The sequence below is a fragment of the Rana temporaria genome, chromosome 1 (assembly GCF_905171775.1).
Source record: "Rana temporaria chromosome 1, aRanTem1.1, whole genome shotgun sequence".
Classification (NCBI taxonomy): Eukaryota; Metazoa; Chordata; class Amphibia; order Anura; family Ranidae; genus Rana; species Rana temporaria.
This window is the reverse complement of record NC_053489.1, coordinates 243,846,655-243,990,833: the sequence shown is the minus strand read 5'-3', so window position 1 is coordinate 243,990,833 and position 144,179 is coordinate 243,846,655. Positions and strand designations below refer to the sequence as shown.

The window sequence follows — 144,179 nt, the reverse complement described above, 5'->3', positions numbered from 1 at the left end:
GTAGACGGCTAGCACCTAGTCCCCTCCAAAAGCCTCTGTCCCAGTTGGGTCTGTCACAAATGCGAATTGTCTTCTCATTTCTATAGGTACATTTACGATTTCCTCCTAATGACATTCAGAAAACCAAGCTATATGGAGCCATGGCCCTTTTACAAATTTAGACCTACAAAGAAAGGCAATTATTTAGCTCCAAATTCTTCATAAATATGTGAAAAATTCCACTTAAAGGCCAGACAAACTGATATTCCCTCTATGTGTGGGAATGAGTGTGCCATTAAATTCAGAGGGAACTAGAGGTATTCTGTACAGAATATGCTCTGACATCTGTGTCACTGTAAGCCATTTTCCTGTGCTCCAGTGTTTCATTACATTTATAAGCATTATTGACACAAAGCACAGGAAGAATAGAGAATAGAGTGTGTATCACCTTTGAAATCACACTAAAAATCACACAGATGTCACATGCATCAATAAAGTAAACATACATATGAATGTTTGTTACACTCCTCCATGAAAAGGAGAACGCACAGTGGGAACTCTATTGTGTTTACAACCATTTCAAAAAAATACATTTCAAATCTGCATAACTGGCAGAAAAAGACACATTTCAAATATTAACAGCAAATGGCTGAACAATTTAGAAACAAGACATTCAGGCGATAAAATAGTTTGCAGGCTATACCTTATTGCTTGAAAGAATAAAAAAAGTAAGCAGTAAGTGATCAGCCCTGCTAACTGCATTCCATGGGATTGTTCCAGTATTTTAACCCCTTGGCACCAGCGCCTCCCTTTTCAGATGCATGATCCAAAAGTTCCCGATTGAAGTAGTGATGCCGGGCGCAGCTTTATTTACATCCTGGTACGCAAATATGTGGCTGCAGGGCGTTAAGGCCATATTTGCGTACTGTCAGCGCCAACAGGTTAAAGCCTAAGTGCAGCCAAACTAAAGAACATGAAAATCAGCACAAGAGACATAATTTACAGCCCGTTGGATGTGTCCCTTGTGCTGATGCCTCTTCTATTGGGTGAAATCCTGCTCAGTCTATGCTCCGCCCCCCCTGTGGTGGCGGAGGTTAAAAGAAAAGTGGGAGGAAGAGAAGCCCAGACTGTGTGTGCTAAATGTCCACATCCTAGCAAATCATGTACAACTATGGACAGAATATGTAGTCATGGACTTTGTGTGGACATATGGAAGAGGAACTGAGTACCATAAAAACAACTTTATTATGTACTATTAAAAGTCTATTGCACAACATCAGGCCTGGACTGGGACTGGGGGGGGGGGGGGGTAGAGAGCACAGGGAGGAACCTTGAGAACATGGGTGGGGCAAGAGCACAGGGAGGAAGAGGAGAGCACAGGGGGGCAGCAGAGAGCATGTGGGGAGGTGTAGAGCACAAGGGGGCAGCGGAGAGCATGGGGGGAGGTGAAGAGCACAGGGGGCAGCAGAGAGCATGTGGGGAGGTGGAGAGCACAGGGGGCAGCAGAGAGCACGTGGGGAGGTGGAGAGCACAGGGGGCAGCAGAGAGCATGTGGGGAGGTGGAGAGCACAGGGGGCAGCAGAGAGCATAGGGGGAGGTGTAGAGCACAGGGGGGCAGCAGAGAGCATAGGTGGAGGTGGAGAGCACAGGGGGGCAGCAGAGAGCATGGGGGGAGGTGGAGAGCACAGGGGGGCAGCGGAGAGCATGGGGGGAGGTGGAGAGCACAGGGGGCCAGCAGAGAGCTTGGGGGGAGGTGTAGAGCACAAGGGGGCAGCGGAGAGCATGGGGGAGGTGAAGAGCACAGGGGGCAGCGGAGAGCACGGGGGGAGGTGAAGAGCACAGGGGGCAGCAGAGAGCATGTGGGGAGGTGGAGAGCACAGGGGGCAGCAGAGAGCACGTGGGGAGGTGGAGAGCACAGGGGGCAGCAGAGAGCATGTGGGGAGGTGGAGAGCACAAGGGGCAGCAGAGAGCATAGGGGGAGGTGTAGAGCACAGGGGGGCAGCAGAGAGCATGTGGGGAGGTGTAGAGCACAAGGGGGCAGCGGAGAGCATGGGGGGAGGTGAAGAGCACAGGGGGCAGCAGAGAGCATGTGGGGAGGTGGAGAGCACAGGGGGCAGCAGAGAGCATGTGGGGAGGTGAAGAGCACAGGGGGCAGCAGAGAGCACGTGGGGAGGTGGAGAGCACAGGGGGCAGCAGAGAGCATGTGGGGAGGTGGAGAGCACAGGGGGCAGCAGAGAGCATAGGGGGAGGTGTAGAGCACAGGGGGGCAGCAGAGAGCATAGGTGGAGGTGGAGAGCACAGGGGGGCAGCAGAGAGCATGGGGGGAGGTGGAGAGCACAGGGGGGCAGCAGAGAGCATGGGGGGAGGTGGAGAGCACAGGAGGGCAGCAGAGAGCATGGGGAGGTGGAGAGCACGGGGGGGGGGGCAGCAGAGAGCATGGGTGGATGTGAAGAGCACAGGGGGGCAGCAGAGAGCATGTGGGGAGGTGGAGAGCACAGGGGGGCAGCGGAGAGCATGGGGGGAGGTGGAGAGCACAGGGGGGCAGCAGAGAGCTTGGGGGAGGTGGAAAGCACAGGGGGGCAGCAGAGAGCATGGGGGGAGGTGGAGAGCACGGGGGGCAGCGGAGAGCATGGGTGTATGTGAAGAGCACAGGGGGCAGCAGAGAGCATGTGGGGAGGTAGAGAGCACAGGGGGGCAGCAGAGAGCATGGGTGGAGGCGGAAAGCACAGGGGGGAAGCAGAGAGCATGGGGGGAGGTGGAGAGCACAGGGGGGCAGCAGAGAGCATGGGGGAAGGTGGAGAGCACGGGGGGGCAGCGGAGAACATGGGTGGATGTGAAAAGCACAGGGGGCAGCAGAGAGCATGTGGGGAGGTGGAGAGCACAGGGGGCAGCAGAGAGCATGGGGGGAGGTTAAGAGCACACGGGGGGCAGCAGAGAGCATGGGGGGAGGTAGAGAGCACAGGGGTCGGCAGCGGAGAGTGTGGGTGGATGTAAAGAGAGCATGGGGGGAGGTAGAGAGCACAGGGGGGGCAGCGGAGAGCGTGGGTGGATGTGAAGAGCACAGTAGACAGCAGAGAGCACAGGAGGCAGCGGAGACCGTTAAATAAATTGCTGCTAGTTTTAGCGAGGCTTTACCGCTTTTACAGCAGCACTTTTTCATAGTTACCAACATTGTAAAAACAATTATATGGACACTTTTTGGGATGTAGCTGGAGTCTTATTATAACTAGGGGGTGGGGCATGAGTTTGTAGGCATGACATAGCAAAAAAGAAAAAGGCGTAGCGCTCTGCAGTGAAAATGGGCATGGTTTACGTGATATAGTGGGCGTGGCTTATATGGGCGTAGCTCAAATGGGGGTAGAGTCTGAGATGAATGAGGGATGGAGGGAGAAAGAAAGGGGGAAAGAGGGAGAGAGAGAGAGAGATAGAGAAAGAAAGCGGGAGGGAAGGAAGGAGAGAGAAGGAACAAAAGAGGGATGAAGGGACAGCAGGCCCAGATCCTTCACCACAATAGAAAAATGTGTATTCCAGAGATTAACAATCAGCAGATAAAGATACTCCAAACACCTGGTGTTAGCGCTTCAATCATCCCGGCATCATGGTTGTTATGGTGTCAGGATGATTGAAGCGCATTATTTATATTATTACATCGAAATATTAAATTAACAAGTTCAACTCACCATAATGCCGAATCAGAGTTAGCCCTGAGCGTGTCACTTGCCACATTGCCTGCCACCAGATGCCATCAGGTGCCCCCAGCAGAGTCCGTCCTTACATCAGGTGCCCCCAGCAGCGGAGCCCCTCCTCACATCATGTGTCCCCAGCTGCGGAGCCCCTCCTCACATCTGGTGTCCCCAGCAGTGGAGCCCCTCCTCACATCATGTGTCCCCAGCTGCGGAGCCCTCCTCACATCATGTGTCCCCAGCTGCGGAGCCCCTCCTCACATCTGGTGTCCCCAGCAGCAGAGCCCCTCCTCACATCATGTGTCCCCAGCTGCGGAGCCCCTCCTCACATCTGGTGTCCCCAGCTGCGGAGCCCCTCCTCACATCTGGTGTCCCCAGCTGCGGAGCCCCTCTTCACATCTGGTGTCCCCAGCAGTGGAGCCCCTCCTCACATCATGTGTCCCCAGCTGCGGAGCCCCTCCTCACATCATGTGTCCCCAGCTGCGGAGCCCCTCCTCACATCTGGTGTCCCCAGCTGCGGAGCCCCTCCTCACATCTGGTGTCCCCAGCAGCAGAGCCCCTCCTCACATCATGTGTCCCCAGCAGCGGAGCCCCTCCTCACATTATGTGTCCCCAGCAGCGGAGCCCCTCCTCACATTATGTGTCCCCAGCTGCGGAGCCCTCCTCACATCTGGTGTCCCCAGCTGCGGAGCCCCTCCTCACATCTGGTGTCCCCAGCTGCGGAGCCCCTCCTCACATCTGGTGTCCCCAGCAGCAGAGCCCCTCCTCACATCATGTGTCCCCAGCTGCGGAGCCCCTCCTCACATCTGGTGTCCCCAGCTGCGGAGCCCCTCCTCACATCTGGTGTCCCCAGCTGCGGAGCCCCTCTTCACATCTGGTGTCCCCAGCAGTGGAGCCCCTCCTCACATCATGTGTCCCCAGCTGCGGAGCCCCTCCTCACATCTGGTATCCCCAGCAGTGGAGCCCCTCCTCACATCTGGTGTCCCCAGCTGCGGAGCCCCTCCTCACATCATGTGTCCCCAGCTGCGGAGCCCCTCCTCACATCATGTGTCCCCAGCTGCGGAGCCCCTCCTCACATCTGGTGTCCCCAGCAGCAGAGCCCCTCCTCACATCATGTGTCCCCAGCAGCGGAGCCCCTCCTCACATCATGTGTCCCCAGCTGCGGAGCCCTCCTCACATCTGGTGTCCCCAGCAGTGGAGCCCCTCCTCACATCTGGTATCCCCAGCAGTGGAGCCCCTCCTCACATCTGGTGTCCCCAGCTGCGGAGCCCCTCCTCACATCATGTGTCCCCAGCAGCGGAGCCCCTCCTCACATCATGTGTCCCCAGCTGCGGAGCCCCTCCTCACATCTGGTGTCCCCAGCAGCAGAGCCCCTCCTCACATCATGTGTCCCCAGCAGCGGAGCCCCTCCTCACATTATGTGTCCCCAGCAGCGGAGCCCCTCCTCACATTATGTGTCCCCAGCTGCGGAGCCCTCCTCACATCTGGTGTCCCCAGCAGCGGTGCCCCTCCTCACATCTGGTGTCCCCAGCTGCGGAGCCCCTCCTCACATCTGGTGTCCCCAGCAGCAGAGCCCCTCCTCACATCATGTGTCCCCAGCTGCGGAGCCCCTCCTCACATCTGGTGTCCCCAGCTGCGGAGCCCCTCCTCACATCTGGTGTCCCCAGCTGCGGAGCCCCTCTTCACATCTGGTGTCCCCAGCAGTGGAGCCCCTCCTCACATCATGTGTCCCCAGCTGCGGAGCCCCTCCTCACATCTGGTATCCCCAGCAGTGGAGCCCCTCCTCACATCTGGTGTCCCCAGCTGCGGAGCCCCTCCTCACATCATGTGTCCCCAGCTGCGGAGCCCCTCCTCACATCTGGTGTCCCCAGCAGCAGAGCCCCTCCTCACATCATGTGTCCCCAGCAGCGGAGCCCCTCCTCACATCATGTGTCCCCAGCTGCGGAGCCCTCCTCACATCTGGTGTCCCCAGCAGTGGAGCCCCTCCTCACATCTGGTATCCCCAGCAGTGGAGCCCCTCCTCACATCTGGTGTCCCCAGCTGCGGAGCCCCTCCTCACATCATGTGTCCCCAGCTGCGGAGCCCCTCCTCACATCATGTGTCCCCAGCTGCGGAGCCCCTCCTCACATCTGGTGTCCCCAGCAGCAGAGCCCCTCCTCACATCATGTGTCCCCAGCAGCGGAGCCCCTCCTCACATTATGTGTCCCCAGCAGCGGAGCCCCTCCTCACATTATGTGTCCCCAGCTGCGGAGCCCTCCTCACATCTGGTGTCCCCAGCAGCGGTGCCCCTCCTCACATCTGGTGTCCCCAGCTGCGGAGCCCCTCTTCACATCTGGTGTCCCCAGCAGTGGAGCCCCTCCTCACATCATGTGTCCCCAGCTGCGGAGCCCCTCCTCACATCTGGTGTCCCCAGCAGCGGTGCCCCTCCTCACATCTGGTGTCCCCAGCTGCGGAGCCCCTCCTCACATCTGGTGTCCCCAGCAGCGGAGCCCCTCCTCACATTTGGTAACCCAACAGCGAAGTCCTCCTCACATCTGGTGTCCCCAGCAGCAGAGCCCTCCTCACATCTGGTGTTCCCAGCAGCGGACCCCTCCTCACATCTGGTGTCCCCAGGCTTGGGAGTCCCTCTCTACACCTGGTGTCCCCAGGCAGCGGAGTCCCTCCTTACACCTGGTGTCCCCAGGCAGCAGAGTCCCTCCTTACATCTGGTGTCCCCAGGCAGCGGAGTCCCTCCTTACATCTGGTGTCCCCAGGCAGCAGAGTCCCTCCTTACATCTGGTGTCCCCAGCAGTGGCGATCTCCTTCATGACAGTGTATGTCCCCAGCAGCAGCTACAGTTCCCGGCTTTCACGTGTGTTCAGTGGAGGGGCTGTGCAGCCAATAAGCTTCAGTGTACAAGAGAATTATCCACTGTACACTGAAGAGAGCAGCCGATTGGTTGCCCCTTCCCTCTCCATTGAACACAAAGGGAAATGTACTCGCAGAGGCGGCCATCTTTTTGTAGCCCGCCAGACGCTTTTTTGCCTAAAACATTCCAGATTTTCCTGAGACAAAAGCAAAATCCCGGGAAATTAATTGGGACAAGGGTCCCAAAATCTGGATTGTCCCTGGAAAATCGGGACTGTTGGCAAGTATGCTTTTTACAGCCACTAGCATGGTGCTTTTAACCCCCGCTAGCGGCCAAGGAAAGGGTTAATAACACCCGTTTTGCGGCGCTGCCCATTCATTTCAATGGGCAGGGGCGGTGAAGGAGCCCCAAAGATGCTGCTTGTAGGACTTTTTTTCCTGTCCTGCAAGCGCACCGCCCCCAGTGTGAAAGTATTCCGACTCAAAGGGGTGTAAAAGCTGTTACCTATACACAGAGCTTTTTTTCTCAGAAAATAGGTGCAGGAACTCAACCACGACCCGTTTAGATTTCAAAAACAGTAGAAGGTTCTTAAAGGGGCATTAAATACCAGGATTGCATTACATACAGAGTGCAGAGTTCAGGGAGTTACACACAGAGTGCAGAGCTGTCACTTGTAAACACAGAAACCAGACTTCTGTGTTTACAAGTGATTGTGGTGAGCAGGCACCAAAGGGTCTGAGCCAGAGGTGGTGGAACTGAGTTCCACCAAGTTCCCCCTGAAAAAAAGCCCTGCCTATACATGTTTAGCACCCCGAAAACACATTACACCTGAGCAGCATTCAGAAATACTACCTGTCTCCCTGTGGAGTTGATGACCAACTAACAGTAAAATGGGCAGTGCAGTAGAAACCCACCTTGTGCAGTAGAAACTCCACTTGTAGCGTGCGGCTAAAATGGGCAGTGCAGTAGAAACCACCCTTGTAGCGTGCGGCTAAAATGGGCAGTGCAGTCGAAACCACCCTTGTAGCGTGCGGCTACAAGGACGACGTTCACAGATGTCACGTGACGCTGACCCAGGCGTCCCCATCCATGCTGTTTCCTCACGCCTCTCCCGCGCAGTTCGCACAGAGCAGGATTCGGCCACGCCCCTCGGTCTACACGGAGCGTTCTACATACGCTGAGCGAAGGAGCCCTCCCACACGGTTCGGAGGCATGAGGTAAGTGTAGGAGAGAGCGGGAAGTGCGGTGTGCACGCAGATAAGGTAGGTTTGTGAACTGACAGTGAGTAGGAGCAAAGTCATGTTCAGCGGTCACCTGGTGGGCATGTCAAGCAGACACTAAAGATGCATTTGTATTTTGGGAGGGCAGGTGCAGCATTCCCTCAGGTGTACGCAGCTTGTATTTCAGTTGCTTCTGACTTCCTTCAGCCTGGTCACTTCCTGTACATGAGGAGGAAAAGAAGTTCCAATTACTATAACTGTGATAGAAAAGCCCGTGTAAACTCTACAACCACCTTGTGTGGTTTCCAGAAGGTCTTTCCACAACATTGTTATGCGTCGATTTTTTGGTCATACTTCTCTAGTGAGTCACAGATGTGTACTTACTTGTCCTGTGACCCAGAGTCAGGGCTGACATCATAGAGCTGAACAGGCTTCATATTGTCGGGATCCACCCAACCACCTGAGAACCAAAACCAACAGTGCCTACCCCTAAAATCTTCAGGAGCTACTTTTGGGCAACAAGCTTCCCGTGATGTGAGATTTATCGGCCACACTGCGATTTTAGGTGTCATTCAAATCAATAGCATCTGAAATGCGAGTCCCGCGATTTGTCATTTACACATCGGCGCTTTCAAATCGCAGTCATAATCACACACTGTTCAATCGCTGAAGTGTGAATGACAAGAGCTTGTTCGCACCACAATATGAGTGTTTTGGATGCGTTCTTGCGTACATATTTACACCCAGTGTGGTTTTTTTTCCTTCTTTTTTTACTTTAAGGCTGACTTTGCGCTTGTTCTATGCGGGAACCAGCGCGATTCCAGTGCGGGCTCCCGCATCGCATGTCACTTGCAGACAGTTCACACTGCCCTCTGCGAACCTCTGCGGGTGTCAATGTAAAGGTAATGACACTCCCAGATCGGAGAAATTGTACAAGATCTGTGACATGGTACAAGAATTGTATCGCAGGGGTGATTCCAGTGTGGATCAAAAAAAGGGTCCTGCACCTTTTTGGTCAAAGCGCATGACAAGTCGCAACCTATTGTCGGCAATGGCACTGTTAAAAACGGTACGACTCCAACTGTGCGGTGCCGCATTGATTTGAAAAAGTAGTACCTGTACTACTTTTGGTGATTTTGGATGTGACTTGCATAGACATCTTTTTTTTTTCCACATTTATTTTGATATATACATTGGGCCATATTCTCGTACAGCGGCGTAATTTTGTGCGGGCGTAACGTATCCGCTTTACGTTACGCCTCCGCAACTTAGACGGGCAAGTGCTGTATTCTCAAAGCACTTGCTCCGTAAGTTGTGGCGGCGTAGCGTAAATCGTCCGGCGTAAGCCCGCCTAATTAAAATTTTGATCAGGGGGGCGTGTTTTATGTAAATGTACTTTGACCCGACGTGATTGACGTTTTTCCCGAACGGCGCATGCACCGTCTGTGGAATTTCCCAGTGTGCATTGCTCCAAAGTACGCCGCAAGGACGTCATTGGTTTCGACGTGAACGTCAATGACGTCCAGCCCCATTTACAGACGACTTACGCAAACAACGTAACTTTTTCAAATTTCGACGCGGGAACGACGGCCATACTTAACATTGGTACGCCGCAGTTATGCCTCATATAGCAGGGGCAACATTACGCCGGGAAAAGCCTAACGTAAACGGCATATATTTTCTGCGTTGGCCGCGCGTACGTTCGGGAATTCGCGTATCTAACTAATTTACATATTTCTACGCGTAAATCAGCTTACACGCCCCTAGCAGCCAGCGTAAAAATGCAGTTAGGCTCCGACGGCGTAAGAGACTTACGCCAGTCGGATTGAATAGAAATATATGCGTAACTGATTCAAAGAATCAGGCGCATAGATACGACGGCTCTGATTCGGACTTACGACGGCGTACATGGTGCTACGCTGTCGTAAGTCCTCTGAGAATCCGGGCCATTGTTTCTATATAGTTTTATGCACATTGCACTTTAGATTCTTGGCGCTGATTGTCACTATACACTACATATCTGTGCATGAAGCCACACAGAATGTCATTTAAAATGATCGTGTGTGGGCTACACATCATTTTTCAGGTTCTGAAAAACGACAAAAAATTTTTTTTGAACATGCTGCATTTTTTAACGTCGTTTTAAACAATGTAGTTTTTCGGGTTGTAAAAAATGATCGTGTGTGGGCTAAAACGACGTAAAAAACCCACGCATGCTCAGAAGCAAGTTATGAGACGGGAGCGCTCGTTCTGGTAAAACTACCATTCATAATGGAGTAAGCACATTCATCACGCTGTAACAGACAGAAAAGCGCGAATCGTCTTTTACTAACAAGGAATCAGCTAAAGCAGCCCAAAGGCGAATGGAACTTCCCCTTTATAGTGCCGTGCGTCACCGCGCTTTGCTAGATAATTTTTTAAAAACAATGGTGTGTGGGCAAGGCCGTTTTAATGATGAAGTTGGGAAAACTTGTTTTTTTGGACATGCTGAAAAACAAAGTTTTTTTTCATGCTGAAAAATGATCGTGTGTATGCGGCATTAGACTTTTGTAAGCTCAGTGTTGGTAAGAATTGGAGCTTAACCAGGGTGATTGACCTTCTACCCTCCCACATGTGATAGTGTATAGGCCTGGAGTTTAACATGCTGCATTCTCGTAGGAAGGGGAGAAGACCACATGCTTTCACATACCCAGAAGTAGCATGTTTTGCCAAGGTCTCCAACAAATGGATGAGCAGCAGAGGAGCATGGTAAAAGTGAGTACCAGCAGAATGGTGTGTTTCTTCTATACCAGGCATGTCCAAAGTCCAGCCCGCGTGCCAGTTTTGAACGTCCCGCCTGGTTATTTGGACATATATATATTTTGTGGCCCCTGACGATCTCCCAGCGCCGGGGCCACAAAAGATATATATGCTGGCTGCCTTGGAGGGGACAGTGAGGAGGCAGGACGAGTGCTGTGCATACAGGAGGAGAATTTCCAGTTCACGGACGGCCTCTGTAATAGGAAGTCCTGTCTCCTGCACTGCCATTGGATGACTGTTCTGTCCATCAAAGGAGGCGGGACTTTCTATTAAAGAGGCCGTCGTGTAAACAGGAGATTCTCCTGTAGGTAATCTTTGGTGCTCGTCCTGCCCCCTCTCTTTCCCCTCCAAGGCTGCATATGAATGGGCATCAATCAGGCTGCACTGATGGCAATGGTGGGTGCTGCATTTCTGGCAATGGTGGGTGCTGTATTCCTGGCAATGGTGGGTGCATTCTTGGAAATTGGGGTGCTGCATTCATTGCACTTGAGAAGCTGCAGATGGGCACTGACTCTTATTTTGCTTCCCAGTTCTTTATTTAAATGTTTTCATTTTTTTTTATTTAATTTATTTTCTCCTGAAACTTCTCTCTTAAAGTGAAGGTGCGCGTTATATGCCAATAAATATGGTATATCCAAATAATACGCCTAAGCTCACCTCTTTACTCATAGACAGCCACAAATGCAAGAGAATTTTTTGTTGGGCAGTGTATTTTACTGAATTTTAACGGTTCAAAGAATGTCAGGCAAAATGGTCGGCCCGTGTTAATTGATAGCATTGTACATTGCAGTACAGCCTGAGTTGTTCACAATCTATTCTCAGTCAGATTTCTAGTATGCATTGATTTGTGGGAAATTAGAAAATAGATTTCCAGCAGTTTCATTAGCGCTATTCTAAAAAATATATAACGATTTTTAGGGCTGCAACTAACGATTATTTTCATAATCGATTAGTTGGCCGATTATTGTTTCGAATTAATCGGATAATGGCTTTAAAAAAAAAAAAAAATTTTTAAATAGTTTTTGCCCAATTTGTTGCCGGGCAGATTACAAAACACAAATTGCCGCAAAATGCTTTCCTGCAGCTTCTCCATTGAAGTGTATTGAACCAAAAAAATAAAATGGCACCGTTTTGCGTTAAAAACTCCTTGCCCTTTCCAAATACGCAGCAGCTGGAAAAAAATCCCATAGGAAAACATGGAAATGATCTGTAGTGTGTTTCTGCAAAAGGCACCAAAAAACAGAGGTGTGACCCCAGGCCTGAGATGTTTAGTAACATAATGGGGGGTAAAAAAACAAAACTAAGTACAAAAAGAGCAAATAATCGCTACTGTAAGGGGTTTGTTTTTTTTATTGTGGGACAGTGAAAGTGATATTTACAGTAGCGATTTACTTTTTTGTACTATAAAGGGCTAATTTTAGTTTTTTTAACCCCATTATGTTACTGGCCGATTAATCGATTATGAAAATTGTAATCGATTAATTTCATAATCGATTAGTTGTCGATTAATCGATTAGTTGTTTCGGCCCTAACGATTTTTAATGAAGGTGTAACAGGCATAAAAGTTGTTTATTATAGCACAGTGGTTTTGTGGTGAGCACTTCTGCCTTGTAGCACTGGGGTGCACTATTTGCATGGAGTTTGCATGTCCTGTGCTTGCATGGGATTTTTCCAAGACTCCAAAGACATGCTGGTAAGTTCATTGGCTCTTTGTCCAAACTGTCCCGTGTGTGTATGTGTACATATGCATGTGAGGTAGAGACTTTAGATGGTAAGCTTCTCAAGGGCAGGGACTAAAGTGAATGTATAACATGTGTAAGGCACAGTATAAATTGTCAGTACTATATAAATAAACATGCGCTGTCATTGTGCTTTAGCACAGGTTATGTACAAATGCACATCTGGTGCTGTGGCAGACTTTTATAAAAACATGGCAGCCCACAGAAGAACTCCTGCATGATTTTCAGGATGTGCACAGAAAAGAGAGGATCACATATCAAGCTACTTAATTTCCTTCTCATGCAGGAAATATAGATTTTAGCTTTATTTCCTTGTAATTGACTAGAAAATAACTGACTAGAAAAAGCGCTAAAAGGCTTTCTAAAAAGCACTACAAATGGTGTTTGTTTTAAATTTGGACAGCATTACTTGGTGCATCTGAAAATGGCGAATGTTCCCTGCGTCACTCTATTGACTTTGATAAAGAAATAAACAGGGAAGCTGTGGTGTTAATATTCCATGTGCAGAGCTGCGTTAAGAGAGGAGAAGCCCTGATTATTCAATCAATCTTATTAATATTCATTAGAGATGATAAATATTCATCGTCCTGTTTTAGACGACTTGTTTCTATGGCAACCAGCTACCCTCCACCCCCCCACCCTGCCCCAAACAAACACACACAGCTCTGTCACTGCACCTCAATCAGACACAGATGCACCCTGTGCTATTCCAGCATTTGCCACACAAATCCACCAGGCCTCAGTCATAAAATGTCACTGAATCACTCTGCCTGCATTGTGCACACATCACAAATACACCTAAAAACTGGAACCACATATATGTATATATTAGGGATGGAACCCAATCACCTAGAATTCTGTGTTTCTGAGGCTTGGATTTGTATCTGATATGAGTGCCGGATACTGTTATCTGGATATTGATTTCTTCCAGTGTGACTGTGTACATTGCTATACCAGCAAATTACACAAAATGACAATGTGGGATGGATGATGGTAAAATGCCTGATCCAGATGGGTGATTCTGCTGAATGCAGAAAATAACTGTTGTGAATTTATAGATCTGTGGGAATCAATATCTATCATATACAATGCACCAAATATAAAATATTTTTAGGATGCTTTTATTTTTATTTGTAAAGAATGCCTTGCAGATGCACCTATTTAATAAACTGATAAATTCAATTAGTAGGAATGTCCTTTATAAGCCTAGATTCACATGCATGCTATTTGACATGTCAAAGCATGCCAAATCGGCGGCTATTGCTGGCAATGGCACTGTCCGAATCAGTGCGATGCCACATTTGTGGCACCACACAGATTCCCAAAGGTACTACTTTTGGCGATTTCGGTGTGCGATTTATATAGACATCTGTACAGAAATCCGCACAGATGTCTCTGAAACGCCCCCAAAGTCGAACTGACATGCAGGACTGAAATTGTGCGAGTTCAGCTGAACTTGCACAATTCCAATCCCGCTTTCATTGTGAACCGGGGCTAAAGGTAAATTGCAGGGCAAAAAAGCACCAGTTGGGGCCTATTTACCATTTACACCAGGTGCATCATACAGACCAGCGTAGTTCCAAAGCATTGACAAGGCAAATTGCCCTATGTTATATTTGTTCTGTTCATATTGCTGTGTTGTGGTGTGCACTGAAAAAAAGTAGTACACACTGTACTTTTTTCACTGCACTTTGTTGCAACACATTTTATCACATTACAATGCTCTGGTGTAAATAAAGATGGATGGTGCATCGTTTTGTGATATTACAAATAAGCTGAAAACATAGTAAAACAGTGCTGTAAACTGTAATCAGTTGATATAGAACATGAAGATAGGAGGAGAGAGCAGAGTGACGACCTAATTCCGTGCTAATATTTGTTCATTCTCCAGTCCACAGGCTGTGCTGTTTCTAAAGTTGAGCTCAAGCATTTGACTGTGTCTGGATTAGGGCCGAAACAACTAATCGATTAATCTACAAATAATCGATTATGAAATTAATCGATTACAATTTTCATAATCGATTAATCGGCCAGTAACATAATGGGGTTAAAAAAAAACCTTTATAGTACAAAAAAAGTAAATCACTACTGTAAATATTACTTTCACTGTCCCACAGTAAAAAAATTAACCCCTTACAGTAGCGATTATTTGCTCTTTTTGTACTTATTTTTGTTTTTTTAACCCCCATTATGTTACTAAACATCTCAGGCCTGGGTCACACCTCTGTTTTTTGGTGCTTTTTGCAGAAACACACTACAGTTCATTTACATGTTTTCCTATGGGACACGTTCACATAGCGTATTCGCGTATTTGGAAAGGGCAAGGACTTTTTACCGCAAAACGGTGCAATTTTTTTTTTTGGTTCAATATACTTCAATGGAGAAGCTGCAGAAAAGTATGTAATGTGTTTTTGCGGCAATTTGTGTTTTGTAATCTGCCCAACAACAAATTGGCCCCAATTTAAGGCATTTATCCGATGAATCGATTAATCAAAACAATAATCGGGCAACTAATCGATTATGAAAATAATCGTTAGTTGCAGCCCTAGTCTGGATCCCATCTCGATGACTGGCTGAGCAAAAAACTCCTATGGCAGGTAAACAGTTCATCTCACGGCCCAGATTCTCGTAGGGCGGCATAAATGTAAGCAGGCGTAGCGTATCGTAGTTACACTACGCCACCGCAACTTAGAGAGGCAAGTGCTGTATTCACAAAGCACTTGCGTCCAAAGTTACGTCGGCGTAGCGTAAATGTGCCAGCGTAAGCGCGCCTAAATCAAATGAGGAACAGGGGGCGTGTTTTATGTAAACTATTCATGATCCGGCGTAAATGACGCTTTTTTAGAACGGCGCATGCGCGCGCATGCTCAGTATCACGTCAAATTTTCAAATTAAGTTACGCCCACTCAATGCCTAGTCGACGTGAACGTAACTTACGTCCAGCCCCATTCACGGACGACTTACGCAAACAACGTAAAATACGACGCTGTTCGTACGTTTCCGACGTCCATACCTAACATGACTTACCCCTGCTTTATGAGGGGTAACTTTACGCCGGCGTATGTCTTACGTAAACAACGTATCTTGATACGCCAGGCGCACGTACGTTTGTGAATCGGCGTATCTAGCTAATTAGCATATTCGACGCGGAAATATACTGAAGCGCCACCTAGTGGCCAGCGTAAATATGCACCCTAAGATACGACGGCGTAGGAGACTTACGCCGCTCGTATCTAGACAACTGTGAGGCGTATCTGATTCTATAAATCAGGCGCCGAGTTGCGACGGCCCGCACTCAGCGTTACGACAGCGTATCTGGAGATACGCCGGCGTAACTCCTTTGAGAATCCGGGCCAACGTATTTAAGCTCTTTTTTAGTTTTCCTATAACACTTCGGTCGCACTGAATGTGGCTTTGAAATTGTGCGAATTCATGCCAGGTGTTAGTGAGACTTCAGGTGCAACTTGGAAGACATCTGTGCGACTAAAAGGGGTTGTAAAGGTACAATTTTTTTTCCCCCTAAATAGCTTCCTTTACCTTAGTGCAGTCCTCCTTCACTTACCTCATCCTTTCATTTTGCTTTTAAATGTCCTTATTTCTTCTGAGAAATCCTCACTTCCTGTTCTTCTGTCTGTAACTACACACAGTAATGGGAGGCTTTCTCCCTGGTGTGGAGAAAGCCTCTTGAGGGGGGAGGGGGCGAGCAGGAGTGTCAGGACGCTCTCTACTTTGCAGATAGAGAAAGGAGCTGTGTGTTAGTGGGTGTCCTGACACTCTTGCTCGCCCCCTCCCCCCTCAAGAGGCTTTCTCCACACCAGGGAGAAAGCCTCCCATTACTGTGTGTAGTTACAGACAGAAGAACAGGAAGTGAGGATTTCTCAGAAGAAATAAGAAGGACATTTAAAAGCAAAATGGAAGGATGAGGTAAGTGAAGGAGAACTGCACTAAGGTAAAGGAAGCTATTTAGGGCAGGGTTTGACAAATTTGCTTGGAATCTAGGAGCCAGCTAAAAAAGTTAGGAGCCAGAAAACTCACCCCGTCCCAACGAGCTTGCGCGCAGAAGCGAACACATACGTGAGAAGTGCCCGCATATGTAAACGGTGTTCAAACCACACATGTGAGGTATCGCCGCGATTGGTAGAGCGAGAGCAATAATTCTAGCCCTAGACCTTCTCTGTAACTCAAAACATGCAACCTGTAGATTTTTTTAAACGTCGCCTATAAAGATTTTAAAGCGGAGGTTCACCCGTACATAACTATTTTTCCCCTTAGATGGATGCTCGTTTTCTCTAGGGGAATCGGCTAGTTGTTTTAAAATATGAGCCGTTCTTACCGTTTACGAGATGCATCTTCTCCGCCGCTTCCGGGTATGGGCTGCGGGACTGGGCGTTCCTATTTTGATTGACAGTCTTCTGAGAGGCTTCCGACGGTCGCATCCATCGCGTCACGATTTTCCAAAAGAAGCCGAACGTCGGTGCGCAGGCGAAGTATAGAGCCGCACCGACGTTCAGCTTCTTTCGGCTACTAGTGACGCGATGGATGCGACCGTCGGGAGCCTCTCGGAAGACTGTCAATCAAGAAGGAACGCCCGCTCCTGAAGACCCATACCCGGAAGCGACGGAGAAGATGCATCTCAAAAACGGGTAAGTACGGCTCATATTTTAAAACAACTAGCCAATTCCCCTAGACAAAACAAGCATGAAGCTAAGGGGAAAATAGAAAAAAAAAAGATCATTGGGTGAACTCCCGCTTTAAAGGGTAAAAGTTTGTCGGCATTCCACGAGCGGACGCAATTTTGAAGCGTAACATTATCTTTCATAATATTAAAAAAAATGGGCATAACTTAATTTTGAAGCGTGACATGTTGGGTATGAATTTACTCGGCATAACATTATCTTTCATAATATTAAAAAAAATGGGGATAACTTTACTGTTGTCTTATTTTTAAATTAAAAAAAGTGTAATTTTTTCACAAAAAAGTGCGCTTGTAAGACTGTTGCGCAAATACGGCGTGACAGAAAGTATTGCAACGATCGCCATTTTATTCTCTAGGGTGTTAGGATAGAAAATATATATAATCTTTGGGGGTTCTAATTAGAGGGAAAAAGATGGCAGTAAAAAATAGTGAAAAATTACATTAGAATTGCTGTTTAACTTGTAATGCTTAACTTGTAATACCAACGGCCACCACCAGATGGCGCCAGCTCACATCTGGTGGTAATAACTTGTAATACCAACTGCTCACCACCAGATGGCGCCAGCTCACAAAAAAACATTTTTTAATTTTTAATTTTTTTTTGCCCACCTTCCAAGCCAAGTCGCCAGGACACTATTTCTAGTCGCCCTGGCGACTGGGATTTGTCGAGCCCTGATTTAGGGATTTTTTTTTTTTACCTTTACAACCCCTTTAATGCGCAGATGTCCATAAAGGTTTGCAACTGAACATGCAAAAAGTAGTGCAAGAACTACTTTCAAAATTAGAGTCGGAGTTGCACCGATTTGACCGCTTCCATTGTGAACAATAGGGTGCGACTTGAAACTATCAAATCGCATGACAAGTCGCACCAGTGTGACCCGGGGCTAAATGATAACTTTATTCTCCAAAGATTCTTCAAACATTTGAATCGTTTCTAAACAGTTTTTTTCTACCTTGGTGTAACGCTCTACATATACGCACACACCTTTTCCCCCTCTCTTTAGTTTGTTTGAAACAAGCAGTGCACGTTATTTATGGTGCTCTATGCACACTACATTTCCCAAAGTTCATAGTCCCTAGTCCATCTCAAGTGAGCAAGCGAGAGTGGCTATGTTCCTACATACCATGGGACCATGGAGAACAAACATAGCCATCCTCTAACAGGAAGTCAGACCACAGCAGTAAAAAAATTGATTTGGAGGAGACTGAGAGCAATAGAAGGTACTTTTTTTGAGTTAAAGTGGTTGAAAAAGTCAGAAGGTTTTTTATCTTAATGTATTCTATGCATTAAGATAAAAAGCCTTCTGTGGGCAACAGCCTCTCTCAGCCCCCCTTAATACCTGAGCCCCATCTCTATCCAGCGATGTTGCTCGAGACACTCCGCTGGCTGGGACTCCCCTCCTCATTGACTGAGACAGCAGCGAGTGCCATTGGCGCCTGCTGCTGTCAATCAAAGTTAGCCAGCCAATCAGGAGAGAAGGGGGCGGTGCCGGGCCACAGCTCCATGTCTGAATGGACACAGGGAGCTGTGACTCGGCTCGGGTGCCCTCATAGCAAGCTGCTTGCTGTGGGGGCACTCAACAGGAGTGAGGGGACAGGAGCACTGAAGAGGGACCTGAGAAGAAGAGAATGTAGGCTGCTTTGTGCAAATCCACTACACAGACCAGATAAAAAAAAAAGATAAACGTCAATATTCAGATTTCAAACGCCACATCCCATGCAGATTGGATAAACCCTGCACCCACCTGAGCTCTGCACCCTGCACCCACCTGAACTCTGCTCCCACCTTAACTCTGCACTCACCTGAACTCTGAACCCTGCATCCACCTGAGCTCTGCACCCTGCACCCACCTGAGCTCTGCACCCACCCTAACTCTGAACCCTGCACCCAACTGAGCTCAGCACCCACCTCCACCCTGCACCAACCTTAACTCTGCACTCACCTGAACTCTGCACCCACCTGAGCTCTGCACCCATCTGAACTCTGAAATCTGCACCCACCTGAACTCTGCACCCACCTGAACTATGCACCCACCTGAACTCTGCACCCACCTGAACTCTGCACCCACCTGAACTCTGCACCCACCTGAACTCTGCACTATCCTAAACCCTGCACCCACCTGAACTCTGCACTCTGCACCCACCTGAGCTCTGCACCCACCTGAACACTGCACCCACCTGAACACTGCACCCACCTGAACTCTGCACCCACCACCCACCTGAGCTCTGCACCCACCTGAACTCTGCACCCACCTGAACTCTGCACCCACCTGAACACTGCACCCACCTGAACTCTGTACACTGCACCCACCTGAACTCGTCACCCTGCACCCATCTGAGCTCTGCGCCAGGTACCTAGCATCCACCTGATCTCTGCACCCACCTGAACTCTGCACCTAGTACCCACCTTAGCTCTGCTCCCTGCACCCACCTGAGCTCTGCACCTAGCTGAGCTCTGCGCCAGGCACCTAGCACCCATCTGAGCTCTGCACCCACCTGAACTCCGCACCATGCACCCACCTGAGCTCTGCACCCACCTGAACTCTGCACCCTGCACCTGAACTCTGCACCCACCTGAACACTGCACCCACCTGAACTCTGAACTTTGTATATAGCAATCTCCAGAACCCTTCACCCTGTATCAAGCACTCTTCTGAACCCTGAACTCTGTATGTAGCACCCACCTGGTAATTAAGGCCCCTTTAGGACCCTCCCACACCCAGTTGCTGTGGCACGGTCAACCCCCTGCCCCCCTACTCTGGAGAAAGGTGTGGGAAGTGGTTAAGGTCCTGCACCTAAGAGAGAGACAAATGCATTGGGGGACATTATAAAGTAGTACTGTGGCAGGCTGGGGGCTCAGTGCCCTACTGCCTGTCTTGCTGTCACTCTGCAGTGGCAGGACAGAGCACTGTAGCAGGCTAGCCGGGGGGGTGGGTGTGACACAATGTTGTACCGCACCAGGTGACAACAACCTCAGTGACGCCACTGTGAACAGGGCACATGGAAAACCATTGTTTTCTATGTGTCTTTGCAGTAACCTTGATCTAGTGTGGAAAAGCACAGGTCACTACACATGTGAACAAGCCCTGAGAATAAGGACCCAATCAGAAATGTGCAGCAACACACATTAGGTGCTCTGGTGCAATGCAGTGTCATTTTAAATGGCACTCCAACACACCTTACAATGTATGTGTTGCAATGTTGTGTGCTGCCCAAAAATTGAAAATTAACCATCTGGAGTTGTGTTGGAGTACCACTTATATTAAATGGTACCACATCACACCAACACACCTAACATACATTGACATTAAAGGTGTGAACAGGCCCTAAAAGTAAGACCTGGCATAATATTTGTCACATTACTAAATTACTAAATAATTTATCAATACCATGTGGTGCATGATAGCCCGCACAGACTGAGCAATGATTGGCCTAATTCAAACCAGTTTATGTGTATAGATTGAATGTCTATGATTTGTAGTCCCTAAAACACAAACACAGAAAATTGGTTATCAATACTTTAAGGATATTTAAAGGTTCCTAAAAAAAACAAACAAACAAACATGTCATACTTACCTCCTTCGTACAGTTGGTTTGGCACAGAGTAGCCCCGATCTTCCTCTTCTGGAGTTGCTCAGCTGGGCTCCTCCTCTTCTCGAGTGCCCCATTGAAGAGCCGATCTCCCATGGGGGCACTCGTGCGGGTGCGCTCCCGTGTCCTGCTGCTGCGTCCATTGACACAGACAGCAGGACTTGGCCCTGCCCCCAGGTCACTGAATTTGATTGACAGCAACGGGAGCCAATGGCTGCGCTGTTATCAATCTAGCCAATCAGGACCCGAGACACTGGCTGGAACTGGTGTGCTCGTCCCCGTCGCTGGAAAGACCGGGTTTAGGTAAGTAAAAGGGGGGCTCTGGGGTGAAAAACCTTGAGAGTTTACAACCCCTTTATGAGATTTTCCTTTCTTGATATACCACCATGGCATGCATCACAACAGAGCAGAGCCAAACCATATATAATGGCATCAAGATGTTAGGAAAATGTTAACTTGATTACCAATGTTTGTTATAATTTCCCAGTCCTGGGGTGCCTCCATGGCATTACACATGGCTTGACTCCGTTCCCTGTGTGTGATGAAATGTGTTTTTGTCCAATATTGTCACATAAACAAAATTTCATCATGTATTAGTAATTGCTTGTTGGTATTATGTTTGCTTATTTTTAGCTGCACAAACTTAGAGTTTGTGATGTATTGTATTTGGTTGTGTTTAACCACTTCCATACAGGGCACTTATATACCTTTCTGCCCAGACCAATTTTCAGCTTTCAGCGCTGTTGCTCTTTGAATGACAATTGCCCGGTCATGCTACACTGTACCCAAACTAAATTTTTATCATATTGTTCCCACAAATAGAGCTTTCTTTTGGTGGTATTTCATCACCTCTTGGATTTTTATTTTCTGCTAAAAAAATAAAAGAATTAGAGCCAGTTCACACTGGGGCGACTTGCGATCCGACTTCATGTCGCCTCAAGTCGTCCCAAGTCGCGCTGTAGAGAAAAACAATGGAAGTGAATGGGAGCGGTGTTAATACACACTACTCAAGGCGATCCGACTTCAGAAAAGGTTCCTGTACTACTTCAATCCGACTTGTAGGCGATTTGTACCCATTGATTTCAATGGAAGTCGCCTCAGAAGTCGGATCACTGTCTTAACTGAAGCGACTTTCCAGGAAGATAACATACATTTCTCAGGCAAACCTCTCCTGCCCCCCTCCCTCCCCCTCCCTCTCCCAGAGCTGATTGTTGTTTGATTGGCCACTGGAAAGTCTCCTGTCCTGGAGACGACTTCAAGTTGTGTTGTAAATCTCCCCAGATCGCCCTGTGGTTCATGTTCAAGTCGTGTCGGAGTCGCCTCTGAAAGTCGCGCTGGAAGTCGTGTCGCCCTAGTGTGAACCGACTCTTACAGAACATTTTTTGTTTTTGTTTCAGTTACAAAACATTGTAAATAAGTACGTTTTCTCCTTCACTGATTGATGGGCACTGATGGTACTGCACTGACGGGCACTGATGAGGTGGCACTGATGAGGTGGCATTGATGGGCACTAATATGCGGCACTGAAAGGCGGCACGGATGGGCACTGATAGGCGGCACGGATGGGCACTGATAGGCGGCATGGATGGGAACTGATAGGTGGCATGGATGGGCACGGATAGGCGACACGGATGGGCATGGATAGGCAGCATGGATGGGCACTGATAGGCGGCATGGATGGGCACTGATAGGCGGCATGGATGGGAACTGATAGGTGGCATGGATGGGCACTGATAGGTGGCACGGATGGGCATAGATGGGCACTGATAGGTGGTACTAATGTACTGTAATGTGTTGTACTAATGGGTGCCAATCAGTGCCAAACAATAATTCCTGCCAATCAGTGATGCCCATTGTGGGCACTGATTGGTATCCAATGTGGGCACTGATTTGCATCCATTATTAATTTCTGATTGTCATCCCTGGCGGTCTAGGGTGTCATACCTGTGTTGGGCATCCCTGGTGGTCTAGTGGCATCCCTGGTGATCCAGTGTGAGCATCCTTGGGGGGGGGGGGCTGCGCTGATAATCGATCAGCACAAACCCCCCCGTCAGAGGAGCAGCCGATCGGCTCTCCTCTACTCGCGTCTGACAGACGCGAGCGAGGAAAAGCCGATTACCGGATTTTCCTGTTTACATTGTGATTGGACACAGCTGATCACGTAGTAAAGAGTCTCCGTCAGAGACTCTTTACCTAGATCGGTGTTGCGGGGGTCAGACTGACACCCCGCAACAATGACCGCCGTGATGCGCGCCCCTGGGGCTTAATATCCTGAAGACATCACATGACGTCTGGTCAGGATATTGAAACCACTTTGCCGCCGTCATTTTGTAATAGGGCGGGCGGCAAGTGGTTAAAAGGTTACCAAAGGCTAAATTTTCTTTAAAATAACAAACATGTTTGACTTACCTGTTCTGTGCAGTGGTTTTGCACAGAGCAGCTCAATCCTCCAGTTCTTGGGTCCACCGCTGGCGCTCTGGGCCCCCATTGTGTGCCCCCTTAGCAAGCGGCTTGCTGTGGGAGCACTGGTGCGTGTGCGCTTCCGAGCTCTGGTCTTTGTGCTGTGGTTGACAGCAACGGGAGCCAATGGTGCGTGCTGCTGTGTCTCAGCAAATAACGGGGTGGAGACCCAGGAGAGAAGCCGCTCTCGTGCACATCATTGAATCGCTGTCGGGCTTGGGTAAGTAGTGGGGGGAGCTGCATACTGAAGGTTTTTTCTCTTATGCAAAGAATGTATGAAGGTAAAAAAACCTTCAGCCATTACAACCACTTTAAAGAGAAAATCCACTTTTGTTGAGAAAAAAACTTTCCCCCGTGGGTGATTTATGACATTGCAAGGATTTAAAAAAATTTTGTTGCAGATTCCTATCTTTTGTTATTCTTAAGAAATCTATGTGTGTTTATCTGTGTCCATGTTAATAGAGAATTTAATGGGAGTGGTTTCATAATCATCAACCAGCTGTTGCACCTGCAGGGCTCTAATGAGGAAATGCAGGGTCTGCTTCCCTTTAGACAAGATTTCCTACTGGGAGTATTTTACCAAAAATGTCATTTTTGTTGCAGGGGATGCCTGATACAGTGGAACCTCGGATTACGCGGTTAATGAGTGTTTAGCACTGTATTTTTAAAAATCCTGACTCGGTTTGCGAGTGTTGTCTCACAAAACGAGCAGGATTCAAGCCACAGTGGTGTGCAGTACCGCGTTTGGCCTGAGGTGGGAGAGCGCCAGAGCCGAGTGGAGCAGATCGGAGCCATTCGGAAATGCTTGTAAAACCTTGGAAATACTCAGCTCCTGAGCCTTTCCAAGGTTTTCCGAGTTCAGCCGAGCTGTCCTTGGGCCTTTCCGGGTCTTTCCGAGGCTCTCTGACGCCCCCCACCTCTGGCCACATGCGATATTGCATGCCAGTGAAGTCAATGCAGAACTAATTATTTTCGTTTCCATTGACTATGGGGAGACTTGCTTTGATATGTGGGTATTTTGGATTAATCCAAGGTTCCACTGTATCTGACTTTTATCTTAGTGTGGACTTCTGGGAAAATCAATAAGCCAATCACACAAGCAGGAATGCTGCAAATTCAAAAGGAAAGGTCATTTTTAACCACTTCCATACAGGACACTTACGCACCTTTCCGCCCAAGCCAATTTCCAATTTTCAGCTTTCAGCCATGTCGCACTTTGAATGCGGCACTGATGGGCACTCATAGGCGGCACTGATGGGCACTCATAGGCGGCACTGAAGGGCACTCATAGGCGGCACTGGACACTCATAGGCGGCACATATGGGCACTCATGGGCGGCACATATGGGTGGCACTGATGGGTACTTATGGGTGGCACAGATGGGCACTGGGCACGGATTGGCACTGTGGGGTGGCACTGATGGACACTGTGGGGTGGCACTGATGGACACTGAGGGGTGGCACTGATGGATCCATGTTGCCAATCAGTGCTCATTTGTGGGCACTGATTGGCATCTTTTTTTTTTTCTGTCATTTTTTTATTTATATTTTTTTTACTATTTTTTTTTTGCCCATTTTTTTTTTTTTTTTTAATTCCCTGGTGGTCCAGTGTGGCGATCCGAGGGGGGGGCTGCGCTGATAAACAATCAGCGCGAACCCCCCCTGTCAGGAGAGCCGCCGATCGGCTCTCTTCTACTCGCGTCTGTCAGACGCGAGTGAGGAAGAGCCATCAACTGCTTTTCCTGTTTACATCGTGATCAGCCGTGATTGGACACGGCTGATCACGTGGTAAAGTGTCTCCGTGAGAGACTCTTTACCTAGATCGGTGTTGCGGGGTGTCAGACTGACACCCCGCAACAATGATCGCCGCGATGCGCGCCCCCGGGGGCGCGCAGCGGCTCAATATCCTGAGGACGTCATATGATGTCCAGTCAGGATTAGACAACCACTTTGCCGCCGTCAATCTGTCATTGGCGGGCGGCAAGTGGTTAATAACATTTAATTACAATATGACTTGTATTGCAATTGTATACGCTATATTATTTAATTTGTTTTCATATTTGCAAATTTCTTTCCATGAAAGTGGAGTTACCCTTTAAACGCAGTTCCACCCAAAAGTGAAACTTCCGCTCAACGGGGGTGAGGGGGCACAGGATACCTGTCTTTGACTGGTATCCTTTCCCACTTACGGGATTCCGGGCCGCGGCCTGTGACATCAGCGTGGGTTCCCTCCTCCTCTCTCTGAAAGGCTACACTGCCGGGTACCCTTATCCGCAATGGCGGGTGCTGACATCGCTGGACTTAAGAACAGGTAAGTGTCCATTTATTAAAAGCCAGCAGCTGCAGTATGTGTAGCTGCTGGTTTTTAATATTTTTGGGGGGGGGGGAGGGGCGGAACACCCCTTTAAGGCTTTATTCACATGGGCCATGAACACACCCTGTGATTTCCAGCAGCAAAAATCTGCAGATTCTTGGCAGGACACAAAATGCATCCAGCCCTGATCATTGGCGAACAGTCACAAATAGCTGTGGCCTAGTCAGTCTGTCATTGTTTTGTATTGGCTGAGCGGCTGCAGCTATTCTCACATTCCTGTCATTTAAGACGCAGGAATCCACAGATTCTTGCCGCTGGAAATCGCAGGGTGTACTTATCGCCCATATGAATGGACCCTAAACAATTACAAAGAATGCTAATTAGGCAGGAGCTATACTGGAAAACATTTTGCTGTAATTGGACAAATGTTACAGCAGGGAACACGCACACAGTTTTTCCCAAGCAATTACCTCTAAGTACGCGTGCTTGAAAAATCAGGAAACTATTGCTCTCTAGTAGTAGATACGTCTTTAGACCGTTGTTCTCTGGAAATGGTACACCTGCATCTAGTTCCCTTACAGAAGTGCACCTGCTTGTCTCTTCTTGTTCCATGCATAGTCCAAGCTCTGCAGGTGGCTTAGTCAAGTAGCCAGTGCATTTAAATATCTCAACTAGTGTCTTTCCTACTATTGTCAATGAAATAACAGACTCCCTGGCTAGTTAAACAACTAAGCTACTGTTATGGAATTGCTGCCTGCTGCATTTGGGTAATCATTTGTCTACATGTAGCCCAAGCTTGTAACCTCATGGATATCTTTTCCTCATATTTGGGTAGGTGAAACAAGGAATGTAAGATGAGCTCCTATATAAAAGGGTATATGGATGAAGAAAGTTCAGCTAAAACTTTACATATTTTACGTTTTAGCTTGTTAGAAGCCATGTCAGGGTTTAATTGCGATTCTGATCTCCATTTGAGTGTTTCCACACACTTACTGTCACAGTGACAATGGTTGTACTAGGCAGGAAGTGATGCAATATCTCAAAGAAGGATACAGACAGCAGTTAAAACCTGACAGGGGTTTTGCCCTTTCTCAACTCTATTAAAAAAGTATTTCTGTTTCTGCTGCTATCGGAGAGTTTACGTCACTTTGTATCTGACAAAACTATTGTTACTGGCACAATAAGTGAGGGAATATCTCTCTAAGACCCCTTTCACACTGGGTCGTTTTGCAGGCGCCATTGCGCTAAAAATAGTGCCTGCAAACCAACCTGCAACAGCCGCTGCACAGCCCTCAAAATTTACATTCGCCTGCTCGCATTTTGCGAGTAAATTTTGAGGGCTGGCAAGTGTGGGCTGCCTGGGAGCAGGGGGGGCAAGCAAGGAGTGAATATAGGGGAAGAGAGAGGATAGGAGATCGCCGCCTGGTTGTTCAGAGCGTGGGGAACATAACAACTTTCAATTCAATAGCTGTGGATTGGACGGGTGATCTGTCTATCAAAGTTTCCCGGACAAGGGGGGAGGGGCTGTATATGACGGCTCGCGGCGGGGAACACAGCTATTGAATTGAAAGCTGTTATGTTCCCCACGCTTTGAACAACCAGGCGGCTCCGGCTCCTCTCCTCTCTCTTACCCAGCACAGGTAGGCTCCACTGGGGACACAGGCTGCAAAGGGGACAAAGGCTCCACTGGGGACACAGGTTGCAATGGGGACATTTTGCTGCACTGGGGATACATGGCTGCACTGGGGACACATGGCTGCATTGGGGACACTTGGCTGCACTGGGGACATTTGGCTGCATTGAGGACACTTGGCTGCACTGGGGACATTTGGCTGCATTGAGGACACTTGGCTGCACTGGGGACACTTGGCTGCACTGGGGACATTTGGCTGCATTGGGGACATTTGGCTACATTGGGGACACGTGGCTGCACTGGGGACACGTGGCTGCATTGGTAGACATGGGCAGGCTGCATTTTTGGTCACGGATAAAGTTGTTGTTAATATTTATTTTTATAACTTCATTCTGCATAAAACATTTAAGTGTAATTTCATGAGATAATTTATGAGGGCATGTCTAGGGGCGAAAAAAGGGGCTGGACATGGTAGGGGTTAGGCGGGGCAACTGGTGCCGAGTAACCCTTGAGGCCTGGCTAGTAGCTCAGGACTTAAAATTTTGAGCCCTGCGCTAGCAGTACGGTAAAAAAAAGTCCTGCTAGCCGCATCTTTGGAGCAGTGTGTATACCACTCCTGCCCATTGAAATCAACGGGACACCGCGGCTATACCGCCAGCAATGCGCCTCTGTAGAGGCACTTTGCAGTGGTTTTTAACCCTTTCTTGTCCGCTAGCGCAAAATTGGCAGTAAAGCGCAAGCTAAAAATGGCAGCGCTTTACCGCCGCCCCAGTGTGAAAGGGGCCTAACAGAGCCCTGGATAGCAGTGAAAATCCAACAGGGGTTCTAATTATTCTCTACTCTAAATATAGGCAAAATGAATAAAGAAAAAAGTGAAAAATTACAATTTTGCTGGTCATACAATTTTGCTGGTCATACGTTTTTTTTACCTGAGAAATAGTTGCTTGTGACAGTTTTCATACAGTATTCATTGTTAACCTTTTGTGAGACCAGATAAATTACCTTTTGACTCACTGGTAGTAGTGACTTCTCCTGTCCTGACAACAGACATCTCTGCATGAAGCCTGTATCATATGACGCTGGCAGCTAAAGGAAACTTGCAAGCGACAGCCAAGTTACTAATGTAATTAAACCCCCAGAACCAATAAGTAGTCTCTTTGAAAACAATGAAGGGTCAGTCCACCTAAAGAAGGGTATACACATAACATTTTTGAATGAAAAAAAAAACCTTACAGATCCCTGCATCCACACAACGATGTGTGATTCAGAGATCTCCCCAGCTCCCCTATTGTGTTCTGGCAGCAGAGCATCCCCCATCAGAATACACTGATCAGCACTGCAGCCATTGACTAAAAAGCACTGATCGAATGACCATTCGACAGAAGCCAGTCAGCTGTATACATGGACCAAATTTTGGTCCGTGTATACCTAGGTTTAAACTAGTATTTCAGTTCTCTATGGCTGCTCTCAGTAGGACACCATTGGTTCTTTTAGGGGAATGCAATTAAGCTTTAGGCTTTGTTCACACCTATGCGTTTTTTCTGCTTTTTGCAGAAACATGGTTTCCTATGGAACATGTTCACATCTATGCATTTTTCATCTGCTGTGTTTTTGGAAAGGGTCAGGTACTGTTTTTAAAACACAATGGTTTGTTTTTGGCAGGGCCGTCTTATTAAGCGGGCACACCTGGGCATAGCCCGTGGCCCCCATTAGGGCCAGTTGGATCTAGAGTGGCATGGTACACTGCACTGCACACAGAGATTAACTAATAGTAACTTTGTTGCAGTGCAGCGGTACGCACCAGCTGCCTGCAGTTTTCAAGTTGTCACCATGGCTGATTGCTGGTGTGACCTGGCTGGGAGTCCCAAGAGTTTGTGGCTGGAAATGGGTGCACTGTCACTGTGCTGTGCCGATCCTGTCACTCAATCTCTCACTTGCACAAAACCTGTGAGATATTGGCACAAAGCAGTGTGTTCAATAGGCCAGTGACTCTGCTCTTCCTCCTGATGATCCATCCTATCCCTGCTGTGCCTGCTTTGGCAACCCCACCCATACTCCACCCCCTGATGTGCACACACACAGCACTGTGAAAGTGCTTTCTGTGTGTGTGCAGGACAAATGCCATATTGGAGTACACACATACTACAGCAGGTGCATAGTGGTAGATCCTGGCTGGATAATTGGTGAGTGTCAATCCCCCCTTGTTAATTTCACATTCCCCTCTTTCTGTTCTGCTCTGAGTCTCTGATTGAGGGCTAAGGCTACATTCACATCAGTGATTAGGCTGGATTCAAACCTATGCAGTTTTGATGCTTTTTGCATTTTGCAGATTTGCACTACAGTCCATTTAACATTGTTTCCTATGGAACATGTTCTGTAGTGCAAATATGCAAAAAGCACTAAAACTGCATAGGTGTGAATCCAGCCTTAGGGCCGGTGTGCATTGTAGCAGCAGTTCCTCCTGCGGCTGCCAGTGGGTACATGCAGCCGCTGGCCCTAGTCACTATAGTGATCGCTGCTTGGTTCACTTTGTCTGTGTCCAGCAATATTCTCCACAGGCTGCACAGAGATCCATGAGTAGGTGCAGCCACTAGCGACCTGTCATTATAGTGAACAGGTGACTGCAACTATTCGCTGACAGCCGCAGGAGGAACTGCTGTAAGACCCCTTTCACACTGAGGAGTTTTTCAGGCGGTACAGCGCTAAAAATAGCGCTGCTATACCGCCTGAAAAACTCCTTCACTGCCTACTCAATGTGAAAGCCCGAGGGCTTTCACACTGAGGCCATGCGCTGGCGGGAGAGAAAAAAATCTCCTGTCAGCAGCATCTTTGGAGCGGTGAGAGGAGCGGCATGTATACCGCTCCTTCACCGCTCCTTCCCATTTAAAACAATGGGAAACCGCGGCAATACCGCCCACAATGCGCCTCTGCAGAGGCGCATTGCGGGCGATATTAACCCTTTATCGGCCGCTAGCAGGGGTTAATACCGCATTGCTAGCGGCCGATTCCCACGGCAATCCCGGCGGTATAGCGCCGCTACTTTTAGCGGCGTTATACCGCCACCGCGCCTCCCGCCCCAATGTGAAAGAGGCCTTGCACTTCGTACAGGCCTTAATCCCCAGAGTGAATGTAGCCTAATGTACACTGTATACAGTGACAGGTGTTTTACTGCATTGCAAAATGTCTGTCACATCAGGGACACTCAGGAAACAATTGGCAAAAAACAAAAGAACAAAAGCTGGACAGCCGCACTCCAAAATTTTCTTTAAAAGAGATGTCTTTATTTTCAACTGTGCATACAGTCACTGCAAGCCCACAAAAATCAGTATGGCCAACGTTTCGCACTGGCGTCAGTGCTTAGTCATGGCTAAGCACTGACGCCAGTGCGAAACGTTGGCCATACTGATTTTTGTGGGCTTGCAGTGACTGTATGCACAGTTGAAAATAAAGACATCTCTTTTAAAGAAAATTTTGGAGTGCGGCTGTCCAGCTTTTGTTCTTTTGTTTTTTGCCATTACCGCATTGCCAGCACCCTGGTGGTTCAACAACCCCTGATCATCACGAGGCTCACCCGGAGCGGTGAGAATTCTGTCTCAGGAAACAATTGTTTCCTATGTGTCCTATTCACACTGCAACGCATTTTATTGCTGCATGCGAGCCAAATCGCACTGCAATGCAATACGTCTAACTGCTGTCCATTACTGTGAATGAAGTGTACATTTTTTTTTACACTTCATATAAAGTTCATACAAAAAAAGGAACCATTTGATGTACTGAATCGCGTGGCATCACTGCCCCCACCACAGCCGGCAATGCAGAGCTGCCAGTGTGGTGAATCGTTCCAGAAGCTCTGCATTATGTGTGAATATAGCCTGAAAAGGGCTGCCACTCTGAAAAACAACCCACACAAGGATTTCTTTCTAGAGGCATTTGTCAGGAAGTGATGAGGCAATGTCAGCCCCTTACTACTTGTTTTAAAAAACGCTGCAGCAGCCCACCACAACCACGTGCATTGCATGCGGTTGCAGCACGGATCAAATCGAATAAATTAATAATCTAATAACAAATCTAATGAATCAACTTTATACAATAATTCTTCAAAATAGGTGCGAAAATTGGGGAAGGCTTGTAGTGGCCCCAATAATGCTATTAAGATGGCCCTGGTTTTTGGTTTAACCACTTAAAGCAGAGGTCCGCCCACCGCTGCAAAAATTAAAAGCCTTTCGACTTTTAATAATAGGATACTTACCTGTCCTTGGAGTCCAGCGATGTTGGCATCGCAGCTGATGTTTTCATCAGCTGTCAGGTGCTGCCTCCACTGCGAGTAAGGGAAACCGGCAGTGTAACCTTGCGGCTTCATGCCGGGAACCCTACTGCGCATGCGCGAGGCTCCGCTCCTTTCTCCTACTGGCTAGGTGGCCGGGGAAGGAGGAGGAGGGAGCCCCAGCGATGACGCAAATACCTGCGGCTAGAAAAGTGCCAAGTGTGGCACTGGAGGGGGAAGGGGTACAACGAGTGGTTACACTTTTGGGTGGAATTCCGCTTTAAGGACCGAGCCTATTTTTCAAACTTTACAAGTTAAAATATATATATATATATATATATATATATATATATATATATATATATTTTTTTTTTTCTCTAACACCCTAGAGAATAAAATGGTGGTCATTGCGATACTTTCTGTCACACTGTATTTGCGCAGCGCTCCTACAAGCACATTTTTGGGGGGGAAAATACACTTATTTTGAGGGACAAAACACACTTTTGTGAATAAAAAAAAAATAAGACATCAGTAAAGTTGGCCCAAATTTTTTTTTATAATGTGAAAGATGATGTTACGCCGAGTAAATTGATACCCAACATGTCATGCTTCAAAATTGCGCCTGCTCGTGGAATGGCGACAAACTTTTATCCTTAAAAATCTTCATAGGAATTATTGCTCTTGCTCTAATGATAACGGGGATGCCTCGATACATGTGTGGTTTGAATACTGCTTTCATATGCGGGCGCTACACATGTATGCTTTCGCTTCTGCGCGTTTTTTTTTTTTTTACTCTGTTCTTTTTAAAAAAAAATGCATGCAAAACACACTTTAACCACTTCAATACCAGGCACTTCGCCTCTTCCTGCCCAGGACAATTTTCAGCTTTCAGCGCTGTCACACTTTGAATGACAATTGCGCGGTCATACTACACTGTACCCAAACTAACGTTTTATAATTTTATTCCCACAAATAGAGCTTTCTTTTGGTGGTATTTGATCACCACTGGGTTTTTTTGTTTTTTTCTAAACAAACTAAAAAAGACCGTCATTTTTGAAAAAAAATCTTTTTTTTTCTTTGTTTCCGTTATAACATTTTGTTTTCTCCTTCACTGATGGGTACTGATATGTAAAATTTATATAAAAAGGAAAATAGTGCGCTTACCAAAAAACAACATAAAATGATGAACAAGCTGCTAACTCAAAAATGTTATACTAACATATGAATCTTATACAAAAATGTGGAGTAGCGCTAAAAAACTGAAAGGCCTTCAGATGACAGAAGGCTATGTGAAAGTCCAATATCAATCAAAAATGTGTTACACAAATAAGTGAAAAAAACAAATGGTTGATAGTCCAAATGTGCATCAAATTTAGAGTGTGACACCCCAATGTGAAACAGAGGAGAAAAATCTGGCTCCAAATGGAAAAATGCAACTTGCTGACCCTTACCGCAAAGGAAGGTCCTATCAGACCTAGTCAAGCAGAAATCCCTGGATATGTTGTAGTAGAACTTGTCTGTTAAGACGATCCCTCCAGGGGTCACAAATCCACCAATAAAGCAACCAGAAGAAAAAAAACTCATATAGTGTAAATCCGTGTGATAAAAAAACACATGAGTGCATCCCCCAGTGACTGGCAACAGACAGTGTGAACACAAGAAACCACCACCAGTACACACACTGACCCTTACCAGAGCATATGATCCATCAGGATCAGTCAGAGCAGAGGGGATGTAAACAGTATGCAGCAATGGGACGTCTCAGCCAATGGTATACGGAAGAATCGGCAGGTCCAATAAGTGTGAGGAGGAGAAAAAAACTCACATAGCGTGATAACGTAGAAATATTTAATAAAAAAAGCAGTACACTTACAGTTCAATAACAGGGTGTCAGCAGAGATAAAAAGAAAGCCGGCCGGCGTGTCAGAACGAAGGTCCTCAAATCGCGGTGACGTCAGCACGTCGCCTCCCTGGGGGGATGCACTCATGTGTTTTTTTATCACACGGATTTACACTATATGAGTTTTTTTTCTTCTGGTTGCTTTATTGGTGGATTTGTGACCCCTGGAGGGATCGTCTTAACAGACAAGTTCTACTACAACATATCCAGGGATTTCTGCTTGACTAGGTCTGATAGGACCTTCCTTTGCGGTAAGGGTCAGCAAGTTGCATTTTTCCATTTGGAGCCAGATTTTTCTCCTCTGTTTCACATTGGGGTGTCACACTCTAAATTTGATGCACATTTGGACTATCAACCATTTGTTTTTTTCACTTATTTGTGTAACACATTTTTGATTGATATTGGACTTTCACATAGCCTTCTGTCATCTGAAGGCCTTTCAGTTTTTTAGCGCTACTCCACATTTTTGTATATGTAAAATTGATAGGCTGCACTGATATGCAGCACTGATAGTTGGCACTGGCACTGACAGGTGGCATTGATGGACACTAATTGCTGCCCATCAGTGCCATCTCTGATGATGGGCAGTGACTTGGCTGCTGATGGGCACTGATTTGCCTTGCTGGTGGCAGATCGGATGGGGCTGTGCTGATAATCGATGTTCTTATTATCAACACAGACCCCCCCCCCCCCCATGACAGGACAGGGAGAGCCACCGATCGGCTCTCCCTGTCAGCGCGAACCGAGGAATGATGTTTACTGGTACTTCCTGGTTCAAGGTGTGATCAGCTGTGATTGGTCACAGCTGATCAGGTGATATGGAGCCTCCATCAGAGGCTCCTTGCTACAATTGGAAATGCAGTGTGTCAGAGTGACACACAGCATCACCGATCTGGGGGTGTCATTAACATTGTATTGACGCCTGCAGTGGTTCGCAGAGGGCAGTGTGAACTGCCTGCGGGAGAAATGCGATGCGGGAACCAGCGCTGTAATTTGCGTTGGTTCCTGAATCTCTACAGTGTAAAACTAGACCAGGGGTGTCCAAACTTTTTTCAAAGAGTGCCACATTTGATGAAGTGAACATGCTCGAGGGCCGACCATTTTGCCTGACATTCTTTGAACCATTAAAATTTGATCTAAGTGTGTTTGCCCGAGCACTAATACACTGCCCAACAAGAATTCTCTTGCCTTCGTAGTTGTGTGGTGAAGAGATGAGCTCAGGCGTGTTATTTGGATATACCGTATGTATCTCTTTTGTGGCCCCAACAAATCCCTGAGCGCTGCTCAAGACTAAGGTTGAGCTGGGCGTGTTATTTGGATATACCGTATTTATCAGCGTATAACACGCACAGGCTTACCATTGCCATGAATGCAGGCTTACCATTGCCATGAATGCAGCCTCACCATTGCCATGAATGCAGGCTTACCATTGCCATGAATGCAGGCTTACCATTGCCATGAATGCAGCCTCACCATTGCCATGAATGCAGCCTCACCATTGCCATGAATGCAGCCTCACCATTGCCATGAATGCAGCCTCACCATTGCCATGAATGCAGCCTCACCATTGCCATGAATGCAGCCTCACCATTGCCATGAATGCAGCCTCACCATTGCCATGAATGCAGCCTCACCATTGCCACGAATGCAGCCTCACCATTGCCACGAATGCAGCCTCACCATTGCCATGAATGCAGCCTCATCATTGCCATGAATGCAGCCTTACAATTGCAATCAATGCAGCCTCACATGTGCCTTGAATGCAGCCTTACCATTGCTATCAGTGCAGTCTGATCGATGCCCATCTGCAGCCTCGGAGGGGACAGGGAGGGGAGGGACAAGTGCTGTCAGATTACAAACAGGAGAATTTCTTGTTTACTTGTGGCCTCTTTAATACAAAGTCCCGCCTCCTATGATAAACAGAACAGTCATCCAATGGCATCCCAGGAAACGGGACTTCCTATTACAGCCGCCGCCGAGTAAACAGGAGATTCTCTTTATGTAATCTGACAGCGCACGTCCTGTCCCCTCCGAGGCAGCGCCGATAAATACGGTATATATCTTTTGTGGCCCACAGGGCACATGTGAGGCTGCAATGGCTATATATATCCAAATCCCCAGGGGGGCCATATTAAATCACCAGGGGGCCCACAATTGGCCCCCGGGCCTGGACTTTGGACGTGCCTGACCTAGGCTAACTGTAGCACACTCCTGAGCTCTGCCTACATAGTCTTAGGCCCCGTACACACGACAGAGTTTCTCGGCAGAATTCACCGAGAAACTCGGTCAAAACCCGGATTCTGCCGAGAAACTCTGTCGTCTGTACAGTTTTGGCTCGATGGAGCCGCCGAGGAGCTCGACGAGAAAATAGAGAACATGTTCTCTATTTTCTCGTTGTTCTATGGGAGAAGGCGGCCCGCCGAGCTCCTCGGCGGCTTCATCCCAGAACTTGACGAGGAACTCGACGTGCCAAGCACGTCGAGTTCCTCGGCCGTGTGTATGGGGCCTCACAGATACAGCCAGCCTTTTGAGGAAAACCATAATGCTGATGCAGCCCACAATGAAATTTAGTTTGATATCCTGGTTTTTAAGGCAACCCAAATATTTTGAATGGGTTGTCAATACATCACAGCATAGGTTTTAACAGACCAACACTTTATTGTTTTATGGGGGAAGGGGTGTGCTTTTTGCATAAACATGTCATTTTGTATTTGAGTATTGAACAGTTAGTTATTCTTTTTGTGGGGCTCTGAACCACTGTTTTTCTTCCTGTGTACAATATTTAAGTCGTTAGCATGGATACCTTCCCCAAACATCATATTGGGAAGAGAGCTTCATTTTAATAGCTCTGGATCCAACCATTTTTAACATTAAATTATTTTAACTGGTCTTCACCTTTTTTATTTTAATGAGGACCGCGACCAACAACACATAGATGGCTTATCCCTTTGCATTGTAGTGCACTGTGTAAGTATTATATGGTATGCATATGGAACCTGATATCTAATGCTTAGTGACTTTTTACTATTAATATTTGTCGTGTCATCATGCCAAGATCTCGAAGGTCCTCAGAAAAAAGGTGGTGGTTGACTATGTGTCAGACAAGGGATTTAACCACTTGACCTCTGGAAGGTTTTACCTCCTTCATAATCAGAACGTTTTTAAGTCTTTAACTGGCAATTGTGCGGTCATGCAACACTGTAGATTAGATTTATATCATTTTTTTCCACACAAATAGAGCTTTCTTTTAGTGGTATGATCACCGTTTTTTTTATTTTATTTTTTAACAGCACGTTGATTGCTGTTACAATGATGATCACTGTAACGGCAATGTTTTGAACTGTCATGAATGAGTTACATTCATAACAGCTGTAATTACTAGTGGTCTGTGATTGGCTACAGTTAATCACATGGTACAGGGTGCCGTGATTGTCCCACGGCCATCACATGGTACCTGACCAATCACAGAATCACTGAAATTCATTTATAAAAGCTTTGATGACGTTGTAATCAAGTCAGTGATAACATTATCCCCCAGTCTTTGAAATCAGCAGGGTACTGGAATCTGCAATTCGCTGCGTTAATCACCCCTAACCCAGAACAGACTCGCGTACATGTATATGATCCAGCCTCCCGTACCACCCGCCTGCATTAAAAGTACTGTAAGCAGTCTTAAATTGGTTAAAATGATTACCAAATAAGTCATTCCACTGTGTAAGAAAAATATTCTACAAGTTATATAGATTTCAAACAACTGCTAATTGTCCAGGATTGGCCGGGCCAGCAAATTCAGCCCAAGAGATAACTAATGATAAAAGAAGTCTCTTAGAACCCTAACATTTCATCCCTGCATCTGCAAACAACTGCAGAAGTGGTATCAAGGTGCATGCATGCACAATCAGAAAAAAAATGCTCTAATATGACCTTAATGAAAGGTGTGCCAGAATAAGGCCCCGTTCACACTTGGCAGGGGTTCTCTGCGATTAGCTGCCAACAGACGCCCCATTGAAAGCAATCGGAGGCTGTTTGCTCCTACAGCTAATCGCTGCCACTCGCATGTAATCGTTCAAGCAGCGATTACCTGCAAATTGGCTCTGGACACAGTTAATCATTGGGAAGCCCTGATTGGAAGTCCTGCCAGTGCAAATGAAGCGGTAGCCTTTGCTGTAACTAAAGAACAATTGAGAGAGGTTATAGTTTTCAATTGAACATATTGGCAAAGACCAGGCCTTCTTAAACAAAGTGCTGTGAACCAATGAATCAAAGAGAGAGTTGTTTGTCACAGTAAGCCCCTGTTCACACTGGTGAGATTTTTCATGCAATTTGACAATTCCAAATCGCACAAAGCCACACCTCATGCGACTCGTGTCACAGCGATTATAAAAAAGGTTCCTGCACAACTTTTTACTGATTTCATTGCAACTTGTATATACTGTGGGGAAAATAATTATTTGATCCCCTGCAGATTTTGTAAGTTTGTCCACTTATAATGAAATGAAGGGTGTATAATTTTTTATCATAGGTGTATTTTAAATTCTAGAGACAGAGGGCCAGATTCACAAAGAGTTGCGCCGGCGTATCAGTAGATACGCCAACGTTACTCCGAATCTAAGCCCGTTGTATGTTTAAGTGTATTCTCAAACTGAGATACACTTAAACATGCCTAAGATACGACGGGCCGTCGTATCTTAGGGTGCAATATTTACGCTGGCCGCTAGGTGGCGCTTCCATTGCGGTCGGCGTAGAATATGCGAATGAGTCGTTACGCCGATTCACGAACGTACGCTTGCCCGTCGCAGTAAATTTACGCCGTTTCCGTAAGAGATACGCGGCGTAAAGATAAACATGCCCCCTAGGTGGCGTATCCAATGTTAAGTATGGCCGTTCCCGCGTTGCAATTTGAAAATGTTACGTCTTTTGCGTAAGTCGTCCGTGAATGGCGCTGGACGCCATTTACGTTCACGTTGATACCAATGATGTCCTTGCGACGTCATTTACCGCAATGCACGTCAGGAAATTTTAGGGACGCAGGAACGTGCCTAATTTAAATGATCCACGCCCCCTACCCGGATCATTTGAATTAGGCGGGCTTGCGCCGGGGAATTTACGCTACGCCGCCGCAACTACAGGCAAGTGCTTTGTGAATCAAGAACTTTCCCGTAAAACTTGCGGCGGCGTAACGTAAATGCGATACGTTACGCCGCCGCAGATCTACGTGAATCTGCCCCAGAATATCAACCAAAAATCCAGAAAAACACATAAAACAAATGCTTCAAATTTAAGTTGCAGTTCAGTAAGTAAAATAAGTATTTGATCCCCAAGCAAAACATGACTTAGTACTTGGTGGAGAAACCCTTGTTGGCAAATACAGAGGCAAGACCAGGTTTGCACACATCTCTTCTTTACAGATCTTCTCTAAATCCTGAAGATTTTTGGTTGTCTCTTGGCAACTCGAAGTTTCAGCTTCTTCCATACATTTTCTTGTACAAAGGGTTTTATTGAAAACGCATCAACAGAAAAGTACAAAAAAACAATGATGGACACATCATGAGCTAACAAGTATAAAACTGGAGGCATCAGGAAAGTTAGTCCGTAATCCTGAGATTGAGCCAGCTCTTAGAAATCCAAGGGCGGGCATAGAAGACCAGCAAAAGGATGTCGTACCTCATATGTCCTGCTAAAGTAACATTTTGCTGGCCTAGGTGACATACCGGCTATCACACCGGAGTATATGTAGAACTTAAAAGCGGAATGGCTATAGAACATAAAGCAAACTTTTAAAGGCACATAACAGAGAATAACATTTGCCAATTTACAAAATAAACAGCGGCACATCATGTGTCCAAGACCAACAGGACCGAGCCTGTGGGCCTGAGCAACAGAGAGAGAGAAAGGGTGAGGAGAAAGAGAACCAGCTAGAAGAATAGCGTGGGCCTATATTGCTAAAGAAAATGGGTAAAAAAAGAAATTAAGAAAATAAATAAGGAAGAGCGGGATAGGAGAAGAGGGGGAAAAAGGGGTCCACGGGGTGCAGGGAACAGAGGCTCATCAAAGGGAAAGTAACGTTGGGTCAAAACAGGAACGGTGGTTGTGCTTCCATACATTTTCTATAGGATTAAAGTCTGGAAAATGGCTAGGCCACTCCATGACCTTAATGTGCTTCTTCTTAAGCCGTGCCTTTGTTGCCTCTGATGTGGCCCGCGGTCTCCTGCTCTGGGATAGAATAGAATACTGTTATTAAAGGTCAGTTTTATTACTAAAATCACAGTGTATTTATGGGCATTTCTGTTCTGCAGTGGATACTGGGCTGCTTTCAAACTGATCTGCAGGTTCAGAGCAGTGCATCTGCGGGGTACCTGCACTGAGCCATAGACTTCTGTTATTATCTGGGAGTTTGGTGTGCTTTGTGAAAGTGCACCAAACCTGCAGAATATAATAGAAGTCTATTGCAAAGTGCAGGAAAGCCAAAGGTACACTGGGTTGCACCAGTGGTGCGGGTAAATTGCAGGGCATCTGTGTGAAAGCAGCCTTGTGCCCCTTTCACACGGTCAGCCCGACCCAATTGGACCCTCCATTTACCTCTAAGGAGTGGCAGATGTAAACCGACTTGTGTCCTACCTTCAATCCAATCCAGAAAAAGAGTATAGTGGGCTGTGTCCGTGTCCATGTCCGCTCTGCATATACAGAGTAGACACAGACCTGAAATCCGCCCGCTCCACTAATTGTGGCCCGCAACCGTTTACCAAGTCGCTTAAGTGGCCCTCACTCTTCAAAAGGTTGGGCACCCCTGCCTTAAGGATTTAGAGGAGATCTGTAAAGAAGAGTGGACCAAAATCCCTCCTGAGACGTGTGCAAACCTGGTCGCTAACTACAAGAAACGTCTTGCCTCTGTATTTGCCAACAAGGGTTTATCCACCAAGTACTATCTTTTGCTTGGGGATCAAATACTTATTTTACTCACTGAACTGCAACTCAGTTTATAACATTTGTATTATGTGTTTTTTCAGGATTACAGTCTACAGGGCGGTCAAGTTATTCTGGGAGGACGTCCTCCCAGAATCGAGCTCCCGCGCGCCCCCTGGGCAATTATCCGTGACCGCCTGGTCTAGAAGACTCTGCACATCACGGATCGCAGTAAATTGCCGCTGATAGCGGCCGTTTACCACGTGATCGCTCCGTCAAATGACGGAGCGATCACTTGTAAACAAACCGGCGTCATCTGATGACGCCGGTTTCTCCCTCCCCTCTCTGTACCGATCGGTACATTGTGAGAGGGGAGAGAGCGGAGGTAGCAGCAGTGCGGTGGCTAGGTCTGTGACAATTATCAGCCACAGATCCAGCCATCCATCCCTGCCCAATACTCTGTGCAATACCCTGCACAATACTCTGCAATACGCCCCCCCCCCCCCTCCTGCCACCCTCCGGTGCTTTTACTGACTCACCGCTACGATCGAAGCCAGGAGGTGAGATGTGGGGTCTTTTTGACCCCACATCTCACTGTAAAGATAACCTGTCATGCTATGTTCCTATTACAATTTATATATAAGCCTCTTAGTGTAAATAGTAGACACAAAATTATAGTACCATCATCCTGGAGATCAATTTTGAATAGAGCAAGGACTAATGGGACCCCAGAGGCCCGAGAGACCAAGAACAAATAGGGGCGTGGGGGCTATATCGGTACTAGATAAGAAGAAACAGAATGGAAATGTAGTAAGGATAACACACATAGTTTATAAAATACATCAAAAACCGCAGTATAAAATGGTGGACATATTGTGCGACCAACCAACCAAATCACCGAGATGGAATAGACCCTAGACGAAGGGTGGCGGTGAAACGAAGGGGGTCATACAAGTCAAAATCTCTACTAGTTTTGCAACGATAGTTGCTTTGTCAGGAGAATTTCTAAAAAGATGATATATACTTGTTAGCGTCACAGGCTATATACATATAGATAGATATGTAAAAACCACTCAGGTATCAGAAAACAAATATGCAAATATCAACACAATATATAAGGGTATTTAGGGGAAAAGGCAAATGCTGTGCAGCTTACCTGTACAGAAAACAACCACTCGCTAGGGAGCCGGGGGCCAACCGCGGAGAGAGCTCTCACACAGCGACCGAGGTGTAGGGAAGGCCCAACTGCGTAGGGAGACCTGTATTGGCTGTATATAAAGATTTCATCAGTGGGGCTAAACTGAACAGTGGAAAACTTGTGAAGTGAATGTGCCACCGTGGTGAATGTGCTAAGCACCATGAATACTATAAAAGTGCCAAACACCTTAAGATCCCAACAGGGAAGAATAGAAAAGAGGGGAAGGGGGAGGGAAGGAGAGGGGGGGGGGATGGCAAGGAGAGGGGGGGGGGATAAATAATAAGATAGGGGAGGAGTAGAAGGGAAGGAGGAAAGAAGAAAAAGGGGGGGGAGAGGGAAGGAAGAGGAGAACAGGAGTGTTGAGGTGATGGATAGAAAAGAAAGGGAGGGACAAATAAATGATGATTTTTACATGTAGGAGAGAAATGTCAGAATTGGTCTGGGTGTTCCAGAACGCCTGAAGGTGCTCCCTGCATGTTGGGCTTCTGTATGTGGCCACGCTGTGTAAAAGTCTCAGGAGTAATAGCAGAATGTGTTTTGGGGTGTAAATTGTGGTATGCATATGCTGTGTGTGAGAAATAACCTGCTAATATGAAAATTGTGTGGAAAAAAATCTTGATTTTGCAAAGAATTGTGGAAAAAAAATTACAACTTCAAAAAACTCACCATGCTTTTTTCTAAATACCTTGAGAAATGTCTTCTTTCCAAAAAGGGGTCATTTGGGGGGTATTGGTACTGTTCTGGCATGTTGGGGTCTCAAGAAATGAGATAGGTCGTCAGTACTTCAGGTGTGATCAAATTTCAGATATTGACACTAGGGCCGAAACAACTAATCGATTATGAAATTAATCGATTACAATTTTCATAGTCGATTAATCGACCAGTAACATAATAGGGTTAAAAAAACAAAAATTAGCCCTTTATAGTACAAAAAAGCAAATCACTACTGTAAATATTACTTTCACTGTCCCACAGTAAAAAATGACCCCCTTACAGTAGTGATTATTTGCTCTTTTTGTACTTATTTTTGTTTGTTTTTAACCCCCATTATGTTACTAAACATCTCAGGCCTGGGGTCACACCTCCTGTTTTTTGGTGCTTTTTGCAGAAACACACTACAGTTTATTTACATGTTTTCCTATGGGACACGTTCACATCCATGATTTTTTTTCAGCTGCTGTGTATTTGGAAAGGGGCAAGGACTTTTTAACGCAAAACGGTGCTTTTTTGTTTTTTTTTGTTCAATATACTTCAATGGAGAAGCTGCAGAAAAGCATGTAATGTGTCTTTGCGTCAATTTGTGTTTTGTAATCTGCCCAACAACAAAATTGTCCCCAAAAAATGTAAAAATTCTATATTATTTTTTTTTTTTTAAAGGCTATTATCCGATTAATCGAAACAATAATCGGCCAACTAATCGATTATGAAAATAATCGTTAGTTGCAGCCCTAATTGACACCATAGCTTGTTGACTCTATAACTTTCACAAAGTCCAAATAATATACATCAATTTGTACTTATTTTACCAAAGATATGTAGCGGTATAAAATTTGGCCAAAATTTATGAAGCAAAATTACAAATTTTCAAAATTTTATAACGGAAACGAGAAAAATTTCATTTTTTTTTTTTTACAGAATTTTTAGTCTTTTTTCTTTTATAGCGCAAAAAATAAAAAACCCAATGGTGATTAAATACCACCAAAAGAAAACTATTTGTGTGAAAAAAAGAACAAAAATTTCATATGGGTACAGTGGCGTATGACTGAGTAATTGTCATTCAAATTGTGAGAGCACCGAAAGCTGGAAATTGATCTGGTTAGGAAGGGGGTTTAAGTGCCCAGTGGTCAAGAGGTTAAAATACACCTCTGATACAAAGAAATTAAGGGTCTATAATTTTTTAAGTGGGCAAACTAACAAAATCTGCAGGATATCAAATAATTATTTTTCCCCACTGTACGTCTGTTAACCACTTAAGGACCGCCTAACGCCGATATACGTCGGCAGAAAGCCCAGCTGTAGGTCGCGGGCTTGTGCCAGCGACCCGGTCCGAAGCTCCGTGACCACGGCCGCACCCCCCTACAGTTAGAAACACAGATGAGGTCACACGTAACCCCTTCAGCGCCCCCTTGTGGTTAACTCCCAAACGGCAATTGTCATTTTCACAGTAAACAATGCATTTTTAATGCATTTTTTGCTGTGAAAATGACAATGGTCCCAAAAATGTGTCAAAATTGTCCGATGTGTCCGCCATAATGTCGCAGTCATGAAAAAAATCGACGACCGCCGCCATTAGTAGTTTAAAAAAAATTTTCATAAAAATGCAATAAAACTATCCCCTATTTTGTAAACGCTATAAATTTTGCGCAAACCAATCGATAAACGCTTACTGCGATTTTTTTTTTTTTTTTTTTTACAAAAAATATGTAGAAGAATAAGTATCGGCTTAAACTGAGGAAACAAATCTTTTTTTATATATTTTTGGGGGATATTTATTATAGCAAAAAGTAAAAAATATTGCATTTTTTTCAAAATTGTCGCTCTATTTTTGTTTATAGCGCAAAAAATAAAAACCGCAGAGGTGATCAAATACCACCAAAAGTGTGTTTTTACTTCTGCTGTGCTTATTATAAGGGGTTCCCACCATCCCTGTGCTGTGCTGACTTCCTGGGGCTGTGCTCATGAGGGGTTCCCACAATCCCTGTGCTGTGCTCATTATGAGGGGTTCCCACCATCCTTGTGCTGTGCTGACTTCCTGGGTTTGTACTTCTGCTGTGCTCATTATGAGGGGTTCTCATCATCCCTGTGCTGTGCTCATGAGGGGTTCCCATCATCCCTGTGCTGTGCTGACTTCCTGGATCTGTACTTCTGCTGTGCTCATTATGAGGGGTTCCCACCATCCCTGTGCTGTGCTGACTTCCTGGGGATGTAGGGATGGTGGAAACCCCTCATAATGAGCACAGCAGGGGTACAGCCCCAGGAACTCAGCACAGCACAGGGATGGTGGGAACCCCTCATAATGAGCACAGCACAGGGATGGTGGGAACCCCTCATAATGAGCACAGCATAAGTACAAACCCAGGAGCACAGCACAGTGATGGTGGGAACCCTTCATAATGAGCACAGCACAGGGATGGTGGGAACCCCTCATAATGAGCACAGCAGGGGTACAGCCCCAGGAAGTCAGCACAGGGATGGTGGGAACCCCTCATAAAGGGTTCCCACCATCCCTGTGCTGTGCTGACTTCCTCCTGCTTCCTCCTTCCCCCAGCACAGCACATTGCCACCATAACATCACGCACCGCATCGGCCCCAGCACAGCACACCGCATCGGCACCCGCAAACCACATCTGCCCCGACACAGCACACCGGATCGCCCCCCGGCACAGCACACCGCATCGGCCCCGGCACAGCACACCGCATCGGCCCCAGTCCATCGCATTGAATGGCAGGTGGTACTGGTTGGCACTGGCTGGTGGCACTGGCAGGTGGCACTGGTTGGCACTGGCAGATGACTGCGTTTGCTGGGCACAGTGAAGCAGCGTTTGGCACAGTGGCTGCATTTGACGGGCACAGTGTTTGCGTTTGATGGCACAGTGGCTGCATGTGACAGGCACAGTAGATGTGTTTGATGGCACAGTGGCTGCATGTGACAGGTGGATGCAGAACAATTTGTAATAGGACTTGCATAGCACGGGGCCTGCCCCCCACGTCATGCTCCGCTCTATCTCCGCCTCTGCCCGCCCCCTCGAGCTCCATAGATAGAATGCACACATTCGAGGTGTGCTAGTGGGGTGGGCGGCTGTCAAGACGTTTACCATCTCTCTGCCTCCGCCCGCCCTCCCGGAGGCGGAGAGATGGTAAACGTCTTCACAGCCCCGCCCACCCCACTAGCACACCTCGAATGTGTGCATTCTAGCTATGGAGCTCGAGGGGGCGGGCAGAGGCGGAGATAGAGCGGAGCATGACGTGGGGGGCGTCATGAGATGTTTTTCTGCGATACTTCAGCCCAGCCTCCTGGGATTGATGACAAACATCTCCCAGGAGGCATAGCAGCGCTGGATGACGCGGCGAGGGAAAATAAACTCACAACAACAGCACAGTGAGTTTTTAAAATACAAATAAAATGCATGCCAAATATATGTAAGGGAGCTGTATTGAAGTGAATGAGCTCATGTTGAAAAAGAGGGTGGAGCTCCGCTTTAAATGAAGCATGCTGATGTGCAGCTTTGAAATAGCGCCTCCTTAGCGATTTCAAGGCCACACCTGTGTGAACCAGTTTCAGAAGGCTTTTTCCACAGTACGCAATTACATATGTTAATATTTGTGGTAAATAAATGATTAAAAAAAGCACATTTTCCCTGAGTGGTTTTTCAAGTACTGTATATCACCTTTATCTACAGACATTGTAAGACTAGCTATACATGGACCAATTTCTTTTGTTCGGTCTGCACCAGGCCTGACAGGTCCCGTAAGGGATAGTACAGAGGCAGTGGTACTCTCTATATAGAAACTTTATGGGTCTAACAGACTCGTGATACCTTGTCTGTTTCCAGCCACTGCAGATCGTGAACCGAGTCTCCGGGCCCCCAATCTAAAGCCTATCCTGCCACCAGAACACTGAGTGTGTGAACCCTGGGAACCAGAAGGAGGCATCTGGAGCAAATAGCATCAGACCAACACTCATAAGTTAATATTTAGGCTTCCTTTACCTGTGACATTACTTGGATAACAAATTATTGTGTTGTTGATGCCTTGTAAATAATGATAGAATCTAGAAAATGTGCACCGATTCATTGTATGGAATGAAATTTTCCCCAGTGGTAATAATAAAGCCTTGTACACACAATTGATTTTTTAAAGGGTTGTTGGCCAGGAACTTGTCTAGCATACAAACGGCAAATAAATGTCGGCCAACAAGCACGAAACAACATGTTTTTTCAGAGTTTAGCACCACCCTTGGGGCAACTTCTGCTAATGTTGTGTTATGGTTAGCATTGCTTCTGAGCATGCATGTTTGTACTATTTTTGTCCGAACTACTTCTGTACGCACAATCAGATAATCCGACAACACACACTTGTTGTCAAAAAAATTTAAAAGCATGCGTTTCAATATTTGTTGGCGGAAAATCCAGGGCTGTGGAGTCGGTAGATAAATGTTTTGACTCCTAAATGTTCCGACAATCTAAATTTAGTAGGAGTCGGTGCATTGTTTGCTGACTCCGACTCCAACTCCAGGTACCAAAAATTTCCTCCGACTCCACAGCCCTGGGAAAATCCGACAACAACCTGTCATCACACAACTCCCGTTGGAAAATCTGATCGTGTGCATATGGCTTAAGACTGGCCATATACATGTTTCGTTTTTCCCGCTGAGCTATTGTAATCTTCCTGCGGGGAGTCTTCCCTGCTGGCAGAATACAATGATCAGTGTTGTCGGTTATAGCCAGTGGCACAGACTGTCCAGAGAAAAAAACCAACAGACTGATTGTACACAAGTCAATTGATATATTGATTTGTGTAAGCAAACTAGCCCATACAATCTGAAATTAAATGAAATTTGTCCGATTTCAGCAGGGACTGATTTCGATCCATTTATGGCTCTTTATATGAATATTTTTGAAGATTACTGGTATGCGTATATAGTTCAGGGTAAAGTGTTGTCAGGGATGTCATCCCAGCCAGATATGTTGGGGTGATGAGCAAGCGGCTAATTTGATTAACAGGGTGTGGCTTATTATGAATACAGAGGGTAAGAAATAAAACATATTTTATGTGTATTATAGAAAGCAGCAGTTTCATGGACATCGTTAACAATCCAGCTCATGAAAGTTGTCATTGTCAGCGATTTTATGTAAAAAACAAATATTGCTTTAATTATCAAAATCCCAGCTTAACAGAATCAGAACTGACTGGTATATACAGTGTATAGGAAAAGCTTTTTACAAACGAGCATTTAATTCATGCAGTGCCAGGTTAACCCCACTGCATGGGCACATATAGAAGCAGCCCGGAGCTCGACTTTAAAAGAGAAGTGCAGGTTGAACAAATTAAATACACTCATCATGGTGTATCTGTTCCCTGCTGCCTCTAAAGCCCTATTATCCGATGAGAATTTTGTGATGACAGGCTGTTGTCGGACAATCCGATCGTTTGTATGCTCCATCGGATAATTGTTGTCGGATTTCCTGCCAACAAATGTTGGATAGCATGCTTTAAAATTGTCTGCCAACAAATGTGTGTTGTCGGATTATCCAACCAAGTGTACACAAGTCCATCGGATAAAACTACAAAGTACAAACGCGCATGCTCAGAAGCAATGCTCACCCTAACACAACATAAGCAGACGTTGCCCAAAGGGTGGTGCTAAAGAGCTGAAAAAACACGTAGTTTTGTGTTTGTTGGCCAAAAATCCTTTAACGTTTGTATGCAATACGTATTCCTGGCCAACGCCCTTCGGACAAAAGTCCTACTCTTTCTCCGCAGAAAATCCAATCGTGTGTATGAGGCTTTTGACTGAGAACTGTGCGATCAAAGACTGTAAAAAGTGTAAAGGATAAACTGCGCTCTGTATAGTGTGTGTGGGTGTATGTATGTATATGTGTGTATATATAATATATATATATATATATATTAATAATACAAATGTAAGCTGCCACACGACTATAGGGAAAAGCAGTAATGTGATAAGAACGAAAAAATGTAGCGCTAATATCTGTATATAGATATGGAAGTGAACCGCATCTGAAGGCTCAAACCAAATCTACGTGTGTGTATAGTAGCTCCATAGCACCACGTGACCATATTTAAACAGAATTTACTAAATATATGAACCACAAACTTAATATGTGAAAACACAACTTGTGATAACACAATATTGGTGAATAAAAACAAAATGTGACTAAAGTCCAAATGAATGAAAATTAAGACGACTCCACCACGAATAAGCCTTGAAGATGGAACAACAGCTTGACAGAAGTACCACCACCAAAAGTAGGAGAGAGGCTTACCAAACGCCAATGACTAGGGAAGGCTTACACTACCCAAGTCACCAAAAGCTTAAATGGTCGGTCAACTCAATCATTACAGCTGGTCCTGGATCCGATCGGCTACACGACAATAGTAATCCAAAGTCACGATATATATCATGTAATCTTGTAAAGGTAGAGGCTCAGTATCCACATGCCATGCGAAATATGGTAAAAGAAACTCGCATAGTGTGATACCGTTTTATGAAGTGTTGTTTATTAAAAGGTTAAATAAAACTCAAATTTTTGAAGCTCATCATGGGCTTGTCATATAATGCAGGTAATAAAAGCGATGTTGTGGATGGGTCCACCCGACGTGTTTCAACTAAAAAGTCGTCAGTTGAAACGGGTCGGAATGACCCATCCACAACATCGCTTTTGGTACCTGCATTATATGACAAGCCCATGATGAGCTTCAAAAAAAGTCGTCTTAATTTTCATTCATTTGGACTTTAGTCACTTTGGGCCAGATTCACAGCGGAGATACGACGGAGTATCTCAGATACTCCGTCGTATCTCTCAGAGTATCTATGCGACTGATTCATAGAATCAGTTACGCATAGATAGCCCTAAGATCCGACAGGTGTAATTGTTTTACACTGTCGGATCTTAGGATGCAGTACCGCGGCCGCCGCTGGGGGGAGTTTGCGTCGTAAACCAGCGTCGGGTATGCAAATTAGGAGTTACGGCGATCCACGACGGTTTTTCGCGTTCACTACGTCGCCGCTAGTCTAGTTTCCCGTCGCAAAGTTAGTCGTCGTTTTTGGTGCCTTAACTTTACACAGCACACGTATGTGCTGTATAAAGTATGGCCGTCGTTCCCGCGTCGAAATTTAAAAATCAACGTCGTTTGCGTAAGACGTCCGGGAATAAGAAAGTACGCTACGCGCGTCGCTGTTCGAAAAAATGACGTCACTTTGCGCAAAGCACGGCGGGAATTTCGAAACGGAGCATGCGCAGTAGGTCCGGCGTGGCAGCGCACCTAATTTAAATGGCACACGCCCCTTTAAATTACGCGGGCTTACGCCGGAGGCCGCCGGCGTATTTTTTCACGCAAGTGCTTGGTGAATCAGGCACTTGCGATGAAAAATTGCGGCGGTGTAACGTATCTACGATACGTTAAGCTGCCGCGATTCTACCTGAATCTGGCCCTATATGCACATTTTGTTTTTATTCACTAATATTGTGTTATCACAATTTGTGTTTTCACATATTAAGTTTGTGGTTCATATATTTAGTAAATTCTGTTTAAATATGGTCGCCTGGTGACACTTTGTACAATTGAGGTACTATACACGGACAGATTTGGTTTGAGCCTTCAGATGCGGTTCACTTCCATATCTATATACAGATATTATCGCTACATTTTTCCGTTCTTGTGCGATCAAAGACCACTGATTGCTCAGTTCTCGGCCCTCACGAAACAGTCATCAGCTCTCTGCTCTGTCCCTCCAGCACTCACTGGAGTGTCGGGCTGTGGAAGGGGCAGGAGCAGCTAGCTCGGGCTCCCAGTGGTGCGCTGAGAGACTGAGCCAGCTGTCAGTCCAGGCAGCTGGGTGGATCCTGATATTAAAGTCAGAATCTCTCTAAAGTATAGGTCACAAGAGTGCAGAATGAAGTGCACTCCTGTGACTTACAAGAGAAGTAGGGCAAAAAGATATTGGGCTCAACTTCTCCTTTTTAACCACTTGAGGACTGCCGTACGACGATATACGTCGACAAAATGGCACGGCTGGGCACAAGGGCGTACATGTACGTCCCCTTTAAGAGCCCAGCCGTGGGTCGCGCGCTGACGTGCTCACGACCCGGTCCTCTTCTCAGTGACCGTCCCCACGGGAACAGCGGACCCGATCGCCGCCGGTGTCCCGCGATCGGGTCACAAAGCGGAAGAACGGGGAGCGGTAAGTGTAAACAAACCTCTCCCTGTGCTTCCTAGTGTGGCTGTCACTGATCGTCTATTCCCTGTGTTGGGGAACGAAGATCAGTGACGTCACACGCACAGCCACGCCTCCCCACAGTAAGAACACTCCCTTAGGACACACTTAACCCCTACAGCGCCCCCTCCTGGTTAACCCCTTCACTGCCAGTGTAATTTTTTCAGTAACCGGTGCATTTTTATAGCACTGTTCGCTGTAAAAATGACAATGGTCCCAAAATAGTGTCAAAAGTGTCCGATGTGTCCACCATAATGTCGCAGTCACGAAAAAAATCGCTGATCGCCGCCATTACTAGTAAAAAAAAAAAAAATTATAAAAATGCCACAAAACTATCCCCTATTTTGTAAACGCTCTAACTTTTGCGCAAACCAATCAATAAATGCTTATTGCGTTTTTTGTTTTTTTTTTTTTTGTTTTTTACCAAAAATATGTAGAATACGTATCTGCCTAAACTGAGGAAATGTTTTTATATATATTTTATGGGGATATTTATTATAGAAAAAAGTAAAAAATATTGTTTTTTTTTTTTTTCAAAATTGGCGCTCTATTTTTGTTTATAGCACAAAAAATAAAAACCGCAGAGGAAATCTCTATTTGTGGGAAAAAAAGGATGTCAATTTTGTTTGCGAGCCACGTCGCACGACCACGCAATTGTCAGTTAAAGCGACGCAGTGCCGAATCACAAAAAGGGGCCAGGTCCTTTACCTGCATAATGGTCCGAGTCTTAAGTGGTTAAGGTCAAATCAGTCACAAGGCAGTAATAATATTTTTTTGTGTGTGTTTACATATGTGAAAATGTATAAATCATACCTTCTATTATTTTCATGTACTTCTTCCATCTGAAGTACCTGGTTGATCCAGCCAGTGACCTCTTGTCCTTGTTCTAAACTGACCACATAAAGCACAGAAGCAGATCTCTTCTTGTGTGGTCAGTTTCCATCCTTTGGCTGAATATTCAGAGGTACAGGACACTGTACAGACGTACGGCATGCCTGTATTGAGTAGCTTCTTCGGCCACCACACCCCCCTCTCAATCACAGCCTGATTCTGTCACACATCCCCCTTCTTAATCACAGCTAACCACTTGAACATGCCCACTGCTCAAGCACAGTCTGCATCTTTGCATCAGACAGGACAGACAATGGAATAAAGGCACACTGTGTGCACAGTGTCCTGTAACTCCGCCTCCCACTATCAGGAAGAATAGATGCATGATCACATGGCATCATTTTTTAACCTTATAAAAAAGGTGAGAAAGATCCTTTCTGAAACTAAGCAAAAGCAGTTGTGGCACCTGTCTATGACATGTATGTTTTTTTTTTTGATCCAACAAAATTTTATTTAGTTTGCAGAGGTACAAATTATACAAGGTCCCCTTAACATTGCGGGGACAAGATAACAACATAGGTTAGGACATCCCGTACTCAGTGAGTATTTATAGGTAGGAGGTATAGCCCCTCCCCCCAAACCGTTTCAAACAACACCATCCCGCAAAGTATCACCGTCCCCATCTCACCCCACATTGATGCCCAGAAGTCTATCCATCACAAGGTCTACCGGGGCTAGACCTGGTACATCCAACCACTTTGCCCACAATTTCTCAAATTTGTGGGTACTACCCCTGTGTTGACATGTATGTTTACATCTACTTTAAAGTGCCATTAAACCCAAAGACAAACATTTATTATATTACAGCTTACCAATTGTTACATGTGATGGCTGTATTCATTTTTTTTTTTTTTTAGACTTTTTTCTATTCATTCATCTGGTGATCCAGCCAGCAAGTCTGCTGTTTTTCATAAGAACAAGCTCTCCAGCAGACTATATCTGTTACAGAGATGAGACAAACCATCCAGCAGGGTGGTTTACCATGGTCAGCAGTTATTTATTTATGTAAAACATTTAGCCCAAAAAAAGAAAAACCAATAGATTTGCTGTAACTGATTATAAAGTGTGTGCTCGATTTTTTGGTTTGTTTGTTAGTGTAGTTAAATCTGCTAGTACATCGAACAATACCCTCCTCTTTAGACAATTCTGCTGTCCAAAGGTTCCCCCTGTGCTCCTTCATCCAGAGTGGAGGCAATCTAAAACAGGATGTGTTACTGGCCAGATCACCAGGTGAAAACAGAGGGAAAAAAGCCTAAGAAAAGAAAACTGATGCAGCCACCACATCCAATGATTGGTAAGCTGCTGGTAAGCTTACATTTTTGGTTTGGGGTTTATTACAGCTTTAATATTTTAACAATAATGCTTCCAACTTAACAAAATCTGAATTTTCATTAAAACATATTTGTTAATCTTTCAAATATATAATCAAGCTGCTCAGGAGCTACTGTATGGTCTACACATGTTAGGTGGCTCTCTTCTCAGAATAGCCTCCTTTCAGTTCTGTACTTAGTTGGCTTTCCCATTAAGGCCTATGAAGATTATGCTGTGCACATGCAATGCAGCCTAGCCCTGCCAGTTCGGAAGAGGACTGGAATGCTGGCCAGCAATCCCTTACTGTGCATCACCTGTCATCCAATACTCCATGTCAACCTGTACACCATTGTCACTCTAACACTACATCTGCCTGTTCTGTGCACCTCCTTACCACCCAGCCGAGCACCCCTTGTCATCCTCATTCCTTCACTCAGAACCTCCATTTTACCCTGCACCCTTGCCACTGCCCTACACCAAGAACCACACGTTTTGAGAGTTGGCATGCTTACAGTGTGGAGCATGTAGCATACAGCACAGCAATATATAGAATGGGACACTCAAAAAGCTCTTATCAATGAATTAGCAGACTTGTACCTGTCTGGCTGCAGGAAGATCTGCACATTGTGACCAGCAATTTTATTTCCCCCGGGCTTTTCTCTAACATGAAGCTCCACTCATGATGTCACCCACACCAAGGCACCCAGGGCGCAAGGAGTATTTAATAAACTGGTGTGAATGCCCCCTTTATCCATAGCGACCAGTTATAGTTTAGTGAACTGTTTCCATATTACTGTAAAATGACTTGGTTGCGATACGTTTTTGTATTCCTTTGTAAAACAACCTGATATTTTTGCCTAAACTTTTCTGGATTGCATACGTAGGTGACTACTATAATTTGAGATTTTCCTAGCTTGTGACGGAAAATATTGATTATATGATGACAGGAGGCGAGTATCTTGTGCATTAATCTTCCTTTATTAATGCTCACAGCAGAATAACATTTCTAATAACTTAATGTAAAAACTTTTTAAACAGACTACCCCTTCCGTAGTCCATAATAACCCTCTAACCACGCCCCATATAGTGACCCCATAAAAGGGCCCGTCTGTGAACGATCCTCCTCTTTCTTGATGCGATAAACTTCATCTAAGAATGGTACCGGAAAGAAGGATTGAAGCGTGTCCTTGGAGTGAAGACCGGCCGGTCGACCTCCGAATGACTTCCAACTGGAAGTGCACCACCAATCGTGACCCAACAGGGGTTCCAGGAACAAGGAATCCAAAACGAGGATTTTCAAGCAAACTGCCTTCCAACGAGCAAGCAGGATTCAATCAACTTCCGTCTGTATGTCCCAGATCGACCTTCAGTAACCTGCGAAGAATGAAAACAATCGTAATAGGGAGGGTCGGGAGGGAAGATACTCGCCTCCTGTCATCATATAATCAATATTTTCCGTCACAAGCTAGGAAAATCTCAAATTATATATCAGACAGGAGGCTCATATCTTGTGCAAGTTCAAAGCTTAAATTTTTATACATACAGATATAATTAAACACAAGTCATAAATCTAAGGAAGGACCGATAGGGAGACATGGTCCTGAGGTCTGAAATAAAACTGACGGAATGTGGTCTCGGAAGACCAATCCGCTGCTCTCAAGAGATCAGAGAGAGAGCCTCCTGAAATGACTACTTTAGTAGCCATGGCGCCCCTGGTGGAATGAGCTCCGAACAGGGTAACGTCAATCCCCGCCATCTCCATGGCGGTTCTCACCCATCGTGCCAAGGAGGCAGACGAGACAGGAAGGTGGGGATTGACATAAGATATAAGAAGTTGAGAAGAACCCGCAGGGCGTAGATTAGCCGTGAGGGATTCGTATGTTTGAAGACACCGAACGACACAAAGGAGGGGGTGAGCAGGAAAAGAAGGATAGAAGACTGAGTGAATACCGGTCTTGGTCCTGCGTACGATGGAAAATTCAACGCCGTGTGGCGAAAATTGTCTTCTGGAAATGTCCAGAGCTCTAACATCTGACACCCTCTTAATGGAAATTAGACAAAGAAGGACCGTCAATTTCATGGATAAAAGTCTCAGAGATAGGTCCGAATTGTCCCCCCAATTGGCGAACATACCAAGTACCTTCGACACATCCCAGGTCACTTGGTATCTAGGCCTAGGGGGACGTTGAAATTTTATGCCTCGCAATAGCCGGCATATCAGCGGATGTCTGCCAACTGGTAAAGAATCCACAGGGCAGTGATAGGCTGAAATGGCTGAGCGATATATGTTGATAGAACTGTATGCCTTTCCGGATTCAAAAGACTCCGTCAGGTAATTAGCTACTAGCGAAACAGGGGCCTGTATGGGATCAACCTGTCGTTGATCACACCAACGAACCCAGAGTCCCCAGGCTGATCGATATGCCGATCTAGTCCCGGGGGCCCAGGCCAGGGTGAGGAGATTCCGAGCCGAGACTGAAAGGTCTCTATCTGTGGTCGGGATCCTGAGACTAGCCACGCCAGAAGTGGCAGGTTGTTCTCCAGAACCATGGGGTGAGGATCCCCGGTCGGATTGGTGAGGAGGTGAGGGGAGTAGGGAATCAGTCTGGGGAGGTCTATAGTCATTCCCAGTAGGAGAGGAAACCATGGTTGGGTCGGCCACCATGGTGTGATCAAGACCACCGTCGCTCCCAGGTTGGTTATCCGTAGGAGAAGCCTGGGGATTATTTGAAAGGGGGGGAACGCGTAGTGTGTCCCCTCTGGCCAAGGTTGGCGGAGAGCGTCCACCGCGTGTGCTTCCAGATCTGGCCTCCAGCTGAAGAAATGAGGTAGCTGGCGATTGAGGCGTGAGGCAAAGAGATCGAAAGATAGCGGACCCCAAAGTTGTTGCAAGTGAAGAAAAATTGATCGATCCAATTTCCAATCGCTGGAATCTCGGAGGTATCGAGAATTCCAGTCGGCTACCGAATTGGATACCCCCGGGATGTATTCCGCTATAGGGGTAATGTCGTGAGACAGGCAGAAATGCCAAAAGTCTTTGGCGATGTATGCCAACGTCTTGGATTTGGTGCCTCCCAGTCGATTGACATATTGCACCGCCGCCACATTGTCCATGCGAAATAGAATACAGCATGTGGACGTATGGGGCATAAAACTCTTGACGGCAAACAGAGCTGCCAAAAGTTCCAGTGCATTGATATGCAGGGAGGTTTCCGTTGCGGACCACGTTCCTCCTGTGGAGGACGTCCCGCACCGGGCGCCCCAGCCCCTGCGACTGGCGTCTGATTCTATCACGACCTCCGGTGAGGGATTGAAGATGGTCCTGCCGTTCCATTCCACGGCATGATGGAGCCACCATCTCAGTTCCTCTGTAGTCTCTTGACATAGGGGAATCTCGTCTGAATACTTGAGACCTTGTCTCAGGTGCATAATTTTGAGTCGTTGTAGGGCTCTGTAATGTAGTGGGGCCGGGAAGATGGCCTGGATGGAGGCCGCGAGTAGGCCCACCAGCCGAGCTAGAGTGCGGAGGGATAGAAAACCTCTGCTCAGTGCTGCCCGAATTTCTTTTCGGATGAGCGCAAGTTTTGCTTTGGGTAAACTGAGGGTTGACTGTACGGTGTCTACCGTAAAACCCAGGAACTCTATTTGTTGGACTGGGGTTAGACTGGACTTTTCGTGATTGATTACGAATCCTAGTTCTTGGAGTAGGGAAATTGTCCAAGACATGTGAAGGAGGGCCTGATTTTGGGAGTAGGCCATGATGAGGATGTCGTCGAGATATATAATCAGACGAACTCCTCTGCTCCTCAAAGCTGCCACCACTGGTTTCAAAAGTTTGGTGAAACACCATGGGGCAGACGACAGGCCGAACGGGAGGCAAGTGAATTGCCACATTCTGGCCTTCCAAAGAAAGCGAAGTAAATGTTGTGAGTCGGGGTGTATGGGAACCGTAAGATATGCATCTTTTAGGTCCACCTTCACCAGCCAATCGTTGGGGTGGAGAAGGTCTCGGAGGAAGTGAATTCCTTCCATTTTGAAATGTCGGTATTCGACATATTGGTTCAAGCCCCTCAGGTTTATCACCGGGCGGAAGCCTCCCCCTTTCTTGCTTACTAGAAAGAGGTTGCTTATGAAACCTGTGGAGGAGGGATCTACTTCCATTATTGCCTGTTTTGTGACCAGATCTTGAATCTCTTTGTCTATGAGGCGTTCTTTTTGTTTTGCAAACCGAATGGGAGGGGGAATTATATTGAGAATTGGTGGGGATTGCAGGTCTATGACAAACCCCCTGACGGTTTGTAAGATCCATGCGTCTGCCGTAATCGCAGACCAATTTTGGGAAAAATACTTCAGACGTCCCCCCACGGGGGTGTAATTGAGTGTGGTGTAAGGTATGCTCACCGGTAGGAGGTCGGGATCGTGGATATCCGCGTCCACCACGTCCGCGCCAGGGTCTGCCTCGAGGAGGAAAGAATGGTGCAGGTTGTGCCATCGGGGTGGCATAGGACGGAGCCTGGTACTGATATTGGGCCGTGGATCTGCCCTGTGGCCTGAAGAAGGTAGAGCGGCCGGCAGAACGGCCTCTATTTCTGCCGGCCCTGTTAAAAACCTTGTTGTTTCCCGTTTTTCTTAGGGAATTCTGGGCCTTATCCAGACTGGTGAACAGTCCAACAAATTTATTTATATCCTTGATGACCATGTCACCAAAGAGCATGCCTTCGGCTGCCGGGCCGGGCTCTGACTCCGCCAGGTGGGATAACTGGGGGTCTAAACGCATAAGAATTGACCTGCGTCTTTCCACTGAGCATGCCGTGTTGGCGGTGCCAGCTAGGCACAGGGCTCTCTGTGCCCAACCTCTGAGCTGTGGTAGGTCAACTGGTTGTCCAGAAGCCGCAGCTTGCTCTGAGAGGTTGAGTATTTTGGTTAACGGGCCCATTAGGTCCAGGACGCGGTCCTGTATGGCTCGGAAGGACCGTTCGATGCCCTTCTTTTGAAATTTTCCTGTTTTTAACAGGTATTTTGTTAGAACCGGATCAACCTCCGGGGTGGCTACCACTTTTTTGGGAATGGAGGGTCTGGGGCATTCAGCCTTCAATTTATTGCGGCTACCCTTGTCTAATGACTTCCTTGCCCACAGTTCCACGTATTGTGAGACGTGCGGCAAAGGGGTCCACTCTCCAGAACGCGGGTGTGTTATTGCGTCTGGGTGGAAGAAGGGTTCCCCAAGTGCGTCCAGGAGGACCTCGTCCTGTGTGGCAGGAATGGCTGCTGTATTAAGAGCCGTATCCCCAGCATCTTCAATATCTGAATCAGAGTCAGATCCGTCCGATCCCTCTAAAGGGTCGGCAGAGTCCTCCTCAGAGGAAACCACGTAGGAATCAGGCTTTGCCCTTCTGGTGGCATTAAGCCCCTTTTTCTGGGTCTCCCTGAGGTTCAGGGGTCGAGATGTAACAGAGTGATGCTGGGGTTGGTAGACCGTGGTGGGGGCTACCTGTAGCAGATTATTTACTTCCCCTGCCGGGGAGTCATTGACCGCAAGGGTGTGTTTCCTTTTTTGTAAGGATTTTCCCTTCTTAGTGGGCGGTTCACCGCATTGCAGCGGGATATTTGTGGCATCCGTGGGTTGTAGTGCCCAGGGGGATGGGGTAGTGGAGGCTAGGGCGGCCTGAATAGACATCTGTATGATGTCCTGGAGTTGAGAGGCGCTCAGGGTGTGTGAGATGCCTGTGGTTTGCAACTCCCCACTGGGGTTCAGTGGATTGGCATCAGTCATTTTGGCAAATGTCCTAGACAGTCACTAGAGCAAAGAATTCAATTAGTTGCTCAGGCTGGTAATATGTATATTTATATATATAATTTGCTGTTAATTATTGTTGGTAATTAATATGAGGACTGAAGTTAGCCAGCGCTGGGGAAGGAGTCTATGCTCAGGGGCAAAGCACTGTACTTAGCTGTTTTATGGGGGAAAAAACAGAGTGTGCAGGCTCCTGTCCTATCCTCTCCTCCGTCGGCTCCGAGTGGCTACGGAGGAGAGGGGAGCCTCAGAACTGCAGCGGCCTGGGAACGAAATCTCGCGAGATTTCGTCCGGTGCGCGCTGATTGGTTGAGCGGCGAACGAGGGCGGAGCCGCCCCCTGAAGCGCGCGAACGTAGTGAGGGAGAAGGTAACAGTAATGGCGCTGCGCCAGGACTATCAGCTGTGCAGCGGTGTCGGGAGGAGACGCGCTCCCGACTCCAAGCTGCCTGAATGACGCTGCGGTACGATACAGTAGTTAACCGCGATGTGCAGTAAGAAAATTAAAGGCAAAGGTACTATAAATCCTGGAAACACAGGACAGATTGCAAAAGCTGTAAAATTATAAATATTAAGGAATATCAGGAAAGATAGAACACATATATGTGAAATCAGGAATATAGGAAAAATACAGGAGATAATCTCTCTAGTAATCCTATAAAACAAAACACACTAGTAAATGAGTACTTATCTGATCTGTGAGCAGAAAGAAAGAGGAGGATCGTTCACAGACGGGCCCTTTTATGGGGTCACTATATGGGGCGTGGTTAGAGGGTTATTATGGACTACGGAAGGGGTAGTCTGTTTAAAAAGTTTTTACATTAAGTTATTAGAAATGTTATTCTGCTGTGAGCATTAATAAAGGAAGATTAATGCACAAGATATGAGCCTCCTGTCTGATATATAATAATGTATTACAGTGAACTAATCTCTATGATAATTTATTAAGTAATATATTGTTGAATAATATTTTATATATCCAACTGACAAACATTATTTGCAGTTAAAACTGGAAGTATCACATGTCAAGCTTTTTATGTACATAGTTGCATCAAGAGGAACCAGCAATGACAGAAAGTTGCCTGGCTATCATGCTGATCCTCCAGCTACTTAATAAGTCGCTTACTTGGAGCAAGTATGCAAATATATATATATATATATATATATATATATATATATATATGATAGATAGATAGATAGATTTTATATATATTTATATCTATCTATCTATCAAGGAATCAGGAACTGCATGATGCTTCTCAGACTGAATAAATCTGTATACCTAATTCAGACAAATGGGACAATCAGGATTCTCCAAATTTGCCAGGTTCTGGACTTGGTTTCCTGGTCTGTGCTTACTAAGTAATGAAACTAGAGTACCTGCATGACAGCTTGGTGACTAATAGATGGGGTTAGGAATGGCATTACAAGTATATCTGATGACAGGGACACATCTATTGATCTATCATCTATTCATTCCTGTACCTGTCCATTTAATATCTATCTCTCTTTATCTTGATATATATATATATATATATATATCATAACATAAAGCGAGATAGATATTAAATAGACCGGTATAGGAATGAATAGATGATAGAGCAATATATGTGTCCCTGTCATCAGCTATACACTATATATAAAGTATGTAGACATATCAAGATAGATGTGTGTGTATATATTTTTTTATTTTTTTAAGTTGCACGGGCAGATTTTCTTTTGCGTGTAATCTGCGTGTCTAAGAATTGTACATATGTGTATATATTTGAGAGAGATGTGTATATCTGTCTGTGTGTAAGGTGATAGTGATTTCTTCTTTGCTTCTGTCTCTCTCCTCTGTGTTGTCATTCAGACTGTGTCCTCATTATCTGCTGATCAATAAATTGAGTCTTCACGGAGATGTGAGGAGGCACGAAACAAACAGGAAGACCGAGAAATGGAGACAGAAGATACAGGTAATGTACCAAATAGAAAATGGAGCAGGAAAGAAGCATACGAGGAGGGTTGATGTAGATAAATTAAAGGGCAGATTTCTCTGTTTCAGGTAAATTGTAAGGAAAACAAGAAATGCAAGGAAGACAGACAGTGTGGGTGAGAAAGTAGAGAAGCAGGGGCGTTTTGCAAGAAGTCATGTAGCATAGTGCAGGCAAAATCCCAAATTGTACTACTACTCTTTAAATCACTTAAATAACAGAACTGGGACACACATGCACAGAACTTTTGGCTTTGTTTTTTTGTAGGACTAAAATGAAACCAACAGAAAAATATTGGGGTATTTTGTGTAAAAAGTAACAATCTTTTTACCTGTACAACAGGAGCGGGCAGGACAGGACATGGGTACATAAATGGGAAAGTATGCAATTTGCACAAAATGTGTAGATACAGTGTACATTAAGCCATGGTCTTGGACATGCAGTAATATTGCAGAAAGCATAAAACACCAGTCCAGACCAAAAACAGACATGACCTGAATGGTGCACTGTTATAGACCTGTGAAAGGGTTGCACCATGCCACAACTGACCACCACAAACTGAAGACAAAGGCAGAAGTGAGGACAGGCAAAAAGCAATAATTGAGAGGGCCATGAGAAGGGGGAATCATAGGAGACACATAGTGCATGTGAGGTAAGCATTTAAGAGGGAAGAAGAGACTGCAGATGCAGGTGAAGGAAGATGACTAGTGTAGAAGACAGGCACACTAAATGAAGGGCATCCATGTCATGGGGCATAGGTGTGACAATAGGAAAGGTGAGAGATTCAGGATAAATTATAGCTTGATTACTAGAGAGTGACAGACAGGAGAGCAGATGTGAGACTCATTGTGAAAGAAAGAACCTCAAAAGAATTATATAGGTGTAAAAGGGGAGGGACCGTGTGAGGATTGAGACAGGAAAACTGTGGGAGCGAGGAAGCTACGGGAAGAGAAAACCAAAAGAAAAGTGTACAGAAAAAGATCAAAAGAGAGAGTTCAGCAGAGTGAGGAAGAGGGAAAGCGGGACAGAGAAAACAATGAAGTGAGATATTAAAGGAATGAGTGAGCGAGAGAAGGAGGGAGAGAGAGAGAGAGATTATAGAATCAAAGAAAAAAAAATCAGCCCAGGGAGAGTGAGAGAGACAGAGCAGTGTTGACAGACAGAAATTAATCAATAGGCAGACAGGAAGAGAGACGGGAAAGAGAGAGGCTCTGAAAGAGAGACTGTTTCTAAAAAGAGAGGGAAAAGGAGAGAAAGTGAGAGAGGCAGTCAGCGAGAGGAGAGAGATAGAGGAGGAGAAGGGGGAGGAAGGGGGGCATCCATTTTTGTGGCGGGGATTTGAGCTGCTTTTGTGTAACTCTCCCTGAGAGATCGCATGCTTGATGAAAGGCCCTTAGAAAATGCAAATTGCAGCACGCATGAAAAGCACAAAGAGGCATCTCGCTGTCCCTGCCATGGGTTTAATTCTTCACCAACCACGTAGCGCTGACGTCGGGAGCAGATAATCTCTTCTCTGCCCGGGAGTGTGAGTATAACACACAGACTTTACTGCTCGGGGAACACTATTTTATCCATTTATTGTCCGGGATCAGGGACTCGTATCCCGCATCAGGGTCTGGGGAGGATGGATGGAGTAGTGTTTGGGAGGATGTGTTTTTTTCTGGAGTGGGGGATAATTTGGGTTTGTTTTTCTGTAAACAGTGAAAGAAGGGAGTGAAATAAAATGAATTATTGGTTAAAAAACTTAGCAGGTGCAGAGGGTTAGTAGAGAGGAGGGGGGGGGGGGAAGAGAGAGGGAGGGTAAAGAGACACACAGAAACGGGAGAGAGAAGGATAGAGAGAGAGAGAGAGCGAGGAAGGGAGGAAAAAGAGGAGAGAGAGAAACGGAGAGAGGGGGCGGAGAAAGGGAGTGAGAGAGAAGGAGAGAAACAGAAAGAGGAACGAGAGAGCGTGAGAGAGAATCCTGTGAAGGATGCAGAGAGGCACCGGACGGAATGAGACCAGGGAGAAGGGAGACAAGTGTCAACATGTAAAAACTGAAATAGCTTGATTAAGAAAGACTGTTTAAAACCAGGGAAGAAACATTAAGAGAACAACAGAGCAACTTTTTCCCTTTAAGTGTGTGTTTTTTCTTCTCTCACTCTCTCTCCTTCTATGCCGAGCATGGGGAAGGGGGGTAGGAAGAGGGGGAATGTGAGAATAAAGGAGGGAGGGTTAGGGGAATGAGAGGGTCTTTGTACTGTGAAGCAGTGGGGGGGTGAAGAGAATGAAGGAGGGGGGAGTTACAGAATAAGGTGAAAGGGTTTTTGGTGAAAGAAAGAGAGGACAGGGTGCAAGAGGGAGGGGGAAGAGATACAGGTTTAACCCTGTGCATCATGGAGTGAGCAGAAGACAGTTTGATAATAAGTACTTTAACCCCTGTCTGTGACAGAGCAGCCTGGGCTACTTTACATGCCTTCCTGTTGGCGGAGAAAGGGTTAAGTGGGGTGCAGCAAAGGGTGGGTTCTCACCCCCGCCCCACATATACATGCCCGCCTGTCTGTCTGGGGCCTGGGCAGGGAGGGGGTAGAATGAGGCCTTGTGATTTTCTGTCTCTCGCTCTCTCTGTCTCTATTACATGGCTGAGTGAGTCTGAGTAATGAATGTGTGATGAAATTACACGGGCGCACACATACACACAGGAATATGCACACTCACAGATACATACAGAAAGACACAGGCATGCAGAAAACTTATCAGCTCATGTAAGTCTATCCACAGACAGCAGACAGAACCTGTCACACTGCAGTACACATATGAGATTACATGTACAGACACAGTTATGTATACAGTTACAGTGATGAACACTGGGCTTTTCTCAAGGGTATACAAACACGCACAGAAAAGTTATACATACATAGTCTCCAGGGTCTCTCTACAGAAAGAAAACATAGGCACATATACCAACAGAGAAAGAAAAACACAAACTCTTCACTCTGGCATTTTTTCAGTATTTTAGAATGTGCTTTCACACAGAGCAAGAGAAATAATTGGTGATCAAATAGACATGAAAATATAAGGCATACAAATAGGGTTAACAAGCTCTACACTTAGGAATTTTTCAGTATTATAGGGGGCATGGGGAAATTGTGATAAAATAGTTATCTAAATAGAAGGCATACAAAGGGGTTAACAGTCCTTATAAACAACATGGATTATATTTTCTAAAAAGAACTTGTATACATTTACTCAATCTCAATATTTGTTTTTAGATAATACTGCTGTATTGGGAACAATGCTGTATAATTTTAAGGATTAATATTCATTAAATTGCAGGAGACATGATCCTCCCATGTCATCTGTGCCCCAGAATCTATAATGGCGACTTGATGCACTGAAATAGAGGCACAGGTGCACCGACCTAAACATGCAGGGTTACATATAGAGGAAGATATCATGTTCATCCACATAGTGGCATATAAAAAGGGTATAGGTGGCCACAGATATTCAGTGAGCAGAATAACAGGATCAGCATGAATGCATGTGCAAAGGAAAAAAGGGTCCTGCTTGTGATAGTTTACTATCTGTGATGGAAGATGATATTGGAGATGGAGGTTCCTCCTGCTATGAAATGCACGGTAGCATGCATTACAGCTCTAAAGTATCAGTGCGCTCTGGGAGTGCTAGGAGAGCCAGCCACCCATATGGTGCTATTGAGGAATGGAAGGTGAAAGTGTGCTGCCCACATGGTGCATCCCCGTAGGGAACACATGGTGGCCACACAGCTGATTCCACTGGCAGTGATGTCTGTCGTACAAATATAGACAGACTAGCTGCACCTGATAGCCTTATCTCATTCAGGTTTCTGACTGTTGTAGTAAAAAAATGTATTCTGAATATTGAGCATTTCAAAGAAATCTGTATATCTTATAAAATAATTTAGTAATTTTAAATGTCACGTATGCTGTTCTAAATATCTGTATTTACTTCCCTTAATATCAGCCTATATTTATCTGAAAGAGCATGCAATACAGTTAAAAAGTGACTAAACTTTTAAGACTTTTTATATATATATATATATATATATATATATATATATATATATATATATATATATATATATATATATATATATATATATATATATTTTTTAAAGTTTGACCCAAACTTTAACGGGGGGAAACATACATAAACTCTTTCAACCAATTGCCAGTGATCCTTTGCTGTTCAGACTGCAGTCAATCAATTGCAGGCGAAAGGCAATTGGTTGCTATTGGTTACTACCCTTTTCATGTATTTTGTACTACCTATTTCTACAAACCTGACTAGGTGATTTAAACAGACGTACAAAGTACAATCTGTGAGCAAAATTGAGAGTTTTGTTTAGCAGTGACTGCATTTTTGATGCTGTGATATTATTGCTAAGGGCCTTCCACAACTACGTTCTGCAATTTTAAGTTTTGCTTGATGTGCTAGCAAAGTATACATATTGGGGACATTTAGAATGTTTAAGTTGACTGTGCCTGCTAATGTCTAAACCCTGAAATATCCAATTTACCTGGTATACACCCACCGTTCCTTGCTTGTTGGCAATCTTCATGCTTAAAAAGCAAAAGAAACACCAGATTTTGTATTTTTTTTCCTCTCTGCAAAGGTGAACAGAAGAGTGAATGAGAACCAACCTGCCCAATTACTGCCACCCCCAGCCTTCCTGTGCAGCCATTTACATTTCACACAGACTGATTCTTGTACAACTTTGTTATCACGTGACAATAATTGCCTGTGTTTGGTGCCATTACACTGCTCTGAAAATTGTTTCTACTAAACTGTAGTAAAAGAACTTTACCAGAGTTTTGCATATATATTTTGTGCTGTACCACAAGTCAGTGCAACCTATAGGGCACGGTCAACCTGGTCTTTAGGAAACAGAGAACATTTAATTGTCTTGTTAGGCCACCCCTTACACTGTTCTAATCTCGTCCAGTTCAGCAGGAACCTGCCAAGATTCGAACTGTTAGTGGGCAGGCTGAGTGTACCAAGTTGATTGATCGATCAACTTGGGTATAACCAGCCTGACAGTTTTGCTTGTATGTCTAGCAGCTGCTAGCCACTAGCAATAATCGCTGTCTTCTGCCAGCTAGGACTGCTTCTCCTGTCCACCCTTGCCAGGAGAAGACAATTGCTGATTCCCCTGTCAACACTTTCTGTTCACACCGTGTATGGCCAGCCTTACTCCATAGAACTCACTAGGATATTTGTATCTTCTAATTTGCTGTAGAAAAACGGCAAGCCAACTGGGTGCTTTGGTTACACAAACTTTCTTTCCATAAGCTTACCAGTGAAGGCTGGTAATGCTAGGTTGAACATAGAAGGGAAGGTGGTAATGCTAGGTTGAACATAGAAGGGAAGGTATCTTCTGTAAAACAGTGGCAGGTGAGTTATCTATTCATCCTCACACAGGTTTAAGCCACCCATACATGGATCCAAATTCGACCAGTTCTTTAGGGAGCGGACAAATTTTCATTTATGTATGGACTAGCTTGTTGTACACAAGTTGATCTATCGATCAACTTGTGCTCAATCAGCCTGTTGTTTTTTTCCCCAAATGATCAGTGCTGCCAGCTATAGCTGGAAACACTGATCATTGTATTCTGTTGGTGGAGAAAGGTCCTCACCAGCAGAATACAATGGTTCAGCAGGAACGATTCCCCCATTCACATTGAATGTGTGGATGGGGGAATCGGCCCTTTTTTTTTTTTTTTTTTTTTTTTTCTCGTCCAACTTGCTGGTTGAAAGAAAATTATGAATCCTGTATGGCCTGCCTTTCTAAGCACAGGGACCTGCTGTGATGCTCATCTGAAGCAAAGGTAAAGAACTGGCCCTGTGTGTGGGGGAATTTTTCCATCAAGTTGGAAAATCTGTCATCGGAGGCATTTGTTGTGACCTGTAGAGCTTGAATTTTCTTGCTTTGGACCGTTTATGGCCATTTTATGTGCACTAAGAAAAGCTAGATATATTACAAAGTGTAGTTTAGCATATGACTTGTATACTAGCTTTTATAGCCAAATCTGTTGCTTCAGTGATCTAATTTTTGTTATTGATACCGGCTTAGTGCAATATGCACACTGCAGCCTTTGCAGCTAAGTGTTAAAAATACAAAATAGTATGCATATGCAGCTGGGGTATGCCTAATATCTAGATAATGGGCCAGATCCACAAAGAAATTACGCCGGCGTATCTATTGATACGCCGCGTAATTTCAAAGTTCCTGCGTCGTATCTTTGTTTTGTATCCACAAAACAAGATACGACGGAATGAGGGATCGATCCGACAGGCGTACGTCTTAGTACGCCGTCGGATCGTAGGTGTATATTTACGCTGGCCGCTAGGTGGCGTTTCCGTCGAATTCCGCGTCGAGTATGCAAATTAGCTAGATACGGCGATCCACGAACGTACGTCCGGCCGGCGCTTTTTTTATACGTCGTTTGCGTTCGGCTTTTTCCGGCATATAGTTACCCCTGCTATATGGTGGCATACTCAATGTTAAGTATGGCCGTTGTTCCTGCGTCAAAATGTGAATTTCTTTATCGTACATCACGGGACACAGAGCGGCATTCATTACTATATGGGTTATATGGAGTACCTTCAGGTGTAGACACTGGCAATCTCAAACAGGAAATGCCCCTCCCTATATAACCCCCTCCCATAGGAGGAGTACCTCAGTTTTTCCGCCAGTGTCTTAGGTGTTAGTCATGGTTTAGCTTGCCTCCGCATCCTTGGGATTAGGTGAGCTAACCGGTTCTGTCCAAAAAAGCCTCAGCGCTAAAGTGGTCAGTAACCGGACCCCAAACCCTTGGGGTATAGCCCATAATGGTTTTCTTTTTAGAGAGCTGGACCCTGGGCCCAGAACTTAGAAACCTTTGGGTGCCTAATGTTTCTGTTGCCAGAGTGCTATATGGGCCCAGGACAGTGGATCCTTCATAGGAACCCAGGGCCTGAAGGTCTAGACATCCCCACCGAGATGGGGGAAGATTGGGCCTCTTGCTTGGCAAAGTCCTGCGGCATGGAGCAGGTAAGTGAGGGGAAAACTTGCGGAACTTGGTTCTTAGCAGGTTTTTTCTGGGGGGTCACAGGGGACATGCCTAAAGTTATGCACTGCATCTGGCAAACTAGTCACATATCATAAAGATAGGATGGCTCTATATGTATTATTCCCCATAAGATGTGACCTCCCTTGTAGTGTTGGAAAAGCATTGAGTGGGGCCTGTGTGATATAAAAGTATATGTGTGTGTCAGAGAGCTGTGCTTACCTGCAAGCCTCCAGGCGATGCTCCATTCAGTCTTCCTCCTCAGAGCCTGCAAAGCAGGCAAAACGCTGACCTCCTCATGGTTCCAGGCTGCAGGCTGCAGTTTGCTGGAGCAGAGAGGTCCCTTCCTCCCAACCCCACCCCCCCCCTGTCGGGAGGGGCATTTCCTGTTTGAGATTGCTGGGGGGGAAGGGCGGGTCAGTGGCTTAAGGAAGGGGCGGCCCTTCCTTGTTTGTTCCATATAGCTCATTCAATACTTTGGAACTGAGGAGGAAAGACCAGAACGGCAAGCACGGGGCGCCGAGGACACACAGTGGCCAGAAAGAATATTGCAGTCTTCAGAAAGACTGTTTTCAAGCCTAGGAATAGGCTGTTTCTTTTCCATCTCATAGTTTTTCTTGCAATACTACTCAGGGGGACAGAATGTCTTTTCTTTCCTAGATTTGAAAAAAAAAGATTTTTTTTTGAAAAAAAAAAAAAAAAAAAAAAAAAAGTGTCATCTAGGGGAGAGGAAGCATTTTTTATCCCCCAAACAGGTGTTTGGGCATTTAACTATTTATAAGTCCCAGGTACCAATAAGTAGCAGGTGTACCTCGGTATTGTACCATGGCATCAAAAAACAAGGGTACAAGAGGTGGGGATTCCCCCAGAGAGTCTGAGGTCTCGGACAAAGCTATGCCGCTGCTTTCCCCACAGGGAGCCTTGGGGCCATCGGGATCTGGGGCTGGAGCTGACGCGGGTCAGTCCAACCCTAAGATGGTCACAGAGGAGGTATTACTCACCTCTTTAAAAGAGATGCAGAAAAGCATGGGTAAAATGATAGCCGCAGCTATGCGGGGCAGTAAGCGGAATAGATCTCCGTCGCCCGAGCGCGGACCCTCAGAAGAGGAGGTCCTTTCCTCAGGGGAATTGGACGACCTCTTGGACAAGGACCAAGTAGGTTCAGGGATCGAAGATCCGGATACAGAGGAGTCTGGGGCAGTCTCCCTGAGGGAGAGCTGGTGGATTCAAGGATTGTCGGACTTGGTCCATAGGGCATTCAACTTGCCAGTACCAGATCTCCAGGTATCGACGGTTTCAGCTTTGGGCTCACTGAGGGCGCCTCAAAGCAATGCTGTGTTTCCGATCCATCCTCTATTAGAGGGAGTTTTGTTCCAAGATTGGAACAAGCCAGATAAGATCTTCTTACCACCTAAAAAGTTCTCTGTCCTATATCCTATGGAAGAAAAATTTTCCAAAAGATGGGCTACTCCTGCAGTGGACGCAGCCATCTCATGTGTTAACAAATCGTTAACATGCCCTGTAGAAAACATACAGGTGTTCAAGGATCCAGTTGATAAGCGCTTGGAAGCACTACTTAAGAACTCCTTCACTACTGCAGGGGCAGTAGTACAGCCAGCTGTGGCTGCGATTGGGGTCGCTCAAGCATTATCGGATCAATTTAAGCAGATGCTTAAACTTATTCCTGCCCAGCAGGCAGAAGAATTTTCGGATGTCCCTAAGGCCATATGTTTTACGGTAGACGCAATCAAGGATTCTATCCAGCAAGCGTCACGTTTATCGTTATCCCTTATCCATATGAGAAGACTCTTATGGTTAAAAAGCTGGGAGGCTGAGCCCCCATGCAAGAAGCTCCTGGTAGGGTTCCCCTTCCATGGAGGACGACTCTTCGGAGAAGACCTAGATAAATACATTCAGACCATTTCAAACGGCAAGAGTACTCTCTTGCCAACTAAGAAGAAGGTTCAGGGGCCTGCGTTTAAACGACAGTATTCCCCTGGGCAGGGGCCCTCTAATGCCAAGCAGTATCGACGGCCTCCTGCAAAAGCAAACTTCGGCTTCAACAGCAAATCACAAGGACAGGCTGTTAGAGGCAAAAGGCAGTGGTTTCGCAAACCAGCAAAACCAGCCCCCAAGCCAACCTTATGAAGGGGCGCCCCCACCCACGAAGGTGGGGGGAAGGCTGCGACTCTTTTCAGAGATTTGGGAAGCCAGCATTCCCGACGAGTGGGTACGGTCTTCCGTGGCCACAGGCTACAAATTAGATTTCCTAAGGTTTCCTCCTCCTCATTTCCAGGAGTCGAGGATTCCAAACGATCCGGAAAAGGGAGCCGCATTAAGATCGGCATTAGATCATCTACTTTCCCAGGAAGTAATAGTAGAGGTACCAGTCCTGGAACAGGGGCTGGATTTCTACTCCAACCTATTCATCATCCCAAAATCCAATGGAGATGTCAGGCCAATTTTGGACCTAAAGATGGTAAATGCATATCTAAAGATCCGCTCATTTCGGATGGAATCCGTGCGGTCAGCAGCTGCCACACTCCAGAAGGACGACTTCATGGCGTCCATAGACATAAAGGATGCCTACCTTCATGTTCCAATTTATCAGCCACATCAAAGATATCTACGCTTCATGGTGGCTTTGCGTCACTTCCAATTCGTGGCGCTTCCCTTCGGGTTGGCTACGGCCCCCCGGGTGTTCACGAAGGTCCTAGCTCCGATCCTAGCCAAGCTAAGGATCCAAGGGGTCACGATCCTAGCATACCTGGACGACCTCCTAGTCATAGACCACTCGTCTCCCGGCTTGGAGCGAGCAGTGGCCCTCGCGGTCCAATACCTCGAGAGGTTCGGCTGGGTCCTAAATCGAGAAAAGTCAGCTTTCCAGCCCACAAGGCAGTTGGAATATCTCGGCATGAGATTAGACACAGAACAACAAGGAGTGTTCCTACCTCTGAGGAAGGTAAAAGCCATCAAGGAATTAATCCTACTGGTTCTAAGCAAGAAAGAACCGACTATTCGCCTATGTATGAGGTTACTAGGCAAGATGGTGGCCACGTTCGAGGCGGTACCATACGCCCAGAGCCACACTCGCATCCTACAGGCAGCCATCCTGTCAGCATGGAGCAGAAGGCCACAGGCCTTGGATATCCCGTGGCCGCTCTTATCAAGAGTCCGACAAAGTCTGTGTTGGTGGTTAGACCCTCAGAATCTACTGAAGGGGAAGTCTTTCAGCCCAGTGGCTTGGAAGATAGTGACCACAGACGCCAGCCTGACGGGCTGGGGAGCAATTTTGGATGGTTGCACTCGCCAAGGTACTTGGGCAAAGCCAGAGAAGCAGTTGCCCATCAACATCTTGGAGCTCAGAGCTGCTCGACTAGCCCTCAGGGCTTGGACGTCAAGATTGCAGGGGTTCCCGGTGAGAATTCAATCAGACAATGCCACGGCCGTGGCATACATAAATCACCAAGGGGGAACCAGGAGTCAAGCCGCTCAGAGAGAGGTGAGCTTGATTCTCCTATGGGCAGAGGCGCATGTGCCCTGCATATCGGCAATATTCATTCCAGGAGTGGACAACTTTCAGGCGGACTTCTTAAGCCGCCAGACTCTATGGCCGGGGGAATGGTCTCTGCATCCACAAGTCTTTCAAGCACTCTGCCAAAGATGGGGAGTGCCGGACGTGGATATCATGGCATCGAGACTCAACAAGAAACTAGACAGGTTCATATCCCGCTCAAGGGATCCGATGGCCTGCGGAACCGATGCGTTGGTTTGCCCTTGGCATCAGTTCAAACTTCTTTATGCGTTTCCCCCGCTCCAGTTACTACCCCGCCTGCTGCGCAGGATCCGGGTGGAACACATACCAGTCATCCTGGTAGCTCCAGCATGGCCCAGAAGGGCATGGTACTCACTCATCCTAAAGATGGTAGTGGGAGACCCTTGGACTCTTCCTCTACGGCCAGACCTGCTATCGCAAGGTCCGATCCTCCACCCTGCCTTACGGCATCTAAATTTGACGTCCTGGAAGCTGAATCCCTGATTCTCAGGGGTAGAGGTCTGTCTCAGAAAGTAGTCTCTACCCTAATCAGAGCCAGGAAACCGGTCTCTAGGGTGATTTATTACAGGGTCTGGAAGGCCTATGTAGGCTGGTGTGAGTCCAAGCGATGGCTTTCTCGCAAGTTTACCATCGATAGAGTATTAAGTTTTCTCCAGCTAGGAGTGGATAAAGGATTGGCATTAAGCACAATCAAAGGACAGATTTCTGCTCTGTCAGTGTGGTTTCAGCGGCCGCTGGCCACCCACTCGCTGGTTAAGACCTTCCTTCAAGGGGTCTTACGTATTAGACCTCCAGTTAAATCCCCGCTTTGTCCGTGGGATTTAAATCTTGTTCTGTCAAGTTTACAGAAACAACCGTTTGAGCCGTTGGCTGAAATTCCTTTGGTTCTACTGACAAGGAAGTTAGTATTTTTGGTTGCCATAGTTTCCGCAAGAGGAGTTTCGGAGCTAGCGGCCTTATCCTGTAAGGAACCATATCTTGTTTTTCATAAGGACAGGGTCGTTCTCCGCCCTCATCCTTCCTTCCTACCGAAGGTCATATCCAGTTTTCATTTGAACCAGGATTTGGTATTACCATCCTTCTTCCCTAAACCTACTTCCAGAAAGGAAGGGTTGCTGCATACCTTGGATATTGTCAGGGCCATGAAGGCCTATCTTAAAGCTACAAAGAAGATCCGGAAAACAGATGTGCTGTTCATTCTACCGGATGGGCCCAAGAAGGGGCAGGCAGCTGCAAGGTCCACCATTTCTAGGTGGATTAAGCAATTAATCACTCAGGCCTACGGCTTGAAAGGGTTGCCTCCTCCAGTATCATTAAAGGCTCATTCTACTAGAGCCATGGGCGCCTCCTGGGCAGCACACCACCAGATCTCTATGGCTCAAGTTTGCAAGGCGGCAACCTGGTCTTCTGTCCACACGTTTACAAAATTCTACAAGTTGGACGTAAGAAGGAATACTGATACTGCCTTCGGGCAGGCAGTGCTGCAGGCTGCAGTTTGAGACCCTCGGATTCCGGGGGCTCCTCTTTTTTGAGTTAAATTTAAAATTTAAAATTATTTTTCTCAACTAAGTTGGATTTATTATGATTTGAGTATATCTCTAAATTAAATCCTTTTGTCTTGGAGATGTTCTCCCTCCCCTCATTGTAAGCATTGCTTTGGGACATCCCATATAGTAATGAATGCCGCTCTGTGTCCCGTGATGTACGATAAAGAAAAAGAGATTTTTAATACAGCTTACCTGTAAAATCTTTTTCTTGGAGTACATCACGGGACACAGAGCTCCCACCCCTCTTTTTTGAGGACCATTTTGGGAGGCATACTGCTTGCTACAAAACTGAGGTACTCCTCCTATGGGAGGGGGTTATATAGGGAGGGGCATTTCCTGTTTGAGATTGCCAGTGTCTACACCTGAAGGTACTCCATATAACCCATATAGTAATGAATGCCGCTCTGTGTCCCGTGATGTACTCCAAGAAAAAGATTTTACAGGTAAGCTGTATTAAAAATCTCTTTTTTTTACGTCGTTTGAGTAAATCGTTCGCGAATAGGGATTTGCGTAGAATGACCTCACCGTCGTAAGCATTGACTTGTTCCGGTTTAATTTTGAGCATGCGCACTGGGATACCCCCACGGACGGCGCATGCACCGTTCCAAAAAACGTTGTTTACGTCGGGTCACGACATATTTACATAAAAAACGCCCCCATCACATCGATTTGAATTGCGCGACCTTACGCCGTCAAAGATACACTACGCTGCCGTAACTTACGGCGCGCATTCTTTGAGGATTCCAACAAAAAAAAAAAGTAAGTTACGGCAGCGTAGTGTATCTTGGATACGCTACGCCCGGCGGAAATATGCGCCGATGTATGTGGATCTGCCCCAATATGTGTACATAGTAATAGGTATATTCAGGCCTGGCTCCTGGATAAAATGCCTCTGGAAAAATTTGCACAGTAACTTTTGTCCTGGCCACAGCACAGTATAAATCTATAACAATGTTGAATAATTCACACAGTCTGCTCTTTCATTGGTCCTGCAGCATTTATTCTATTAATGTAAGAACTACTATAATGAAAGTAGGACAGACCGTGAGAATGAGAAATAGCAAGTGACACATGCCATTGCCTAGGGATACAGAGAAAGGTAAGTTTCAGTGCTTTCTTTCAAGTGTTATACAACTTTATTACATTGGATTGTGCTTGTCCTTATTCAGTTTTCAAGTGGCAAGCAGAAAATGGCAGATTGATAACATTCACCTCCTGTGTCCTTGATCTTCTGATCCGCTCCTTAAAAGTTCCAAAGTGATCGACTTTCAGGACCTGCTGCCTCTTTGCGCATCTCTTGGATGTCTCTAGTGTCTTCTGTGAAACCAACACATAACGGAGTGACATCATTGGAGCAGGCCATAGACAGCTTGCAGCACAATTTAGGATCAGGGACACAAAGGTGAGTGTTATTTACAAACAACTTCTACTCAGCTGACAAAATCCTATTGATGCAGGGGTATAACCCTAATGAAGGGATGCCCAATTTTAAATTTAGATATCCAGTGTTTTTTTTTTTTTTTTTTTTTTAACAAACTGACCAGTTTTATGTATAAATGCCACAATGAAAGGAAACTTTGGACCACAACATAAAAAAAGGTTAATATATTATTATTTATTAAAGATGTTACAGCATCTTCTGCGTGCCATGCAATGAGACACGTGAAATGGACAAAGATAAACAATGTAATTTTTGAAAGTTGAAGCACAGCATTCTTATTCAACCACAGACTAATATTTTTGAGTCTGGGTAAAAAAACTTTATTGCATAGATTTCATTTATTTGGATAACATGCATAACCTTGCATGCTTGGCCGAAAAATGATGTGTTTCCGCCTGTTAATGATGCCACTGTTCTCTGGAGATAAAAAGAATAACCTAAAGCTGGCCATACATTGAGAAGATTATAGTGACCCTGTTATCACACTCCTGCCCAACATCTTTTGAATGAAAAATTGTCCGCTGAACATCAGCTGCATTCAGTCAGATGTTACAGCTGTTCAGGTATACTGACAGCTGCTGGCACCGGCTGTCAGAATACAGTAGCCCACACTGCATATTCATTCATCCATGCTGTAAAGTATGGAATGGGGAATGTTTTGCATTTCTTTCTTTTCAGTCTACAGGACCAAAAAATATAAAAAATCTATCAGTGTATGGCCAGCTTCATTTATTCATGTATTGCTGAAGTATTCCTTCCACCTTATTATGGATTCTTTATGGTGATCTGTAAAGCAGCAAGTGCCCTCTACTAGAGCTGCCCTGTCTCCTTGGGATTGTGATCTGTGATCTCAGTTTTTATCTTCAGTACTACAGCTGATTAAAATAGCTATCCCAACTTAGCCACTCTGTTGTTGGCAGAAAAGTCCTGTTTTATTTTTTTTCTACTGTAAACTAAAAATAGAGCCCTCTTTCAAACCCTTCAACATAGTAACCCGAATCCTCATCCTACTGCTGTTTACCTTTTTTATTTAGTATTCTGTGATTATTGCTTGATTCATAACACCTCTCATGAACAGCTGGCCTCTGTTGCACACATTCATAAACATTATTTGTAGTTATACAGTATATCAAGTGATATTGGACCCCAAACAGGATCTGTATGTGCCTATTAAAGGGGTCCACATTTTTAGATTTTGGATCTCCTATTTGTAATGTGTAGGAAAAGTATATACCGACTTTATTTTATTTTTTTGTAATTTTAAAGATAGTGAAGTGAGCAAATTAGTGAAATGCACTGTTTTCTACTGGTAGAGCAAGTGAATAGCTTCCCATTTCAGGACACTGTGAGTAGAAGACATTTTGATGTGTACATATTTGTGCATATTTGAAAATAACACATATTAGAACACAGTAGCATGTTTAAAGCTAGAAAAAATATTGAAAACAGAGTAAAGGTGAAAAGATTTGATAAGCTGCCCTTTTTAATATAATATATCTCACCTTTATGCTGGTACACATACTGAGGCGGTGGCTCATGTGGGTAATACAACAATGACTGCAGCATTGTGTGCAATAGTCATTATGGGTATTACTATGCCATATGCCTACTTAATGCTGACAGGGATATGATGCATGTCATCTGAAGTGTCAGATCATTGCATCTCTAACAGTTGTTTTGTACACGGCTGCAGAGGAACTGCTTGATTTCAACAATACAGAAGCAAATACCACATCAGTGGTAAAAATTCAGCTATTTCTAAAATAATTGCATTTGCACAATCCATATTGAGAGAAACTTCTGATGAGCATTTATCTGTTTCCAGAGAAAAGCAGTAGTGCTTATGATTTTAATGAAGTAAGTGTTACTAGCAGGATTTTTTGGTGTTTTGTTAAAGACCGCTCTTATAAAGACAAGTCTTGGTAGGAATAATGCACATACTATACCTCTTTTCTCTTTCTGCCTTTATGTAAAAAGGGAAAAAGCATGCATGTTTTGTGTAAATATTTACCCCAAATTATCTCTAAGTGACCACAAAGATGTAAAAACGTTATCATTATGTTTGCTATCCTCCTTATATGGTATGCATAACAATGCCAATATCCACCACTAAACTACATGATGAACAACAAATGCACCAAGTAACCAAGTTAACCCTTTCATGACTAAGCCTTTTTCTGACATTTGGTGTTTACAAGTTAAAATCCGTATTTTTTGCTAGAAAATTACTTAGAACCCCCAAAAATTATGTATATATTTTTTTAGCAGAGAATCTAGAGAATAAAATGGCGATTGTTGCAATATTTTATGTCACATGGTATTTGTGCAGCGGTGTTTTAAACGCAACTTTTTTTTGGGAAAAATACAGTTTCATGTATTTAAAAAAAAAAAAAAAACAGCAAAGTTAGACCATTTTTTTTGTATAATGTGAAAGATGATGTTACGCCGAGTACATAGATACCAAACATGTCACGCTTTAAAATTGCACTCATTCGTGGAATGGCGACAAACTACGGTACCTAAAAAACAGTTACCAGATTAGAGTTACAGTCTAGTGCTAGAATTATTGCTCTCGCTCTAACGATCACGGCGATACCTCACATGTGTGATTTGAACACCGTTTACATATGCGTGTATGAGTTCCATATGCGTTTTCTTTGCTGCGCAAGCTCGCGGGGAAGGGGGGCACTTCAACCACTTGAGACCTGCGCTGTAGACGAAAGACGTCCACAGCGCAGCTCTCAAGTGCCGGGTGGACATCGCGGGGGGAAACTGTGCCCGGCGTGTCACGTGATGCGCGTGCCTGACGGCCACGACGTCCGTCAGGTACCCGCGATCGGCAGTGACGGAGCAAGGACAGGGAGAGAGGAGACCGATGTAGGGCTAACGATTATTTTCATAATCGATTAGTTGGCCGATTATTGTTTAGATTAATCGGATAATAGCCTAAAAAGAAAAATTGCATTGTTAAATTTTTTTGGGCCAATTTGTTGTTGGGCAGATTACAAAACACAAATTGCCGCAAAAACACATTACATGCTTTTCTGCAGCTTCTCCACTGAAGTGTATTGAACCAAAAAAAAATAGCACCGTTTTGCGTAAAAAAGTCCTTGCCCTTTCCAAATACGCAGCAGCTGAAAAAAAATCATGGATGTGAACGTGTCCCATAGGAAAACATGTAAATGAGCTGTAGTGTGTTTCTGCAAAAAGCACCAAAAAACAGAGGTGTGAACCCAGGCCTGAGATGCTTAGTAACATAATGGGGTTAAAAAAACAAAAATAAGTACAAAAAGAGCAAATAATCGCTACTGTAAGGGGTTCATTTTTTTACTGTGGGACAGTGAAAGTAATATTTACAGTAGCGATTTGCTTTTTTGTACTAATAAAGGGCAAATTATTTTTTTTTTTTTAACCCCATTATGTTACTGGCCGATTAATCGATTATGAAAATTGTAATCGATTAATTTCATAATCAGTTAGTTGTCGATTAATCGATTAGTTGTTTCCGCCCTAGACCGATGCTGTGTCCCTTGTACATAGGGACACAGATCGGTCACCTCCCCAGTCAGTCCCCTCCCCCCACAGTAAGAATCACTCCCAGGGAATACATTTAACCCCTTCCTCGCCCCCTAGTGTTAACCCCTTCCCTGCCAGTCACATTTATACAGTGATCAGTGCATATTTATAGCACTGTATAAATGTGAATGGTCCCAAAAGTGTTCAATATGTCCACCACAATATCGCAGGCCTGACAAAAATCGCAGATCACCGCCATTACTAGTTAAAAAAAAATACTAATAAATCTATCTCCTATTTTGTAGGCGCTATAGCTTTTGCGCAAACCAATCAATATACGCTTATTGCGTTTTTTTTTTTCTTTTTTTACCAAAAATATGTCGAAGAATACGTATCGGCCTAAACTGAGGAAAAAAATCATTTAAAAAAAAATGGGATATTATAACAAAAAGTAAAAAAAAATATTGTTTTTTTTTTTTTTTCAAAATGTTCTGTCTTTTTTTTGTTTATAGCGCAAAAAATAAAAACCGCAGAATTGATCAAATACCACCAAAAGAAAGCTCTATTTGTGGGAAAAATATGATAAAAATATAATTTTGGTACAGTGTTGTATGACCGTGCAATTGTCATTCAAAATGCGTCGGCGCTGAAAATTGGTCTGGGCAGGAAAGGGGTTTAGGTGCCCAATAAGGAAGTGGTTAAAAAATGTTTTATTATTATTTATTTTATTTTTATTTATTTTTTAAAAATTGGATTACTTTTTTTGCTGTCACAAGGGATGTAAACATCCCTTGTGACAGTAATAGGTGGTGACGGGTACAATTTATGGAGGGATCGGGGGTCTAAAAGACCCCAAATCCCTCCTTTGTACTTGAAAGTATTCAGATCTCTGAAAATGGCGATTCTGATTACTGTATATTTTTTTTTAAACCGGCGCCATTGGCAGCCGAGTAAACCGGAAGTGACGTTGTGACGTCGCTTTCGTGTTTACCGAGAGAAGACAGTAACAAAGCCATTTCCGGCTTCATGCCAGTCTGTCTCTAGCCACCGCCCGCTCCTCCGGGATAACAACGAGCTGCTTTTAGCCGCATCGGTTGTTATCCATGGAAAGCCGACCGCTGGTTACAAAGAACTTAACCAGGATGATGCCTACAGCTGCGTGCATCTTCCCGGTATAACTCCCTAAAGCCGAGGTCCGCATATATGCATACACTCGACGGGAAGGGGTTGAAATACCTCTAATTCTTTTTAATCTGTTTGTATGAACCAGTTTGGATTTTGTTTGCAGAGTTTACAACAGTATATCTGTTATAACATCAATCCAGTACAGGACAGACAAATTAAAATGAGTTTAAAAATGTATATACACTTTACATTTAACCCAAAAGTAAATCCCCCCCCCCCCCGTTGTGTTCTGGGAAACACTCGGCCCCCAGAACACAGCGGGGACCAGTGGCAACGGCGCAGCGCGACTCGCGCATGTGCAGTAGGGAACCGGGCAGTGACGCCGCAGCGCTTCACTTCCCGATTCCCTCACCGAGGATGGCGGCGGGGGAAGCAGAGTGCCAAGGTACCGCTCGGCTTCTGCTGCCGACGTCGCGGGTGACCTGGACAGGTAAGTGTCCATTTTTTAAAAGTCAGCAGCTGCTGTATTTGTAGCTGCTGGATTTAAAAAAACACCGCTTTAAGTAAGACTGCACATAGATTCAAAAGATCTTCAGTAAATACTGCGGGTGCATCGAACCTGTCATAGTAGATTTTAGAGCAGAGATGGCCAGACTATTCGATTTGGTTTACAAAGTAAAATTGTATTTCATAAAAATTTCCTGTAAAATAAAGATCGTTTTTGGCATTTGGGAGAATTAATTATAAGACATCATTTGGGATTCTGATCCTCTATTTATACACCTAGGCCCGGATTCAGATACATTTGCGTATCTTTCGGCGGGCGTAGCGTATCTCAGATACACTACGCCGTCGTAACTTACAGCGGCAGGTCCCGTATTCAGAAAGAACTTGCGCTGTAAGTTACGGCGGCGTAGTGTAACTGGGCCGGCGTAAGCCCGCCTAATTCAAATGTGGAGGCGGTGTGCGTGTTTTATGTTAATTACTCGTGACCCCACGTAAATGACGCTTTTTACGAACGGCGCATGCGCCGTCCGTGGACTTATCCCAGTGTGCATGCTCCGAATTACGCCGCAAAGCCTCATTGGTTTCGACGTGAACGTAACTTACGCAAAGCCCTATTCACGAACGACTTACGCAAACGACGCAAAATTCGACGCTGGCCCGACGTCCATACTTAACATTGGCTACGCCTCATAGAGCAGGGGTAACTTTACGCTGAAAAAAGCCTTACGTAAACGACGTAAAAAAAATGCGCTGGGCGGACGTACGTTTCTGAATTGGCGTATCTACCTAATTTACATATTCAATGCGTAAATATACAGAAGCGCCACCTAGCGTCCAGCGTAAATATGCAACTAAGATACGACAGCGTAAGAGACTTACGCCGGTCGGATCTTAGGGAAATCTATGCGTAACTGATTCTAAGAATCAGGCGCATAGATACGACCCCGCACACTCCGCGTTCGGCTTTTTCCGGCGTATAGTTAAAGCTGCTATATGGTGGCATACTCAATGTTAAGTATGGCCGTCGTTCCCCGCCTAGCATTTTGAATTTTTTCAAATAGGGATTTGCGTAGAATGACGTCACCGTTGTGAGCATTGTCTTGTTCCGGGTTAATTTCGAGCATGCGCACTGGGATACCCCCACGGACGGCGCATGCGCAGTTAAAAAAAAAAAAAACGTTGTTTACGTCAGGTCACGACGTATTTACATAAAACACGCTCCATCACAGAGATTTGAATGCCGCGCCATTACGCCGCCGTAACTTACGGCGCAAATTCTTTGAGGATTCGAAAAAAAAAGGTAAGTTACGGCGGCGTAGTGTATCTTAGATATGCTACGCCCGGCGCAATAATGCGCCGCTGTACGTGGATCTACCCCAATATCTCTTACTTTTTTGATTTAATAAATAAAAATTTTTTTACTCCGTTTAGGCCGATATGTATTCTTCTACATATTTTTGGTAAAAAAAAACGCGGATTTGATTGGTTTGCGCAAAAGTTATAGCATCTACAAAATAGGGGATAGTTTTATGACATTTTTATTTGTTTTTTTTTACTGTGTAAATGTGACTGTCAGGGGAGGGGTTAACACTAGGGGACACTGAAGGGGTTAAATATGTTCCCTGGGAGTGATTCTAACTGTAGGGGGAGGGGACTCACAAGGGGAGGAGACCGATCTGTATTACTCTGTACTGGGAACACACATTGGTCTCCTCACCTCTGACAGGACGTGGATCTGTGTGTCCACACAGATCCGCGGTCCTGCCGTGATTGCGGGCAATCGCGGGTGTCCGGCGGAAATCGCGGCCTCCGTGCACGTGTACCGGGTCCCGAGAAATGCGGCGGGGCGGGAAACTCAGGACGTCATATGACGTTCGCCCGGAGGGACGAAAGGTTCCTGTGGACGTCATATCACTACACGCCAGGCAGCAAGTGGTTAAATACTGCTAAATGATTCTCTATGAGAATAACTATAGCAGTACTGGTCACTTTCTACCAGCAGTAAGGCAAGCCATACATTAAACTTTTTTTTTTTATTTTTTTTTTTTCGATCAACCAGCAGATTGAAGGAAAACTAAAATGTGCCAATTCCTCTATCCACACATTTGATGTAGATGGAGGGGAATCGTTCTCACAGCTGTGAGCCTTCCCCGCTGGCCAGAATACAGTGATCAGTTTCGTAGGCTATAGCAGGCAGCTGGACCGCTGATAAGGCAGTACAGCCGGCCCTCCTGTACTGGGCTCGGGCCCCATCAGTTCAAAAGGGGGCCCAAGCACCTGTCAAACAGGAGGGCCTGTTCTATTCCCTTGTAACTCTTGTGGATCCCCTTGCAGCGCTGCCGGCTTCCTGTGTTGAGCAAGATAATTTCTGTAGTATCTGCGAGCCCCCTGCCACCTTCTGTCCAGTCCAATCTGTGTTCAATCTGTGTTCCCCTCTTTCCAGCAGCGCTGCCAGATTCCCTCCTCTCCTGCCGGAACCTTCTGCAGGCACACAAGGGGATTGTTTCAGGGTGGAGAATGGGGGGGTCAGGAAATGCATCGTATTTACCAGCCCTTCCGTTCCCAAATGAACACCGTGAGTGATCGGTAACTATTCCTCATGTGTCCATTCATCACTGAAGCATAGTAAACTGTGTTTACTATGCTTTAGTTTGTGAATGAACAGGAAGCCGCAGAGCGCTTCCTATTCATTCATCTGTGCAGCTGAGGCTACAGAGAAAAGAACTAATGATGTCCTCAGTCACTTGCTCTGTCTCAAATATCAGACATCAGGGGGCAGTTAAAAAAAAAAATGTAAATAAATAAAATAAATACAATAAAAAAAAAAAAGTAACATGATATTATTAAAAAGTAATGGCTTGTTCACATGTGCTTTGCACTCCGAAGAGCAGTCGGCATTTAGATTGCTCTTCAGAGAGCATTTGACATGTGGTGAGGAGGCATATTGGGGGGGGGGGGGAGGGGTGGCTGTACGGGGCCCCATGATTTCTAACAGTGTTCCTGGCTGCCGGAACTGATGGCCTGGGAAAAATCTGACAGGCTGTTTGAACACACCATCTAGCCCAGGGTTAGGCAACCTCGGCCATTTGTGGGCACTGGCATCTATTGTGCTTATTTTTTAATATGTGGGTGGCCATGGGGTAAATACCTGGCCATCCACATGTTGCCCCCTTCCCTGGTGGTCCAGTGTGGGCATCCGCCGATCAGCTCTCCTCTACTCGCATCTGTCAGACACGAGTGAGGAAAAGCCGATCAACGGCTCGTGATCAGCTGTGATTGGACACGGCTGATCACATGGTAAAGAACCTCCGACAGAGGCTCTTTACCGAGTATGGTGTAGCGGTGTGTCAGACTGACACACTGCACCACCGATCACGGCGATGCGCGCCCCCGGGCGCGCAGCGGCTGTTATTCTGCTGGATGTCATATGACGTCCAGTCAGGATAACGCAACCACTTCCCGGACATCAATCTGCTATTTACCGGGTGGGAAGTGGTTAAGTCGGCAAACTAAACAAAACAAACGTATTCCACCATCCAAACAAGCAAGGTGCATGGAAGAATATTCCCTACTGGGACTCCCCACTGTCAGAATATACTGATCAATGGCTGCAGCCACTGATTGAGAATTGGGAGCAGCCATAGATGGGTAGAAATTCAGCTGGTCCCTGCTGAACCAGCTGAATTTCGATCCATTAATGGTTGACTTTAGGCAGTTGTCGTTGGAACACTAGTCCGCACTGAAAGATTTCCTCTCATCGACCTATTGCAAAGACAATGTTGGTTTCCCATCACCTTCCTTCTCTGTGATTATGGTCACCAGACAAATGGAGTGAGTGAATCACCCGAACTCAGGCTGCTCCAAAGATGCTACTTGCAGGACTCAGTGTGAAAGGGTCCATTGAGATGCATGGAAAGCGTTTTATGAGCGTTTTTAATAGCGCTATTTTTAACGTTAAAACGCTGTAAAAATGCTTCAGTGTGAAAGGGGTCTAAAACTATAACGAAACGTTTTGGCTTTATAGAAAACTGATAGGTGTATGAACTGGACTATGAGATACTCCAAGGACTCCTACGCAGAGTGAGTGGTATTGGCAAAAAGGAGTGGGGGCTTGCATAATTTCATCCCTCTAGTCAGGGAGATGCATTTCAGTCATTTTGTGTTGGTTGTTATGATTAGCTTTGATTTCTCTGCATTTCAGTGTTTTAGAAATAGGTGAATTAATGATTGTTGGTATGCTGCAAATTACTGGCATAATGTACAGTCTAGGCCTTTTAGATTTTCATAAATCGGATACTCATACAAAGAATAAAGGCCCTTACAGAGAGTTATCGCACAAAATGAAGTTGGTGTACATGAGTTTCAAACTCAGAAGCAGTTAAATACAATATATTGATGCTTTTATAAAAAAAAAAAAAGCTTGCATTTGAGATCAGTTTGAGATGCATTTGAGATACTTTTACATTGACTTGTATGGATAGATAAAAAACATATTACGATGATTCCTGCAAAAGCAGTAGTAAACACTCTAAAACCTGTTCCTTAAGAATTAATTCAAAATTCAAACACTGTGATCCAGATCCTTCAGAAATGCCTTACAAGCGCAGGTCATATTTGAAACACAAACACCCATTTGCGCTATCCCTAAGAAACTCGTACAATAGAAAATGCGTTGACTTGATTCTTAGCATGCATGGATTTTTAACTGATGGACGTGCCTACGAACGATCGTTTTTTTCCCATCGGTTAGGAATCCATAGGTTAATTTTAAAGCAAGTTGGCTTTTTTTTAACCCAAGGTAAAATAACCTATGCCCCACACACGATCGGTTTGGACCGATGAAAACGGTCCATCAGTTGTCCTCTGGTTAACCAATCGTGTGTACGAGGCCTAAGACAATCACAGAATGCAGGAAAGAAAATCGCTCAATTTTCTTATCCCCCCCCCCAATAACACAGTCAGTGTTGATGGCAGAATCACTCCCACAGTCTTATTGTGTTCTGCCGGTTGGGGGGGGGGGGGGGGCATACGGGGAGCCTTCCCTGCCAGCAGAACAAAATTATTACTGCTAACAGCTATAGCCACTGGCAGTAATCGCATGCTAAAAATCCGACAGGGTGGTTGTACTAAAGTCGATGGATGAATTGACTTCGGTACAACCAGTTTCAATCCATCTATGTTCGGCTTAGGAGAGGACAGCGTTTAGCAGTCTTGGGATAAATAAAGGTTGTACCACACATCTGCTCATCCGGAAAATAATAATTTTAGATTAATGTCTTCATGATACCATAGAAAAAGTAATGTTGCTCATTGTGCAATTGTTTCACAGATTAAAAAAAATATTAATGTAGAAAATCTGTAATGGCAGTATTTTTAATGGGTAGGTGCAGCATACCGTGTGTGTATGTATATATATATATATATATATATATATATATATATATATAAAATATATATATATATATATCTCCCAGTGCTATAATGCATTGAAACATTTTAGGGTACCATTCATTGTAATTACATTTTAGAGACCTCCCCATTCATAAATTCACAGCTGATTACCTTTTTTCAAACATGGGATTGTATCTCTAGCCTAATCCATGGTTCGCATGTCACCATTATATTGGACATTTGTGCGTGAGCGCTCTGCGTCCCCTTGATCCTATTGTCGGGTTAATAGCAGATATTGGTTGCGCTATTGTGCAGGGCAAAAATCTTTGTGTAATTTTACCCTAAATGCTGTAGGGCCCTCAGTGCTTTTGGTGCAGTATATCAATTTATCTACCTTCATTTCGTGATCTAAGGCCTGTTAGGAAATAGGTTGTCGGCAATGGAAGAGCACTGATCAGTTTTAACTCTTATTTTCAGTGAATTGATGTACATGGCAGCATTAGCACAAGCCCCTGTTTGTAAACGGTGTCCTGGAGCTGTCTGTGACAGCGTGGTCACAGTGCTGTGAGCATGTTCCCAACACAAAAAAGTGGTACACGTATATATTGCATTATGGCGTTAAAGCTTGGCTGCCACATATGTGGCAGTAAAAGCCCAACAGGAGATAAAATCTTCCCTATGCCATCTAAAACTAGAAGAAAATGTGGGCTTTAAATATACTGGTGGCACCTGGTTAAAGTATATTTCAAGCCCAAATTCTAGTTTTGGATGGCATGGGGAAGATTAGAACTTCTGTGGGGCTTTTACTGTTTTTTGGGGACATTGTTTTAGCTTTTATTTCCTATCTTTTTATTTCCGCCTGCTGACTACATTTTACTATAGAGGAAGTGATGCACCAGAGACACAGGCAGAAAAAAAAATCTGACGGGGTTCCAGCCTTTCCATGTTATAAAAAAAAGCTTTTTTTGTCCATTTGTACTGTACTGTTAGAGAGTTCCCCTCACTTCCTGTCTGGTAAAAGGACAGAAAGGTCAATGTAAATATTTCTAATATAGCAATAAAACCTGACAGGGGTTATAATCCTTTTCCACGCCATCCAAAACAAAGAAAAATTATCTGTCCGAATATACAGTTTAAAAAAAAATGCATTTGCTGATTGCCCCAGCCCCTGTCACTATTACTTGTTCTGAACAGCTTCATCTATGAGTACATGTGGAGAAAATTATAAATAGTATGTTAAAATGAAACTTCACCCTAAAGGGGTACCACTTTATGCCGTCGTCCTCTTCTGTTTTTGGAGGGAGGTGGGGGTGGCTACCTGGTTTTGACAGGTACCTGCTCCCACTTCCAGATGGACAAATCACCACAGCAATCCACTGGAAGTTCTGTCCATCCTGCCCCCCACAACTTTCTGGGGCTTATTACAGGTCCCAGAAAGCGGCAGGAACTTTCACAAAGCATGCTGTGGGAAGCTGGCTGTGAAGCCACAGAGAATCACAGCTGGCTGCTCACAGTAAACGCGGCACCACTGCGACCCGAAGACCAATGAACAAGTAGTTAATTTGGGGAAGCATGACGCTGACCCCGGACAGCTAAGTGTCCTTTTACTGAAAGTCGGCAACTAAAATATTTGTAGCTGCTGACTTTTAGAAAAAGGCTAAAGAACTCCTTTTTTAAGCGAAAAAATGATGTTGCAAATGCTGTCGTGTTAAAACTGTATTCAGTTATCGGAATGCAATATTTTTTTGTGGTAGTTGTGCTTATTGAAATATTCTAAGGAAAAAAAAAACAGTAGGGCTAAAGTTTCATAAGTAATACTGACATTTTGGGAAGGTTTTAGATGTGATTCATGTAAGGAGTTTTAACTTACCGGTATTTTGTTGACATTTACATGTTTACTTAATCACACCCCAAACGTCACCGTTGTGTCAGCAAAGGGACATGCTCCCACATGGGAAACACACCCAACAAACCTTTCAGAATCCTGGATATTCTTTTATACTTGATATATACAATAGAGGGATATATGGGTGACCACATTGAAGAACTATGCGTTTAGTTTCAGAAACAGTAACAGAGGCCTAGAACACTGTTGCATTTGGAAGAAACTTTTATCATGATATATAGTTAGTAATCTAGCTGGAGTAGGTTCTAAATCACATTAATGACTTGTATATGGGCATTCAGGGAGAATTTGAGCCTCATCCGCATCAAGCTTCACCTGGTGCACTTAAAACCAAGATTTTTTTTTTGTTATGCTGTTTGTAGGGTTAATTAAACAGTACAGGCAGCTTGTCTGCTGTGTCCATGAGCACTGTGTGTCAGTGAATGTGACAAGGAGATGCAACATGATAGCTGCTTACTGTATATAAACGGCACCAGTGCAGTGGCATTTGTAGTATTCTGAATTAGGCTTAGTGCTGATAAGTCTTGGACCTGATCATCAATGTAGTACATGAGACCCCACAGTAGCCATATATGATCATACACTCTGGAAATGTTTAATTTATATTATATGCACATGCAGTAACTTAATGGACTATGTACCTGTTGCCCTCCATACAGGGCCACCATTGGAAATCATGGGGCCCCATACAGCCTACCTGACAGGACCCCCCCCCCCCCTTTCCTGCTCAATGTGAATGTCTGTCTGTACTATAGTGAGTGCTAGTCTACACCAGACGCAGTTCCGTGTGCTTTTTTTCTGCACCAAAAATGCATGCAGTGTTTTTCATGTATTGCAATTGCTAGTTCACACAAGTGCAGTCAGTTTCCAGTGCAGAAAAAAAGTAGAGCGTGCATAGAACTGTACTGGAACCTAGCATATTGTATCAAAAATGCACTGGCCCTAAAAATACGTGCACAGTGTTTTCCAATGGCTTTAGTTCACCCACTGCAGTCAGTTTCCGGTGCAGAAACTGACTGCACTGGTGTGAACTAGAGCCATTGGAATACATGGAAAACACTGTGCAGTATTTGATCCCCTGCTGATTTTGTATGTTTGCCCACTGACAGAGAAATGATTGGTTTATAATTTTGAATTTTGGATGAAGTTGTCCTGTCCCCTTAGCAGAAAAACACCTCCAAAGCATCATGTTTCCACCTCCATGTTTGGCGGTGGGGATGGTGTTATTGGGGTCATAGGCAGCATTCCTCCTTCAAACATGGCGAGTTGAGTTAATGCTAAAGAGCTTGATTTTGGACTTATCTGACCACAATACTTTCACCCAGTTCTCCTCTGAATCATTCAGATGTTCATTAGCAGGCTTCAAACAGGCCTGTACATGTGCTTTCTTGAGCAGGTGGACCTTGAGGGAGCTATAGGATTTCAGTCCTTCATGGCGTAGTGTGTTAACAATTGTTTTTTGGTGACTATGGTCCCAGCTGCCTTGAGATCGTGACAATATTCTCCCATGAAGTTCTGGGCTGATGTTTCACCGTTCTCATGATCATTGAAACTCCATGTGTTGAGATCTTGCATGGTGCCCCAGACCGAGGAAGATTGACAGTCATTTTGTGTTTCTTCTATTTGTGAATAATCGCACCAACTGTCACCCTCTCACCAACCTGCTTTACGATGGACTTGCAGCCCATTTCAGCCTTGTGTAGGTCTACAATCTTGTCCCTGACATCCTTGGGCAGCTCTTTGGTCTTGGCCATGGTGGAGAGATTGGAATCTTATTGCTTCTGGAAACAGGTGTCTTTTACAGGTAACAAGCTGACTTTAGGAGCACCCCCTTTAAGAGAGTGCTCCTAATCTCAACTCATCCGTATAGAACACACCTTGTAGCCAGAAATCTTGCTGATTGATAGGGAATCAAATACTTCACTAATTAAAATGCAAATCAATTTATACTTTTTCTAAATGTGTTTTTCTGGATATTTTTGTTATTCTGTCTCTCTGTAAGGCTCTGTTCACACTTGGGCCCCTTTCACATGGGCGGACCATTCAGGTCCGCCTGTCAGTTTTTTAGGCCGACCTGAACGGACGCTCCATGCACAGGTGTCAATGCAGCCTTAAAGTAAACCTACCATTAAAATTATAGACTGATCATTTCTTTGTCAGTGGGCAAACATACAAAATCAGCAGGGGATCAAATACCTTTTCCCCTCACTGTAATCTGTATGCTATGTGCAGATTAAGTAAATAGTGTCTTTGCAGAGCAGTGCGTTCAGAAAGTGCAGTGAGTAGTATGCAGTGCAGGGCATTGAACAGTAAAGCCAACCATAGACGGTTTGAATCTTGGCTGGTTGAGCAGGAGCTGTCTGAGATTCAAACCATGTATAGGCAGGCTAAATGTGCCCATGTTAATCAATCGACCAACTTGGGTACAACCAGCTTGTCGGATTTTGCATGCGATTATTGCCACTAGCAGTAATCGCTGTGTTCTACTGGCAGGGGCGGTAAAACACCCGACGCATTCCCCCCGCTCCGTCTATGGCCAGAAATTTGGCATGTAGCAGTAGGAAAGTGCAGGACAGTGGGCAGTATGTAGTAGCAAAGAAGTACAGGACCATGCACAGTACCTATTGGCAGTGTAGGGCAGACTGTGAACTATATATTATGCAGGGAAAGGATAGTAAGCAGTATTTATGGGCAGGGCGGGGGGGGGGGGGGGGGCAGTCGACAACCAGAATTTAGTAGCGGGGCATTCAGTGAGCAGTATGTATGGCCAGGGCAGTCAGGGAGCAGTATGTATGGCCAGGGCAGTCAATAAGCATTCTGCAGTGACAGGGCAGTCAGTGTGCAGTATTAGTGCTGGTTCACACCAGATGCAGTTCGGTTCGCTATGTATTTCACTGGCTCTAGTTCACACCACTGCAGTCAGTTTCCATTCAGTTTCCAATGCAGAAACTGACTGCATGGTGTGAACTATATCCATTGGAATACATGGAAAACACTGTGCATGCGTACATTCTGAACATTGATCCAGTGTGAATCTTTTTAGAGCATGGGCTTGTTTGAACCTAGCCTTAAATGTCTACCTCAACAACTTTTTCTTCAAATATACACCCCCTCTCCCAAAAACCTCCTGCTTGGGCATCTTACAGTCAGTGCATTGAAAGTCCCCTGGTCATGTTCTGCTTTCTTTGGTGCATACGTAGAAGAATCTCTATTAATTCCCATGGAAAGGCCTTCCACTGCTGGGAAGAATAATAGACTTGCATTTGCCTCTGTAAGATTGAGTGGAGCCTGTCTCAATGAGGACAATGTGCAGTGCCCAGCAGGCCGCACAGCAAAGATGTCAGAGGAGAGGGGACAGGTATGTATAAAACCTGGAGGGGTTGCTTAGGAAGAAAGGGGAGGGGGAAATCCACTCTGCACTACAAGTGCACTTGTAAGTGCAGTCACTGTAGATCGCTGTAGGTCCGATGACCGATGTGCCGGTGACTTGTCCTTAATGTTCCCCTAACGGGGAAGTTCCTTCAATGACTGCACAGGCGCAAACTTGCCGACGGAAATCTCCGAACCTCGCCCGGCATCCAGGCTCATTCTTTGACATCCCCGTGGATTGGAGGATGTTAAAAAAAGAGCCAGGAGGCCGAGCGAGCGGAGCGAGCCGTCCGAGCGAAGTGAGGCCGACTGGCCACTTACCTCGAAATCCACGTTGCCCTGGATGCCGGCCGAGGTTCGGAGATTTCCGTCAGCAAGTTTGCGCCTGCGCAGTCCTTGAAGGAACTTTCCCGTTAGCCGGAACCATCCCGACACATCAGATTGCGCCTGCGCTGGAACTTCGACGATAGCTGGAACCAGCCCGGCAGATCACCGGGCCGACAGCCATGCCGTAACGGCATGGACGTCGGTTCTGTCCAGGATGCCTCCAGCCTGTTGTCGCAGGACGGGTGTATTCACTGTGTTCACTGTATGTGTGTGTTTTTTACTGTGCAATCGTGGCTGCCGGACGCCTTTATTAGTGTTCGGCGGCCATTTTCTTGAAGCCCACATGCTCTATTTGCATGTCGGTGGCCATTTTGGAATTTTTTTTTTTTTTTGCCTCTAGTGGCTAAAATAACAGCACGAACAGCTCCAGCACACTTCCTGAGGGACGGCACAGCATGGAGCAGCGCTCTGGGGCAGACAGCAGCAGTACAGGCCTGGTCGGGTGGTGAGTCCTCTGGGGGGTCCCCTGTTCTCTGCTGCGGCCGGGAGGGTGGCCTGTGGGTCTTGCCCTGCACTCCAAGGGTGGGTCAGAATGGCGTCCGAACCGGATGCTTCTCCCCCAGACATGCCAGAGTTAACCCTTAATGCCCCTGTACCTGCGGCCTCTGTGGATGCTATGACGGCAGTCCTAGAGGCGTTTGTTGCCAGGATTGAAGCGGCGCGTGGCCAGAGGGGAGGTAAAAAGCGCCCCCTGCCTTTTTCTGGGGATACCTCTGACACGGAATCGGGCCCAGCTACTGCTCCCGGCCCTGGTTCCGAAGTGTCAGAGATTGTAGGCCTAGTCCACACGGACAGTGAGGATGACTCTGCTTCAGGGTCAGCGCATGATAGGGCGCTAGTGGGAGCTCTTATCACTGCGGTGCGGGATACTCAGAAAATTGAGGATTCAGTGGAGACATCAGAGGTGTCGGTCCCTTTTGGGTTCCGCAAGCCGGCCCGCACTGCGAAAGTGTTTCCTTGTGTTCCTTATCTGTAAAAAAAATTGTACAAGGAATGGGATTGGCCGCAAAAGGTTTTTTCTGTTTCAAAATGCTTTGCGGCCCATTATCCTTTTGAGGAGGACTTCCTGAAAAAGTGGACCTCTCCTCCGTCAGTGGACCCCCCTGTGTCTAGACTGAAAAAGGTGACCACGTTGCCTGTGGAAGGGGCTCCCGCTTTCAAGGACCCCGCAGATAGGAGAGCTGAGGCTGTGGCCCGATTCATGTTCACGGTGGTGGGTCGGCGGTGAGACCGGTTGTGGCCGGGGCTCTAGTGTCACAGACACTTACTGAACGGGCAAAGTTGTTGCTTCAAGAGTTGGATGAGCATCAAGCCCCTCCGGACTGTGTGGTGCTGGCCGACCAGTTGGTGCAGGGCCTAAAATTTTTCTGTGAGTCAGCCTTGGATACGCTTCCCTTGCTCTCCAGGGCCTCGCCCTACACGGTGGTGTTGCGCCGCCTTGTCTGGCTGAAGTGTTGGTCTGCGGACCAGTCTTCTAAGAAGGCCTTGGTGGACTTACCCTTTAAGGGTGAAAGGCTTTTTGGGGCTTCTCTAGATGACATCATAAAAGATGCCACGGGAGGTAAGAGCACTCTGCTCCCACGATCTGGAAAAGGTAAGGAGCCTCGCCGTAGGCAGGGGCTCTCTTTTACCGCCCCCAATCGTTTTTTTTTGTCCGTCCGGTGCGGCAGGTAAACGTTCCCAGGCCACTAAGGCGCCTGCTGAAGGGCAGAAGCGCCCCTGGTTCCGCAAGCCCAACAAGCCTGCGGAAAAACCTGCTTCCGCATGAAGGTCTGCACCCGCCCGTCTCTCGGGTGGGGGGGCAGGCTTCGCGAATTTGCGGCTCGGTGGATGTCTCTTCTTTCTGACCGCTGGGTTTGCGAAGTTGTTTCCTCGGGGTACAAGATAGAGTTTCTCTCTTGTTCGCCAAACAGATTTTTTCCTTCCAACCTCCAGCTTCCTCCGGGTCGTCGGGAGGCCCTGTTTGGGGCTGTTCAGGATCTGCTGGTCAGGGGGGTGATCATGCCGGTTCCTTTACTGGAACGGTTTCAGGGGTTTTACTCCAATCTGTTTGTAGTCCCCAAGAAGGAAGGGGTCCATCCAATCCTGGATCTCAAGGCCCTCAACGGTTTTGTCAGAGTGCAAAAGTTCAGGATGGAGTCGGTTCGCTCTGTAGTAGCGGCGCTGCATCAAGGGGACTTCCTGGCGTCCTTGGATATCAAGGACGCGTACTTGCATATCCCCATATGCACAAAGCACCAGAGATTTCTGTGCTTTGCGGTTTGGGAGTACCACTTTCAATTTCAATTTCCGCGCCAAGTGTTTTCACCAAGGTGCTCGCCCCGATTCTGGCCCTGCTGAGGCAGCACGGGATCGCTATTGTAGGATACCTGGACAATCTTCTGCGAGCTTCTTCAAGCTCAGAGTTAGAGGTGGATGTGTCTATCACCTGCCAGACCCTCCGGGAATTCGTTTGGCTGCTAAATGTTCAGAAGTCGGTGTTGTCGGTACTTTTGTATGCGAGTTCTTGGTCTGATGGTGGCCTCCGCTGCAGACGGAGCTCGGCTGCAGCGGCGGAAGTTGCTCACATCCTCCGGTGGCCCAAAAAGAACGTTCCGGCTCTTGTGGTCGTTTACATTCTGGGCGTAAAGAACTGGCAGGCGGACTACCTAAGTCGCCAAACGCTAGACCAAGGAGAATGGTCGCTACACCCGGATGTGTTTTAGAGTCTGTGTCTGAAATGGGGCACTCAAGACGTGGATCTTCTGGCGTCCCGACTCAATCGGAAGGTGTCACGGTTCGTGGCCAGATCGAGACCTGTGGGCGGATGCGTCAGACGCGTTGGTGGCACGGTGGGGTCACTATCGCCTAATCTACGCCTTTCCTCCTCTGAAGCTTCTTCCTCGTTTGTTACGCAGAGTGGAAGCTGAGGGGATACCAACAATCCTAATTGCTCCGGATTGGCCTCGCCGTCCCTGGTACGCAGATCTGGTGCGTCTGGTGGCAGATGTTCCGTGGCGCATGCCACTGCGAGAGGATCTACTGTCGCAGGGTCCTATCTTTCATCCTGCTTTACAGTCGTTGGCTTTAGCGGCGTGGCTGTTGAGAGCCAGGTGCTGAGGGACCGGGGTGTGTCGGATTTGGTCATCTCTACCATGCAACGGGCGCGTAAGTCTACTTCCCGGAAGATTTACCATTGTACGTGGAAGGCTTACATCTCTGTGTGAGGAGATGAATTGGCACCCCCGTGCATACGTGATGTCCCGGATTCTGCTGTTCTTACAGCGTGGAGTGGATCAGGCTCTCGCCTTAAGTACGATTAAGGGTCAGATTTCGGCCTTGGCTGTTTTCTTTCAGCGACCCTTGGCGGCGCACTCTCTGGTGCGTACGTTTGTGCAGGGGGTTTGGCATGTGGCCCCTCCTGTGCGTCCTCCACTGCCTCCGTGGGACTTGAATTTGGTCCTCTCGGTGCGTTAAAAGCCTCTGTTTGAGGGCATTAGGGAGATCCCTTTATTGACTCTTTCCCAGAAGGTGTTTTTTCTGGTGGCGATAACATCGGTCAGACGGTTGTCTGAGTTGGCGGCCTTGTCTTGCAAGGCTCCCTATTTAGTCATCCACAGGGATAAGGTGGTGCTGCGGCCGCAGCTGTCGTTCCTTCCTAAGGTTGTTTCGGCCTTTCACCTTAATGAGGACATTGTTCTTCCATCCTTGTGTCCTCGACCGGCGAATCCAAAAGAGGCTGCGTCGCATTCTTTGGACGTGGTTCGAGCCCTACGGGTGTACCTGTCTGCTACGGCTCCGTTTCGGAGGTCGGATTCACTGTTCGTGTCGGTGACTGGTTCTAAGAAGGGTCTGGCGGTCTCGTCGGCCACCATTTCTAGGTGGATCAGGCAGGTCGTGCTTCAGGCCTATGCCCTAAAGGGGCGGGGCGCCCCCCTTCCCGGTTGCGGCTTTCCGCCATCAAGCGTCTGTTTTACAGGTGTGTAAGGCAGCGACCTGGTCGTCAGTCCACACCTTCTCAAAGTTTTACAAGGTGGATGTGAGTGCATCTTCGGATGCCTCCTTCGGCCGCAAGGTCTTGCAGGCGGCTGTTTTTTAAGGTTGAAGTTCCTCCGTTGAGGAGCTCTGGTTTGTTTGGGGTGAAGTTGGTTAGCTGTGTTTTCCCACCCCTCGATTTTTTGACACTGCTTGGACGTCCCTAAGGTCAATTGCTGCTGTGTCCGTCCATGAACGGAAGAGAAAATAGGATTTTTGTACTCACCGTAAAATCCATTTCTCTGAGTTCATGGACGGACACAGCACCCACCCCTCCTTTTGCTTGTACTGCTTGTTTACGAACTGAGGCTGCAGAGCAGGGAATGGGGGATGTACCCGGGGGAACCACCCCCTGGGAGGTACTATACTGTGTGGAGTGTTTAACACTTAACATGCTGTTTTTCTGCCTAGTCAATCTCCTAGAAAGGAGGATAATACCCTAAGGTCAATTGCTGCGGTTTGTCCATGAACTCAGAGAAATGGATTTTACGGTGAGTACAAAAATCCTATTTTTTATTTTCCTTGCATGTCCCATTCAGATCTATAGCGACTGCACTTGAATGTGCACTTGTAGTGGATTTGCCAACTTCTAAGGGGAGATTTACTGAAACTGGTGCACACAGAATCTGGTGCAGCTGTTTTATAGAAACCAATCAGCATCTAGATTTTATTGTCAAAGCTTAATTGAACAAGTTGGAGGCAATCAGTTAGAAGCTGATTGGTTCCCATGCACAGCTGCACAAGATTCTGTGTTCATCGGTTTTGGTAATTCTCCCCCTATGTGTTGCTCACCCGCTTCATTTTGTCTACATCATGTGATTGCAAAGCCGGACTTGGAAATGCTTCCTCTGTGCCCTGATGCTGTCAAAGATAGATTGCACAAAGGGGCTATGCAACTTTGCATGTTATCACTGGTAAATGCTGTGCAGTTTTCAATGCAGATTACTGGACAACCAGGGAGCAGACGGAAGTAAAACGGGGTGCTATGAATTTATCAAGGTACATTTGCTATGTGGTTGTTTAATGTACATAGAATAATTCTGGGGTGAACTTCCACTTTACATGTTCTCTTGTGTACGAGTAAAACAATGTTTCTGAATAAATGTAAATGCTCTCCTTTAAAAACATAAAAATACACCTCCCAACATCTAATATACCTTTTTTTTTTTTTTTGTGTTTTATCTTTGATTAGGAGAATAACCAACATCCCAGGAGAGACCCATTGAAACATCTTGGCAATGGACTCTGCTCCACCTCTTCTCACTCAAACCCTTCCTTCTCAGTCTCCTCCTGTTTCTCATATGAATCCTTCATCCCCTGCACAATCTATTTCTCAACAGATCATTTCCCCCATATCTCCTCAACCTGCTTCCCCTCCAAGCCCACCATCACCTCTTCATATCTCTTCCTCTTCTGCTTCTCTATCACCTCCTCCTCATATCACAAACCTGTCTCACCCTTGTCAGAATTCTCCACCCCTACCTTGTATCAGTCCTGTAGCAACCTCTCTCCCTCTCACTTCTCCTCCAGTTTCCCCCTCTCCTATCTCACCGTGTGCCCCTCCTGAAAGCCTTTCTCCTCAAAGAGTTAGTTTCTGTCCTTCTCCTGATGCTCCAAGTCCACCTCCAAGTGCTCTTTCTCCCCCTCCACCATCTGAATCCCCTCCTCCAGTCTCTCGTTCTCCATCTCCAGTTTCTGTGTGCCCACCAGCTGACTCTTCTGCTACTTCTACACCTCTGGGCTCTCCCAGTGTAACAACTATTCCACTCTCCCCACAAAATTCTGACAATTGTCTATTATTCTCACTGCCTCCAACTTCACCATCTCCTCCTCCATCTTCCCTTTCACCATCTCAAACATCACCTTCTCCTTCCCCCCCACCTGCATCTCTACCTGTCCCATCTTCCCTGCTTGGGATTTCTTTTGCTGATGAAGAACTGGATCTTCAGCGCCATTCCAATGGTTTTTCTGATGGCTCAAGCTCCAAGTCCCGTCAGTTTCCATGTACGGTATGTGGGAAGCAGTTCCGTTTTATCAGCATTCTAGCACTTCATGCAAGTACTCACAGGGTGCGTGGAAACCTTGCACAAGGTCGTGGAGGGCACAAGACTCATTTTGAGACAAACTCACAAAGGCCATTGCTGCTGGGACACCAGCATCAAAAAGAACCAAGTTCCCCTGTAATAGCAAATTCAGCTACAGAAGATGTGCAGGAGCCAGTCCCTATATTGTCCATTCCAGCTACACATCCCACACTTCGTCATCCTTGTCCTTTCTGCAAAGGTAAATTTCGAAAGGCAGCTGAACTGGAACGCCACCTCAGAATTCTTCATAGGCCTTATAAATGTCACCTCTGTGACTTTGCAGCATCTCAGGAGGGGGAGTTAATAGTTCATGTTGAGAGGAGACATTCAGCCCCTCCGCGACCCAAGATTGTTCCACCTCCACCGACACCAACTCCAACTCCCGCCCCGCCTCCTGCTGAGTTTAAATGTGAGGTTTGTTCCCAGAGCTTCACCCAGTCATGGTTCCTAAAAGGCCATATGCGTAAGCATAAGGACTCATTTGACCATCGATGCTCAGTTTGTGGACGCTGCTTCAAGGAGTCGTGGTTCCTGAAAAATCACATGAAGGTCCATCTTGGCAAGATAAAAGGGGTAGGAGGGCAGGAACCCCCTGCACATCAACCTTCTCAGTCCTCCCATACCACCACTTCAAATTCCCCATCAGCTTCCTCATCTTCCAGACTCCTTGGATATCAAAATTTCTATTCTGGTCTCCTACTGAGATTGCCTCCTCCCGGGGATGCTACCTGTTCCCAGATGCTCCAGGCTACGGCAAGAGCAATGCAGAGTGGTGATAGTGAACAAGATGGAGCAGGAGCATCTGCAAGAGGGCAGACGCTGGGTACATCAGTTGGAGAGGGAGCCTCGTCTAAGGTTATGTTACCACAAGGCTCTTCTGGAATTGTACTGAAAACAGTGGGTTTTCCAGGTAAGAATGTACATCTTGCTATGTTTACCAGACACTGGTTCCAACTTATTTGGGCTCTGTTTACATCTAGGCGTTGCTATTTTTCAGGCTTTTTTTTGGGCATTTATGCAGTGTTTTTGTATAGGCATTTTGAAGTTCAAAGGTCACCAATGTAAAAGCAGTAAAACGCCTGTAATCTGCCAAAAAAAAAAGCTCATGTACTTTTTTGAGTGACGGGTGTTTTGCTTAAGGTGACAGAACACTCAGATCTGAACAGGGGCCATTGAAATGAATAGGAATTGTCTTGTTGGGCTTTTTTTTTTTAAAGCCTAGATGTGAACTGAGCCTTAAACTAGTTTACCGTATTTATCGGCGTATAAAACGCACCCTAACTTTAAGAGGGAAGTTTCAGGAAAAAAACTTTCCACAGCCGCCTGCGTATAACACACAGGCACAGTTTACCCTCTATTTTGACAGTAAAAAAAGTGAGTGTTATATGCCAATAAATACAGTATTTAATCACATAGAACTGAACAATGCTCAGGGTTATTATGTACAAACATAATGGAGGATTGAAAAATTAACATAAGCAGTGTTTTCACTTCTAGCCCCTTCCTATCTATACTTCAAATATGTTCACAATACAAATTTAATGAAGTGAAGCTAAAATTATAAATGTAATAAGTTTCTTGACATATGTTGTGTTGAAGTGTTGGTCTTGTATGCTTTTGACAATTGTGCCTAGTATGGAGTTATGCCTGATTTGTGCCAAGCAATTTCCCTTGTTCACCAGGTGATATGCAGCTTGAAAGAGGGCGAAAGAAAGTAGGCCTGCACTATGCTACATTATAGTATTTTACAGTTGTGCTCATAGGTTTACATACCCTGGCAGAATTTGATTCCTTGGCCATTTTTCAGGGAAAAACACAAACTTTTCTTTCACTCATGGTTAGTGTTTGACTGAAGCCATTTATTGTCAATCAAATGTGTTTACTCTTTTTAAATCATAATGACAACAGAAACTACCCAAATGACCCTAATCAAAGGTTTACATACCCCAGTTCCTTTAACATTAATGACCGCTTTAAGTTTTTTGTGGTATTTGTGGATGAGGCTCTTTATCTTCTCAGATGGTAAAGCTGCCCATTCCTCTTGGCAAAAGCCTCCAGTTCCTGTAAATTCTTGGGCTGTCTTGCATGAACTGCACATTTGAGATCTCCCCAGAGATAGCCACTTTATTCTGCTGTAGCCAATGACAGGTCGACTGGGTTTTGTGTTTTTGGATCATTGTCATGATGGAATGTCCAAGTACGTCCCATGTGCAGCTTCCTGGCTGATGAATGCAAATGTTCCTCCAGCATTTTTTAATAACCTACTGCATTCATCTTGCGATCAGTTTTGACCAAATTTCCTGTGCCTTTGTAGCTCACACATCCCCCAAAACGGTCAATGAGTTTCTGCACTGCTGACAGACCCTTGCATCTTTCATCCAGTGCTGCACTGACGTTTTCTGAATTCTGAGAAGAGAATAACAGTAGAAAGAGTGTGTATGCATGTTTGTGTCTGCCAGTGCATTAAATATAGAAAATATATAAAACGTATGTTAACAGTAATACATTGAAGCTCAAAGAATTAAAATAATTTAGATTAATGTTTCAATAAAGTATTTATGCTATTGAAATGTACCATACTGTGATAACACACATAACATTTAAAGCAACCAAAAATGAGAATAAAATAAAGTAGAATTTAGTGAGTGTCCTCAGGGCCTTCTAGGGGAAGCAGAGCATTCCATAAATTTTGCAAGCACAGCTCTGCCAAATTAGTATGTTTTTTGTCAATACAGAGGGACGGAGAAAGAAGGAGAGCATCACAGGCAGATGCTGCTGGCCATTTTTATTTTGGTGGAGAACAATTGGTGGTTGGCCATCAGACATCTGTAAATAAAGTGTGCTGCATTCATGCTTGCGTAACCACTTTAATACCATGGTAATTCTGGCACTTCACACATACATGTAAAAATCAACCTTTTTTGTTTGAAAATTACTTCTGAATATAATATATATATATATTTTTTTAGCAGAGGCCATATGGAATAAAATGATGGGTGTTGCAATTTTTTATGTCGCACTGTATTTGCACAGCGGTTTTTCAAACGCAATTTTTTTGGGGGGGGGGGGGGAATACACTTTAATGCATTTTATTGTACACCAACACAATATAATACCCAATTTTTTATATACAATTTAAGATTATGTCACACCAATCAAATGGATACCCAACATGTCACGCTTTAAAATTGCATCTGCCTGGGGAATTGTCCAAACTACGGTACCTAAAATTATCCTTATGCAACACTTTAAACGCCTTTACGGGGTACCAGTTTAGAGATACAGAAGAGGATGTCTGCCACTAGAGTTATTGCTCTCGTTCTGATGTTCACAATGATACCTCATGTGTGGTGTGATCACTGATTACATATGCGTGCATGATTTACATATGTGTTTGCATTTGCGTATAAGCATATGGGGGGGGGGGGCAGGGGAACTTTAAAAATACATTTATTATGATTAATTTCATCCAAAACTAATTTTTTTTTCCATATATTAACTTTATTGTAATTACATGGAATAAACAATATGCCATGTAACAGCTAGGGCTGTGACAGGTCCTCTTTATGGGGAAATATAGGGTCTATTGGACCCCAAATCTCTCCTGGCCTCCAATGAAGGCAATCGGTTACAGATTGGTCTAGTCGGTTGCTTTCGGCCAGGTAAACAGAGCCGAAAGTGACAAAATGATTATTGTTTCCAGGGTCACAGAGAGGGAGGAACAACGTCAGTTTCTCTCTGTCTAGTGATGTCGCCGCAGCTGGTCGCATCTCTCCCAGGCTCTGTGATGGAAAATGTTGATACCGGGATGATCCCTACAGATGCAGGCATCATCCCAGTATAACCACATCAACCTATGGACGTCCTACAGTATTGTAGTGGTTAAAGTTGATGTAAACCCTAATTAAATACTTTGTTCACTTTTGTTGAATCTCAGTACTGCCAATGCCCTGCAGCCACTTCCACTTTACATGTATGCACTTTAGCAGTAGCTGCATGTTATTTCCCAAGGTTGGTTTTCCTGATTGTGACAACAGTGGACCCAGCACACATATTGTGTTTTGAAATGGCCACTTGTAGTCTCCATTGGAAGTCCATATGGCAGAGTGACAACACAAGGGGAACAATTGGGGGTCAGGGACAGAGAATTCTCGCCCTAAAACAGGAAGTGACTGAACAGGGACCTTCGTGGGAGGATCATCAGGTATTTTTTTTAAGTCCAATAATGCGGCCGCCAGGGGCGGGGGCCTGAGTCATTCACTCAACAGCTATGGACGCTGAGTGTATGACACGGGAGCACGCCCACAAGGTAACCCCACTCGGGATAGAGCTTCCCAGAGGGGGTTATCTATTGCGGGGAGGAGCCTCCATGGAACCCCAGAAGAGGACGATCGGGGCCAGCAGGGTGTGGGTTATATCCGGGAACCACGCCCCCTGGGAGGAGCTGCACTGAGGAAAGTGTTGTTAACACTTAAAGTGCTTTTTTTTCTGCCTAACTCTCCTAAAGGAAGCGGATATAACCCCTAAGGTCAAAGGCTGCTGTGTCCGTCCATGAACTCAGAGAAATGGATTTTACGGTGAGTACAAAAATCCAATTTTTAGCACCAACAAATACCTGTGATTCTGACAGAAATTCAGTGTGCTTGTCACTTTCTGCACACTGAACTGAAATCTTGCTAAATAGTTTTAGCCTTCCCAGTTATCTTCTGTGAGCTACAAAACATCTCTCCCTATGTAAGGTAGATGAGGGGAGATAATTGTAGTCAGGAGAGCAGCCCAGGGTGGCAGCGGGTGAGCGTTGTCACCCTAAGAAAGGAAGTATTTTACAGGCAAAATCACCAAAGGATAAAAAAGCCTAAAAAGAAAACAAATGCAGCCACCACATTAAAGGACTGGTAAGCTGCAATATAATATATAGGGCCAGATTCACAGAGAGATGCGACGGTGTATCTCCAGATACTCCGTCGTATCTCTGATTTACACTGGTCGTATCTATGCGCCTGATTCATAGAATCAGTTACGCATAGATATGACTCAGGCCCCGTACACACGAGAGGATCCATCCGCTGAAAAATCTCAGCGGATCGGTTTCAGCGGATAGATCCCCTGGTGTGTACGTTCCAGCGGATATTTATCCGCGGATATTTCCGATTTCCAGCAGATAAAAATTTGTTAGCATGCTAACAAATCTATCCGCTGGAATCGGCTCCAGCGGATCGATCCGGTGGTCTGTACAGACTCACCGGATCGATCCGTCCGAACCCGTCCCTCGCATGCGTCGTAATGATTAGACGCATGCGTGGATTTCCTTTATATGACAGCGTCGCGCACGTCGCCGCGTCATCATCGCGGGGCGACGGCGCGACACGTCACCGCGGTTGAATTCCGCGCAGATTTGGATCCGATGGTGAGTACATGCCAACGGATCCAAATTCGCCAGAGGATTTATCCGCGGATACGGTCCGGAGAACCGTATCCGCGGATCAATCCTATCGTGTGTACCAGGCCTCAGATCCGACAGGTGTAACTGTGTTACACCGTCGGATCTTATCTGCAATTTAAAAATGGCGCGGGGGCGTTCCTGCTGATTTACGATGAGAAATATGTAAATCAGCGAGATACGCAAATTCACGAACGTACGCGGACCCGACGCAGTGTTCTTACAACGTTTCCGTAGCGGCTTTCCCGGCGTATACTTACCCCTGCTTCTATGAGGCGCAGCCAATGTTAAGTATAGCCTTCGTTCCTGCGTCGATTTTGCATTTTTTTACGCCGTTTGCGTAAGTCGTTCTGGAATACGAATGGACGTCGTTTACGTAAGCGTCGAAACCACTGACGTCCTAGCGACGTCAGTGGGAGCAATGCACGCCGGGAAATTTCGCGGACGGCGCATGCGCATTTAAATCGGAGCGTGAACGCGCCTGATTTAAATAGTACACTCCCCCTAGCCGCGGAATTTGAATTCCGCCGGGGGTTTTATTATCCGCCGCCGCAAGTTTGGAGGTAAGTGGTTTGTGAATTACCCACTTGCCTCTAAAACTTGCGGCAGCGTATCTTAAAACAGATAGATTTTGCGGATCTAAAGATCCGCTGATCTTTCTGAATCTAGCCCTTAGTGTTTTGTTTTGGGGTTTAGAAATAATAAAATGTTGTATTGTTTCAGTGGACATGTGAACTATTCATTCACTCATCTTTCTGCATACTGTTTTAGTTCTAGCAGAGCTGTGTTAGAATGCAAGTGCAACTTCACATTTCAGGGGAGAGAGATATCTACTGTATACCTGTCAATGTGAGCCATTCCATAAGGTACAGAAATCGTGGCTTTGGACTTTTCCTTCTTTGTGACTAAAATTACCTGGGCTTATGCAGGACATACATGGGTCGAATTCAGTAAGAATTTTCTTTTGAAAATCAAAAATGTTGTGCGTTTTGTGATCCGATTGTGCCACCAATGATTTGGAAATTCGACCAACTAAGCATTCAATTTGACCTCATGTTGCTACAGACATTTTTTTTGGTGGCTGGGAATCTCTTTTTTTTTTTTTTTTTTTTTTTTTTTTTTCCCATGTCACAGCTCATGCAAGTTTCTTTTTCGATTTATAATTCTTGCACGATTCTCCTATTATTGATTAGAAATTTGTTTATTTTTCAAAAACTGTCAATCGCTCAAATGTGATGGCTGCATTAAAATTGGTTGTTGCAGCCCTCTAATGGTGTGAAATTCAAACAAAATCCTTAGTTGCGATTTTCAAGGAAGAAATTTATTTCGGAATTCGACTCATGTATGGCCTACTTTTCGTCAGTGAATTTTCAAAGGATTTGTTTAAACATAATGGAACTAATTAGAGCTAGACATTTTTTGGATGCAAACTTGAAGAAAAAAAGCTGGGACAGCCGCACTCCAAAAAAAGTTCCTTTTTTTATTAAAAATGGATCACAAAATTACATGCCACGGCCAAAAAGAATCAGAACAAAAAGCTGACGCGTTTCGCACTGTATCTCAGTGATTATTCATAGTTATGAATAAGCACTGAGATACAGTGCGAAACCCTTGGTTCGGATTTAAGGAGATTGGCTCTCTGGTTCTTTTGAGCGGTTATTTCTTTTCTCAAGATTTTTTTTTGGCTCAAAATGTGTTGGAGGGGATGGAAGCACATGATTAGAAACTATGGCCCATTTAGCCTGTTTACACAAATAAGTTATTTTGAAAATGTACAGTTGCATCTCCAAAAATTTGAATATCATCAAAAAGTTAATTTTATTTCAGTAATTCAATTCAAAACGTGAAACTCATATTATATAGATTCATTACACACAGAGTGATACATTTCAAGCAAGTTTTCTTTTAATTTTGATGATTATGGCTTGCAGCTAATGAAAACCCCAAATTCTATATCTCAGAAAATTTTAATATTACATAAGACCAATACAAAAAAGGATTTTTAACCTCCTTGACGATAATCCCGAATGCGACTAGGCATTTAATTTCGGTACCATTAGCGGTAACCCCGACCCACACTTGGGATTGCACTGCAGAATCCTGGTCCAGAATCCTGCGCTGTGTCTGCGGGCTGTGTCCTCAGCCCGATGTCCTGTGTGTCAGACTCCGTTCCCTGCGAGCGTCGCAACGCATTTTGGGCGGAAAATTCAAAAAGTACACAACACATACAGTACACTGTAATCTTACAGATTACATTACTGTATCAAATCATTTCACATCCCTTTTGTCCCTACTGCTTTGTCCAGTGCCCTGCATGCAGTTTTATATTACATATACTGTTCTGTCTGCCTGGAAACTTGAGATTGTCCATGGCAACCAAAAAGTGTCCCTTTACATCAAAGTGGTTTTAGACCAGCTAGAAAACAGCGATAGTAAATTAGAACACTTGCAGACTTGAGCAATAGTGAATCGTGGGGAAATTTATTTTAATATTATTATGTTCTTTTTTATAATTACTTATAGTTATTTATGATTTTGTATTTCAAAATGTATCATACCCAGAATGTCTACTAGACTCTAGTTTGGACAGATTTAAGTGTGTTATTACTAAGAATTACAGGCCTACAATATAAAACGCCAAATTTCTATGTAAAACAATGTACTGCTTTGAGACGCAAAAATCTGTCATACCGACAGGGTGGTTAATACAGAAATGTTGGCTTACTGAAAAGTATGTCCGTGTATAAGTATACTACAGTCCCTGACAAAAGTCTTGTCGCTTGTGTACAAATTGACCTGAAGTGCCGCTAAAATATATTTATAATAAAGATTTTGTTACAAGAAATGGGTCATTTTAATCCCAACAGCTTTTGTAATAATGTTTCAGTGCAAAACGAAACTGACAAAAAGTATTCTAATATTCACAGCTTGGTAAAGCCCATTGAGTAAATTTTTGCCAAGACATAAGTGTTGTCGCCTTGTTATATGAGCTTCACCTGTGACTTATAATGGATCAATTAGGTCTCAGGTGTGTATAAAAAGAATATCAGTAGACCTTCTCAACTGCAACTAGACCTCTGCAAACATGCCTAAGATTCACCCGGAGACTAAAGTGTTGATTATCAAGAGGCTGAAGACCAGATCCACTGCTGATGTGGCAGACACCTTCAATGTGTCTCAGCGTCAAGTTCAGAGGATACAAAAAAGATTTGAAGAGACTGGAGACGTTTTGGACAAGGCCAGGTCAGGCCGACCCCGCAAGACAACTACTCGTTTGTTGGCTCGAAAATCCAAGGCCAGCCCATTTTCCACTGCAGCATAGCTCCACGAGACCTGGTCACCTGAAGTCCCTGTGTCAACCAGAACAGTTTGGCGGATTCTGTCTCGAAATGGCCTCCATGGTCGAATCAGTGCCCATAAGCCAGCACTAAACAAAAGACAATTGAAAAACCGTGTGGCATTTGCCAAGGGCCACATCCTGCTAAAAGGATGGACTCTGGAAAAGTGGCAGAAGGTGGATTTTTCAAATGAATCTTCTGTTGAATTACACCACAGTCGCCGCAAATATTGCAGGAGACCTACTGGAACCCGCATGGAGCCGAGATTTACCCAGAAAACAGTGAAGTTTGGTGGAGTCAAAATCATGGTCTGGGGTTACATCCAGTATGGGGGTGTGCGAGGGATCTGCAGTGTGGAAGGCAACATCAATAGTCTAAAATACCAAGAAATCTTAGCTACCTCTTATATTCCCAACCATAAAAAAGGCCAAATTTTGCAGCAGGATGGTGCTCCCTCGCATACTTCCATCTCCACATCAAAGTTCCTTAAGGCGAAGATGCTCCAGGATTGGCCTGCCCAGTCACCAGACATGAACATCGTTGAGCATATGTGCTGTAGGATGAAAGAGGAAGCATGGAAGACGAAACCAAAGAATATTGATGAACTCTGGGAGGCATACAAGACTGTTTTATTTGCTCTTCCTGATGACTTCATCAATAAATTGTATGAATCCTTGCCAAACCGCATGGATGCTGTCCTTCAAGCTCATGGAAGTCATACAAGATATTACATTTGGATCTCACAGCACCACTACTTAATTTGACTGACATATTTTTGGATTTTCAGTGAAGTTGTTCAATTTCTGTATAGGCAAAAAAACTTTTGTCTTGCCAAAATTTGACCTTTCTGTCTTGATTAAATGATAAATCTTTTTTCAGTGAAACTAATTTATTTCAGTGCATTAACCACTTACGGACCCCCCACTGTATATATACGTCCTCTTTTTAAACATGGATATCTCAGTAACGGCAGCAGCTGCTGCCACAACTGAGATATCCATGTTTTCAGCTGGCGGCCGTGTAAACGATAACGGCGGTCTCCGCGGCGGATTCGCCGCGAGATCGCCGTTATCGGTGGCGGGAGAGGGGCCCCTCCCGCCGCTTTTCCGCGCCCTCCGCCGCTTACCGGAGCCGTCGGTAGCGGCGGAGGAGATCCGATGCTGCCGCCAGGAGAGTGAGGACTTGAGTGAGGGCAAGATGGCCCCCACCCGTCCTCATAGCTCTGCTGGGCGGAAGTGACGTCAAAACGTCAGTCCCGCCCAGCCTCTTAAAGAGACAATTTTTTTTCTGTCATTTTTTTAAATGACAAATTTTCCTTTTTTTTTTTTTTTTTTTGCATTTAAGCCTAAATATGAGATCTGAGGTCTTTTTGACCCCAGATCTCATATTTAAGAGGACCTGTCATGCTTTTTTCTATTACAAGGGATGTTTACATTCCTTGTAATAGGAATAAAAGTGATCATTTTTTTTTTTTTTTATATTTTAGTGTAAAAAATAATAAAATCAATAAAATTAAATAAGAAAACAAAAAAAAAATTTTTTTAAAGCGCCCCGTCCTGACGAGCTCGCGCGCAGAAGCGAACGCATACGTGAGTAGCGCCCGCATATGAAAACGGTGTTCAAATCACACAAGTGAGGTATCGCCGCGATCGTTAGAGCGAGAGCAATAATTATAGCCCTAGAGCTACTCTGTAGCTCAAAAAATGCAACTTATAGAATTTTTTAAACGTCGCCTATCTAGATTTTTAAGGGTAAAAGTTTGACGCCATGCCACGAGCGGGCGCAATTTTAAAGCGTGACATGTTGGGTATCATTTTACTCGGCGTAACATTATCTTTCACAATATATAAAAAAATTGGGCCAAATTTATTGTTGTCTTATTTTTTAATTCAAAAAAGTGAATTTTTTCCAAAAAAAGTGCGCTTGTAAGACTGCTGCGCAAATACGGTGTGACAAAAAGTATTGCAATGACCGCCATTTTATTCTCTAGGGTGTTAGAAAAAAATATATATATAATGTTTGGGGGTTTTAAGTAATTTCCTAGCAGAAAAAAATGTTTTAGTCTTGCAAACACCAAATCTGAAAAACACCTGAGGTCTTTAAGTGGTTAAACATCATTTGGGAGGGCTTTAGCTTTTCATATGAGCTATTTCTAACACCAATTGATTAATTAAAAGTCAGGTTAATAGCAGGAGTTTCTACAAAATAGAGAAGCGACAAGACTTTTCTCAGGGACTGTATGCTCTCAATACTTAGCCGGGGATCCTTTTCCCCTGCATCAATGCAGCGTGGCATGGAGGCGATCAATCTATGGCACTGCTGAGGTGTTATGGAAGCCCAGGTTTGATAGTGGCCTTCAGCTCGTCTGCATTGTTGGGTCTGGTGTCTCTCACCTTCCTCTTGACAATACCCCCACCAGTGGTGTATTTAGGTTTTGTGCTGCCCTAGGCCTGACTAATCTTGTGCACCTCCTAATTTAAATATTACACACCCCTTCATGTCAAGACCACACCCATTTCTGTTTAAGACCCGCCCTGAAATTTTTGAGTGGGGACACTAGTTAGGGTTGGGGGGGCATTGGATTCCCTTAATTCGCATAGATTTCCTCTCACTTCCTGGTTGACTATGGGGAAGGAAGTGAAGGGAAATCTCTGCAATGAGACAGGGATGGTAAAAAATAAACTGACAGGGGCTATAACCCTCACTTACTCTATCCAAAATGAAAGAAAAAGTGTTGCCTATAGTTTTACTTTAAGCACAAATTTCTGATAGTTTTATGGAGAGGACTAAGAAGATATAATCGTGCCAATGGTGCAACAGAAAACATATAGCACAGTGAGGAAGAATTGTGGTCCAGGATTATAGAACAGTCAAAATTAGAAGCAGCTTGCGTTACACTAACAGTGTAGCGCAAGGCGGCAGGGACTCTTTCCGTGCTGCCCCCCTGCAACGTGCTGCCCTAGGCCTGGGCCTTGTTGGCCTAGGCCAGGATACAGCATTGATCCCCACAGATTCTCTATGGGGTTTAGGTCAGGCAAGTTTGTTGGCCATTCAAGCACAGTGATACCATGATCATTGAACCGGGTCTTGGTACTGTGGGCAGGTGCCAAGTCCTGCTGGAAAACTAATTAAACATCTCTATAAAGCTGGTCAGCAGAGGGAAGCATGAAGTGCTCTAGAATTTCCTGGTAGAGGGATCCGCTGACTTTGGACTTGATAAAACACAGTGGACCAACTCCGGCAGATGACATGCTCCGCAAATCATCATTGATTGTGAAAACTTCACATTGGACCTCATGAAAGTTGGATTCTGTGCCTCTCCACACTTCCTCCAGACTCTGGGACCTTGATTTCCAAGTGAAATGCTAAATTACTTTGAAATCCTTATTTTGAAAGAGGACTTTGGACCACTAGGCAACAGTCCAGTCCTTTTTTCTCCTTATCCCAAGTAAGATGCTTCTGACGTCTCTGGTTCAGGAGTGGCTTGACACAAGGAATGCGACAGTTGTAGCCCATGTCCTGGATAAGTCTGTGTGTAGTGGTTCTTAAAGCACTGACACCAGCCATAGTCCAATCTCCCCCAAATTCTTAAATGGCCTTTGCTTCACAATCCTCTCAAGGCTGTGGTTATCCCTGTTGCTTGTGCACCTTTTTCCACCACACTTATTCCTTCCACTCAACTTTTCATTAATATGCTTGGATACAGCACTCAACAACTGTCAACAGTCTTCCCCATGATTATGTAACCTACTGAATCAGACTGAGACCGTTTAAAGTCTCAGAAAACCTTTTACAGGTGTTTTGAGTTAGCTGATTAGAGTGTGACACCATGAGTCTACAATATTGAACTTTTTCACAATATTCAAATTTGGGTTTTCACTATCTGTAAGCCCTAATCATCAAAATTAAAAGTAAGAAATGCTTGAAATATATCACTCTGTGTGTAATGAATTTATATAATATGAGGTTCACTTTTTAATTGAATTAGTGAAATAAATTGCCTTTTTAATGATATTCACATTTTTTTAGATGCACCTGTATATACAGGTGCATTTGCAAAGTATTCACAGCACTTCCCTTTTTCCACATTTTTGTTATGTTACAGCCTTATTACAAAATGGATTAACTTCATTATTTTCCTCAATTTTTTTTTTATATTTTTAACCTTTTCAGAACTTTTCAGAGATGTTCAATCGGGTTCAACTCTTGGCTCTGGCTGGGTCACTCAAGGACATTCACAGACTTGTCCCGTAGCCACTCCTTTGTTATCTTGGCTGTGTGCTTAGGGTCGTTATCCTGTTAGATGAACCTTCACCTCAGTCCGAGGTTCGGAGTGCTCTGGAGCAGGTTTTCATCAAGGATTTCTCTGTACATTTCTGCATCCATTTCTGCATTTCCCTCGATCCTGACTAGTCTCCCTGTTCCCCCAGCTGAAAAACATCCCCACAGCATGATGCTGCCACCACCGTGGTTCACTTTGGGGGTGGTAATGGCCAGGTGATGAGCGGTGCCTGGTTTCCTCCAGCCATTACACTTGCCATTCAGGCCAAAGAGCTTAATCTTTGTTTTATCAGACCAAAGAATTTTGTTTCTCGTGGACTCAGAGTGCTTCAGTTGCCTTTTTGGCAAACTCCAGGTGGAATGTCATGCCTGCGTCTGGCCACTCTACCATACAGGCCTGATTGGTGGAGTGCTGCAGAGATGGTGGTTGTTCTGGAAGGGTCTTCTCTCTACAGAGAAACGCTGGAGCTCTGTCAGAGTGACACTTGGGTTCTTGGTCACCTCCCTGACTAAGACCCTTCTTCCCCCAATCACTCAGTTTGGCCAGGTGGCCCACTCTAGGAAGAGGCATGGTGGTTCCAAACTTCTCAAATTCGCAGATGATGATGGCTACTGTGCTCATTGGGACCCTAAATGCTGCAGAAAATTTTCTGTACCCTTCCCCAGATCTGTGCCTCAATACAATCCTGTCTGAGGTCTACAGACAATTCCTTGGACTTTGTGGCTTAGTCTGTAAACTGACATGCACTAAGACTCCTTTCACACTGAGACATTTTTCAGGTGCTAGAGGGCTAACAATAGCGCCTGTAAAGTGCCTGGAAAAACGCAGCCCCAGTATGAAAGTTCGAGTGCTTTCACACTAGAGCGGTGCACTTGCAGGATGTTTAAAAAAAAAGTCTGAATGGTTCAGTTACGGCAGCTGGATGCTGGCATGGTTATCTGCACTAATGTGTACTTACTGCTCAATATATGTGATACCTGTCTAATGGTTTTGTACGATTCTTCTTGTGCACAATAAAAAAATCTTTATAAAAAAAAAAGGTCCTGCAAGCAGCATCTTTGGAGCGGTTTAGGAGCAGTGTATACACCGCTCCTCCACCTCCCCTGCCCATTGAAATGATTAGGCAGTGCTGCCCAATCGCCTGTGAAGTGCTTCAGCAGCGGCACTTTGTGGGCGCATTTAACCCTTCGGCTGCTAGTGAGGGTTAAAAGCACCCCGCTAGCGGACAAAAAGGGCCCTTAAACAAAGGTAAGTGTGAAAGGGGTCTAACTGGGACCTTCATATAGACAGGTGTGTGCCTTTCCAAATCCTGTCCAGTCAACTGAATTTACCACAGGTGGACTCCAAGTTGTAGAAACATCTCAAGGATGATCAGTGGAGACGGGATGCACTGTCATGGCAAAGGCTGTGAATACTTATGTACTTGTGATTTTTTTATTTTTAATAACTTTGCAAAAATTTCAAACAAACTTCTTTCACGTTGTCATTATGGGGTATTGTTTGTAGAATTTTTAGGAAAATAATGAAGTTAATCAATTTTGGAATAAGGCCCCATGCACACGAGACGCAGATGCAAACTCATCTAAACACACGTTTTCAAAAGCAAAAACCGGCGTTTAAAACGCCTGTTTTGACGTGAATTTCGCTGCGTTTTACTGCGTTTGCGTTTTATAAGCGTTTAGTTAAGAAACATTATAAGACCCTCCCTAAGCTCAAAAAAACGTATTATTTAACCATTTCAGCCATTTTGTGAGACCAGAGTGAGTAGCAGCTGAGAGAGCAGCAGTGTACTTGTATTTAGCGTGTCCCTTGCCACAAGCTGCGGATTGTCCACTTGCCACGCCACCTGCCACAAGTTGTGAATTGTCCACTTGCCACGTCATCTGCCACATCACCTGGTCACGCCACCTGGCCACGTCACCTACCACAAGTTGTGGATTGCCCACTGGCCACGTCACCTGCCACAAGTTGTGGATTGTCCACTGGCCACGTCAACTGGCCACGTCACCTGCCACAAGTTGTGGATTTCCACTTGCCACGTCACCTGCCACAAGTGGATTATCCACTTGCCAAATCACCTGCCACAAGTTGTGGATTGTCCACTGGCCACGTCACCTGCCACAAGTTGTGGATTGTCCACTGGCCACGTCACCTGCCACAACTTGTGGATTGTCCACTTGACACGTCACCTGACCACGACACCTGCCACAAGTTGTTGATTGTCCACTTGCCATGTCACCTGGCCACTTCACCTGCCACAAGTTGTGGATTATCCACTTGCCAAATCTCCTGGCCACGTCACCTGCCACAAGTTGTGGATTGTCCAGTTGCCACGTCACCTGCCACAAGTTGCGGATTGTCCACTTGCCACGTCACCTGGCCACATCACCTGGCACGTCACCTGCCACAAGTTGTGGATTGTTCACTTGCCATGTCACCTGACACGTCACCTGCCACAAGTTGTGGATTGTTCACTTGCCACGTCACCTGACACGTCACCTGCCACAAGTTGCGGATTGTCCACTGGCCATGTCACCTGGCCACATCACCTGGCACGTCACCTGCCACAAGTTGTGGATTGTTCACTTGCCACGTCACCTGGCACGTCACTTGACACAAGTTGCGGATTGTCCGCTTGCCACGCTAACAGGCCATGTCACCTGGCCACATCACCTGCCACAAGTTGTGGATTGTCCACTTGCCACGCCACCTGCCACAAGTTGCAGATTGTCCACTTGCCATGTTGCCTGGCCATGTCACCTGCCACGTCACCTGGCCACAAGTTGTGGATTGTCCACTGGCCACGTCACCTGCCACAAGTTGTGGATTGTCCACTTGCCACGTCACCAGGCCATGTCACCCGGCCACGTCACCTACCACAAGTTGTGGATTGTCCACTGGCCACGTCACATGCCACAAGTTGTGGATTGTCCACAATGCAATGCAAGCAATTACAGTTTTTTTATGGTTTTTCATCATTTGCCATCATTTTTGAGATTTCTAATGTAAAAAAAATAGGTCACCTTTAAAAACGCCTATAAGCAAAACGCGGATACCGCGTTTTGCCACGTTTAGCGGCGTTTTGCGTCTGAACCCATTTTTTTTGCTTCTGAAAAAACGAGCATAGACGCAACTGCCGAAAAACGTGACTGTGTGCATGGACACATAGGATAACATTGAATGTGTTCAGGGGCAGTTGAAAAAGCTGTCCAAATGCCTCTGAACATGCGTTTACCACCAGCGTCTCGTGTGCATGGGGCCTAAGGCTGTAACATAACAAAATGTGGAAAATGTGAAGCGCTGTGAATAGATTCCAAAAGCACTGTAACCCTCTTAGTTTATGCTTTTCTTTTTTCATAACTCTTCCCATCCTGTTAATTCTACTGCACTTGCACTGGAAAATTACAAAATGTGTGCAGAAAAGTTGACAATGCCAGTTGTGTGTTGAGTTAAGTGTTAGTCAGTTTAATTGGGGTAGTGCTTCCTATGTTTGTGAAAAACCGCTTTCATTTCTAGGACACCTTTTACCCAACCTGTGCATACATAGAACATGTGATGTTTTTTGTACATCTTCAGGAATAATTAAAGCTGAACCGCAGGCGAACAACTAAATTTATAAATAAAGCATATATGTAAGAGCTGTTTTATATGCCAAAAGATTTTTATTTCCATCTATCTAGTCCTGAGGTTAAAGCCTAGTACACACTACTATTCTTCTTTATTTTCTTTTTTTCTTCAACCGGCTCAGGTTGGAGCCGCTGTACTAGCAATCCAATGTACAGCTATCTCCTCTGCTGAGAGCGCTGATCGGGAGCCGGTTGGCAGGCATTTTTTGGTCATGAGCCCTCGACAGAATCCAACCGAATGGCCTCTGTCAGACTGGCTGCCATACACACTACTGAACCGGCCCATGGTGGCCAACATTTGGCTTGTGTGTACTAGGCTTTACTCAGCTTTTCCGCTCAGCACATCCCTGCCCGGCCAAGGAGGGGGTCTGATCTTTCTTTGCTGCAGGTTCACTTTAACTTTTGGTCTCCTTCCCACCCCACCCTGTGACTGGACAGTGAAAGTAGAAGCGGCAGACTAATGAATCCATCTTGCTTACCTATGTCTTAGCTCTGTCTTCCTATCAACAGTCTTGCACTACAGCACACTTGATTGTCCCCTGTTCTCCTTTTGCTGCACCCTTTTCCAGTCTGTGTTCTACTGTACAGGGGATTACCGAGGCTGATACCAAGTCATATTCTGGTACCTACGCTGCATTAAAAAAAAAAACATTCGAGGATGTATTTATGCATACAGAACTGCATTAATATGTGTGTTTCATATTTGTCTGGAGTTCAGCTTTAAAACTCGTCTTTCAAAGGGCATTGCTTGGAACCTTTGAACTCTTGGTCTACAGCAGGGGTCTCTAAACTTTCTAAGCAAAGGGACAGTTTACTGGCCTTCAGACTTTAGAGGAGCCGGACAGTGGCCAGCGGGAATAGGACATTTTTCTGGCATCAGTGGGAGTAAACATTGCCACATCTTTGGGATTAGAGGGAGGAATAGTGCCCCATCGTTGGTGTCAGTGGGATGAATTATGACCCATCGTTAGTGTCATTGGCAGAATAGCATCTCATATCAGTGGGAAGAATATTGCCCCAAGGGCCAGATAAAGGCAGGAAAAGGGCTGCAGTTTGGAGACCCTTGGTCTACAGTTTCACAGTTAAACTGACCATACACTCATAGTTTTTCCACCAAACATTTGCTTTTAAATTTTTTTATTTTTAAATAAATGTAATGCAGTACAGACAATTTTTAAACCACATTAACATTCTGATCATTACTGGGTCAACCACTGCTAGACCAGAAATTTTCAACCAACTACCCAATGTGTTGTCTTACTGTGAGACACCCCCAATGTTGATAGATGACCCTTTCATAAAGTAGAGTAACACCCATGTGATCAATCCATTTTTTGGACGAGGGAGGGGAGTGTCCTTCCAGTGCAATAGAATATGTTTGCTTGTCTGAAACAGGGCTCTAGACACTGCCTCTCTAGTATGTATCTTCAACACTATGCCATCCAGTATACCTAGTACACATAGTTTATGATTAGTTTATGATCTAATAATAGTGTGATATTGATTTGAAATGCTTGGTTAATTTTATTTATAACAGTTTCCCAGGACCTGTGGAGATTAGGACAGCACCACAGCTTGTGAATCAAGTCCCACTTATTTCTGCTACACTTTGGGCATATCAGACATGGTAATAATACCATATTATGCAATCTGAGTGGGGGTATAGTGAACATATAAAAGGTTGCAAGGTTGAGAAAGCCTTTGCGACACATTCAAAGAGCTGAAGCACACAGCTTTCTGTGCCATTTTCCATTGGTCCCCTAGCATTTCTCCAGCATCAGGTACCCAATTCTCAAATGCTTGTCTAAGCCAGGCCTCAACAAAATCCGGGCATCAGGTCGCAATTGTGACCTGGCGCCCGCCGGTAATTGAGGCCGCGGCTTTGCGGCCTAGAAGGCCTTCTGTGACCTGGCGCCATCTGGTGGTTGCTGTTGGCATTAAAAGTAAAACAGCAGTTCTAATGTGTGTGTTTTTACTCTTTCCACTGCCATCTCCTTCCCTCTAATTAGAACTTCCAAACATTGTGTATATTTTTTTTATTTTAACACCCTAGAGAATAAAATAGCGATCGTTGCAATACTTTGTCACACAGTATTTGCGCAGCGGTCTTACAAGCGCACTTTTTTGGGGAAAAAATACACTTTTTAATAAAAAAAATAAGACAACAGTCAAGGTAAACCAATTTTCTTATATTGTGAAAGATATGGTTACACCGAGTAAATTGATGCCCAACATGTCACGCTTCAAAATTGCATCCGCTCGTGAAATGCTGACAAACTTTTACCCTTTAAAAGCTCCATAGGCGGCGTTTAAAAAATTCTACAAGTTGAATGTTTTGAGTTCCACAGGTCTAGAGCTAGAATTATTGCTCTCACTCTAACGATCGCGGCGATACCTCACATGTGTGGTTTGAATACTGTTTACATATGCGGGCGCCATTCACGTATGTGTTCGCTTCTGTGCGCAAGCTTTGCGTGACGGGGCGCGTTTTCTGGCGCCTAACTTTTTTAGCTGGCTCCTAGATTCTGAGCAAATTTGTCAAACCCTGTTCTAAGCAACATTGTACAGCATGACTATATAAAGACTTTTATAGTTGTAGTTTGTTGCATCATATTAAAAACAGGAGTGGGGGAAAGTTGACAATCATCTGGAAAGTTTTGAGCAGAGAAATCCAGACTGTTCTAAAATTGCCCAGATCTACTGTCATTCAACACTATTGAAAGCCTTGTTGGTATTAAGGGGATAACAAGCTCTTAAACCTGCATTATCTGCATTTTTGATGAATGATATGCAAAGGTTAATTACTGTTAATTTTTGGGGCATAAAACCTGCCTGATCCAGATGTATTATACTTAGAACCTTTTTTAGCCTCATAGCCTGTACTTTAGCCAATATTTAATTATCATATTGCAGTATTGAAATAGGCCATACAAATTATTATCCATAGGAGATTTGCCAGGCTTCAAAAGGAGCACTATATTGTCTCTACTCATAGGGGGAGGTAAACATTGCATATGAAGGGCCATATTATATGTTTCTAACAGTTTTGGCAAAATAAAATCTTCATATTGCTTTTATACTTCCATAGGGAAGCCTCCCCGAGTCTTAAAAGTAGGGAAAGAACCTTAACTCCTTTAGTGATGGGGGAATCTAGGAAGGCCCATTGAAAATTTGAAAGTTGAGGTAGCATTATGAATTGCAGATATGAGGATAATGAGTCTGCAGTGTAACACACTTCTGATTGGCACAAGGTGGAGTAAAAACAGACCAATTCCGCCAATACTACATCTGGAGAGTTAATCAGTAACTAACATTCTTAAAGTGAAAAATGTAAACAAAATTCTAATGGTGTATGATATATGACCCTAAAGCAGGGGTCTTGAATTAAATTTCAAGGAGGTCCGGTCACTAAAATTTTCTTTGGGCCGAGGTCCGAATCTCAAGTCCCCATTTTTCCCCATCACAGTGCTTCTTTACATCAGGTGTCCCCATCAAAGCGCCCCTTCACATCAGGTGTCCCCATCACAGCGCCCCTTCACATCAGGTGTCCCCATCACAGCGCCCCTTTACATCAGGTGTCCCCATCACAGCGTCCCTTTACATCAGGTGTCCCCATCACAGCATCCATTTTACATCAGGTGTCCCCATCACAGCATCCATTTTACATCAGGTGTCCCCATCACAGCATCCCTTTACATCAGGTGTCCCCATCACAGCATCCCTTTACATCAGGTGTCCCCATCACAGCATCCCTTTACATCAGGTGTCCCCATCACAGCATCCATTTTACATCAGGTGTCCCCATCACAGCGCCCCTTTACATCAGGTGTCCCCATCACAGCGCCCCTTTACATCAGGTGTCCCCATCACAGCATCCATTTTACATCAGGGGTCCCCATCACAGCATCCCTTTACATCAGGTGTCCCCATCACAGCGCCCCTTTACATCAGGTGTCCCCATCACAGTGCCCCTTTACATCAGGTGTCCCCATCACAGTGCCCCTACACATTAGGGGTCCCCATCACAGCATCCCTTTACATCAGGTGTCCCTATCACAGCGCCCCTTTACATCAGGGGTCCCCATCACAGCGCCCCTTTACATCAGGTGTCCCTATCACAGCGCCCCTTTACATCAGGGGTCCCCATCACAGCATCCCTTTACATCAGGGGTCCCCATCACAGCGCCCCTTTACATCAGGTGTCCCTATCACAGCTCCCCTTTACATCAGGGGTCCCCATCACAGCATCCCTTTACATTAGGTGTCCCCATCACAGCATCCCTTTACATCAGGTGTCCCCATCACAGCATCCCTTTACATCAGGTGTCCCTATCACAGCGCCCCTTTACATCAGGGGTCCCCATCACAGTGCCCCTTTACATCAGGGGTCCCCATCACAGTGCCCCTTTACATCAGGTGTCCCTATCACAGTGGCCCTTTAGATCAGGGGTCCCCATCACAGCATCCCTTTACATTAGGTGTCCCCATCACAGCATCCCTTTACATCAGGTGTCCCCATCACAGCATCCCTTTACATCAGGTGTCCCTATCACAGCGCCCCTTTACATCAGGGGTCCCCATCACAGCGCCCCTTTACATCAGGGGTCCCCATCACAGTGCCCCTTTACATCAGGGGTCCCCATCACAGTGCCCCTTTACATCAGGGGTCCCCATCACAGTGCCCCTTTACATCAGGGGTCCCCATCACAGTGCCCCTTTACATCAGGGGTCCCCATCACAGCGCTCATTTACATCAGGCATTCCCATCAGAGTGCTTCCTTACATCAGATGTCCCCATCAGAGTCCCCCTTAACATAAAATGTGCCTATCAGCGTGCCCCTTAACATAAAATAAGGGTCACGCTGATGGGCACATTTTATGTTAAGGGACACTCTAATGGACAAGTTTTATGTTAAGGGACATCCTGATGGGCACATTTTATATTAACATAAAATCTGCCCATCAGAGTGCTCCTTAATACAAAATGTGCTCATCAGTGTTGCTCCTAAAATAAAATGTGCCCATCAGAGTGCCCCTTAACAAAAAATTTTCCCATAAGCATGGCCCTTAACATCAAATAAGGGTCACGCTGATGGGCAACTTTTATGTTAAGGGGCACTCTGATGGGCACATTTTATTTTAAGGGGTACGCTGATGGGTATATCTTTAATGTGTATGCTGATGGGCATATTTTATGTTAAGGGGCACTCTGATGGGCACAACAAAATGTGTCCATCATTCTGCCACTTAACAAAATATGCTCATCAGTGTGCACATAAAAAATATACCCATCAGCGTACCCCTTAAAATAAAATGTGCCCATCAGAGTGCCTCTTAAAATAAAATTCGTCCATCAGAGTGCGCCTTAACATAAAAAAAAGGTGCCCATCAGCGTGACCATTAATGACATATGCCCAGCAGTGTACACAATAATAATTATGCCCATTAGTGACAACTAATTAACTTGTCACATACCTTGCATACAAGATGGGCGAAAGCTGTGCGATATGGCGAGCCCGGGACCGCGAGTAGTAGGGGGGCGGGGCGTGCACGGGACGTCACGCCCCAATCTCACAAGGAGAGCCAGGAGTGGACCCGCAAGCTGCAGGGGGCGGGGCACGCACGTGACGTCACGCCCCATCTTGAGTGCAAGCTTGTCTTCTCCGCTCTCAGCGTCACTGGTTGCTGGGGAAACCCGCGGCCCCAGCAAACCAACGCTGACATTTAAAATTATACTGGCGGCATGGCGGTCCGGGCAGAAGCGCCACCCGGTCCGGACTCGGACCGCGGGCCGCCATTTAGTGACGGCTGCCCTAAAGGAATATTACCTTTAACATGAGTACCACTCGGTACAGAGTCCAGTCAAAGATTTTGACCGCCTGCTGGCAGCAGGGCTGGGCACTGCGCTTGTGCCTCCTGGGCCTTTGAGGTAACAAGGATTTCTGCTGCGTCATAAGTTGACAGCCATATGGGTAAGTGGCCCAGAATGTACACTAACTGTGTTTGAGGATGCTTAATTGCATGCCTGTCAATTTAGGGCAAGTAGCTGTGTTCATGCCCATAGACTTGCATGGACTGGCTCAATGCAACCGCTCCAGCTGCAAAAATAAATGGTCCATTTATGGCGTACGGGCCTCAGCACTCATGTGAATAAGGTCATACACTGAGGGAGTACAGACGGAGCCATTAGTACATTGTAATAGTCTGTGCTGTCCTACCACTCTCTGTTCCTACGTGATTACTAATAAAGGCAAAAAAGTGTTTCTCTCTCTCTCTAAATTTACCAGGGAGGAACAGTACCACTTGACATTATAGAGCTTAGCTTCTTCATTCTTTAGAGAGGAGAATTTGTGTTTTAAGGGTTCTCTTTATTATAGAATTTGCAGAAGAACACAAAATATAAACAAAAAACCACTACAAATCCAATACACCCTAGACCCAGACTCCTAACACTATTAGAACAAAATGTATTGGAACTAGACGAGAAACATGATGAGATGCAGTACTAACACAGTAGGCATTACCTAAAAACATGTGATTCAGGGGAGAAGAACAAACATTAGGCATAACACACAGATCTGCACTAAGCATAATAAGTGTCACCAGCCCTAGGATACAATCTCATTCAGGTGGAGTGCAAATTACATTTATATATGGTTAAAAATACAAATTAAAATGAAAACAATAATGTAATAGTGTTAGTAGATTTTTAAATGTTCATGCAGCATTTCATTAATTAAAAAAAAAAAAAACAGTTTGCAGTTTGCATGATTTTATGTTTCTTGTTCTGAAGGTGCCCTTGGTTACCAGATTCCTGTTACCCAAAACATCTAGTTTCAGCAGGTTTAGCGAGCAATTGGGGATCATCCAAATGCTGCAAAGATAAGACCACTTAATTATAACAAGTGAGGCTCCTGAAATCAAACTTTCCAGTCTAGATGTTTCTGTATTATGCAGGGGATAATGAACACCTCTGTTGGTTAGAGGTGCTTTTTGATACGGGTAGATGTACCAGCTTGTCATAGAAATCTTTCCGTGAATAGGGTTGATTTTCTCATAGAGAAGTGTCAAGAATCAAAATTTCCATGTGTGCACAAATGTCACTTTTGGACAAGTATCTCAGTGCGTCTTAACACTGGAACAACAATTCATAGACAGGCATCCTGTGGCCACTCTAGGTGACCTTATGGGACCTCCGGCTTGATAAAACATGGTTCCAGATATTGAAATGTGCTTGCGCATTATCAGGTTTTGTATGTACTGTATATGGGGGATTTGTATCCATTCTTTTAACTTTGCTTCCCTGCAGCCAGATGACTAGTGTACAGGAGTTCCATAAAGCAAAAAAAAAAAAAAATATCAGGAGTTCACCAAATATTTCTGTCCCCACTGAATACTTCCTAAATGTTGAACACAATATATAGTATGCACTGAGCAGGTTTTGCAGCAATGCAAAAATATATACATACAAAAAAATATATATACATACAAAGAGATTGAAATTGCATGTATTATTGTGCTATTACTATACTATTATATATTTAACCTTTTTATTTACATTGTGGGTAGTGTTCCTTGAGCTGGGCATCTCAGAACTGTATGTGAAATGTTTTCTTATCCAAAGCCTAGGATGAATACTGTTTCCACCATTTATGAGAGTTCAGGAAAACCTGGGTCCTTGCTGAGAATGAATATGTCAAAGGATGCAGGCTATGGTAGCTTTGAATTTGTTTTTCTCCCACTATGAATATATATAAAGCCTCCTGAGTAGATGCACCCACTTTTCTGGAGACCTTTTAAAAAAAAAAAATGGAAATAGACATTACAAAGTAGACCAGAGGCAAACTTGCATACATCAAAACACACCACACACTAGCATGTTCTCCAGGTCATACACTGTATCATACATTTTCATGGTAGGTTGCAGTTTGGCAGAGCTGTAAATAGCAGAGGTTCAGGATGAAGTCTAAAAGCTTAATGCTCTTAAAGATTATATTACATATTTGAATAGGCATGGACTTATCAAATCATCTGCCAGGCGTTCGCATCTACCACATAACCCAAACATATGTGACAGAAGGTAGAAATAGAGGAACGCTTTATGTTATCATTTGGTATAATGTACAGTATAGGTAAGTGAGCAGCTTACATATACTCCTACTACATATCCTCCTACTAGAGATTGATATTTTGCACGTATACCAGGGACACCTATTGTTGGCTTTGTTCTTTTTAAAGGGACACGAGCAAGTAAGTTTGTGTGATTTTTTTCAACACTCACCTTATTTCTTCTCCAGATAAGAATGGGTGGAGTGTCAACTCCTCTCAGAGGCCTCGTGGAGCAACTGGAAGAGACTGCCCCTTCTGTGCCAAATCATTTCGTTCTTCCCATCACTTAAAGGTGCATTTGCGAGTTCACACAGGTAAGAAAGTAGCCAAATTTTCAATTGTATTACATTTTATTACCATACAGTATGTACTTTTTTCATCCTTTTTCTGTTAGATGAATTGCATTTTCATATAAAATACAGCCGCAGATGAATTGTTTCCTATATTTAGCCTTACTAGCGGACATTAGAGAACTGATTTCCATTGTGAGTGGACTGGCTGAATCTGATCCTTTCCACAGCATTGTGGATGAATGTATGAATGCATACTCTCCCTATCATATAGTTATCCTGCTGTTGTATATGAATCTTGATTTCCTGAATTTCTGAACTGTAGTGGTAGTCTTTGTAGACTGGAAAAATCTGCATGGAAGAATCCATAAATAGGGAAGAAACCTGATTATTTATTTATTTTTTATTAGAACTATTGCTTATTAATCTGAAACAAGTATACATAACAGATACAACCAGGGATAATGGGATGTTTACAGTTGATTCTATATGAAGCAAGAGTAGTACACTTTACATTATAACAAATACATTCAAAGCGCAGTCCTGTACAGTAGGTATGTCTAAGAGCTAGGCATATGAAATAAAGGGATCACAATGAGCAGGGTATAAAACATTTACAAAATACTGTGGAATACAAATTGGACCAAGAGCCTGTCCATAACTAACTCAGTAGGAGCAAGGCCAGAGACAGCCAACCAATCACCCCATATCCAATCAAATTTGCTAGGGCTCCCTCTATGCTGGAAATTGAACTTCGCCAGTTTGAGGGTATAGCTCATATGGCACATCCACTCCTTGTGGGTGGGGACTCGGTCTGATTACCACAATTGGAGGATGAGTCTATGGGCCTGGATTAGTGCTCTATTGACTGCTACCAGCTAGAGATCATCCAGAATACCCAGAATGCACCTAGTGGGTTCAAGGGGGACTGTGATATGGTAAGCAAAGTTTGTTGTACTAATCACTGCCTCCCAGTAACGATGTAGCTCGGGACATCCCCACTGTAACTTAATAAGGCTCCCCAGTCGTGGAGGCGCTAATGGCACAGAGAGGGTTCTGCAGGATACCCATGTGGTACAATTTCAGGGGGGTGTAGTGAACCCTGCGTACAATAAAGAATTGTGAAAGCCTCTGGGCCGTGTTGAGAGCTGTGGAGGACAGAATCGAGGACATTATCCCAATGCTCATCCTCCAGTGTCCCACATCACACTGGTATTCTTTCAGATAAGAAGGTAGTAGCGTACTATAGCAATTGGAAACAAAGCCTTTTGTGGCATCCACAGATAGGATATGTTCAATCTGCTTGATGGGTGGATCAGATGGCTCCTCTCTTTCCTATTGTAGAATTATTTGTTTCTTCATTGCTGTATGTATTCTTCCTTTTTCTATGCTTGACTGTCTTTTTTATTCTTCTGCTACACAGGAGAACGACCATATAAATGCCCTCATTGCTCCTATGCTGGCACTCAGTCTGGGTCATTGAAATATCACCTACAACGACATCATCGGGACTCCAAACTTTCTTCAGGTGTCCCATTAAGGGGTAAGAGTATTCAGCAAGGTGCATCCCAGCAAGAGCGGCTGCTTCCTGCTGTGTCTTCTACCTGGGGAAGTTCTTGTCCTGATCTGCCTACCCCCTGCGAGGATGGGACAAGCTTGCCACTCCGTCTCCACTTGAGTGAGGGCCAGGGTCCCAGTGCATTTCCCCGAATGCCTAGCAGAGGTGGCCAAAGGAGAAGGAGTCCCTCACATCAGCCAACAAATGGGAGACCTGAGCATGAGCCCTTGGATTTGTCACAAGGAAACCCTTTCCACCGCTGCATGTACTGTCCATTCGTAACCTCTGTGGGAGAACTAATGAGTCTCCATCTCCAAGTACACCATGGGAGAAGATCACGTAGAAAGGGGGGCTACATTAGAGGAAGACCAAGACCTGTGTTCTCCCCCCAGTCACAAAGCCCAAGTCTAAGAGACAGCCCAGAACCATGTGAAAACACTGAGTGAACAGAGCACTGAAGGGCAGATGGTATGAGAAGTGCCCTTTGACTGCCCAAAATCCATGATCCACATAAAAAGAGAGAAGAAATGATTAGGACTGCTGAAGGATGGTGGGTAGATAGAGAAGATGAGAAGGTTTGTGCTGGGTAGAGGGAAAAGAAGGTTAGGAGCTGAAAAGGAGTGATTAATTCAGGTAGAACATGTGAGTGTTTCTATACCAGCTAGGGATGAGTAGAATGTGCCAGAGACAGATAGGAGGGGGGCAGAACGTGAGAAGTTCATGGAGGAACCTGTAGAAGAAAGCTGTGTTGGAGGGATAATTGATGTCTTGGAAAAAGACATTGACACCATTTCTGAGGAGAGACGGTCATTGGCGGAAAGAAACAAAGGGACAACATTTCAAGATATAGCTAGGAGACTAGCTGGGTTACAGAGGTAATGAGATGGTAGACTGATGGAAAAGATTGGGGATAACGCACTGTAAACGCTATAGCGAAAAAGTCAGAGAGAGCACTTTTCACTAATGTGACAGAATGCTTGCAACATATCTGAGGCAAGAGAAACAGCTAGCAATAGGAACACAGAATGGTAGTACTAGGTTGAAAGAAACTAGAGGTAGGGTTAAAAAAAAAAAAAAAGAATAAAATAGAAGCATTAGTAATGATGATTATTTTGCCCAAAATTCCCCTCTGGTTTCTGTTTATTGCTGCGACTTTATTTTTGATAATTTGGATCGTTATTCAGACCCATCTGCAGGTAGATACCCCTAAACAACCTTTTTTTCCCCACATTCCTTCATTATTTAGGTTTGTGCTCAAAAAATACATTTCCACGTTTAGAGATTTCTATATTTTTTTTTATTCTTTTCTTGTAGAAAAATAAATAAATCTTTTAAAAAAATAAAATCTCTTTTGAAGTAACAATGTGGCTTTAACCTTCAAAAAAAAGAATCATGACTTCCAGAACAACATTGTACACGGTAGCTGCTGATGCATCACTCTAAGGGACCTATTTATAACAGAGAGCAGATACCGCTAGCTGCATTGTACAGTATGTTTCCTTTATAAAATACACTTTTGTGTTTAATTTCATGAAATAGCAGGCAGTCATAGGTGAAGAAAATACTCAACATAAGTTATAGAACGTGTGTGTTTATTTTCACTTTGAATGTGTTATAATTTCTAAGTATGGTGATTGTGTTGTTGCCATTCAGTACACTCGGACTTTTTGTGTTACAAGACCTGGCCAGCCATCTTCTAGCAGACTGTCGAAATTTGATAGGCTAAAATGCATGGTCGCTGGCCGCTGTGACTAGTGCTACTTGCGTTTAGTGTTGTATGCATTCAAGGGTGTATGTCACAAAAGTAACACTCATTTCAGCCTGTCATAGTTTATGACAGGCTGCTGGCAGCAGGGCTGGATACTGCATCTATGCCTACTGACCACACAAAACACCAGGATTTAATGCACATGGGCAACATTTGCATATAGCCTAATAGGCAACCTTTAAGTCTACCTTCACCTTTTGAACATTTTTAAGCTAAGTGGATATTCCATGCCAGGGCAGAAAAATAACCAGATTTTTAAAATGGCAATCAGTAGTTGAAGTTTCCACATTGCATAAATTTGCTAGTTTACTTCTAGGAACTGAATATAATGCTGTATTAAAGACAGCTGTAGAGTTACCCATGACATCAAGCAACATTGAACATTTCCTGAAGGAAACAGTGGAGACCAAACCTGTAAAGACCTCCAGGGAAACTATAATGGTCTTGGGTCTATGTGTACATACTGTACACACACACAGGTATTGTTTTACAAATAAACATTTTATAAATGACAAAATAATGCCAGAGAACTACAGTGTGGGTTAGTTGAAGAGAGGGTATAGCAGTGGAGGCCTGCTTTGTAGCTCTGTTAGACTGAAACTCCAGACTGGGTCATTTATTTAGGGAGAAGCGTGGGATAAAAAAATAATAAAATAAACACACCTCCATGCTGCAGATGTCCCCTGCCGGCTCCAAGAATGAGAATTGAACAATCACATGACCACTGATCACTCAGTTCTCAGTGTTCCCTGAGCGGTGACGGTCAGTCTCTGCTCTCTGATCAGCTCCTCCAGTGCTCACTGGAGGCGCTGAGCTTGAGAGGAGGCGAGAGAGCGGCCTGGCTCAGGCCCCCAGCAGCACGCTGAGAGGCTGAGCCAGCTGCTACTCAGGCATCTGGGTGCATCCCAACATAATTGTCGAGATCCTTCCAGACCTGGGAGCAGATGTGTGACGTCAGCTGACAGCAGGCTTTAGCCCGCTGTTGTCTGATTCTAGCTCACAGGAAAGCACAAGTAGGTGCACTCCTGTGACCCACAAGAGAAGTATAACCAAATAACCTGTGGCCATACTTCTCTTTAAAGGGAAGAATCATTGCTGATTGTTGAACCATTTGTATGTAAATTGTAGCTGGAGCTTTAGACCCTGTTAACAAAAGGTGTCTTTCAGCAGACTAAATTTATAAGAAATACATGTAAATCTCCACCTGCTGTCCTAAAAAAATGCAAAACATTAATTGAGAATTTTTCATAATTTACTGACTGTAATAGAACAATGTACAGTTTTTTTTAACAAAACAAACTAGCTGATACATGCTATTTACCGAGTTTATTTCACTGACCTGTCTAACCGTGTAAAGTGTGTCAGAAAGTGTGACTTCCCCTTTAAAGCAGAGCTCCACCCAAAAGGGGAAACTCTGCTTGTTTGCACCCTCCACTGCCACATTTGGCACTTTTTAGGGGGTAGCTGGTACCTGTTTTTGACAGATGCCCGATCCTACTTCCGGGAAAGATTGCTGCACGGCAATTTACAAAATGTATGGCCCCTCCTCCTTTCCCCCGCTGCCTTCTGAGAGGTCCCAAAGACGGCGGGACTGTTTAGAAAGATCAGGGTGACTCACGCATGCACAATATGAAATAGGCTGTAAAGTCGCAAGGCTTCACTTCCTGTTTCCCTTGCTACACATGCCGGCTCATGCACCCAGAGCTGATTGCCGAATCGGCTAGAGGTGCCGACATTGCGAGATCCCTGGACAGGTAAGTGTGTACAAGATCTTGCACGAAAAACAGCAGATACTAGTAAGCACATTACTGTCATCAATGGATGCTACTATCTACAGCAGGGGTCTCAAACTGGCGGCCCTCCAGCTGTTGCGAAACTACAAGTCCCATGAGTCATTGCAAGGCTGACAGTTACAAGCATGACTCCCACAGGCAGAGGCATGATGGGACTTGTAGTTTTACCACAGCTGGAGGGCCGCCAGTTTGAGACCCCTGATCTACAGTCAATAAATGATGCTTCAGGAGTCATCACATGGGTTGACTTTGTTTTATGTAAATATGGGTCTAATTCAAGGATATACAATGGAAGTGGAAGATTTGTAGAATGATTTTACAGCTGGCTAGGTCCTCAGGGAAATATTTAATGTACAGGTTACCACCATTACCTTGACAGGATATTTTTTCCAATAGAGATAGACAACAGTAGCATTTGACAGAAGTTCTAACTTTCTCCTGTTCAAAAAAAAATGTTTTATTGCTGTTTCCCTACCTTTATCCCCTGTCCTGTGGCTATAGTCCAGGGGTAGGCAACATTATTTGGTTCTCTAACTGCTGTAGCTGCAATCGTCAGCTTTTGTCATAGGGAAGAGATTGTGTGCAGTTCTGGTAGGGGGGGTCCCTGTTTCCAGGAGGAGCAGGAGGGCTGTCATTGGCCACTGCTAATGCCAATCACAGTCCTGCTAGCCCCGTCCACCATCTGGAGTAAGATGAATTGTTTGGTTGCCATTACCAATCTCAGAAAGAAGGGATTTCACTGTGATTGAGAAAACCCCAATCAGGTCACAGTTTGTGAAATTACTGTTGAGCTTCTGGGAACCTTGTTGAAATTTTTTCTGAACCTTTGCTTTACTACTGAACCCCTGCACTTTGTGTCCCTTTAAGCCACAGCCAGTATTCAGCGCAATGGAAATCATACCCAAGTTTTCCTGTGGAGCTTAAACTTTTTCTTAGCTGCGGGGGCCCAACTTATGATCCTGCACACCTGGCCCACTGCTTTCAGAAAATGCCCCTGACCTGAGCTCATCATTGCGCATCAATTCCAGATGCTTGTATGAGGACCTCACATACAAGCATGTGGGTTGGATGAAAGAGTTGGATCAGCAGGATGAGTGTGCCAGGACAGGTAGATGTGTCGCATCTCTGCTTCCTTACACCACTCTGCATATCATAGATGAGAAGAGGGTACAGCGGTGGAGCAGATGAGCAGGGGGGTACAGTGGTGGAAGAGATTAGAAGGGGGTTAAGCAGTGGGGCAGATGAGCAGGGGGGTTCAGTGGTGGGACAGAAAAGCAGGGGGGTGGGGCAGATGTGAAATGAAATGCATTGGTGGGACAGATGAGCAGGGGGGTTACGGTGGTGTGGCAGAAATGCAAGGGTACAGAGGTCAAAGATGTGCAGGACGTACATTGGTGGGGCAGATGAGAAAGCGGGTTACAGTGGTGAGGCAGATGAGAAGGTGATTCAGTAGTAAGACAGAAGAGCATGAGGATATGGTGGTGGAGTAGATGTGCAGGGAGGTACAGTGGTGGGACAGATGAGAAAAGGGGTACATTGATAGGACAGATGAGCAGGGGGTTATAGTGGTGGGACAAAAGAGCAAGAGGGTACAGTGGTTGTACAAATGTGCAGAAGGTACAGTGGTGGGAGGGATTAGAATAGAGTTCAGCAGTGGGGCAGAACAGCAGGGGGTTACTGTAGAGTGACAGATGAGCAGGGGGGTTCAGTGTTGGGCCAGGTGAGAAGGGGGTACAGCGGTGGGGCAGATGTGACAGGAGGTGCATTGATGGGACAGATGATCAGGGGGTTACAGTGGTTGGGCAGAAGAGAAGGGGGTACAGAGGTGGGGTAGATGTACAGTGGCAGAGGAGAAAGGAGGTACGTTGTTGAGACAGATGACCAGGGGGGTACAGAGGTGGGACAGATGAGCAGGAGGTACAGTGGTGGGCTAGATGAGAAAGGAGGTTACAGTGGAGAGGCATATGAGCAGATAAGTTCAGTGTTTGGACAGATGAGAAGATGGTTCAGCAGCGAGACAGAAGAGCATGGAGATAGGGCGGGCGAGCAGATGTGCAGGGAAGTACAGTGGTGGGGCAGATGAGAAAGGGGGAACATTGGTGGGGCAGATGAACAAGGGGTTACAGTGCTGGGACAGAAGAGCAGGGTGGTACAGTGGTGGGGCCACACCTGTACTGGGTAAAAATGAAGCCTGCTATTGCTGAGCTCTCTTTAAATTCAAAATGAAATTGTGATGGCTGCTTTAGTTTTCTTTTTTTAGGCTTTCTTTTTTTTGTTTTCACCTGGTGCTTGATCACTTGCCTACTAGGCACTATTACCCTATTCTTGCCCAGGCCATTTTTCACTTTGAGTGACAATTGTGTGGTAATGCAACACTAATAAAAGACAACACTGATACATTTTTATCATATATTTTTTTCACACAAATATGGCTTTCTTTTGGTGGTATTTAATCACCACTGTGTTTTTTATTTTTTGCTAAATAAGCTAATACCGGAAATTTTGGAAAAAAAATGCTTTTTCATAGTTTGCTATAAAGTTCTGCAAACAAGTAATTTTTCTCCTTCACTGATGTGCGCTGATGAGGCTGCACTAAGGGGCATTGATGAGGTGGCACTGATAGGCAGCAATGATGAAACAGATAGGCAGCACTGTTGGGACTGCACTGATAATCAGTGCCATGATTATCACTGTGTACATGTCTTTTAGAGGAGCCAGTTATCTGCTCTCTTCTCCTCTCCTCATGCTGTCAGGAGTGCTGACAACCAGCTTCTGTTAACATCTGTGATTGGACACATGGTAAAGAGCCACTGATTGGCCACCTCAATCTTCAAACGGCAGTGTCCTCCGGATACTACTATCACAGGACGTGCCCTGCAGTGGGTGCATGCGATCAAGGGACGCCATCATAGGAAGGAGTTCCAGAACTAGCCGACCACCCTGTAGCTGTAATTCGGCTATAGAGCGGTTGGCAAGTGGTTAAAATGATCAGCGTTTATCCCAAAAAAACTAAAATATTTGCTGTAACTGATTATAAAGTACTGTATTAGCTGGAGTTTGGCTTCATTTTTTTTACTGTATGTAAAGCTGACATCCCTCTTCCCCTAGACTGACAATGCTGCTGTCCAAAGGTGTCTCCTGTGCTCCTTCATCCCTTGTGGGGTTACAAACCTTTCTAATATAGGAGGTTTGTAACTGGCCAGATCACCAGGTGAAAACAGAGTGAAAAAAAAGAAAACTAATGCAGCCACATTTAATGATTGGCAAGCTAAAATGTATTACATTTTTGGTTTTGTGTTTTAATAACTCTTTAATTAATTGGAATTTTCTAGGTCTAACTACAAACCAGAGAGAGATCTTCTCTTAGCATTGGTGTAGTATACAGACCCCTAGGCAGTCTGAGGATTAAACTTACCTGTTGATTGACCAGATAACTCAAATGACAATGAAAAGAGAGGTTTTAATTATAGGTGACTTCAACATGCCAGACGCCAACTGGAATTTTAAACTGCGCTTACAAGCAGAAGCAGAGATATGTTGGAAGCATGAAAAACGGTGTCTCTAAAACGGGACATAAAAAGCCCAACCAAAGGAGATCATATTCCAAACTTGGTGGTCACAAATGGGGACAGATTATCTAATGTTGAGGGGAGAGAACATTTGGGTACCAGCAATCACCAATATCTTTAGTTTGATTTTAGAACAAAACCTAAAGAAATTATATACGTTAAAAAATCAAAATTTTGCTAAAATTAGTGACTTTCTAAAAAAATATAATTATTTAAAGATTGGAGTAAAATGGCAGGAGTTTGTAATCAGTTATACACTATTAAAGGAAAAGTATGGGAATTAAAAAAAAAAAAACATGTACTCTATGCTGCAGCATCGGTGTGATGCTGCAGCTGGCCCACGTCAGCTCTAAGACCGGAGTGATCACATGACTGCTAAACACTTGGGCCCAGATTCAGGTAGATCGGCGCATCTTTGTGCTGGCGTAGCGCATCTCACATGCGCTACGCCGACATATCCCAGAGAGGCAAGCAGAGTATTCACAAAGCACTCGCTCCCCAGATTGCGCCAGCGTAACGTAAATCAAAGTAGGTGGACGTGATTCATTTAAAGGAACCGTGACACCATGCAAATGATGGTCCGAATGAACGGCGCATGCGCGCGCATGCTCAGAATCACGTCGAACATACTCCCTAAGATACGACGGCGTTAATGTAACCTACACCCAGCCCCATTCACGTACTACTACGTAAACAACATAAAATACAACAGCTGTTCTGTCGTCCATACCTTTGCATGGGATGCGCCTCCTATAGGTGGAATAACTTTACGCCGGACATACGCCTTACGTAAACGGCGTATACTACTGCGACGGGCGCAAGTACGTTCGTGAATCGGCGTATCTCGGTCATTTGCATATTCGATGCGTAAATCAATGGAAGCGCCCCTTGCGGCCAGCGTAAATATGCGCCCAGGCTCCGACGGCGTAGGAAACTTACGTCGGTCGGATGAAGCCACATTTCAGGCGTATCTTGCATTAAGAATCAGGCGCATAGATACGACGGCGCATCTGTGCACTTACGTAAAGATACGTCAGTGTAAGTGTTACCTGGATCCAGGTCTAGGTTCTCATGCATCTGAGAGTAGTGACCCTCCAGTGCTCAATGAAGTGCCAGGCTGGGGAGGTGGTGGGCACAGCGGGCTTCATCTCTCACAAGCTGAGATCCGGAGCCAGCTGACAATATGGTCGGAATCTTGCTATATGCTTAGGCCTCATGTACACTGCTGCTCCGAACTCTCCTCTGTGTTATCTTATCTGTCCATGTACACTTGTATAGTTGTTTAGAGGTTGAATTTAATGGCATTTTTTTTTTTAAAGCCAAAAATTGCATTCAGGAATTTCATTGGCATTTGAAACGCCGAATGTGTGTAACGGCATGCAAAAGCGTCTAAACGCAGTAACTAGTGTTTATCCGCATTTCTTTTATAGTCGTTTTTAATGGAGATACATTTCTGACCATTTACAAATGTAAAAAATACTTCTAAACGCACATAAACGCGTCACAACGGACGTTTTTAACCATCGGTTACTAGCTGTCAAGTTCCAGCATTCAGGAGAGGTTTTTCAATGTCCTGTGTACATGAAGTCTAAAGGCTCGTACACACGATACGAAAGTCGGATGGAAAAATTACAACCAGCTGTCTGACGATTTTCAGATTGTTAGTAGGGTGCTTTCGACAGCCAATTTCGCTTTTTCGTCAGACAAAAGCTGGGTGTGCAGACTATAAAATATTTGTCGGACATCTGATTTTTGTTTCATTAGTACGGTTTTCGTACGGAAAAAAACGTAAGAGCAAGACTAGGCATGCTCAGAAATGAAAGAATACATACAACACTACATTACTTCTGATGTATTCTGTCATGCGAAAATGTTCATATTGTGAGTAACCTCTTCACTTTTGACGTGAGACTAGCATGCCGCAAAAAACAAACGTTCAGTCGTCAGAAAATCTAAGCGGGTGTACGAGGCTTTACTGTTCACTGCAGAGGTAAGTCATAATAAATGAGAAAACCATAACATACACCAGATACAAGAAAGTAGGAAGTGTAGCTGATAGAGAAGTGTATAAAAAACAACAAAAGGTGGCCAAACATCGGTGCTGCTAAAGCACAGAAATAGGAGCAAATAGTTAAAGGTTTGTTTTTATTTACTAAATAGGTTCCTTTTAAGCTAGTGCATTGTTGGTTCACTTACCTTTTCCTTCGATTTCTCTTCTAAATGTTTTTTTTCTTTGTCTGAATTTCTCACTTCCTGTTCCTCCCCAGTAATCTTGCTCCCATCATCCGAGCGGTTGTGAACACACAGCGTCTCCCCGCAGAGATGGAGTCCCAAGGGAGGGGGCAAGCACGCTGACTAACCCCCAGACAGAATGGCTCGGATGATGGGGGCAAGCTTACCGAGGAGGAACAGGAAGGAATCTATATGGGAAAATAAAAAAACAAACCTTTACAACCCCTTTAAATCTGATAAGAAAGGAAACAAAACCATTTTAGGTATTAAAATGAAAATTGGGTACAAAAAATATGCTGAAGGAGACATGGGTGTAACAAACCATTTAAAAAATTACTTCTGATCAATTTTCTCAGAATGAAATGATGCCAACAAAAACAAGTTGGTTCTAATGGTGAGGGCACAGTCACAATATTTGCTTTGGGATGCACTGGGTAGCAGTCTCATTGCAAAGACTAAGCAATATTTTTTACTGTGTCAGTTCACATCACTGTGTTATGGTGGCATGCAGCATGCATAGAATAAAAGTATTGAATAAAGTATGTTTTTTCAGTGCAGTGGGTTCAGAAGAAGCCACCACATCCCAACACTGCTGTGTGATTATAACTTAATAGAATGTCACTTGTGGCATTTCAATAAAGTTCTAGCAAAAGAAACAAATGCACTGGGATAACCCTAAGTTCACACCTATGATTTTTTTTTGTGCATTTTGCAATATATAGTAATGGGTGTGGCCATCCGTCGACATCGCCTGGAGATCCGGGAAGCCATCCGCCGTGTCCTTAGCAACCGATGAGTCATTAGCCGTTAGCGGGGTTCCCCGCTATAAGAAACAAATGCAATGGGATAACCCTAAGTTCACACCTATGATTTTTTTTGTGCATTTTGCAATATATAGCAATGGGTGTGGCCATCCGATGACATCGCCTGGAGAGCCGACTCCTTGCCCCATGCTGTTTTTTTTGTGCACATTTTTTTTCCTTTAAATTCAGCTTATAGCGGGGAACCCCGCTAACGGCTAATGACTCATCGGTTGCTAAGGACACGGCGGATGGCTTCCTGGCCCCCTCTATAGCAACCAGCTATATACAGTGTGTTTTTACAGTACATTTAACCACTTAATCGCCCGGCCTATAGCAAAATGAAGGCCGGGCGGTGGTTGCGTTATCCTGACTTTGGTCAGGATACTTTTTATCCACCCATTCACATAGCGCCGCGCGAATCGGTAGGAAACCGGGAAGTGAAGCCGCAATGCTTCACTTCCTGATTCTCTCACGAGGATGGCGGCGGGGCAGCCGAGACCCAAGCGATTGCTTCGACTGCCGACATCGCGGGCACCCTGGACAGGTAAGTGTCCTTATTAAAAGTCAGCAGCTACAGTGTTTGTAGCTGCTGACTTTTATTTTATTTTTTTTAACGCCGGACCTCCGCTTTAATATAATACCTATCCATAAGAAGGGTAGTAAGGAAGAAGTTGGCAACTACAAGCCAGTCAGTTTAACATCTGCAGTAGTAAAATTAATGGAATTACTACTAACATTTGTTGGACCCAAAGCAGCATGGCTTTGCTAGGGGCAGATTATGTCAAATTAATCTGATAGAATTTTTTGGCTTTAGCACAAATGTTTTGGAACAAGGTGGTGCTGTGGGCAAAATCTCGACTTCATCAAAGCATCTGGTGCAGTTCCACCTAATGATCTAATAAAAAGTTGCACAATGTAGATTTTAGATGTTGGGTGGTCCAGTGACTATGCAATTGGCTAAAGCACAGGTTCCCAACCCGCCGGGCCGTGGACTGTTGCCAGTCTGTGGCTTGTTGGGGGCGGACTGTGTGGAAGGGAGTAGGTGGCGAGCGAGCAAGTCTTGATCTTCAGTGGCGGACACATGCGTAGTTGTCTGGGGCTCCTCCTCTTGTCTGCCTGCTGTGCACTGTACGTGCGGAGGATCTGGATCCATGTGTGTGTCTAATGCACTGCCGCGCTCCACCACCAGAGGGCGCCCATTCCTCTTCTCCCAACAATTCCACTCCCTTCCCTCTTGTCTGTGGTTATATATATATATATATCTACATACTAGACAAACAAAAAAAGACCAACAATTTAGAGAAAAACTAAAATTTTTCATAGTTTGTTATAATTTTTTTGCAAACAGGTAATTTCTTTCCTTCACTGATAGGCAGCACTCATGGGCACGATAGGTGGCACTGATGGGCAGAACTGATTGATGACACGGATGATGAAGCACTGATTTGCAGCACTGATAGGTGGCACTGGTTGGCAGCAATGGTGGGCACTGATTGGCAACACTGTTAGTGCTGCACTGATAATCAGTGCCTCGATTATCAGTGCTGATGTCCTTTTAGCAAAAGTCAGTTATTAGCTCGCTTGTGGCTTGTGTTTACATCCTGTGATCAGCTGTCATTGACTGACAGCTGATCACGTAAAGAATCGCTATTATTGGCCCTTTACCTTGATCTGTGATCAGCTGATTCTGAAGGGGGTGCACGGACAGTGTGATAACGGGAGGACAAACATGCACGGCCTACCGGCAAAGTAAGTCAGGAAGTGGTTAATCTTTATTTGTATCTGTTTGGCTGATTACATGCTTATTGTATACTAATATTAAAAATAATAATAAAAAAGGGCTCATGTGATAAGCCATACAGATTAAAAATATATATATATATACTTCTCTACTGCATGCAGGGTTGTGATTTGAACTACTGCATCCCCACCTGCCACTTTGAATAGAATGCTATTGAAATGTCACTCATGATATGTCAATAAAGTTCTGTAATAATAAATATGTAAACAGTGCAATACTATGGGATTGGTGCATCAGCGCTCTCATACACTACACACCAGCCGCCATGCGTCAAGCGCAGCTCACTTGTATGAGCCCTACATGGAAAATAAGAGCAGAGTCAATGGGCCCTACGTACTTTTTCAGCGGTCACTCTTCTATGTTTGTGCTTGATTGACTATGATGTTGATACAGTGGCTCTAGGACCAGATGCGATTATGCAGATTAGGATTTCTGACTATTCTGATCTGTATAGTTGCACAGCTGGAGTTGGACCCACTTGGTTTCAAGATGCCATTTTAAAATTTAACTGGGACAACCTGGAACTCCCCTACCCGAGAGTTTCCAGACCTGGCAATAGGCCGCCCAGATCTTGAGTGCTACCCGAGTTATGTGGAATGCCTGCCATCCCCATACCATGAAAATGTTAGTGTTTCTGGGTTCTGCCACATTGCTGACAGAGAATATTTCTTATTCGGAAGGGACGACTAGGCCTCTTTATGGTGCCTATCGCCCAACACTAATGACAGCTCTAGGCTGAATTCTAGGTTGACATAAAACACACAAATTAATGCAGTTCTATATTCATTATTGCATCAATCACTTTTTGTGTTGCAAGCAATGTAAATACCAGAATTTGACTTGACCCCACATTCTTATAGTCTCTAAAGCACAGCTCAGAGTGGGAGAGGAAGAAGCAACACAAGGAGCCAATCGGTTCATCCTGAACATCCTGATAGAAGGAGAGAGCAGAATGATAAAGAGGTGAGCTCATTATTGTGCTGCTTCACCTTTCACTGTTCAACCACAGGATTTGGGCAGGTCCATGACAGCCTGGGCTCAGGGGAATAGGTTTAGGGCTTGTTTATACCAGGTGCGTTTGGTCTGCTTTAGGCGGCTATTCCATTACAGTCCCACCACCAAAATGCCTTGTTTCCCATGTGGCCGATTCACACCACCTTGCACTGCACAACAGGCAAAAGAGTCTGATGAAATGTCACTGTGTGACAAAAGAAAAAAAATTAAACACATCTCACCACTCAGCAGCCGCTGGTGTGACCAAGACCCATACTGGCTGCCATTCAGCCAGGTAGAATGAGGACATCTAGTGGCTAAAAAGAAGTACTACATGGCCAGCTCCAGATTTACATGTTTTTATATATATATATTGTAATATATATACAATATATTGTTACAGTATATATATATATATATATATATATATATACATAATATATGTAATTATTATCTTTCTTAAACTTAGTTAATTTTCCTGGGCCGATTAACCATTGCTAATATTGCTTAGTTAGTACAGCAATCTTTTTTTTTTTTTTCAGCCCTCAGTTGAATAATACATATTCTAGTGTGTACCTAGCTTTAGACTCTCTTATTACTGTGGTAGAGATACTAAAGGAACACCTAATAACAAAACCTCATGGGCTGATGGGTTACTAGGAGAAATATAAAAAACCTATGGGCCTATTGGCTGTGTTTAACAAGGCATATGAAGTTGGTCCACAAATGAAGCAGTAGATACTTATCCAGCATGTACTTATTCGCCATGCCATAAGGGAGGGTGTGATTGGCCCCAAATGTATTCTACTGCAGAACAACCCTAAACTTGCAACCAATGCCATTAAGAACTATATTCAGTGTAAAGAACAAGGAGTCATGTAAGTGATGATTTGGCCCCCACAGAGCTCTGATCTCAACATCATCTAGTTTGTCTGGGATTACATGAAGAGACAGAAAGATATGAGGCAGCCTATATCCACAGAAGATATGTGGTTAGTTCTACAAGATGTTTGGAACAACCTACCTGACAAGTTCCTTTAAAAATTGTGTGTAAGTGTACCTAGAAGAATTGATGCTGTTTCAAGACAAAGGGTGGTCATACCAAATATTAATTTGATTTGGATTTCTTCGCTGTTCATTTACTTTACATTTTGTTAACTGATAACAATAAACTAGTAACACTTCTATTTCTGAAAGCATTCTTAATTTACAGCATTACTTTTGCAGAGTACTGTATATAGCAAAATAGAATCCCCAGCTCTGCAATTGCCAAAATATAGTGGTAATATAGAGGTTAAAGGGGTTGAAAAGGTTTGTTTTTTATTTTGTAAATAGGTTACTTTAACCACTTGGGATCCGCCTGCCGTCAATTGACGGCTACAGTGCGGATCCCAAAAGCCAAACCGCCGTCAATCGACGGCCGCCCCTTTGGGCGTTCCCCGCGCGCGCTCCAGAGCGCGCTGCGGGGAAAATCTGTGTTGGCCGTGTCCCTCGGACACAGCCAATTACAGATCGCCGCGAACGGCCAATCAGAGTGGCCGTTCGCGAGGCGATCTGTGCGGCCAATGAGAGAGGATCTCATATGTAAACGTATGAGATCATCTCTCATTGCCGTTTTACACAGAGACAGCGGTGCTGTCTCTGGAGAGGAGACCGATCTGTGTCTCTTGTACATAGGAACACAGATCGGTCACCCCCCCAGTCACCCCCCCTCCACCTACAGTTAGAACACTAAGCAGGGATACATTTAACCCCTTCCTCACCCCCTAGTGTTAACCCCTTCAATGCCAGTCACATTTATACTGTAATTAGTGCATATTTATAGCACTGATCGCAGTATAAATGTGAATGGCGCCAAAAATGTGTCCGATGTGTCCGCCATAACGTCGCAGTCCATTAAAAATCGCAGATCGCCGCCATTTCTAGTAAAAAAAATAATTAAAAAAAAATAATTCTGTCCCCTATTTTGTAAGCGCTATAACTTTTGCGCAAACCAGTCGCTTATTGCGATTTTTTTTTTTTTTGTTTACCAAAAATATGTAGAAGAATACGTATCGGCCTAAACTGAGAAAAAAAAATGTTATTTTTTTTTTAAATTGGGATATTTATTATAGCAAGAAGTAAAAAATATTGTATTTTTTTCAAAATTGTCTCACTTTTTTGTTTATAGCGCAAAAAATAAAAACCGCACAGGCGATTAAATACCACCAAAAGAAAGCTCTACTTGTGGGGAAAAAAGGACGTCAATTTTGTTTGGGAGCCACGTCGCACGACCGCGCAATTGTTAGTTAAAGCGATGCAGTGCCGAAAGCTGAAATTTCACCTGGGCAGGAGGGGGGTATATGTGCCCAGTAAGCAAGTGGTTAAGCTAGTGCATTGTTGGTTCACTTACCTTTTCCTTCGATTTCCCTTCTAAATGTTTTTTTTTCTTTGTCTGAATTTTTCACTTCCTGTTTCTCTTTGGTGAGCTTGCCCCCATCATCCGAGCCATTCTGGCTGGGGGTTAGTCAGCCAGAACAGCTTACTGAGGAGGAACAGGAAGTGAGAAATTCAGACAAAGAAAACAAAGAAAAAAAAACGTTTAGAAGGGAAATCGAAGGAAAAAGGTAAATGAAAAACAACAATGCACTAACTTAAAGGAACCTATTTAGAAAATAAAAACGAACCTTTAACAACCCTAAATAATATTTTCTTGCCTCCCAAATCCACATTGTTGGGTGGGAAGCTTTACATTTACATGATCCCATTCAGTTGGTACTATCATCACAAATGCCACTGAACCCCGTGGTTTCTCTGCTAAAAGCTGGGCATTTTCAACCTAAAGAGTGGTACCCTACTCTTTCACTGATTCACAAACCTTGGAAGGCCATGCAGGCAGCGAATTAACATTCTGCATATTCTCAGTATATGCCAATATGGGACAATCCCAGTTATCTGGAATTAGATAAATTAGAGGGTTTTGACCACTGGAAGAAAGCGTGTAAGTGGGGGTATAGTAGGGTGGAAATGTTTTTTTACCACCTCCAATTTTCCCTACACGTTGGACGCCAAGCAAGGGTTACATGAGAGACCTATGCCAGGAAGGGTGATTCTGGGCTATGCTTGGCACCTTTTACAGTGTTCATTTTCCTAGACGTCGGGTATCTTTGCTTTGTGCCTTTTTTATCAATGCTCCGGGATAAGGCTGAGGCTGCCGTGTGGAAATACTCGACCAAAAGGTGGGCCTCTACTCTTGGAGATGAATATACACCATGTACAATTGCACTGCAACAGGGTTCAAGTCCTGGGGAAAAAGTGTGGGAACTCCACCCAAATCCACTCCCCCCACCAAAAAAAAAAAAATGATACGCTCATATGCATAATTACTAAACCGCATGTTTTTTTTTTCGATCCACTGTACCTTAGTAATCCTTTATGTTACTGACCGCTTCCTGTATATGGATTCATCGGGTAGTGTGCGGGTATTCCGTCACTTCCTCAATGCCTCCTAGGAGCTTTTTTCATTGTTCCCAGGAGACATTGCGGAGGTCTGCCGCGAGTTATCGCGGTATTTAGAAAGAACTGCAAGTTCTTTGCAACATATGATGTTGTAATGCTGCATACACACGGATGGAATTTCTGACAAGAAAACTTTGATGTGTGCTTTTGGTCGACCGTGTGTAGGCCCCATCGGACTTTTTCTGTCGGAATATCCGACAACAAAAATTTGAGAGCTGGTTCTCAAATTTTCCGACGGGAAAAGTTCTTGTCGGAAATTTTGATAGTCTGTATGCAATTCTGCCGCGCAAAAAAACGCATGCTCGGGATCAATTCGAATGCTCGGAATCATTGAACTTAATTTTTCTTGACTCGTTGTAGTGTTGTACGTCACCGCGTTCTTGACGGTCGGAATTTTTTGTGACCGTGTTTATGCAACACAAGTTTGAGACAAAATTTCGTCGGAAACAAATCCACAGTTTTCTTGTCGGAATTTCCGATCGTGTTAAAATAAAAGTGTGTGCACTGAAGGACTTGGTGGGATGATTCTGTGGAAGGGCCCTGGGGAATGTTTGTGGTCAGGCCTGGGGGGGGGGGGGGGGGGGACAGGCCTAAAGCTGTGTAAGGAGCCCCGGAATTTCTGGTGGCTGCCCTGCTCTTATTGCTGGAAATGACTGCTTTTTGTTGTATTTAACTTTTTAGCATATTTCTATTGTATACAGACCATAGTTCCTTCTTATTTTTTAGTAAGTAGGTAGCAATTTGCTTGTTGTGTGTGTGTGTGTGTGTGTGTGTGTGTGTGTGTGTATGTGTATGTATATCTGCCAATCTTATATTGTTTTTCTATAATTGTAATAATTTGTATGTACAGCATTTTTGTTTAGTAAAATTAATACACTACAGAGGTCTAAGCTTTCTTGCTTATAATGCAAAGAACCTTAAAAAAGACGAAAAGCATAACATTTAGTAGAGGTAATATTAATGGTTGTTATGGAGGGTCCATCTGCCAGTGTCCTAACAACCACGGACTCATCCCCACCCACACCTTCAGCTGTCAGCCAGGAAATTCCAAATGACAGATGAATCTAAACAAACAGCGAGGGATGGTGAGGAGAAAAAAAAATGGAGTAGGGGGTAGTTGTTTTGGAATGCAGCATGAGACTGGTTTTACCTGTAAATAAAGACTAAGCAGCCTATTCAGATTGGTCTGGAGGGTTGTAAATCAAATGTTACAATATAGCAGCTGGGAAAGGATACTTGAAACATTGTATCCAACATTATATACCGACATATCTCTAAAGTGCTGAAGAAGATAGCAAGTTGTTTTTTTGGTCTCTGCAGGAAGTTTTTTTGTGTTGGGCCCCATACACACGGGAGGATTTATCCGCGGATACAGTCCAGCGGATTTCAGCAGATTTTAATGCGATGGAGTGTACTCACCATCACATTGAAATCCGCGCCGAAATCCTCTGGCGATGACGTGCGCGACGCTGTCATATAAGGAATTCCACGCATGCGTCGAATCATTACGACGCATGCGGGGGATCCCTTCGGACGGATGGATCCGGTGAGTCTATACAGACCAGCGGATCCATCCGTTGGGATGGATTCCAGCAGATGGATTTGTTTGGCATGTCAGCAAATATTCGATCTGCTGGAATCCATACCAGGGGAGAAATATCCGCGGAAACAGATCCGCTGGAGTGTACACACCATAGGATCTATCCGCTGAAACCCATTTGCTGGGATTTTTCAGCGGATGGATTCTATCGTGTGTACGGGGCCTTAGGGTTGTATTTTTTAGGTGATCACTATTTTAGCACCCTCCTAGTGTAGGTGCTAGGATGTATATAGTAAGGCTAGGCAAGGTCCATGAAGATATAGTAAGGCAAGGTCCATGAAGATATAGTAAGGCAAGGTCCATGAAGACCTGGATGAGCATATTTGGGGTGGAGGAACTTGACCTCAACCCGATAGAACACCTTTGGGAAATATTATGCAGCGTACACACGACCGTTTTTCACGACGAGAAAAATTCCATTTTTAAAATTGGTCGTGAAATCGATTGTGTGTATGCTCCAGAGCATTTTTCTCGAAGAGAAAAATGCCCGTTAAAAATTTAGAACCTGCTCTATTTTTTCTCGACGTTTTTCACGTCGTTCTTTTTCACATCGTGAAAAATGGAGGTGTATATGCTTTAACGAGGGGGAAAAAACATGTATGCTCAGAAGCAAGTTATGAGACAGGGAAATTAGCGAAAGCAGCCCAAAGGGTGGCGCCATTCTAATAGAACTTCCCCTTTATAGTGCCGTCGTACGTGTTGTACGTCACCGCACTTTGCGCAAGCATTTTTTTCGCGATCGTGTGTATGCAAGGCAGGCTTGTGAGGAATCACGTAGATAAAAACATTGTTTTTTTCCATGACATGAATAACGGTCGTGTGTACGCGGCATTAGAGTGCAGACTGCCTTCTCGTCCAACATCAGTTGGAGCACTTGTTCACCAATAAGTCTTGCATTTTTGGGACACTTGACACTATGACTATTGAATTATTATATATAATTAAGGTTGAGAGTATTGTATGACCAATTTATGTTATATTTACATTGTGCCACTCTCCTTTTCGGAGTGTTTTGGGTCAATGTACTAGTCAGTGAATTTTGAATGGTCTCAGAAATGTCCCAAACAAATGTGATAAGCATGCTCATGCATACAATGTAAAGGTCATTGACACAGGCCCTAGGGCCCCATTCACACTTATATGACCTGAAAGTTGCAGGACTTTGATGTGACTTGAAGCAATGCCTTCTGTATTCTTAAGTCGCATCGAAGTCAGACAAAAGTAGTGCAGGGACTACTTTGAAGTCGCTGCGACTTGAAGTCGCACAGATATGAACGGTACTCATAGGAAATCATGGGGTATGACTTGTCATACGACTTTGCAGTCCCAAGTCCCGACTTTGCAGTCCCAAGTTGCAGGACAAGTCGCATGTAAGCGGGGTGAGGGGTGCGGCGATTCACTGAGGGAGACACACGTAAAGTTCTTTGAACAAGGTAAAGTTTATTACCGAGAGGCGGTAGTAGTAACAGTCAAACGGCAAATTATTCCTCTCTAGGCATGGAGGCACATATATGCAGTACAGATACTGTAGTTCTAAGCGATGGGGCTTTCTGAGTATCACAGACACTTCCCACTTAATGGTATATTATATACCCCAGTTCACAATGCTTATTGGAAGAGGCTGGAAACACATTACCCGTAGCAGCTGGGAGTCTTTCATCCGACCAAGGTTACCACTGCAGGACTCCGTAGGACCCCTAAACTATCCCTCACAGGCCGGAACACTCCCTGTCTTCTCCTGTCTCTCCCTCACAAGCAGGGTCTCTGTCCCTATCTACATCCACACGTGTTCTGCCTAAAAACTTGCCTGACCTTTACTATAAAAAGAAACCACCCAAAGATGGTCGCCCAAATCTCTCGAGATCTTGTGCGGCCTATCAGAACACAGGGCTCCTCCAAAATGGTGTTGGAGACACTCTAGAGGCAGAAGTGTTTAACATAAATACATACAAAAACATAACAATTTGACTGCAGTATGAACACATATGATTACTTTACCACTTGCTCTTGCAGCACTAGACTGCCCTATCACCGACAGCTGCTTACACGCACAAGTGTGAAAGGGGCCCTAATCTGACTGATAGATCATGCTCAATCCAGAGGTTAGATAGTTGATGTCTCTAGGCATTGTGTGACTAATTTGTGTAGATTGCCTGTGTTTATTTCTGTCACATGTAAAGGATCCCCAGAGCACTATGGATTTTCCCATGGTGCTCTGCAGAAAACAAAGCAAAGGTTATTTCCACTCAGTTGTATAAAGTAATAAGTAACTTGTGTAGGCAATGTTCAGATCTCCCATGGATATCAGAATTATAATATAACTCTATGATTGATAAAATTATTCAGATCCTCAAACAAATTGAACATTGGGAGACTTCCAAACAGATTTTGATATAGATATTCTTTGTAACAGAGCATGATTTCCTTCTGAGTGCTTCGTTTTCAGCCCTTCGTATTTCTCTAAAATTAATAAGGGGATTGTTCTGTGGCAAGTGTAGTGCTCTTTAGTTAAGTGGCATGACCTTTTTCCAAAATGTTTTTTGAATGATAGGTTGGTCTGAAACTCTATGGTGACTGTCAGGCCGCGTACACACGGTCGCTCCATCCGATGAGAGCGGTCCGAAGGACCGTTCTCATCGGTTAACCGATGAAGCTGACTGATGGTCTGATGTGCCTACACACCATCAGTTAAAAAAACGATCGAGTCCAACGCGGTGACGTAAAACACAACGACGTGCTGAAAAAAACGAAGTTCAATGCTTCCAAGCATGCGTCGACTTGATTCTGAGCATGCGCAGGTTTTTAACCAATGCTTTTGCATACTAACCGTCGGTTTTGACCTATCGGTTTAGCGTCCATCGGTTCAATTTTAAAGCACGTTCCTTCAGTCCGTTTTCATCAGTTTTGACTGACCGTGTGTACGCGGCCTCAGTGTTACGCACACAAACTTGAAAACTCAAAAACAATTTGGCAGCAGCAGCCTCCACTTTCACATCTTGGAAGGTTCTCAAATTCAGAGTAAGCAAGCCGCTTCAGTAACAACGCTCCCTAGTGGTAAGATGTAGCACTGCATAGATTGTGTAGCGCTACCCCCTCAGGAGCCGCTGATTTGTTGTTGGGATCGGCGTATTAAGTTACCTTGGTGTTGTCTAGGGGTGCAGTTGGAGAACAGAGTATTAAGCGAATGTCCAGACAGTGAATAAAGATTTTCCAATGCTTTATTTCCAGGCCAACATCAACATCAAATGGGAAAGAAAGGTTGATGAAGCAAGAGAGAAAACTTTACAGTATCAGGCCTGGATATGAACCGAGCAATCCTGCTCTCAGTAGTATCAATTTCAGTTCGTCGCCACTCTAGCCAGAGTGGATGAAGTGCCCCCCGGACAGACTCCCGCCACAAGCCTGGCATCCGAAGT

The 144,179-nt window shown here is 45.0% G+C and overlaps 1 protein-coding gene across 4 annotated transcripts; it reads left to right on the top strand.

Moving 5' to 3' along the window:
• The first annotated feature begins 29,014 nt into the window (after positions 1 to 29,014).
• On the top strand, positions 29,015 to 123,792 carry ZNF219 (zinc finger protein 219). 4 transcript variants are annotated; one of them, XM_040352311.1, is made up of 5 exons: positions 29,015 to 29,144; positions 60,033 to 60,135; positions 95,172 to 96,973; positions 121,047 to 121,172; positions 122,572 to 123,792. In XM_040352311.1, the coding sequence occupies exons 3-5, from the start codon at positions 95,218 to 95,220 to the stop codon at positions 123,150 to 123,152; spliced, it is 2,463 nt and encodes an 820-aa protein (XP_040208245.1). In that variant the 5' UTR covers positions 29,015 to 29,144; positions 60,033 to 60,135; positions 95,172 to 95,217; the 3' UTR covers positions 123,153 to 123,792. The 4 variants fall into 4 exon arrangements, with proteins under 4 accessions (XP_040208245.1, XP_040208254.1, XP_040208263.1 ...); XM_040352320.1 differs by lacking the exons at positions 29,015 to 29,144; positions 60,033 to 60,135 and adding an exon at positions 61,446 to 61,678; XM_040352329.1 differs by lacking the exons at positions 29,015 to 29,144; positions 60,033 to 60,135 and adding an exon at positions 62,102 to 62,182.
• The last annotated feature ends 20,387 nt before the right edge of the window (positions 123,793 to 144,179 follow it).

Coding starts and splice junctions, on each gene's coding strand:
- ZNF219 (XM_040352311.1), top strand. CDS start 95,218: ATGGACTCTGCTCCACCTCTTCTCACTCAAACCCTTCCTTCTCAGTCT. Junction 96,974..121,046: donor GAAAACAGTGGGTTTTCCAG/GTAAGAATGTAC, acceptor TTTCTTCTCCAG/ATAAGAATGGGTGGAGTGTC. Junction 121,173..122,571: donor GCATTTGCGAGTTCACACAG/GTAAGAAAGTAG, acceptor TCTGCTACACAG/GAGAACGACCATATAAATGC.